General features: G+C 36.9%; 15 protein-coding genes and 1 long non-coding RNA gene across 37 annotated transcripts; 6 read left to right on the forward strand and 10 right to left on the reverse strand.

The window, feature by feature from the left end:
- Positions 1-565: 565 nt before the first annotated feature.
- Positions 566-4968, forward strand: LOC113669575 (uncharacterized). Its single transcript, XM_027185630.2, has 3 exons — positions 566-3536; positions 4209-4317; positions 4631-4968. Exons 1-3 carry the CDS (start codon positions 1075-1077, stop codon positions 4631-4633), a joined length of 2574 nt encoding a protein of 857 aa, XP_027041431.2. The 5' UTR covers positions 566-1074; the 3' UTR covers positions 4634-4968.
- On the reverse strand, positions 4796-26649 carry LOC113669576 (potassium voltage-gated channel protein Shal). Of its 11 annotated transcripts, XM_089184087.1 has the most exons (6): positions 26438-26649; positions 26060-26118; positions 10302-10601; positions 7600-8514; positions 6815-6923; positions 4796-5948 (listed from the first exon to the last, which is right to left on the reverse strand). In XM_089184087.1, the coding sequence occupies exons 3-6, from the start codon at positions 10550-10552 to the stop codon at positions 5889-5891; spliced, it is 1335 nt and encodes a 444-aa protein (XP_089040213.1). In that variant the 5' UTR covers positions 10553-10601; positions 26060-26118; positions 26438-26649; the 3' UTR covers positions 4796-5888. The 11 variants fall into 11 exon arrangements, with proteins under 11 accessions (XP_089040213.1, XP_027041438.2, XP_089040216.1 ...); XM_027185637.2 differs by lacking the exons at positions 26060-26118; positions 26438-26649 and adding an exon at positions 17147-17308; XM_089184090.1 differs by lacking the exons at positions 26060-26118; positions 26438-26649 and adding an exon at positions 17147-17304 and having other exon boundaries at positions 7600-8400.
- On the forward strand, positions 10539-13486 carry LOC149038784 (uncharacterized). The gene is made up of 2 exons (XR_016180246.1): positions 10539-10819; positions 12587-13486. It is a non-coding gene; the product is annotated as an uncharacterized LOC149038784 (long non-coding RNA).
- LOC113669577 (QRFP-like peptide receptor) lies at positions 13950-24725 on the forward strand. 5 transcript variants are annotated; one of them, XM_027185641.2, is made up of 5 exons: positions 14011-14241; positions 19492-19595; positions 20263-20337; positions 21939-22034; positions 22137-24725. In XM_027185641.2, exons 4-5 carry the CDS (start codon positions 22023-22025, stop codon positions 23247-23249), a joined length of 1125 nt encoding a protein of 374 aa, XP_027041442.2. In that variant the 5' UTR covers positions 14011-14241; positions 19492-19595; positions 20263-20337; positions 21939-22022; the 3' UTR covers positions 23250-24725. The 5 variants fall into 5 exon arrangements, with proteins under 5 accessions (XP_089040219.1, XP_027041443.2, XP_027041442.2 ...); XM_089184093.1 differs by lacking the exon at positions 19492-19595 and having other exon boundaries at positions 13950-14241; XM_027185642.2 differs by lacking the exons at positions 19492-19595; positions 20263-20337 and having other exon boundaries at positions 13974-14241.
- A 514-nt stretch (positions 26650-27163) lies between the features above and the next one.
- Positions 27164-33953, reverse strand: LOC149038785 (uncharacterized). Of its 3 annotated transcripts, none has more exons than XM_089186209.1 (2): positions 33549-33953; positions 27164-28666 (listed from the first exon to the last, which is right to left on the reverse strand). In XM_089186209.1, the coding sequence occupies exon 2, from the start codon at positions 28624-28626 to the stop codon at positions 27358-27360; it is 1269 nt and encodes a 422-aa protein (XP_089042335.1). In that variant the 5' UTR covers positions 28627-28666; positions 33549-33953; the 3' UTR covers positions 27164-27357. The 3 variants fall into 3 exon arrangements, with proteins under 3 accessions (XP_089042335.1, XP_089042337.1, XP_089042336.1); XM_089186211.1 differs by lacking the exon at positions 33549-33953 and adding an exon at positions 31321-31433; XM_089186210.1 differs by lacking the exon at positions 33549-33953 and adding an exon at positions 29942-30099.
- Positions 33954-35543: 1590 nt separating this feature from the next.
- On the reverse strand, positions 35544-41679 carry LOC113669586 (peroxisomal biogenesis factor 3). Its single transcript, XM_027185651.2, has 3 exons — positions 40788-41679; positions 38004-38381; positions 35544-37264 (listed from the first exon to the last, which is right to left on the reverse strand). Exons 1-3 carry the CDS (start codon positions 41368-41370, stop codon positions 37065-37067), a joined length of 1161 nt encoding a protein of 386 aa, XP_027041452.2. The 5' UTR covers positions 41371-41679; the 3' UTR covers positions 35544-37064.
- A 3097-nt stretch (positions 41680-44776) lies between these two features.
- Positions 44777-49551, forward strand: LOC113669589 (apoptosis regulator BAX). 2 transcript variants are annotated; one of them, XM_089184100.1, is made up of 3 exons: positions 44777-45157; positions 47082-47605; positions 48317-49551. In XM_089184100.1, the coding sequence occupies exons 2-3, from the start codon at positions 47093-47095 to the stop codon at positions 48428-48430; spliced, it is 627 nt and encodes a 208-aa protein (XP_089040226.1). In that variant the 5' UTR covers positions 44777-45157; positions 47082-47092; the 3' UTR covers positions 48431-49551. The 2 variants fall into 2 exon arrangements, with proteins under 2 accessions (XP_089040226.1, XP_089040227.1); XM_089184101.1 differs by lacking the exon at positions 44777-45157 and adding an exon at positions 46215-46354.
- Positions 49552-49623: 72 nt separating this feature from the next.
- LOC113669584 (uncharacterized) lies at positions 49624-59575 on the forward strand. Its single transcript, XM_089184099.1, has 5 exons — positions 49624-51036; positions 52550-52870; positions 53781-54188; positions 54469-54710; positions 57433-59575. The coding sequence occupies exons 1-5, from the start codon at positions 50727-50729 to the stop codon at positions 57889-57891; spliced, it is 1740 nt and encodes a 579-aa protein (XP_089040225.1). The 5' UTR covers positions 49624-50726; the 3' UTR covers positions 57892-59575.
- Positions 59576-59728: 153 nt separating this feature from the next.
- Positions 59729-63827, forward strand: LOC113669587 (transmembrane protein 183A). Its single transcript, XM_027185653.2, has 3 exons — positions 59729-60763; positions 61737-61820; positions 62372-63827. Exons 1-3 carry the CDS (start codon positions 60679-60681, stop codon positions 63307-63309), a joined length of 1107 nt encoding a protein of 368 aa, XP_027041454.2. The 5' UTR covers positions 59729-60678; the 3' UTR covers positions 63310-63827.
- Positions 63828-63914: 87 nt separating this feature from the next.
- Positions 63915-67425, reverse strand: LOC113669583 (uncharacterized). 2 transcript variants are annotated; one of them, XM_089184102.1, is made up of 6 exons: positions 67341-67425; positions 67181-67230; positions 66070-66194; positions 65445-65561; positions 64926-64989; positions 63915-64479 (listed from the first exon to the last, which is right to left on the reverse strand). In XM_089184102.1, the coding sequence occupies exons 2-6, from the start codon at positions 67215-67217 to the stop codon at positions 64463-64465; spliced, it is 360 nt and encodes a 119-aa protein (XP_089040228.1). In that variant the 5' UTR covers positions 67218-67230; positions 67341-67425; the 3' UTR covers positions 63915-64462. The 2 variants fall into 2 exon arrangements, with proteins under 2 accessions (XP_089040228.1, XP_089040229.1); XM_089184103.1 differs by lacking the exon at positions 65445-65561.
- Positions 67426-67833: 408 nt separating this feature from the next.
- On the reverse strand, positions 67834-70855 carry LOC113669582 (uncharacterized). Of its 2 annotated transcripts, XM_027185648.2 has the most exons (5): positions 70547-70855; positions 69863-69987; positions 69417-69533; positions 68659-68722; positions 67834-68269 (listed from the first exon to the last, which is right to left on the reverse strand). In XM_027185648.2, exons 1-5 carry the CDS (start codon positions 70581-70583, stop codon positions 68256-68258), a joined length of 357 nt encoding a protein of 118 aa, XP_027041449.2. In that variant the 5' UTR covers positions 70584-70855; the 3' UTR covers positions 67834-68255. The 2 variants fall into 2 exon arrangements, with proteins under 2 accessions (XP_027041449.2, XP_027041447.2); XM_027185646.2 differs by lacking the exon at positions 70547-70855 and having other exon boundaries at positions 69863-70540.
- A 430-nt stretch (positions 70856-71285) lies between these two features.
- LOC113669581 (uncharacterized) lies at positions 71286-80499 on the reverse strand. The gene is made up of 7 exons (XM_089184098.1): positions 80352-80499; positions 77288-77536; positions 76437-76536; positions 75984-76058; positions 75838-75866; positions 74388-74549; positions 71286-74186 (listed from the first exon to the last, which is right to left on the reverse strand). Exons 1-7 carry the CDS (start codon positions 80425-80427, stop codon positions 72829-72831), a joined length of 2049 nt encoding a protein of 682 aa, XP_089040224.1. The 5' UTR covers positions 80428-80499; the 3' UTR covers positions 71286-72828.
- Positions 80500-80692: 193 nt separating this feature from the next.
- On the reverse strand, positions 80693-89731 carry LOC113669580 (allatostatin-A receptor). Of its 3 annotated transcripts, none has more exons than XM_089184107.1 (2): positions 88435-89714; positions 80693-83078 (listed from the first exon to the last, which is right to left on the reverse strand). In XM_089184107.1, exons 1-2 carry the CDS (start codon positions 88547-88549, stop codon positions 82021-82023), a joined length of 1173 nt encoding a protein of 390 aa, XP_089040233.1. In that variant the 5' UTR covers positions 88550-89714; the 3' UTR covers positions 80693-82020. The 3 variants fall into 3 exon arrangements, with proteins under 3 accessions (XP_089040233.1, XP_089040231.1, XP_089040230.1); XM_089184105.1 differs by lacking the exon at positions 88435-89714 and adding an exon at positions 84309-84482; XM_089184104.1 differs by lacking the exon at positions 80693-83078 and adding an exon at positions 84938-87602 and having other exon boundaries at positions 88435-89731.
- A 7-nt stretch (positions 89732-89738) lies between these two features.
- On the reverse strand, positions 89739-92884 carry LOC149038786 (neuropeptide SIFamide receptor-like). The gene is made up of 2 exons (XM_089184108.1): positions 92540-92884; positions 89739-91715 (listed from the first exon to the last, which is right to left on the reverse strand). Exons 1-2 carry the CDS (start codon positions 92652-92654, stop codon positions 90652-90654), a joined length of 1179 nt encoding a protein of 392 aa, XP_089040234.1. The 5' UTR covers positions 92655-92884; the 3' UTR covers positions 89739-90651.
- A 3900-nt stretch (positions 92885-96784) lies between these two features.
- Positions 96785-101495, reverse strand: LOC113669592 (RYamide receptor). Its single transcript, XM_027185658.2, has 2 exons — positions 101381-101495; positions 96785-100587 (listed from the first exon to the last, which is right to left on the reverse strand). The coding sequence occupies exons 1-2, from the start codon at positions 101493-101495 to the stop codon at positions 99515-99517; spliced, it is 1188 nt and encodes a 395-aa protein (XP_027041459.2). The 3' UTR covers positions 96785-99514.
- Positions 101496-102954: 1459 nt separating this feature from the next.
- LOC113669591 (substance-K receptor) lies at positions 102955-106225 on the reverse strand. Its single transcript, XM_027185656.2, has 2 exons — positions 104756-106225; positions 102955-104182 (listed from the first exon to the last, which is right to left on the reverse strand). Exons 1-2 carry the CDS (start codon positions 104790-104792, stop codon positions 103251-103253), a joined length of 969 nt encoding a protein of 322 aa, XP_027041457.2. The 5' UTR covers positions 104793-106225; the 3' UTR covers positions 102955-103250.
- Positions 106226-111928: the final 5703 nt, after the last annotated feature.

Consider the following 111928-nt stretch of genomic DNA (forward strand, 5'->3'; position numbering starts at 1 on the left):
CTGAGTTGGGTACCATCTTATCAACTCATCGATCTTTTTCTACTGCTTACGTACATCACTCAAAGCCATTTACATTGTTTTATTTACGGTTAATTTCACTTCTGAAAATTGGTGCGTTAATTAAGATGTTTTGATTGAAATTTGTACCAGAATCCCTGCTCATAAAACATTTGTAAATGAAGTATTTTAACTTTTTTATTGCAGGAATTTTTGCTGTCTAAAAAGAAGTTGATTGTTATGAAACTCACCCTGGCTCCGAATAGATTCCACGATAGAAGCCAGGCTTATTAAAGTTTAAAGAATCGCTTCTCACTTGTAACTGCTTATCTCTGTTTTTGTTGGGTTGGTGTCTCCGTGAGTTCAAAATTGTTATTACTTTACTTCAAAGACCCGCTGGGAAGTGTGTCTACCCACTTTGTTTTGTGAAAGGATGCTAATTTTTCTTATTGATCGATCGAAAGCCAAATTCTTCAAAAAATTACCGAACTCATCGAATCCGAGAGCCTCCTTTTACGTTATTTTGCAGTTTTCTTTTCTTTGGAGGTGCGCAAACTGATGTTTATTTAATGACTTCAAATTCGTGATTTAATAAATCGGCAGTATTTCTCGATGTTCGCCCGAGAATCATTTCTTTCGTTGCGTGGGATTCTGCAAAGAAGGAAGTGATGTGAGACAAGCGTTATTGGAAACATCAATTGTGTTAAAAATTTCCACGCAGACGAAATATCTGTTGATTTTGACAAAGGTGCGGAAATTTAAAGACAATATTTGATTTGTGTTTGTCAAACACAGAAATCTCCGCTTGCCTAAAGGAAGTTGAAACAGGGAAAGAATAGTTACTGAAACAGCTCTCATCAATGCTGGTCTTGGAACCTTTACTGGATTTGGTACAAACTTTGAACTTAACGGCGGAGAGAGGAGAGCGTTTCTCGTTAGAGATTAAAAAACTGGAGCCAAGAAGATTTAGTAAACTGGAAAATGCGGTTTATTAAAGTTTTATTTACGAGTTTTTTTAGCACCAGAATTTAACGACTACAATCGCATCCCCAACAGGGATCAAATACTATTTCAAACATGAGTGAGTATCATGATATGGAGGAAAACAATCATTTCTTCAACGATTCTTCGTTAAAAGCCTCTAAAGAAATACCGCGTACACTATTCTCGCCCATAATTCAAGTTTCAGAAGACGACGAAGAACGTAACAAAGCCGCTGAATTTTCAAACAAAAATAATCTTGAAGTGCCAGCTGTTTTATTGTCACCTTGTGCGCGAACAAGCAGGTCTGAACAAAGTTTGATAAGAAGAAATTCGAAAGAGTTTCTCGCTCCGCCATCATTACAAAATGTCTCTATGACTTCATTTAGGCCTAGGAAATTATTGCTCTCTGTTCCTTCATCTCCATCAACTTCTGAGTTTTCACTTGACAACGACGCAAGTGTCTGCCAAGACCATACGGCAAAAAACGAGAGTATTCATCATGCTGATTCAAACAGCCGACTGTCTTGTAAAAGTGCTGACGAAGTACCTCTCGCCTGCTCTTGTAGCGTTCAAGACATTTCCGTGGAATTAGCGCGAGATTCTTCAGCTTCTTTGAACAGATCGGGAGAAATTTTGACTAAGCTGAACGAAGGCGGTGTTTGTTTACCTGTTGCCCGTTCCACACCGAACTTACATCGGAACAAATCAACCTGTTGCGGGCATCCGTCCAAACAACTTTGTTGTTTAATAGCCACAAATTACACACCTATGTCAACACCAAGTTCAGAAGGTTTATCTTTCGAATTTTCAAACCAAATTCTCAACGAGGAAGTCACAGACAAAGACACTCTGGCTGACGAAATCGTCTCTCCAGTGGTGTGCGACACATTCATAAACAGAAACGAATCGGAAAATGACTTGAATCGTCTTTCGACAACCAGACCGAAGAGATCCTCGAGCGTGGGTACACAAAGCTGCACTACACCACAAAACGTCCCAATTCCAATGAGTGGATCTACTTGTAAACAACTATCGACCCCTAATTTAAGGCTCTACAGCAATCCCCTTGCAGTTCCAGCGCCTCGAGAATGGAGATCAAGTGCAAAGTCTGTTGCTTCAGTGGGGGATAGGTTGAAAGTTGAACAGTCAGGCGAAAGATTAAAAAACCTCTCGAGCGCCAGGTTGAAGAAAAAGTCATCAACGTTTCTTCATCCAGACATGGCCCATTTTTCCGACTCAAATCATTCTTCAGAGGGAAGTTCAAAATCTCTATTGCAAGATCGTCCTTCCGAAGTTTCCTATCTTAAAAGGAAAAAATATTCAGATCAGAAATTTACGCATGCATCGTGTAGCATCAACAGTTCTACATCTTCAGCATTTGCGGAATCTTCAGGTAGAAGCGAAACGTCCATAATGAAAAGTTTTTTGTCGCTAATATCTCCGTCGAAATTTCTCTCCAAGTTCCACAGCTCCTCAAAACATAGCATCCGCAGTACGAATTCGCATTCGTCTCGTCGTAAACGACCAGAAATTGATTTCCCCGACGACGACAAAATTGTTGTTCTGAATGTGAGTGGCAGACGTTTCCAAATTCGAGATTATTTTCTTTCCATCTATCCAAACACATTGCTGGGAAGTAAAGCAAGAAATATTTTTTATGATAAGATCAAGAACGAATTCTTTTTTGACCGCGATCCAGACACCTTTCGCTACATTTGGAACTTTTATCACTCTGGACAGCTCCATTGTCCGCGAGATGATTGCGTCCAATCTTTCTTAGACGAAGTGGCGTTTTTCGGGTTGGACATTAGTATGCTTTGTGAGTGCTGCTGGTTCGAGACGTTTGAAGCAGCTTACGAAAGATTAAATAAGAGACGAGAGGAACAAGAAGCTAAGGATAAAGAGGCCGCAAAGGCTGTCCATAGCATTGATCCAAACGCCTCCTTTAGAGAAAAGGTTTGGCTTACACTTAAAGAACCGTCTATTTCTTTATATGCGAAGATTTTTTATCTGATAAGTGTCACCGCTATTGTGATCAGCGTGGTGGCAAACACGACTGAAACAATCGCGTGTAAAGGAACGATACGAATTTGCAAAGAGGAAAACGAGAACACTTATTTCTATATTGATACAGTCTGTGTAGGTTTCTTTACGTTCGAGTTTGTCTCGCGGTTGTTAACTTGTCCAAGCCGTCTTAAATTTATCATCAACCTCATGAGTATCGTGGATCTGCTCGCAATTCTGCCGTATTACATTGACTTGATCTTAAACGCTCTGTCGTTTGACGCCCAACTCGGCATGAATGCTCTAGTGGTGTTACGAGTTTTAAGGATACTTCGCATCTTCAAACTACTGCGCCATTCTAAGAGATTAAAACAGTTGATCCAAAGCATGAAGGATTCTGCCACTGAGTTAGGCCTGATAGGATTCCTGTATATGGTCATGGTTATTTTAGTTTCGAGTATCATCTATTTCGCCGAATATTCCGAGGACACACAGTTTTCCAGCATTCCCGAAGCCATGTGGTACGCAGTGATCACATCAACTACAGCAGGGTATGTAAAGATAAGGATAAGTTGAAAAATAAGTTCCAAAAATCGCATAACTTTATCGTATTTCCAGTTGAAAGCTTTTTAACAGGTTACGCCGGTGACATACCATGTGATTTCACTCTTTGATCCCGGCTATCGGCGGAAATCATCGCTAAGTTACCTTCTGCAGCGATGGCAGTGTCCACTGATTACCGCGATAGGTGTTCAATATTGTCGACACGCCCAGCTTTAATTTCATTTCAATATCGCTATACGCCGGCTGCTTCTGTTTCCGTGATTTTATCATCGCTGCGAGTACGTCTATCAGTTTATCACGACCGGGAACGGAGGTTTTTGGTTTTTAATTGAAGTGCCTCGTCGTCGCAACAAATTTCGCCGCGAAAAAGGGTATCCGTCGCCATGTGTGTCGCCGGCCTTGAGTCAGCTTCTTCAGTCAAAACGTTTGCGAGGTTGTGGCCAGGTCACCTGTTGGTGACGGCTTGTATTGGACCCTCGGTGATACACTGAAAAATCTGGTTCATCAGTAAAGTTTCCCCTTAAAGCTATTTAATAAAAATATCATTTATATCTATAATAACGTTTACATGCGTTTTTTTGCAAGGTTGCTCTGCACATGAGTTTTTTTTCAGCTATGCCCGCAACATAACCTAGGATTGTTACTTTTTCTTATTCAAGTTATGGTGATATCATACCCGTGACACTAGCTGGTCGGCTGGTGGGAAGCGCCTGTTGTCTGTTTGGAGTGCTTGTCATTGCTTTACCTGTACCCATTCTGCAGTTCAAGGTAAGGTAATTGTTGAACGAGGCGCTTTGAATTTTTCAGGCAGGCCTTTTGGTCAGTAATGCTTATAATATTCAGTAACACCCAAGTGGCACTGTTTCATAAACAGGCTCTGGGAGTTCGATAAGATCCTCAAGCTGTGAGAAAGAATTTTTTTTTTCTAGAATCTATTAATTCGGGTTACGGAACTTTCACCCTTCCCTTCGGCACGATGCCAAAACTTTATGGCCCCAGATTTGTAGACTGTTCTGTAACTAACTGAGCTATTGGCCACACTAATAAAACATATCACGTCGCATGTTGCTTTTTCTTGCAGTGAAGTGTTAACGACTGTCACCATCATATTTAATGACAACGCAAGGATAAGAGCAAGTGATCTGTCTGAATACCTGAATACAAGTTTCAAGGTCTCTTAAAGGTTCAGGAAGTGACAAGAAACAATGGTATCCTACTTACCACAGACAGCAATGCCAGACAAGTGTTTCATATTCTACAATAGTACTAAACTGATTTTTATTGCAATTCTTCCTTGGTACGGAAAATATTGAATTAACAGACGTTTGTCTTAATTGGTTTATTTTTCTAGAACATATGTTAAATAATGTCACACACATATTAATGTTTATTATTAAAGGAAAAGTAGACAAGATATAATCAGTTACATCTCCTCTATTCATTGGTGTAGATTAAAATTTTCTTTGCAGCACTGTAAAAGATTACAATGGGTTATCGAGATTTTTTCAAAAGTTGTTTTGAAATGGACGCCGCCATTTTAAAAGCAACCTAGGAAATTGGTCACATGCGCAAAGCCACGACATGTGTGTCAGAGACAGAAAAAAGTTGGTCAGTCGAATATCGGACACTAACAAAAAATTAAAGATAGTCACTGTTTGAGTTAAGAATACCTATTTTTGCACCTCTTGATAATGGTTTCAACGGATCGCAGAGCATGGTAGATAGAGGAGCGAGACTCTCCCGGGTCAAAGGTTAGCGTCCAGATTGCTCCGCAAGGTTCAAGGAGCAGAGGTTGTAGTCGTTCTCTCATGATCAGCACATTTGAATACAGTTTTCAAAACTGTGCGTTACCCTCTTGAAGCTATAAACGTGGCTTGGTTCAATTCTTATACATAAGTTTTAATGAAGAAAATGAGAAAATATGATTTCTGGATCATATTTCTCTTTTAAGTCTGTAGAAATGCGATGATCAGTATCAAAGCCGATGATAATCACACTGATAAATGATAACCTGAAAGAAGTGGCTATTAACGTTTGGCTCTCAGTCTAAATTCAATTATCCATTAAATGTTCTCTAAAAAGCTGATCTTTTAGATCAGAATTGTGTTTTTAATTTTTTTTTCTCACGTTACCGCTTGGAAACACTTGTCATTTCCAAAATATGCATGGATGGCAATTATTTTTTTCTCTAATAAACCCTACGAACCGACTAGAGATACCAAACTGTAGATTGAAGGGATTCACAGACCACAGTCACAGGTTCTATGCTTCTCTTAATATTCATTACGCATCCAGCACGTGATTACCGAATGATCCAGCTGCCAATGATCAACGTTTAATCAGAGCTCTGCTTCCATGGCCTCATCTACTTCATCCAAAAGTCCAAGTTGTAAATTTGCCTGTGAAAAGCAGAGATTTATAACATTACTTTTTTATGTTTTTCTTGTCGATTTTTCAAACACTTCTCGCTCTCAGCTTTTGTGACATCAAAGTTAACAATTGGGTACGTCCATATGTCATCAAGGTAACAAAATTCTGACTACACTCAGACGAGTTATTTAATGTGAAAAGTTTATTTAGGATGAGTCGGCCAGTCTTGTAGTATATGCATCCTAATTTGATCCTAACATGTGTATACTGAAAACTAAGGGTTCTACAAAAGAACCTGTGCTACACCAGATGCGAAAAACCACTAAAAGACCACTCTTTAGAAGTGACCAAAAAATATGTGGAAACGTATTCCTCATCTAATGTAGCAGCACAATACCCCGAGGAAAGGGTAAACTAACCTGGTTACACTGCTTATCACAAAGAAAAATCAATGAATGTAGTGATATTTTTTACAGGGATTTGAAAAACGAAAATTACATCAATACGAGAAAAAGAGATTGGTCAAACATAAGAGTGACCAACCTAGAATGACTTAATTTTCACGCGAAACGCTTAAATAATCCGAAACTTCCATGATGCCATGCGAGGCTCTTCAACGTGCCCTAAGAATATTAGTTTCTGACTAATTCGTTCCCATGTCTCTCAAATGTCAGAAATTACATTTATCCTGAATCACAAAAAAACGGGATTGACAACATGTCCATTGCAGCAATACATCGGGAAAGAGCGAGACAAATTTGAAAACGATAAAGTCTATGATTAAAACTGAGGCAAAAAAGGTGATGAAAGTAAAAAAGGAACACAGTCAAACAAAAACTGAGACATGGCAGAGAACGTAGCAATACTGATAATGAACATTTATTAAATGGCTCACCTTCTTCTGAATAATTGGAACAGGTAAAGCGATCATTAACACGCCAACAATACAGCCAACACTTCCAATCAGTTGTCCAATGATTGTTCTCGGAACAAGGTCCCCATAGCTGAAACGTATGAATGGTATGTAATTGGTTAAATAAGTCGTAACAAGGTGTTTGCCGAAAACTATATAACTTTATCTGTTGTGGAGAAATACTTTTAATTTGCCCGTCTTGGTTTTAGAGAGTGATATTAGTATGAATTACATGTAACCTTTAAACGGATACCTTGACAAATTATCATCGTTAGTGATTGGTTTACGATATCTAGGAGTTTTAACAAAGAAATACATTGCATTGCAAAAGGAAGAACCTTCCTGAGGGATTCCTGTCATTTTGTTATTGGCCCTGCAATATACATGAAAAAATTATGCACGTCTGATTGGCTGAAAACGAGTGCATTATTCATGTGACATGAATGCAAAGTTGTAACACAAGTGCAGAGTTGTATCACGAGTGCGCGCGCTTTCAAAGTTTCGTCTGTCTTGACTTTCTCTTATGCTTTTTTAAAGTAAAGCATTAAATCAACTTGTAAATTTTTCAAAGACCACAAATGTTGGCTTTGAAAAATTTACTCGTGCTTACTATCACCAAATTGTACTCGAAATCATCTTATTACCTATACAAATACCTTTCTACGAATTGCTACCTTTGATTTTCAAACTGCATACTCCAACAAATTTCTCTACCTAAAGAAATAGCTGGATTTGATGATAGGGCAGCACCCTTTTACATAACCTACCCAGTTGTTGTCATGGTGACGACCGAATACCACATAGAGGCTGGAATGCTGTCAAACAGATTTGTTCTGTTCGGTTTGAGGTCCGCGAGCTTTTCCGCGTAGAATAAGACACTGGAAAACAGAGTTACTCCGAGAGAGAAGCTGAATAGGATGAAGCCCAATTCAGAAGCAGAGCGTCTGATTGCAAATAACAAACTTCGTAGTCGGCTGGAGTGTCGAGTGAATTTCAGAACACGGAAGACACGAAGCACTCGCAGCAAAACCAAGGCGCTAAGACTGTCCACTGATGTTTCCTGCGCGTAATCCAATATCAGCCCAACGTAATATGGTAATATTGAAAGCAAGTCTATCACACTCATAAACTCCTTTACGTAATGCCAGCGGTTTGGTGCTGTAATAAACCGCGTCAAATACTCAAAAGTAAACACTGCTACACACACACTTTCCAATGAAAAATACAATAATTCTCTTTCCTTCAAGTAATTATCGATTTTTTCACAGGACTTAACATTTCCATACTTTATGGCTGACAAATTCCAATTTTCCTTCCCACAAGTGTAGTTCTGACAAAGATATTTCTCGTCACAAGGAGGTGGTATAGTCTCAGCAACAGTACAAACAATACTTAAAGCAATCAGCAGTCCAGAGAAATAGTACCACAATCTACCAAGAACCGACTCGTGTGGATTGTCACAAATGTTCCAGACCTTTTTTTTCAGTTTACATCCTCTCTCAACTTCTAGTTTTTCGTGTGGATCCTCTAACTTAAACACTTTGTCGATTCGTATTTTTCTTGGCTGCCTGTAATCGTCCCAACAACAATTAGATACGGCGTTTATAGAGATACGAAAGAAAGAAAGCTCATCACGAAACTCGTCTGCACAGTAGTCACTTGAATAGTGTAACCTACCGAGTCTGGAGAGAAACGATTGTTATCGTAAGTTTCCTGCGAACCGACAAAATGAGGATGAGGAGGATTACTGTCAATTGCACTTGTTTCTGATTAGTAAAGAGGGTTAGTTTCTTAAGAAACTGTAGAGCTGTGTCGGTGATTGGGATGGGTATCTCGAGATAATTTGGCTTTTAAAAGCTTAAAGCCTGTGTAAGTTGTAAAATCATGTTTGTACATCGTTTTTTTAGATAATGAATATATATATTCAAATCGTTTATCTCACGATTTAGAGTCAGCAATAGATCGGCCTAGGAGGATCAACATCAAGCTCTTGAAAATAAAAGAGCGTGGAAATCTACCATTAGAGTGAGTCAATAGCAGCGAAGTCATAATCATTCAGTCTCATTGCCTGGCTACGACGAAAAGTTGCAATCCTCATTACTAGCTTAACTGGACAATTGGTAGTGATTCTGGATCTTGAGACAAACGATTTAACATTCATTTATTTAAATGAGTAATGATAAAATGAATAATAAATGAACAAGCTGGCAACAATTCACACGAGAATCATTGCACTTTTGGAAATCTAAATTCACATCGATTCAAAGTTTCGCCATGTTACTTGTGTGCGTTTCAAAAAGGTTTATAATTGCCTTTTGTTTTCATTTAATTCTTAAACTCCCGGGAGCGATTGATAGTTCATTTTAATACACGGGAGAACAAAAAATATGATTACATCGAAGATATTGTCATGCCCTTTTTCAAATTCTCTCGAACATCCAACAGAGAGAAATACGTTCACCTGTTAGGAGAATTCGCTTTCAGATCAGTCCTGGAAGTAAGAAAGTTAACTACTGATAGAGCTCCTGTCGGACTCATGTAAAGTTCCGAAGAAGAGCCGAAGAGATGCCATAAAATCTTCTTCAGAAAAGTGATTGAACCAACATCGTGAAAGGAAAAGAGGGATAATAAGTATTTTAGTGTAAACAATAAAAAACATTTTTTAGCAAATTGAAAATGCGGTCGTCGTGCGGTTTTTGTTTTTAGTTTAGTTTCCGTCCCCATCACCACCAGGTACTAATTGATTTTTAACTAAGCTTAGTTGAGAGCTTATTTTTTGTTTCAGTTTTAACGAGGAAAATATTTTTTTTCGGATTCTTATTAAGGCTATATGATATTCTTTGTCAGAATATCAGATGATATATGTTGAAATTCCCTGGTGTGCCATTGTTAAGTAATGTTTTCGTTTTCTGAGGAAAACCGACTCGTAAAATGATGACAAATTATGGGCTTCAAGCCTTTAAAATGCCCTTTTTAAATGCAAATACAAATTTTTAACACTGTATGTTAAGTATCGCAGGAAATTTCTGAAACCGCGGACCCTAAAAATTGTGGCTAATTGTGGTCTTATAGATCCGCGCTTTTCAAAAAGAAAAAAAGAATCTCTCGAGTTGACGGCAAACTGAGCACCGCAGACGCTACAAAAGAAGGTAGCCTTCTTTTGTGGCGTCTTGTGCTCAGTTAAAAAATGGAAAACAATTGAAACTGAAACCAAAATAATTTTTTTCGCGTTATAAAGCTGTATTGATCTGGAGGACTTGCCATATGGAATCATTTCATTCGCTTGGCTGCTGTTAGTTATTAGCATGAAACGTGTGGCTTATTTTGGCTAGGAAAAATTTATCCACATGAAGCCTAAATATTACTGGGATTGAAATATAATTGTGCGGGGCAAAGTACATTTGCAAACCTTTATTCTCTATAAATTAACAATAGTATATGAAAAAAAAAAAAAAAAAGAAAGTAATACCTGTAATAATTCAGAATGTGCCGAAACATTTCCGGATCTCTGTCAAATACATACATCTTGGTACCGCGATCATAAAATAGTTCCTTTTCTGGACTCCCTAGAAGTGTGTCCGGATAATTGTCCAGGTTATCTTGCCACGTTTCAAATAATCGTCCTCCGACGTTTAACAATATTCTTTTGCGTGGCCGTAGTGGCTGGCTGTCCAATGACCACACCGAGCTGCTGTCCCCATTTATTGCCTTTCGTATCATCGTGCGTCGAGTTGATACGCGGGTAGAGCGGCGCCTGATGCGTAAACGGCTGTAAACAGATAAAGAAAACATGTGAGTCAAACAGCTTAAGCTATGCTTAATCACAAAGTCTGTATTCGCCTCAGGGTATATAGTTGAAGAACCTACTTTCTTGTCATATTTGCATGAAAGATAATTTCATGTGTGAGCTGCGCGGCCACATTTACCGTTAATTCCGTCCTGGAAATCCCACAGTTCAGAATCAGAAACATCAATAATTGAACTCGGGTAAGTCATGTTAGTCCGCTAAATTCACCTCATCAAACCCAAACAATTCTTTTACTATAACCCGCTTTTATTTCCTAATTCACAGAACCCAATAATTTGAACGGAAAACATTTCGATTACAACAAAACTTAGCAACAAAGCGCTTTGTTTGGCGCTTGGGACTTGCGTGAGCGACTTAGCATGAGACAATTTAACCTTTTTTGTAAATAAATTCAGGAACATGTATAACCTCACGGGGTGCTACTACGGAAAAACTATTTGTTAATAGAAGGTAAAATAAACGATTTGAACAAAATGGGACAGGATGTTTCACAGTTAATTATTATTTTTATAGCTTTTCCTTACCGGCCAACTTGAATTTCTGGTTGAAAGTAAGAAATGTCATCGACTTTTTGTTTCTTTTTCAAAAGCGTAACTGTATAAATTATTTTTTAGGAACACATTATTTGCGTCAAAATACTCATCACCCTAACAGGTGTTCCAGCTGTCAAAATTTACCAAATTTTATGCCTTTTTGCTAGTCAATAGTAGTTGAAGAGAGAAAGTTCAAAACTTTATTCCACTATACGCAATGAAACGTCGAAAAAAGAAATTCATATTCGGTCGAACAAATATATTAATAAAGAGCGCTCTGGGGCTTTCAAAAAGGTTTTGTGAAGCACTCGCACATTAGGTCCGAGGTAAACAATATCTTATTATCTTATGACGCAACAGGATATAAAGGAAAGGATTGCCAGAGATATTGATTGAAGCTGTCAAATACCAGTTTCTTGTATATTGGCTTCATTATGGGTTTCAGCATTGTCTTGTTTAAGAACTCTGTTTGCCGAGCGATTAATTATGAAGCAATAAAGCAGGATGAGGAGTGAAGACCGGTTCGAATCTACAGACCAAGCTCTTACGACTCACGATGGCGTTAAGAATCGTTTTCAAAATGACAGAAAATCCCAACGAATTTTAATAAAGCAGTTTCTCTAATGTTAGCCCAAGGCGTTCGAAAACGTCCAAATCATCATTAGCAAGCCCGAAAGTAGAATATTAAGTATTAAACACACCTCTAAAAAATTGTCGTCTTAACGCACGCACTAAAATGTGCATAATCTAATACTTCGCGATATTGATTTGCGAAGGATGGCAATTAAGGAGTTATGACACGCGTATGCAGCCGAGCATTGTGTTTTTACCATATGGCCTGTCAAACAAATTAATAGGATTCTTGTCAATTTGTGTCTGGTCAGTTTTAAAAAGTTGTCAGTTCTGTCTAATTTGCATAACTTTGTGAAAAAGCTTTCGTTACTTAGCTTAGCAACGAATCTTCGTTTCGAGTTTTTTAGTCGGCATTCATTTATATCATGTTATTCTTACGTATGTTCTTGAACCATCAAAGTAATTTTAACATAGAGTAGTTTAACGCAGTCATTTTAACTCAACCATCAACCCTAGAATGTTCTAGGTAATTTTCATTTAATGATCGGCGATTCGCGTGTGAAGCCTGTTTATTCCAAATGACTTGCAATGAAAAATTTCATCTATCATCAAGATGATTTATCTCGATGAAAAATTGCTTTTAAACCCGTTAAGTCCGATGTACTAATTCGCACATGAAATACAAAAGCAATCCAATCAAATGAAAGCAATGGTCATGCACTGTATTTCACTCGACATCGTTTGAGTCCTGATTCACAAAGCTCACGCCTTCCTAAAGTATACAATGCAACAACTAGAATTACTTCAAATTTGTCCTTTAATTCCCAAAATTTTTTTCAGGATACATCCCCCATTTCCAGTGGTTTCACATTTCTACAAACACCTGTCTACCTCACTGATAGCAATCGGAAGACACCGCACTGTGAGAGTTAACTGTCTTTTACGGGATAAGAACAGAGTTACTATCAACAGAAGTCGAACCCGAACTACTTGGTCCAGAGTTCAACCACCGATGTAAACAATCTGCCGTGTTCACTAACACACGTGCAACGACTGAATCAGTGTCCTTACAGTAAAATCGGAACACCTGCAAAGTAGTACCTTTTACGTCGTTTCTCAGCCATTGCGGAATCAACAGTAGGCTAATAAGGAAACTCAACTCGGCGTTAAGTCCACAGGGGAACGCTTGATATTGACAGTGTCCAGCGTTTTACACAAGAATTAATGGAAGAAAAACAAACGGTTGTCTATAACTTAAAATCCTTTTAAGGTTCATTGGTGGAAATTTCCAGACGTTTTATGACACAGTTGCAACTACAGTGACACTTACATTCTATATAAGGTCAAGCTAATCAATAACTAAAATAATGACAATAGTGCAATTTATCATCTGTACTCTAAAAAAGGCGAGATTGCGAGCTTATAAAGTTTACAATTTCAATATAATATTTTTCTTTGTTTAATTATTGGCGCAGATCAATGTACACAATTGATCATAGTTAAGCTCAAAACAAAGTGCTGGAGTATTTCATTCATCGTTGCATACATTGTCACGTATTTTCATTTTCTTGTGTATTGTAGATATGTTGTCATTTATCAACACTTTGTAAGAAAAAATCATAGTAACTCTATACTAGGACCTTTTAAAACTTAAAAAAAATAGCTTTTTTAGATAAGAAACTTGGTCTGCATACTTCATTAGGAATATAAATGATTATATTTTATTCTTGTGGTTTAAAGCCATCGATTTTTTTTCTGAATAATTAATTTATCTTGTGTTAAGAACGTGACTGAGCTGAAGGCAAAGACGGCTCACAATCTCACCTGCTCTGCGCTCGAGGATATCGTTTGCTTGCATTTTAACCGGTTAGTGGCGACTCTTTAAATCCTAATACGGCTTAGAAAATCTTCTTTCAAGTACTATACACGTGGGAGATAAAGGACGCAAACGAAAGACATTGAATCTTGCAATCCACCATCTTATGTCTCTTTTCTCTTTGCAATCTGAGGCCAAAATGAAAACAACTCCATCGCGAAAAAGATGGAAAAGCGAGAAAGTTCTTTCCTAAAGTCAACTGGTTTTTTATTCCCCAACAAAGACTAAAAGAAAAGGCTAGACGAATTTATGGTTCTCTTAGAACTTGATAATCTGATTGACGTGTAAAATAACTATTACGTCACATTTAATTATGGTTATCAAAAGGAAACAGGAGACGGGTATACGCCTACACTGAGTGATAAAAAGCCCTTTTCATCAGGACCTAGTTTGCGGGAAACAAACATCGCAGAAAGCACGTCGTTTCTTTTTGAGTGAAACCATTAGTTGCCTCAGATAGATCAGCCACCAAATTACGAGGAAAGATTCAGTTTCAAGTGCTCAGTCTTCATTTATGGCTTATGAATCGAAGAATTCAAATTTACATTGAATACATAACAAGTAGATGAACCAAAATGGTGGATCGAGTTAAGAGCTAAGGAAAGATCATCTTAGAAAGGTATGGCAGATGAAAACAGAAGGTAGTGTGCTTTATACAAGAGGCAATTGTTGAATTTAAGGAATCAAAAACGATATGAGAGGAGCGTTCTTAAAACATCGTTGTATTAGTCTCAATTTTATGCAGTTTCTTGTCTGAAATTAGCAAATAGAGATTCGTCAATAATTCATCGGACAACCTCATCCATAAGTAGTACAAGTTTTCTGTTGCTATAAACGTGTCGGCGCTTGAGGGCTACAGCTAATATCATTTTCTACAGGTGCAAGGAAAATAATTTATATTTTCTTTCCATAAACCCCTAATTACCAGTTGCTTTCATAAAATTATAATTAAAAAAATGATTGGGGGGGGAGGGGGGCTAATTTCGGCAGGTCTTAAGAAATACCGCAAGATTATAATATCTTTGTCTGACATGTGAAGCCGACGCACCGATCAAACTCAGTTTTGTGTTTTTACCTCAGTGCGTGATGTCTGTATGTTTGTGCTATTTTCCTAATTACTCTTATCAGGCCCATGTGAGATGATAACCCAGCTTTAGATTTTTAAAAGTGCAGAGAAAATTTATGCTCCATTAGCTTAAACTGGGCGCAAAATCACAATTTTTTTCATGCTGAGGCTCAAACCTGACGTAACGCTGATTTTGCGAGAGTCCAAATAGAAAAAAATTGATTGAAAAACAGTTCTATATTTCATTTGGCATCTTTCTACTCACCCAAAGGCCTTTTCCAGACGGATATCATCGAATCTGAAGCGTTATCACCAAAACAGAATAATCAACTTTAGTCGTTTTCTACTCTGATGGGCTTGTGCAGAGTTGGAAGTAAAAAACTGCTGTTCACAACTTATTAACTGAGCTGTACACCCTGAATACGTTTTAAAGATCACGAAACTGTCTAAAGCTATGTCCTAACAATGACAAGAACGTCAAAAAATCTATTGCTTTGAATGAATCTGATTCTTAAAGCCAACCGTTGTCTTCAAGGAAGTTCTAAACACAAACGCACAGACAAGAATGTTACCATCTGTTAAAAAAACTCAGTAGTAAAATATCTTAGAGGTTTATGCACGCGATGCGTTACTTTAGAGACACTCGTTCGCCAAATTGCAATTCGACATTACGAAAAGCGAGCTATCAGAATCTCAGTTCTCTATTTGCACCTCAGGCAGGCGATAAGAGTTTTATTTTGCTAGAGAAGGTTTCAAGTCGCGCATGTCTGATGAAAAGATATTGCTGAAGTATCTTCATAGAAACTACGTTTTTACGAGCTTCCCTGAATCGCCAGTATAGCATGACAGATTGCTTGGCAACTTAATTTGTTGGTCTCCCAGGGCAAAACAAAGTTCATCACGTGTCATTTTCCACCCCCTCCCACTAATAAATTCTGTCTGGTTCCGCGAAGATCCTGGGATTGAAGTGTCTTATATCAGAACTTGATGAGCCATATCAACATTTCATGGGCCACTGTCTCTCTTTTGTCATGTTTCCTTGAGATGTTTTCATGCAATCAGATCAACCTACGTTAAGCGGATGACAGTTTGCATTCTCATCCCTGTTGTATACTGAAAAACGTTCGACGAAACCCGTGTTTCATGATTTGAGGACAAGTCCCTCTGCTGAGCGACACTAGTTTGAAAACCACACTTAACGATAACTTTATATCCTACTAACCTCATTTTTTCATGCTGACGAGCTTTTTTATAGGTAGACAATACGTTAAATCATGAAAAACAACAATACCTCCTACCTATAGTTGCTAAGATCGAATTAACTCATCGTACTGGTGCAACATGTAAGAACGGAGAACTTTTAGAAACACACTCGGCTTCATACAAATGGAACTGATATCTATATTGCTAGAAATACAGAAATTGTTTCTAAAAATACCAGAAATAATTGGTTTCTTCTTACCAGCCCTCAATTAAGGGAGTTTTTAAATTTGTTTTTCTTCTGGACTCTTACTAGTATATCTGATTTTCACTATCTCCCTTTTTTATCGCTCTTGAAAGAAATCCATTATAATGTTGAAACTCTGTGTGGCAGTGGGAACAGTTAATCTAACCACTCCCTTTTATTTGGAAGGAAAAAAAAACAATTGAAAGGTTTGATATAACTACTATAATTCAAAACAGACGATAAATTTCTAGGTTTTGGAGATCAAGAATTTACGTTCACCTGGAAAGTTGGGTTACTGGAAAGCAAAAACTTTACCCGGCAAAAATATGACATGTGCTAGTTGTCTAGAGTAAGTCAGATTTAGTTCAAGATTTGTGGAAAAATAAATAATTCATGTAGAAAAATAATTAAAATCTAGGTATCGATTTTTGTAACACTTGTAATTATTTAACCGCACATATGTTGGATTCGTCCATGCACTGCTTTCAGATTATGCTAAATGTATGACCACAGAGTCGAACAGGGAGAAATGTCTCAGGGTGATGAAATCATGGACATCTCCATATGAATATCAGCGAAACAAAAACAAGAAACGTTATCTGCGGTATGTTATGACTGAATCTTTATCAGCGACATAACTTCGTCTGTAACGAACTTGCTAAAGGGACGGCTCAATATTATTGAATTCTACTCATGTAAAGAAAAAGAAATGAAGTGGATCAGTTACATTTTTATTACGCGAGCATGGTTTAGTTCTATTTGCTACAGTCTGATGAGATTATACTTAATCATGCGGAAATACGGTGTTTTCGTAAGTTGGTTTTTCTTTTCATTTAGATTCTTTCTTGCGATATTTGAATAAAGAAACACTTCAGCTTCAGTGTACAGGTAAACTCTCCTAACAGTTGCCGTCCCCTTGAATAAAATACTTCTACATTCTATCATCCAGTATGATTTAAGTACCAAGTATATTATGGAGGTGACAATAAAGAAAAACAAATCGTATTTTACCTGTGAACACTTCAGTAGACCGTTCAGGTCCCAGATTCCATCGCACCCCTCAACTAGGCAAATGTTCAAGACCGCATTCTCATCAGAAAGAAAGGCATTTCCTCAGCAAAACGACAAAATTCCTTCAACCATCAGACGTTGTTTACAAAAACCTAGTGTGTAAAGAGATGTTTTCCCAAAAACCGTCAATTTATGGCTTGAGTTAGAAAACAATCAATCCCCCACTCAGCTATTTTCAACAAAACCACCGTTCATTTAAAAACATACCGCATATCTAAATATAATTGATGTTCTGAATTGCGAAGAAATCGTCGTTCGTTTATATTCCTTTTTAATGTTCTACGAAAATTCCTATCTTATACGTCAATGGCACCTGTCTAATACTTTCAGCACGAAAACATCTGAGGTCAAGAAAACCGAAAAAGTGTGTCTTTTTTGCGTGAAATAAACCATAACTAACAAATTAAAACGTCTTCTGCAGTCTGGACAATTCTGTAGCCTGCAGAGAATAGTTATTGTTAGCTTGTTAGTTTGCATGCAATCCCAGTTAAGGTTCTTGTTTTGCTTTGCTTCCTTTTCGAAAACAAAGAAAGTGTTTCTGTTATACCTTTTCTTTCAAATCATTGTCTTGATGTTAATAAGATATTCGCTAAAACAATGAATGCGTTACTCATAAAATATGCAAAGATAATGCTGTCTTGTATTTTTATTGGCTGACAGCCAACTTAAACCAAGAGACGATGTTATGTCTTTCACCGATTAGTCTCCTCAAGTAAAACATCTCATGAGGAATGTATTGTATATCACAATTTTTATAAGTAACTGAAATGTTTCTTCTTCTTTATATTTTGAGTTCTTTTCTATTACAGCCCTGACTGATGTTAACTTTCAACTCCTTCTTTTATTTATAAAGTTACAAGTAAAAGGTATTGTAAGCACTCAATGTTACAAGTGAAAGTTATGTAAGCGCTCATGACATACTCAAGCAGGTCTGCGTTGGGAGAAGCTAGCTTGATAATTAATTTTCTTCAAAGTTTGCGAATTTCCTGCTTAATAAAATAATGAGCAAACCTATCAAGATCGCCACTGCACGTTCAGGACTTTCCTAAGCGAACTTCCCGTGTCTTTCTGTCGCAACAGAGGGCAGTCTTAAACACTGCGGGAAACGCACAACTTACTTTTTTCAAAAATCTGTTCCTTATATTTCGTTCACACTCACAGTTGACCACTTTTTCAAATCGGCAGATTGTCCGTTCTCTTCTTATGACATCACTGTATGTGTACGGTTTTTAGGTGTCAGCGAAAACTTCCGGTTATGACGTTCAGAATAAAGGAGACCCCTTATCCTATTTGTGATGTATACCTCACATATCAACTGGAGTATTGGCAGCCTCATGAGTTTCACAGTTTCGGTCGATACATAGAAATTTCAATGATTTTTATTAAAAAAAAACTAAGAGAAAAAAAAAAGAAAAATGGCACTTTTTCATACTCGTTACAGCCGGTTATTATAGTTTGTGTGTTACTCATATTACACCCGTAGTACATCGACGGCTTTTGAGCAGATCTTCGTCAAATAAATAAGAATTTTAGGAAGAAGAAAAGCTATCGGCAAACGTGCATATAACTGTTGATTAGAAACAATGTACGTGATGTCAGCCAGCTATCAATCATCTCATTGAGACAGTTAATTGCACCAATGAGAGATAAACATTTCAGTTAATCCACATTTATACAAAAAGAACTGGGTAAATGATTGAACAAAGATGAAAACAAAGTCGAGGAAATAATTATGATAATTTGCAAAAGCATGGCGAACGGTGTTTAAACAACTTTCTAATATTAATGTCAAAGATGCCAAAAATTAATTAACTAAGACCCACCGAGTAATTTATCGAATGTTATGTGCAATGAATTAGGAGCTTTGTTCCGCGCAAAGATAGGAATAGGGGGAGTTAGGACAAGAAAGTTTTTATTTGCCATAAATAAATATCACGTTCGTAAGTAAATCATTCACACTTTGATCGTTTGATCTAGGGACCTTTATTCTAGGTTCTTAATAATAAATTCTCAAATCATAGAGTGAGATAATCAAAACTATGGGAAGATTTAACTGAGAGAATTTAATTTCCATCGTAATAGTCCTGCATAATATTGAAAAAGTATTATAAAAATAAGGAATTGCTCGACTAAGCTTGTTTGCGAAGTTTTGAATAACACTTGTTTGTCAAATGTTGATTTATTTAAATGCATTTGGGTTGCTAATAGGCACTGATAAGGATCTTTTCATAAGGAAAGAAGCTCTTAAATTAAACTTCCGCTCCTAATGCTAATATTTTACATAGTCATTTGATAGCAGATTCCCGTTAATAAAGGACTACATTTCCTCATCCAGTGACTGAAACTCGGCATGGAAGTCAGATAAAGAGTTGATATTGCACTCCAGCTGGTTAGTTTCTCATTCTTTTTTCATTTTCTTGAGGAAAAAGACCAAGCTGTTTTTTTTTAGGATCTTAAATAACGCTGTTCTTAGTTTGGCCTCGTCTTGCCTGTAATTTACTCTCAAAGGTGACAAGCCTCGGCTTTTACAAAAGGCGAAATATTATTCCTTTTCACATGCAAATGATCTTTAAAAAAAAAAACACTCAATACTCTTGAATTGCCTGCAAGCTAAATTATTGTCCTGTTACCAACGCCAAGGTTCTCATTAGTGTTATTTCGGCAAAGTTAGTTTTTGTTAAAAGCTTACGTAACTGAGATCAGGATTAATTGATTTCTGTTTCACCTAGGCAATAATGACTTGTGTTATCCATTGAAAAAAAAATCTATTACACTCGCTTACTTTCAATATCTGTTCATGCCTAAGAAAATAATAGCAATAGGAAATTGTCGCAGATGGAACGTTATTCTTGACAGTTGACACAGTTTTACCGATCAGAATGTTTCATTCCAAAACGAACTCGTGACATACATTTACCACAGGTCTTTATTTTCTTATTGCTCAATTTGCCCAAATCCAGTTTAATGATAAGATCAGACTTTCTTTGCAAATAAAGAAATTAATGAAATCATACATTATTCCGATAACACATGTGATCTCTTTGAATGTGCAACAGTCCTGGCTTTTCATTCCCCTGAAGATCTTTTTGTCGGTTGGATCAAGGAATTTGGAGCACTAACAAAGGAAGAAGGTAGGCAGCGTAAACTGTGCTGTGACTTTCCTGTGTCCGGTCCTCGAAAAAAACTCATTTCACGCTCAAATATTAATAAAACCTAGTAATGCAAATAGTCTTTCAGGAATAATCCGTAATTATTGTTGCGCGTGTTTCTTGGCCGATCCATTAGTTCTGAAAAAAGCTTTAGAGTAACGTCCGGGCCACTACAAATTTTAACTAATACTTGCTGATTTCCAGTGTAAGAGAATGATTTAGCAAAAAGAAATAAGGGAGTTCGAACAGCACGAGCTACGTAACACCGGCTCTGCTCTCACGGAACCTGGGCTTTTTTAGTGTAATGTTAAGAAAACTGTTGTATTCCTTTTGAGTTTTTTTTTTTTACCAAGAGTTCTTGTCTTTTAATTGAGTAAAAAGAAATCAATATAATTACAACGAAAAAATGCCTATCTATTCGTTAAGACAAGGACAGCTGTCTGGTACTTAAAGTTAATTTAATCTCACACTGTAGAGCTTTCGAGCTCTAATAAGATGCAGTTCTATAGAACCTCACTATATTTTTAACATTTGTGTTTCTTGAAACTCAGTTAACAACAACTAACAATTTTGATTCTTTTGATCATCATAGGGAGTTATATATCGCTGACGGTTGATGCACCTCGAGTTAGGCGTTAAAAAGTTCTAGATCATCATTTGAAATTTGTGTCTCGTTCATCCTCAAACATCCTCGCACGATTTTTGTGATTATTTTCTACTAATATAGCATTTTTCACGCCATTAAGCCCTTATTGTAGGGGTTCGCATCATCATAAAGCTTATTTAAGATTACTAAGCAATTAGGAAATGAGTGGGCAGTGGAAAATATCCTCGGGAAAAATTAACGCCCTACTTTGTGGCACCTATCATTTTTTTTTTTTTTTTTTTGCTCCCTCGGTCTAATTTTTAGCATAACTTAATGGCCCAAATACAAAGCGTATAGCTGTTTTCATTTGTTTGACTTGGCACGACTTAACGGTGTCGATATTTTGAAAAATTCTTAATATCTTTTGTTAGTTGAATGAAAACTGTGATGTACTTCTTTAATGTCGCTTAGGAAGCCATATCGTCATTTGTACTGTAAAATCTAAATAACAAAAACAAGTACATATTGGCCATTTTAAACAGTTGGTCACTGAGTGGTTGAGTAAGAAAAGAATGAGGTCAAGCCTACGTTAAAACTGAGAAAGAGAGAGAAAGAGAGAGAATGTGTGTCGCACATAATCATTGCATGATGCTCAACTCATTTTCGTAAAACAAATCAAATAAGCGAAAACAGGAAAACAGGGATAAATTATCAGCAATTATACTCTTTCGCTTATTTCAGAACTATATACACACAAAAATAAGAAAATTTCCGTGTCTGACAGATTGATGTTGGCTTTGGAAGAACTTGATTTCAATCAATTGTGTTTTGAACCAATAGAATGATGAAGGATTCCCCTTACACCTGCCCACTATTTCCATGTCACTTAGGTGGGCAAATAATTCAACAGACTTTATGCCTACGGCCTGGCGGTTACCCTGGTTTCAGCGGCGTATTCGAGAAGAATTAATTTTAATCTTGAATTGTTGATTTTTAGCTTTGAATAAGCAAGGAGCGAGTACGAGCAAAGCCACTCGTTTCAAGTAGTTTCTGATCCCAAGCGGAATTTAATTTTTGGACAATGACTCAACAGGTAAGGGCAAAGTGAAAAAATCTGATTGCCAAATTTTGGATGTAGTCTGCGTAAAATTTACAGCCTAAAAGTGTTGTGTTTTCTTTCCTCTTGACTCATTAGGTGAAAATGGCTTCTGATATCGACCCGTTCGAAGAACTGCTTCGAAAATGTCCAGATATCCATGCTCGATTCAACTTCACAGCACTAAGAGAACTCAATAACTCCGATACAGTGTTACACTCTCTTTCGGGTAATTATTCCCTTTGTTTGAAGCTTTTGGACGAGGCAAATACCAGCCCGCCGAAGGCAAAGACGACGAGCGCGTTGCCATATAATCTACCTGTTCTCATTACGTACTTTGTACTAGTTGCAGTATTCGGTTTGATTGTCAACTTGTGTGTAATTGGTACAATTTGCCGCGTTCGTAGACTGTGGACAATTACAAACGCATTTGTCTTATCTCTGGCTATGGCCGACTTCTTCATGGCCAGTGTCCTTGTTCCGTTGAACATCTGGTGCCAGTATTACCCCGGTCAAAACGCCTCCACAGCTAAGGACACGTTGTTTCCGTTAGTAGGCGCTGCGTCACTTCTCAACCTGGCCGGCGTTACGCTGGAACGCTTCATGTCCATTTCATACCCGTTTAGGTACGACGCTTTCCTGAATCGTTTTCGCGCCACAGTCATCATTGCTACCATATGGCTGGTATCGATATTCCAGGCCCTCCTCATCTTTGCTTTTAAAGACGAAAATGGTAGAACTCCAAAACTTTACGAAGTCCTGCGATTCGCCCTGGTGTTTGGTCTACCATGTTTGTGTATCTTGCTGGTAAACATAAAAATTTACTACGTAGCACGGCAGCATGTGAGACAAATCAATGCATCGAACCCGAACGGGCAAAGCGGCACAAGAAGCTCGAACCGATCGTTCATAAAAAAGCTCAAGACAGTTAAAATCATTGCTCTACTTGTCGGTACGTTCATGGTGACTTGGTTGCCCTACTTTTGTTTGTCGATATATGAGCTTCACACAGCTGTCGAGAAAAAAACAAGCGGCTTGGCGCTGGCTTTGCAGGTAGCAGAAGCGTTAGCGTGCGGAACTGCCCTGTTCAACCCGTTACTTTATGGACTGCTACGGAAAGACGTGCGCGAGGCGATATTGAAAGGACTCAAGTGTGAAAATGTGAATCAGACTGAACTCCAAAGTTTTTCTTGCAGCCTTCGTGCGGAGTAAACACGGTAAGATCAGGAAAATGCGAAAATAGCCACAAACATGGAACTCTTAGTTGGGTCGTGAAAATTTGAGGGAATACAAATTTCAAAGAGTATCACAACCCCCTTAAACTTATCCGAGTGTGACCTTTTCGTAAATTGTGTGGCTTAAAAAAGTCGATAAAAGAAAGCAATCAAAATTGGTTTGCACTAAGACAGTTAGGAAAATTGGTCGGTTCCGACTTGTATTTAACCAATTATTAGAACTAAAACGTTTACTACCAAAATTTTGAACGAGAAACCTGCAACGAATTAGTGCAACTTTAACATTTTGTGTGCTGATAATTTTTCGGTTTAGCCTTTAAGCGGATAATCCCATCCAGCGTATGCAGATTTCTTTTTGCTCGTTGCTAAAAATTTTCTATAAAAGCAGCAAAAGATCTCCTTTGTTGCTGAGTAAATTACCAATACAATAATGAAATCTCTAGATCGCTGGCTCCAAACATTTGTTAATCGATCGACAGAAATGCGTCGAATTACGTTCATCGATAAAATATCTTAGGCTTAACTGAGTTTTGTTAAGAAAAATAAATGTCAGTTTCAATATTGTGATATGTTTAACTGCCGGACTTTTCATTACATCACATGCCAGAGGGAAAAAAAAACATTTCTTTTTTTATTCAAGATCACTGATAGATAAAACATTTGTAGGTTTGATGTAAAATATACTTAACGATGCGAAATGATAAATTAAGGTAGATTAAGGCCGTGGGACTTATCTGTGATGTAATTAATACCCTGCATTAATAAGGGAATAACATGACTTTTTGAGGGAATATTGTTTATTTGCGCCCGCGTAATGTCATTTGCGGCCCGAGCGCGAAGCGCGAGGGCCGCAAATGACACTACAAGGGCGCAAATAAACAATATTCCCTCAAAAAGTCATGTCATTATCATTATTATCAATAAACAAGGCCAAATGATATCAAGAATGCGAGTTTTAATAATACAAGCTAAGTGAATGACGAATTCAAAGTCACTTCAAATCATCATGTAAGCTGTAGGGCTGATAATGCATTAGCAGCCCGCTGTCAGTCTTTTGCGGCCCGCTGAGCGTGTGTTTTGAAGAAGCCGATTTTCTATTTGGCCGCGTATATTGATAATAATGCTAGATGAAAACACTTTCAAGCCGACCAAATGTGTTTTATGTGTTTTATTGTCAATAAAAGGGTAGTATTAATATATCTTGATTGTGAGCAAAGTGTTAACGATTATCTACAATCAGACGAAAAAAAATCCAGTTATTCCAAAACTATGAAGGAACGAAGAATAACAACCTAGAGCTTGCTGAAATGGAATGACCGCTTGCACTTAAATATATTATCTTCATCCTTCAAATTAGGCCTGTGTAAATGCTTACTTAATGGGTAAAAAAACATACATTTGAAATATTGGAAAATATAAGACATTTAAAAAACGCAATGCTTCAATCGCAAAAGCTGCCTCAATCCTACTCATTATCAACACGCTACAAGTACCCCATTTCATAGAGATTGTAACCGAAGAATCTTACTGTTTATCTCGTAAGTATGATTGCAGTTTGCCGTCGAGGTTGTGCATAGCTTGTCTTTGCAGACAAAGCTTTTAGACTAAACACCCTCCATCCTTCTTGTTCTACCTTCTCACACTTTTTTCTGGTAGTCCGTCCACTACGTAATCCTTTGTTTTATAATTTTCTTTCTCTAAAATCAACAGTTACAAATCAGTTGATTCACGATTTTTGAGGTTGAAATTGCGACATTCATCGTTGTAGCTCAAAGTCTTTAGAGCACGCAAAGCTTCTATATTTATGCAACAGGCAAGATGATGCAAGAGTGAAATAAACTACTGAGACACTCATTAAGAGTCGCTCCTCGTTGATGCATTTGTTTACTGAAAACTCCTTCGACGAAATAAAAAAGTGCCCTTATTTTGCACATTACTAAAGAACTTGAGTTTTTAGTGGCAACACAACACATATTTCAGTCTCGCATCAAAGCAGCTTGTGGTTCGAGCTTTCACCTCCGCCGAAATTCTAAGATTAAAAGAAGCACGACTTTTCCACTTTCGGTACACACCAGACGTTTTTAACAGCCTTCAAGTCTTCTAATATGGACTATTAATGCTCTGAAGCCTTGCTATATTTACTCGTGTAGTTCTCAGACCTCTTGAGAATTTCCTTTTTAATTAAGGAAAACAACTGTAGCCCACGATATGAACAGCCGGCTTTTAATAAGTCAAACATACGCCAAACCAAACACCCGACTTCTGACTTTCAGTTTTCCTTTGCAAAACCCAAGCAAGTCTAACTTAAGAGAGATTTTTGAATTCCAAGTATTAATATGAAATTTTCAGTCACGCGCATTCTCGCTATTTTCTGTCAAAGAAAAGTATATTTCGCAATTATATAAATATTTGTTCAAAGAGCTGATTTTTGCTAACAAAGCTCTTTGTAATAAGCGAGCACAGTTTCCGAGAAACGAAGGATTTTTTAAGGAATGTCTTTGTTAAAACAACTTTCGATAACTGCACTATTTGTCTCAACAAAGCACGAGGCATCGTATCTTTTGTTAAGTATTCAAATTTCAAGTACGTTCTTTTTACCCTGACACATCTCAACGCTTAAATAATTTAGCCCATTTTTTGTAGTAACAATGACAAAATAAATCTTGAGCCACATCAACCAAAATCTTCAAGAAAGGGGCTAAGCTTTTTCTGTATTTTGTATCCATATTCTCTCTACCATGCAATCAAATTTTAATAAATATCTCAGCGAAGAAAGTTTGTTCAAACCTGTTGTATTTCTGTCACGAATAGAAGTTCACTAGTAGCTGGTTGAGCTTCTCGTTTCTCTGTTTAAAAAATAAGGAAGAAGAAAAAAGGAAAAACATCGTTTTAATAGGTCGTAGAAATAATTTAACACAAATTCTACGGCACGATGACCTTTTCCGCTTCATTTACGGTAGCAAGTCCAGAAGCTTGTGGTGTTAAACAACAAAACACTGACCCATTTTTAAAAGAGGCGTAAGTAGCTCGAAGATAGCTTCAAGCGTAAACTGAAGATGCTCCATAGAATAATCAGTTAGCCTTGCAGTTATTACATTTTTTTTTGTTTACCAAAATTCACTTGAAAAAAAAAACACAACCATTTAAGCTAAACAACATCTTTACCTTCACGAGGGCTTGGATCTATTAAAACCGTTTGACTGGAGAAAGATGTGTTTAAGTTCCTGAAGGCATGCTCGTTTTTTAATAAGTTTTATCCCTTACATTGTCATTCGAATAAGCTCCACAAAAGACTCATTCATTCAACGCTGGAATGAAATTTTTTTGTAACACAACAGTAACAGTGGGCAACGTTTTCTAAATTTATTTCAAATGACACTTGAATACACAAATCATCTTCTATTCAATCTGGGAAAAATCGGATTTTTCTCGAACATTTTGAATTTGTCAAGGCTGAATATGTGCACTAGAATCACGCACAGGCGGAAATAAAATTTCTCAAGAACGGCCAATCGCTCTGACGAAGGGCTAACGCTCGAAACGTCAGCTTTTTTTACCCTTTACGGTGGCCAATTTACGTTTTCAACTCAGTTGTTAACACCAAATTACCTGCTATACTCTCCCCAACCCCCTTTATTCATGTTGCACAAAATCACGAGTTTGTTTACCCTAAGGAATAGTGGTGCCGGTCTTTGATAATCAAACAACAAGTGAGCATAAGCATGACCACATCTCATAAAAGGCATGCCACTTTCCATTCACTCGACCCACCAATCCTTGCAAACTACAACAGCTGGATGGAAACCAACGGAATAGATTTTGCACTACTGTTTTTAATGGAAGAAAACTAAGTTCCATTTGATTAGTAAATGATACAGGCAGTAAAGGGAGAAATCAATTTCAACTTTTATTTAACCATCTTTATTTAAAAATTGACAAATTATCAATCATGAGGATCCCGATAGATACATTACTAACTAACACATGGGAATCAGGGAGAAACTTCGATATTTCCAGTCAAAAACAAAGTTTCCGAATAGAACGAAGTAAATATGAAAATAACAACCTTATGTCAAATGATTTTGTTAGACCAGGGTACCGTCTCTAGGGAAGGGAGCAGATTTCCCTTGTCCATTCCCAGTAAGTGGGCTATTCCGAGCCATATGAAGCTCTTTCAACAGACACTCTACGTGCCATCGTTTTCTCCTTATTTGTGATTCAACTTTCTCTAGTTCCAACGCATTTGCCTGCGTCTCGACCTTCTGATAATCATACAACTGAGTACTTAATTTGATTGACTGTTTAAGTTCGTCAATTCGCTTATTTACGTCATCGTTGACGTCACAGTTGGCGCAATATTCATCATCGTTGCCGTCCATCAAAACATTCAGCGTTTCAATCGTTTTCTCTTGCTCAATAAGCTTTGATTCTGTTAACTTTAAATCATCGCGAATCTTTTCGATCTCTTGTTGAAGTTCTTCAGTCTCTGAGTCAATGTATGTACATGTGCATTCGTCGAATATTTCAACGTCGGTCTCACTGCCAATCAGTTCAGCAACGATGTACTCGTCGTGCTCTAAGTTTGAAGTACTATTTTCAAGCATGCACGAATATGCCAAATCAGCAAATTCTATGGTGTCTGTGTTCGTAGAGGCGCATTTCACTTTAATTTGTAATGTACTGTCTAAAGTTCTCTTCGCTGAGCTTCCATTTACGCCGGAATTTTGGTGCAAGATTTGGTTTTGTTCAAATGAACTGTCTGAATGTAACTCGCTTATCCCCGTGTCATGATCAGTGTCTTTGGCGCCATCCTCAACATTATTTTCCTTGCTGTCCACAGAGCTTGTGTCTCGTCCATTGATATTCCGGTCTAAGTCTTCCACCGTTCGAAAACTGCTCTTGACGACTTTTTCTTTCACACCCTCTCGTTCATTTAGCGATGGTGAACAGTTTTGCTGATTCTCGGAGCTTTTCTCTACTGCTTCGAACATTCCACTAGACGTTTGAATTCCTTCATTGTTTTTTAGTTCCATTGGTTTTGTAATATGCACTTTGCCACTGAAACGTTTTCTTCCTTCTCTTTGCTTCTTCTCGGTCTCCCTACGCCTCGTACACTTTTCTTCTCTCTTAAATTCTTTTCTCGTCTCGCGAACTTTCTTAGCCCTCCTGTTTTGTTCTACACAAGTTCCCGATGCACTCATGAGGGGGTCGCCTTTTGGCTCAGTCGTTTGTCTTGATCGTAATTCTGCGTCGACTTTAGCCAAGGCGCAGAGGATCTGTTTGCTGCATGTTGTACGAGTGATACCAGAAATAGTGTACTTCTTTCCGTTCACATTCACTTTCAGATGAGGCATGTTGGAATCAATTTTCTCCTTTCAAGTTCAGTCAATCAATCTGAAAATGCATGGGTGAAACAATAAGGTTATTTTCTGCGAAAGTGTACCTAATGTAATTATGTTACGGCACTTGAACGCTTATCAACCAGTCACAATGAGTTAACGTAGTCTGATCATTCTAAGCATCTCATAAACCGTTCCCTTGAAAAATTGAACCTAGGGAGAATCAGGAAATCCGTCATCTAATCACGTTAAAAAAGTACCCGAAGGCCCAAACTCAACCCTGAAGAACTGCATTAGAGAAATAATAACTTTCTCGCCTTGTGGGCTGAACAGCGCTAAATGCGCGTGTGACTACCGTATCGTGAGTTCCACTGGCATGTCGTGGAAAGCAGAAGCGAAGTCAACTGATGGAATACATACGGTTACTACTATCAATATGATTATTAAACTGTAATGCCAAGGCTACAAGAGGGTGTCCAGCTGCGAACAAGTTAGTGACTACATGGAAACGAACCCAATCTAACGCGTATTACCTAGGGCAAAGTAGTTCACGTAGATCAATTGTGATCAGAGTTCCATCACACAAGTAACCAACGCAAACTTGGCTTCTCAAAGAAATAGACATTCGTCACCTGACGAAGACTAGTTGTGTAGCAGTCGAAAAGTCGCGATCAACACACGATTGATAGATACAAGAACATACATAAACTTTATTTAGTTTCGAATTTACAGAGTAACACCCAAATGCTTGCATCTTCGAGCTAAGCCTGACTCTTCAGTACAGCTGAGACAAACGATGACACGTTTATCTTTAAAATCACGACGAACAACATCAAATTTTTCTTAACATTTATCGTAAATTGTTTCCATTTTTTTTCTGATAGTAAATGTTTAAGAGGTGGTATTCCAACAACAACTTGTATCTCATAGACAGTTTGTATGGCGGTTTTAGTCTTATCATTTAAAAGTTCACCTCTTGACGCTTTGTAAGTGAAAGGGGAATGATCAATATCACGAACACTTCGGAAAATTCTACTACGCTACAAGAACAGTTTTCTGGTTGGTGAGTTACGAGAGAATGTGACGGAGCATTTCTCCAGACTGTTCGGTAGTAGGGACTTCTGGAATGAAACTGGCCAAAAAAATATGCGCATCAAATGTGTGTTACTGAAACTGTTCTTCCCTTTGTACAACTTTAACACGTTGTGTTATTTGGTTTGGATTTTGAGGCAAATAATCTTAGGTGAGCGCAAAAACCTTTCATTTACTTATGAAACAGAAACAAAGATGTCATTGACCGAACACCGTGCTTAATATGTTTCAAACTTACTTTTGACACAGCTTCTTGTTGACCTTCGAGAATTCGGTAAGAGAGTTTTAACTATTGTTCCTCGATAACAGGATGTCACAAGCTTAACTGAGCTGTGAACTCGAGCCATTACGAAAACCAGATCCAATAGTATGATAATAATGACTGTGGGAGACATCAAAACTTGTTTAGTCCTAGCCGAAAAGCGTCAGCGCAACACCTTTTCACTCAAAACAATCGTTTGTTGTTACTACAAACTAGCCAACACAAAGAGAAATTAAAAATCTAAATTAAGACTCGAGATTGGCACGTCTTGAAGAAGAACGTTTGCACAACTTGCTAGAAGACTATTAGGTTGCCTAATCACTGTTGTTTCCAAAACATCACTCGAGGATTCTATTAATTTTCGCAGCTTGATGATATCATTCAGGTGTCGTAATGGGTCAACAACTATATGATGTGTTAATAAACCATTTAGGTTTTTCTGTAGGAACAAGCTCTCTGATTTGACATTTCAAGAGGTTGCTTATTTAGCTCTTAAAGAAATATTTATTCGCCTGACAGTGTTATACTTTTCTTATAAATTTTAGCACATGTAAATTTGGTAATAGATTTCGCGGGCCCAATCGTTTTAATTTGTTTCAGTTTGAAAGAGACAGTCGAAAAACAAAAGAGGCAGAACGTAAATTGAGGTTTTTTAATGGATTTTAGAGCGTGTTTTTGATTGAGGAAATGCAATTCACAGGTTTTAGATTACTATTTTTGTCGCATATCTGTTGTTTTGTGTACTTTAATTGGTAACAAAGACATTAAAAGCGTGCGTTCACTTTTTTTGACAAGAAACGATTTTACTTTCGTAAACATAATTGTGAAAGCTTCTTCATTTCAGCTGAAATATTTCTAGTTCTACTTTCTTTCAGTTTCGTGGTTATTCCAGAGTAAAAATTGAGTGATAAAACCCGTTGCCACGGGCGAAGTATATCTTATGATATCCTTCAGCAAAATAAAGGTTCCACAATCTAATACTTTACTTTCGAGCTGAAATAAATGGAACGAGGTGCTTTGATGTAGAAGCTAGTTAAGATAATTAGTCTCGAAATCGCTTTATCAATTTGAATTCGTGAATATCGATGTGGCTCATGTGTATCTGGTCTATAACTTAAAATCCAGAACACCCGAAAAGATAAGATTTGCCTCATCGATAGAAATCACCTTAGAGTGTATAAGGAAAGATATCCTCGACTTAACATATGGACAGACATATGGAATTTGATCGCTTCCAGCAGCCACCTACTGAAAAAAAAAATTCAAACACTATAAGGGGATAGAAATCTTAGCCTTCAATTCCAAAGGCCGAGCAAATCCCGCACACCACGCACTTTGAAGAGCAAAGAACTTACCTGGGCCTGCAGCCACCCACGCTCAGTTTGGAACAACCTTTGGCTTTCTTAGGCAAATCGGAAAATATAATTGCTTTGTCCTTGATTTAGCATATCTTCTACGAGCATCTTTGTTTACAATACTTATAACAATGATAAAACAGATTGTCTTTTATGGGGATAAATAAAGCTTATCTCTCATTTTACTATCCAAACAATATTACTACATAAACGTAATGAGAAAACTTAAGAAAATACAACATCAACACCTGTATATAAGAGTGCTCGATATCAATTCTTGGTCGAAAACAGAAGCAGCTCAAATGAATTTATAGATGGGGACCGCTCATTTTTCCGCATTTTTCACCGTAACGAAAAGTTCATCAGAAATTCTGTTTTTAGGTGTGGTACTGTACTGCATTTAAAACTGTATTATGTAGGATTCCGTAATTGAAATTCAAAAGATGCGAATAAAAATATTTCAGAGGAATGGTGAGTCGCTGTCTTTTCTCAGTAAATTTATGCACATTGTTACCAAGCCAAAGTTGAGTTTTTTCAAATCCCTTTATCAGCGGTAGGAAAGAAAGAAAATTTGCACTTACTAAATAATACGAACAACACTTATAAATTCTGCTTTTCACAAATATAACCTTTGTGCCTGGTATTGACATTTTTTAAGTTTTCAAATTCACAGATCCCCGTTTATTGACGTTAGCCGGAGTCACAGGGAAAATTGATTGACGTTCCTGTTTGGTACGATTTAAACGGCTTATATCAAATGGAATAAATTGGCCGTAGCTGCGAAACAGCGTCGTCCTTCTTCCATACTCCTGCTTTGTTTAACTTGAACAACTTGTCTTATTATAGATATTAATTTCAATCCGGAATTTCTACCATACTTGATATAATAAAGACATATCGGTAACAACTGGGAATGAAGGAAACTCCAATAAAACGCTTTTGAATACTTTTGGAATGGCTACGAAAACCAAGCAGGAGAATGGACTTGTTTCTCTATAAAGGGTGCGGGGAGATTTATCTTGTTTGCATAATAAAATGTTAGACGAGCCATAAAGCTTTCATCTCAACTTCTTTTAAGCCTCTAACATGTCTTCATCAATTCGTTCAGTTTTCTGTTTCACTCGAAAATAATTTAAGTATCCCTTAGATCTCAAAGAAACTCGGAGTTTGATGCACAAGACAATTTTCAAACTTCAGACTTCCGGCCGACATTCAGCAAGTGCTATTCCTCTTGAAATATGAAAAATGAAATGAAAAAAAAAATAGAATCTGTCGCACTATCGGCCGGATGCGCGGTGAATTTCTGCGCAAAACTGAGAAACTTAAAGGAGAAAAAACATCTGCCATGCAAAATATCTCTAAACAATTCAAACGTTACTTCATAGATATGGGTGGACGAGGATCTGATTACATGCCAAGCTCTCTCATTGTTATTCTTATCAGGAAAGGTAGGATATGTTTAGTGTATAAATGCATATTTTTACGGTTATTTCAGCACTTTATATGTTAATTTTACATTTGAGTTCAACCTAGTGTCAAGTTTCTGCGGAGAAGACCAAATTGTTGTTATTTTTGTTGCTATTTGTTGTGTTTTGTGTTGCTTTACGACAGCTGTTTTTAGAAAAAGTTGACACTCGGTTTCCTCTTTGTTGCTTCAGTGAAATTCGCTCATAACTTCACAAAGTTATGGGATGGTAAGATTAATCCTTTGTCGGCAAAGTGTATCAATATACTAATATAATGGAGCCTGAACACACAAGTTACACCATCAAAACGATTTCTCTTTTAAGTATCAAGAAGCTGACTTGTATCACAATTGATTTTATAATTTTATGATTTTATGATTTTATGATCTGTTCGTTTTGGTAATGTGACGAGCGATAACAAGCTCCACATTTACAACTTTCACTACGCATACCACCTTATTGAGTAGTTTTCCATATCCCAACGGGTGTTATGAGACTTCACACGAAATTTAACATTCAGTTCAAATCCTAACGAAACCAAATTATCATTGCAATTTGTTTATCCAGCAAAGACAGAAATTCATAGTATGCTCGAACAGTGCAAAGTTTATAAGTTTTGTAGCTTGGGAGTTGAATGCTCCAAACTTGAACTTTTGCATTCCCAATGCATTAAGTTTCAGTTTGCATTTAACAGCATATAACAGGTTGCCTCTCGCAGAAAGACTTGTTCAAAAGGAGAAATGGTTTTGTTTACTTTCTTACCTTATATTTGTGCCACTTATTTGACACAATATCCTGTGAACAGCCGCTTGTAATATCGTCACGGTTTGGAAAGCCTTAAGTGCCTTTTCACCATAACGAAGCATTTTTCAAAGAAACTCATCAAACTTGTGGCTGCAGAAACGCGTGGGTCACCACTTACTCCGATTCACTGACTCATCTCCACGCTAGTCGCTAACAAAAGAACCGTCTGTTCGAACAAACTTCGCCATTCTTCCTCTAATTGACTGAGGCACTTTAGGGATCATTTGACGACTATTTTGTTGTCGGAAGACGGACTATTTCTAAATTTGAGTGATTAGTTTCTTGTTGTAATTAAAGCGCTAAGACTCTCGTTTGTTTTTGGGAAAATTTGACGCATTGTTTCGTTGACAACGTGTTGCACATAAAAGATTATGTTTGCCAATGAGAAGCTTATTTGGCGCTAATGTCTTGATTTGTTTGCAGTAGATGTCGGCCAATATACCATCAGATGGGACAAGATTATGTCGCAAGATTAATTAGTAGTTAAAATTGTGTTTTACTTATATTCATCCCAAATTATTTGTTTAGTTTAGACAGAATGTACGAGAAACTACAAGGGAGCTTTTAACCACAAAAAGAAATAGGAAGACTATTAAATCATCGACCTCGAACACCTTCCTTTCTCGTTCCAGGTTTCGTTTGTCGATTACACTGTGAACTTCCATCGATTTCAGTTTGATTATTGACGATTTATTAGGGAAGTCAACGAAAATGGCCATGGTGAGTGAAGCAGACTGAAAGGCACTAGTGACAGTGGCGCAGCCGCGCTTCTTTGGCGCGAAACTCTCAGTGACACAGGTAGACACAACTTCACAGCAAATGAGCTGCAGTCAACCAATCAGATGCGGGTATTTGCTCAAAAAAAGGAGCCAGCCGGTTGTAATTTTTGAAGAAGCAAGATCATTTTCTTTTAGCATTTCATTTTGATTCGTAAAATGGAACGACGCACTAATTTTTATAAGAAACTACAGAGTTCGATTTTTCTTTGCAAACGAGATTTTGTAGTTCTCACATCGATGCGAGTTCTGTGAAGCCTTTGGAATTATAAGGTGGCAGGGATAAAACACTTCTCAGTCCTGTTTTACTCTACTCTGAAGTTATTTATGAGTTGCTAAAAGTTACTTTTTAGATTAAGGTGAATATTTCAAGCAATTCATCACATTTATTGACGATACGTGAGAGATGCCGCACCTTAGTGTTAGTTCCTGATTAGTTAGCACAAGTCGCTCTTTGAAAGAGCACACTAACCAACCAAGAAAATCACTAATCAGCTAAATACCATCGATGTTACTTATTTGCATATGATATCACTGTGTTTTGCTGCAGCTGAAGATAGGAACTGGGCATCTAACTGTTTAAAATAACATAAACAGCTGGTTGTTCGTTCTAATATACGCCGTGTGATAAGCTCTTCGCAATGCGCTGAAAGATAGTCAACTAGCATAATCTCCTAATCGTAGCAGTTCAGAGAAAATTTCACATTTCCATACCTTGAAAATGCACATAGATGTCTTGAAAATTCTGAGTCAGACGCAGAGACTATCGTGAACCTCTCTAATTCGTCACTGACGGCTTACTGGTCTGAGGTATCTGCTGTCTACTGCATGGCCCAACTACCTGGATGGCGCCCAGGCTTGAGCGATTTTGGTGTCATGTGATAACTTCGAGTCTATATCTAACCCGACCCACTCTGAATAACTTTTGACACAAAATAGAAAATGAAATCACAGCCTGGTATGTAGTCACAAAGTGTATTAATGACCATAGACCTTCAAAACTGATATGGCACTAGTGTGCACAAGGATATGCTCTCTTTCCCATTTTGAAACAGGAAAAACACCTGAGCATTTTATGCTGAGGTGTAATTTTAGTGACAAGCATTTCCATGTTGTGTTGAAGCCAAGACAATAAAATACACATCATTCTCTATTAATTCTTAGTGCAGGATCTAGATTGATTTTGTAAGCAATAGTTTTTATTTCCCCAAACTCTATGTCATCACAATGCACATTAAACACGAAGTCACAGAAATGCTGTACAACAACAACAACGAGATGCAGAGTGAATAAAGTGAATCCTTCCACAAAACTTAAACAAAACTCAAATGAAATGTAAAACACTTCACTTATACATCAAAAACATATACTGGTAATCATATTTAAAAATCTTCACTTTCCCCTTCTTTCATTCTCTTCTCGTTATGCTTTTCTAGAAGGGCTAACTTGCAGTTATGCTTGTTTCTTAAAGAATTCTAGGTTATACATAATGAAATAAACAGTTTCAGAAAAAGTAAATGACTAGTGTTCAGAGGGAGAGGTGGAGGGCTGGTAATCCTTCAAGGTGCTTGAATGTTTGAAATTGAAATGAGAAACAACCCACTAGCAAATACATACATGTATTTTTCTGATCAAAAACAAAACTATGGCTAAATTCTCAAGATCACCATATTGATGTTAAACACAAAAAGTAACACAGTAACACTAAAAAAATGGAATTGAATTCTTAGGATGTTATCGCTCACTTTATGTCTAGCTACTGACACATCATTTTGTTTTTTGTCAGTCAGATAACAGTTTTTGACATACACTAAATGCAAGGTAAAAATTGTAATGATGAAAGTATATATTAAATCATTTCCTGTCTACATGTTTTCATAATCAAAATAACACATTTACAAAACAAACTCTTTATCAGAAATAATTTCAGATATAAAGAAGACCTTGACTCTGACATGCTAAACCAATCACAGTCTTCTGAGTCTTCTGAGCCCCTCCCTCCCCCCCCCCCCCCCCAACACATCTCTTTAAATAACTAAATAATCTTTGCAGGTTCATCAACAAGAATCATGAAGTCTAATTTTACATTTAAGTAAAACAGACATTGCATAATACCAACTTGCAACTTGCAGGGAAGCATTGGTCTTACGGAAGACATTTTGGTATATTTAGGTATGAAAATTGGTTTATGATTGAATCATGACTATTTCTGTTGTATGAATTGATTACCAGTAGTTACACAATCATGTATATCATTGTTATGATACGTGTATTTACATTGGAGGCATGGATCAATTATCTAAGAAGCAAGTAAGAAGTTTACCACTAATAAACCAAAATGTATCTAAAAACCAAGTACATTTAACAGCAAAAACTTCTGGTTAATTTTGTAAATTAAAAAACTTACAAAACCAGAAGTGAGAATTAGGAATAAAGCACAGTCCACAGAGACCTCAATTACTTGCTAATACAATTATCTCCAGTCCCTTTAGGAGCCTACGCTCTCATTTTGGAAGATGGATAAAAAAGGCTACACATGCGCTCTACATCTTCACATGATCTATCCTTTACTGCCTTACATTAAACCTTACAGCACATGAAGAAATCTACAGTCTGAGGTCTCAAGGCCCCTCAAGGCCCCTCAAGGCCTGTTCTACGTCTGTATGGTCAGTTGTGATGTTGGCTTATTTGCAGACATCTAATCCAACTCAAAGCTGAATGCTTCATAAATGTTTGCTGCAAAGTCTCTTGCAGATCCAACCTTGAACAAGTCTTGGAAGTAGTTGTTATCTGAGTCACACAAGACATGGTTAATCTGTCCATTAATAATAGGAATGATTTTGGCCAGTGGGAGATCAAGGGTTGATTCAAGCTCAATGCCTCCAACAGCACCAAGTTCTGTTGAAAATGTCAGGTATAAGTTGTACATGTTTGAAAAATATTAACCATTAACTAGAGTTCAATCTAAAATAATCAGAAAGGACCATGACCTGTTTGCTCACAGAGCTAATCACATGTAAGAGTAGTACAGGAATATATGTAACTCTTCCATAATAATTATTTCTCTTACAAAAATGCAATCTTACTTCTCTGTTGGAGATTAGTCAAACAAAAACTGATTTCAAATGTTACAAATATGAAACAGAAAGGAAAGGATCTTAAAAGCATTTTTGAATATCACTCAATTGATTTCTGAGTTTAAGACCAAAAGCAATCAATTCTTGATTGGACTACACATAAAATAACAGGGTGATTATCAGAAATGTAGGATAAATTCACATCTCAGACAAACTGTCAAACTGTGCTGTCACATGCAATGACTAAAATAACACAAATACATGTAATTGTGCATGTATTTACACAAAGCGTATTACAAAGAAAAACAAACCAAATGTTTTAATTTCATAATGTTTTCAATTGTGTATTTTGTTCATCACAATATTTTAATGTATTATCTATTTTGGCAGTTGTATATCATCCTTCAAAATTCATCAGCTGGAAATTTTTTCAGGAAAAGCTGATAATTTTTTCCAGCTGCCAGCTCTTATCTACATCCCTGTACATGCAATAGGTATTTCTTTGTATTAGTAGCATGTACACATGTGTAAAATTTAAAAGTAGAGGCTTATGAACTCACCTAGTTCCTCAGCTTGAAAGAAGGGAATCATATTGTGCATGACATGAGCAAATCCAGCATCTAAACACATCTTTAACACATACAGACAGTCCTCACTTTCCAGAATATCAAGAGTTTCCCCTATTAAATTCTTGAAGTTATCATCTCCTTCTTTACCAACTGTGTCACACAAACTTTCAACATCTGTGGGCAGCATGAATTTTGTGAGTGGTCTCATGTGATGACCATTCTTAGTTGGCTGGTTTGAAGCATCTTTTAATTTGCCATTGATAGGTACACTGTGGTTTGGAAATTCCATTGACTGTCGTATGTGTTTGATGAGTCGGGTCAGTTCCTCAAGGCTGAACTTTTCTTTCAATGATATCTCACCTAAAATGTCTGAAAGACAAGGTGAAAATGAAATCATGAAAATAAAAAATTAAGCTTTAAAACATTATCAAGAACATGATGGTCATTTTTTCATGTATTGGCTTCACATTAGTATTTTCCTTAGTCAACTAGGAAACTTCAGCAACCATTGAAAAGTATTTTTTGACAAATTGCAAAAAGAACCTGAGAAATAAGACATTGAACAAGGAGTGACCTAGACAACAATATCAACATGAACAAATTGAATGAAATTATTGCCCTACAGTTTTAAACCATTTGAGATCACCCCAACATATGATTACCAGGAACCTGTCAAACCAGTCTTTTTGTATTGTAGCTATCAAATGTAATACACAACTTCTCAAATACCTTAAGTTTATGATATTGTTATCGCATACCATAACATGAATCAAGTTTAATGAAATTTTTTTCTTAAACTCTTTTTGGCTGATAATACTGCTTTCTTAAACTTAAAACCACCAAATAAAACTGTAGCACTGATGCAATAGAGTTGTAATAATGGTCCAGTTTGACTTAAAAAAGTTCTCCTCTACAGCTGAGTCAATGGACATGTCAATATCAGGAAAACTGAAGCCTAAAATTGTAATTTTTTCGGCATTCATTTCTGGTTGGCTTTGGAGGAATACGATAATGTATCAGTATTTATTTCACTCACTTCTTGTTATTTACCAGAAAATTCAATTTGAAGTTCCCTTTTTCCTTTTTTTGCCAGCCAATTTCTTTTAAGAGTTTGGTATTTGGTAGCTTACTCCATGTTTTGCAATGACTTTACTTTTACTCTAATCAATGGTACATGCAAATGCTGTGCAATACACTGTGAATAAATTACTGATGGTTATACACTGAATTAGACAAATAGTAAATACTGTATCACTTTACCCCTTTTGTGGGAAGCAATGTGAATGTTTACACAAGTGAAGTTAAAGAAAGCCTAACAAAACTAATTCTTTCCCAAAATAAAATTAATACTAACCTTGAAGAAGTTCACACCATGTTTGCAAAAAAGTTTTTACTAAGCATACCATATGCACAAACACATCTCTCTACATTACCTAATGTAACAACTCACTGTGACTCACTAAACTGGGCTCAGGATTGTATACAAATGCGTCAAGTTTTGCCATAGATCTCTATCCTGCAGACTACTGAGCTGATAAGGTTTTCAAATATATTCAGTATATGAAAGTATTGAATATTTCAAATGTGATTACTGGGGAAAAGAAATAGAACATGGACGACCATATAAAATAGTTGATGCGAAGTTAAAAGAATGACTAGATAAACAACACAAACATATTTACTGATCCATTTATGACATCCCCAGCCCATCCTAGCCCAGCCTGAAGCCTAAAATTTTCTGTAAGAACTGTGCATTATTATTCCATTTTCAAATTCAATCCCCATAAAGAGCCACAAAAATTCATAAGCCTGCCAAAAGCAAGGTTTGAAGCAAAGAGTGTCTCCAACAGTGACATAATATCGACTGCTGATATCAATTTCCTAAGCTGCAATGCTACTGGGTTAAGATACGATATAAAACTATTTAATATATCAACACTAAGTTGAGCCCAAAGACTGAAAAAAGTGTTTGATTTATAATTTAAAATGGTTCAATTTGAGGCTTCAGATCCCCCTTTAAACTGCTGCAAATTATCACAAAGCTTTGTTTTATACCAACATTTCTGAAAAAGTTGTATTAATTCTTCATCTGTTCATCTCAAATAGCTTAGTTCTTCTGCATTTCACAGACACATCAGGTTTCATGCATCACTTTATGGGTTTATCTGGAAACAACATAATGCCCAGCTCCCAATTGGCTTTTTAGCTCAGTTGGTAGAGCACTGCAATGGTATTGCAGAGGTCTTGGATTCAAATCCCATACAGGCTGAAATTTTTTTCAGGCCTTATTTTCACTGATACTTATTTAAGTAGAGTTCATTGCTGCAAAGATCGCTCTCATACTCACATCATGTTTTGTTTACAAATTCACCTATGGGTGAAAGAATTGGAGTCAAATTTCTAAATTGTTTCAGCATTTTCTACAAGTAGCTTGCTAATACTTAGATTCACAGCTTTGTGGTAATCAGCAAATCAAGGAAAATGTATGTATTAATATTGTGTACTTAGGGGTAAAAATATAATGTTGAGATGAAAGGATTAAGTGTATATATTTTTTTGCTAATCTGGCTATTGAGGAAATGGGTTGCAACAGATTAGTTCTTCTGTGTGACTCTGTAAATGTAAACTTTCTCGGGAAAGAGTTAGGTCGAATGAAATATATTTTCGGTGCCCTATTCAAATTAGTAAGTGTTAAACAACCATTTCTCTGAGCTATCTTCTTTGGCAGCTTGGAAATAGCTCAAAGAAAGGAAGTCCATCAACCATTAGTTTTACCTTCTACAGTTCTCCTGATCTCTTCTATCAAAAAATCCAGTCCATCACCCATCAGGTATCTAACCACGGCAAGGTACCTCTTCTGTAGTCCCTCAGCAATGTGTACCTTCTTTCCATTTTTTCCATTCGAGGCTTCTCCCGTCATCGTCAAGCTATCTAGATACAAGTAACCCCCAATAATGTTCAGCTGCACTCTTAGGAACACAAACAGCATGCATGATGAGTACACTGACGCTATAGTACGGGTAAAACTGAGAACTTTCAGTTGCTCCCAAAGCTCTAACTTGTTAGAAGGCCGTTCACGAAGTTTTCCTGTTATTGCTTCGCAGTTGAGTTTCTCCATCAACGCATCGCGTAAATTTGGCACCAAGGAGAATAACGTAATGGTACAAGTTCTCTGATTGCTCTCAAAATGGTGTTGTTTCCTTGCCTGTTCGACGTATTCCATTTCTTGCTGTCGCTGCCACTCTGCAAAACGCCATCTTGCGTAGCGACTAAGCAGGTAAACTCCACCGACAACTGCTCCTGTGATGAAAAATTTCCTTCTGTGCCGTCGCAGGAAACCTTTGATAGTTTCCCACATATTGCTATGGAGAAGAGCTGATCATCAAGTGAACAAACTTCATCTCTCACTGTCGTGACTATCTCGTGCTCTGTTTGCATAGAACACCGAGCAATCAGGTTCTACTTCATGAAGTAAATGCTGAAGTGTCACATTATCTGCAAAGAAGATCCTGGTACCCCTCTCGATCTGGTGCTTGTAAAATTTAAACTATGCTGACTAGATTAGGTATTTTATCAGATCAAGTCTGTTCTTCTGCATTCAATCATTTGGTTACTTATTTCCTTGATGGACGGACACATTGTACTTGAGAAACAAGTAAGTTAGCATGAACAAATGAGCCTGCGATCTTACGAAGCCCGTGAGAGGTCTTCGAGGGGACTGGTACAAATAGATAGCACTGTTTCAATGAAAGGCTGCTGCCTTTTTGTAACATATTTTAAAACTCAGGGTGGGTAAGGCTTAGGAAGGGGGGAAGGGTGCGGGAATACTTGGGTCGATTGTCGCTCCTGGTCCTACAGAATCCCTATTCCATTATGGTCTATTCTGTGGCCAGTTATAGACCCCATCTTCGTCACATTTAGGAAATGTGAGTTTTCGTAATCGCAGCGGTAACACATTTTTAATGTGATACTTCCCATTTTTATATCACTACTTATCAGAATGAGCCCTTAGAGATTGTGTTAGCATAGTTTTAGACATAATTTGAAAAAACGAGCATAATCTGTTCCCTTTTTATAAAAGTTGCACTTCAAGCGTGATCAGCATATTAAAAATTTTTTTTTTTGAGAGAAACATCACCAGAGTCATGACTTCTTTGGTCTCTAAAATTGATTATTTTCAAATTCGGTCCATGTTTCAGTCTATTTTCAAATTTTCAATGTCTAAGGTGAAGTGGATTACCGTATTTCTGTGTAGTTCGTCGTCTAAGGGACTGGGCACACCGGAAGTAAAGACTGCGTCGGTTCACAGGCGACAAATAGACATGGAAGGGAAACGTGATGCTACTATCGTACATTATGACACATTAAGTCACCGCTTTTGGTCTTGGAGTAAGTCCAGTAGTTAATAATGTTTTCATAGAGCAAATATTAAACTTATTTTAAGGAGACACCATGCTTTATTGCAAATAAATGTATAATTTGAACTTTTTTGTTTTTTTTCTTCTGGAAATCGTACTTAGAGAGAAAATAGCATAATTTTAATATCAAAAGCGAACATAATGTATATAATATTGAGAATAATTTGGACAAAAATTGAGCAATACTAGTACCCAAGATATTATCATGATGTTAAAGATCTCTTGGTATCATACAAAGAGCCTTCCTCTTCCCTCCTCCCGATTCCTCTTGTTAACAAGGTCTTAATGGGGCTAACTGTTCGTCGTAAAACAGCCAAAAGATTAAGCTTTTAGGCGAAAAAATTGACGTATTTCAATCGTTAGTCGAAAAAAAATTAATCGTAAAAACTTTTTCTGGTGACCGCAATGGAAAGATATCAACCGTTAGCCATAATTTGGCCACATTTTAACTGTCAGCTGTAAACATCAGCCCTTTTAGATCCTCAGTTAAGTCTGTTTTGTAAGTTTTGTTTATTTTTTCCTTTTTGTTTGCCACCAGTTTCGAATTCGTAATAAAATTAGATCGTCCAGTAGAGCGGAAACTATCTAGTAGGACTGACCTTGACAACGATATAAAAGTGACAAGTTCAGATTACCATTGATTGAAATCATCACAATCATAATATTTGTATATACACTCTTAATAGTTCAAGGTCAAGGATGGGAGAGGGGAAGGGAGGGGAGGGAACAAGAAAAATCATTCTCCTCGAACCACTATTTACATTTCAGTCAGTTATGTAAACATCACGTATTCCCCTTTAAAAGTATGCTTTTGGATGCAAATGAATGCAAAATACTAAATATCTTATGTTATCTTATTCTTGTGTTTTCCACTGTCACTTGTAATGCTCCCAAGGCCTTCGAGAGAAATGTTTCTTTGGTGGGAAAATCACTTCCGTGACGTTTAAAATGGCATAAAAAAGCGGAGTTACTTGACTGCGGAACCTGTACTTTTCTTTATAGAATAAAGAAATGGAAAAAAAAAATAGATCAAAACTAAACCATTTAATAGCTCTTTATAAAATTGCATACCTTTTACAGTAAATTTCGCCGTAATTAAAGTCAGCTATTTCTAGTTGGATGTCAAGGACGATTAAAACATAATTCTCTTTAAGTGTAATCCTCTGTATATCCGAAACGAACTTTCAAACAGTGTTAGGGCCTTTTTGGTTATTTATTTCGTTTCATTACTTTTCTTTACAAAAAATATGGGTTCCGGAGGTTCTGCGGTCTGCTAATCAACGAATTAATGACACCAATAAAAAGGCATTCACAAAAGTTTATGTATAGTCTCAAGACTCAGAGCCCAATACTTAAATTTGATAGATTTTCTCTCCATTCTTTTTAACTCTATCAAAGCAATAGTTCATTGTCAACTTGCCTTGAAAAAGGACCTGACTCTGTAGAACGAGATGGAAATACTTTTACTTTGAGATTAATATACTTGTGTGCATTTTGATCACCCACGCATCAAACTTCCGCAAAGTAAAATTTCCACGAAAAAGGAGTTAAAGATAGTACGGGTCTCATATCTTTTCAGTTAGAACTGTGAGATCATATCGACTATTTTGGAGAGTGTTAAGCGTGGGTTTTTTTTTCGTGGTTTGCTTTGTTTGACCGCGCAGAGTTAAATTTTAGCTGTCATTTACCATAGCCATCAAAAGGTGCGTTTGTAGATTATGATAAGTTCATAGTTTCTGAGTAGACAGGTATAAAAACTTGTAGTTTTATCATTTAGTTAGAATTGGGATGCTCTTCTGCACTTAACCCGAGTAAGCCCTTACAAAGTTGTATCACAGGGTTTCTTTTCATCAATATCATAACTTTTGTGTTTCGTTTTTGTCGGTAGATGAACAAACAATTATATCTTTTTGTACTTTTGCGAAGATCTAACCGACCGAGCCGCTTAGTTTATAAATAATTAAAATGGGAAATACCCTTCTGCTGCCGATCTAGCGCCTTACAATAGAGCACGTGCACTACATGCTCGATTTATCTTCCGTTCCATTTCCGTTCCAAAGGAAAACAACTACTTTCTTTTCTGCTGAGTAAAGTGGAAGTGGTTCAATTTTTTTTACCCATGGCATGTGATGGGCGAATACTAGTAACATATCTTTCATGAGTCATGTCTTAAAATAGAGAACAAACGGTGAAAAACACGTATAATCATTATGACAAAATAAATGGCTTGAAATATTTAATTGCTTTGTGTGCTTTGTAACCTGTCTGGGCACGTATTTCAAAAACACCAGCAGATGGCTTTTTTGTTTCTGTTATTTTGGTTAATTCCCGTTTTTATAATGCTGGATAAGCAAAATTTTGTTTCCTCGTCTTTCTAGTCCAATGCAATGAGAAAATATGATTTCTCTGCCTAAAACGCGTTCAAAATAAGCATGGGACGACTTTAGCGATTTTTTACGAGCTAGAAAAGTTGCAGGAAAACTTTGAAGTTGGCGCGCGTCATTCGATGACATCACTGAAATTGAGAAAAATCTACGAATCATGGAAGCCGTTTTATATTGTGCCCAATCAACGTCGAACGCTTGATCAGCCAGGTACTTTCCGCCATGACATCGGTTTAAATATGCAGGGTTAAGACTCGCGGGTACGAAGACGTGAAAAATATTATCTCTTATAGCTGAGGAACATTTTTAAGAGCCAAGTCTTAAATTCCACTCCCTTAAACTGGTGAGTAGATCGAACGCATAAAATTTATCGGAAAGTCTTTTTCTTCCTGAAAGGTTTTCTTATTTTATTGATCGCTATGTCCAAACGTGACAAGATATTTTGATCGTTGAAGAATTGATTGGAAATTTTTTGAGAATAGCCCTCTTTCAAGGTTTCGACAGGAATCTTTCCAACAGTTGTTCTTTTATGTTTTTTACAACGCTGTAACCCGAGATGAATTTGTATTTTTCTGCGGCTGTAAACGGCACGCGACTCCCTTAGTGAAATTTGCTGGAATGTTTGAAAGGGACTTAGTCTAGTAGGTTAAACTCTTTTTGGTCTCTTACTCCTGTGGAAGTAAAAAAAAATCAAGTTGTCTCAGGTACAAACCGTGTCAAGATACTAACGAATAGTGATAAATTCAAGTCGAAGTTGCGTAAGAAAGATTTGAGCATCGAACATGCTTTCTCTCGTTGTAGTAAGAAATAAGCCCAAGTTTAGCTGGGTTTGATGTCTGTTTCATTTCACATACATTTTATTCGCAAATAACTTGTGTTGGTGCTCAAACTGTTGGTATATTTTCTTGTAGTGAAGTACATATCAATTTTTAGTATCGGTTGGGCCAAAAAATTCAAAACAGAAGTTATGTTTTTCATCGAGACGCTTAAGTTGTGTCGACAATACTATACGAACCATGCCCACTTAATTTTCGACTATGAAAATTAAAAATAATCTATTTATTTGTTTATCAATTGAAAGGTTAAAGATGCGAATTAAAACTTGGCTATTTTCCATGTGATAGTCTTTCAAAACTAAAACAAAACAGATTGTCCCAGGAAGTCTGAATTCGTTGACTGGCATCGCTGTTGTTGTTGATTCCCATTCATGTAGAGTGGGGCAGTTATGGGTATCACATTGGACTAAGTGTTACTGGAGGAGGGGGTTATTTTAAGAAACACATCTGATCAGCTAATTATTTGAAAATGATAGAATATGACTCATAAAAATCCATTGTGGGCACGTATCATCGATAGTGTGGAATAAAAGCTTTCATTGTCTTGTTCTAATTTTAGAAATGTCAAATCTAATATTAGACTTGAAGGATTAATAAACGGCAGATTAATCAGTTTAATAAACAGTATAGGGATACCGGACCAACAAGCATTGTACAACTGAAAACTTTTATAGACTTGAAAGTAATACTTGATTCAAACAGAGGTATTTGTTCTATGAATTAATTGTTTCTTTTTTGCCATGTAAAAGATTGTGACTGTTTTTTTGCTTTTGATTTCTTATACTTAAAAGAATTCAAATGTGAATATTTTTTAAGAAGCAGTGATTTTTAAGTGCTTTCATTTGGTAGTGTAGATTCAGTCACAGAAATAATAAATGTTGTAAATGATGAAGAAATTTTCCATGAAAATTGCTAGTGTGACGAGTGACAATCACATGGTGATTGCTTGATTCTGGTGCATATTTGAGTTTAGGTAACAAATTTTGTTTAGATTTTCTTTAAGCAACAGCTTTTGAAGTCCAATACTTTCCTGTACTATGAGAATAATAATACTTTTAAAAAAATGTCACAAAGAATACCTTCTGTAAATATTGACTTAGATATCAGATACTGTGGTTGCCTTGGGAAACTGACTACATGAAATTGTTTTGCCTTCTTCTGAATGGTGTGTGTTCTTGCAGAATTCTAGATGCTTGACATAGATATAAATTAACTCTGAGTCAGTAATAAAATAAATTTTTTTTTTTTGCTATTGAGCACATTTCATAATGACTACTTGTACATAATTTATTTTTAAAATTTTCTCTCTTCTTGCTAGCTGGAAAAGGCATTTTTTTTCATTTTTGGAGACTGTAGGGGTGTGTTATAACTTGCTGAATCTTGTCCATAATAACTTGTAGAATGTAATGTTAAGTCACTCTCTTTTTTTAGATTGGAGGATCATGGCTCCTGGTGGGGGCTCCAGAAGACAATCAGATGATGAACAGGATGGTAATGGTGAGCAAAGGCCATCTTATCAAAGAGCCAATAGTGTAGACGAAGTATCAGGGCAAGCACCAGCCATTGTCACCACCTTTTTAGGCGAGTGTTTTCGTGCAGATGGCCTCCCCGTTCCACAAGAACTGAGTGAAAATCAAAAAAGAGTCAATAAGGAAGTGGCTCATGTCATTCGTGACATTGGAGATCGTTTAGCGAATGATACCACTTTGAACAATTTGATATCACAAGTAGTTGTCTCCAAAGACACTGCTTTTGATACATTTCTTCAAGTTGGGGCTCAGATATTTAATGATGGTAAAGTAAATTGGGGACGAATAGTGACTCTTTTCTACTTTGGCTACAAGCTAGCATTACAAGTCATCAACCAAATACCACTCATCAAAATGATTATTGGGTGGGTGTGTGAATTTATCAAGGACCGCTTGGCCAAGTGGATTTTTGAACAAGGAGGATGGGTGAGTCTTGTTTTGTTTTTGGTTTTTTAATCCAATATGAATGTCTACTATATGAAAAATGTTTGTATGGTTTTCACTCAGCATTTACCAGTTTTGTGAGGTTATCAAGAAGCAAGGAAAGTTTGTAATCCAGTGAGGCATTTATTCTTTAATTTAATACACAGCCATCATCTAATGTTTGTAGAGTTTATTAAAAAAAAAAACTCTACAGGCATCTTGTGCACATTGTCATGTCAGAGAATATTGCTTATAGAATTGCCATGTACCCAGCTGTTGTTACTGATGTCTTGGAATTGAAACTATTTGAAAATAGCAGTATGGCAGAAAATGCTGTTCCAAAATGGCAAAACAATACATAAACCCTGCTGACTCCCAGAAGTGATTAACATGTTATGTCTTCTCATAATATCTGTACATTGTCCAGCAAACCAGTAATGAGAATACTCAAACTTATCAGGAAGAAATTATCTTGATCTAACATGAAATTCTCATAACTAATTTACAAGGAAATGTGTAGCAGTTAGAGGGGAGGATTAGCAATCAGATCTGGGGAGTTAAAAGGGTTAAATCTTTATAAATCTTGCATAACTTTCATTTGTGAAATTTTAGTTCTCCCACTCAAAACTAATGTAAAGCTCCTTTTTTTCTCCACACCTGTTTCAAGTACTGTATCTTTTGTGCTCTTATCAAAAAGCTCTTTCCTTTTTGCAGGAATCTGTGGTTGATTACTTCAAGGCTTTGAGAAAGAAGCACGATGTTCAGGTTTACTTTGTCTTCAGCTGTATCTGTGCTCTTGGCTTTTACCTGCTATATCGTAAACAGTAGTCAATCATCAATGAGGAAGGTCTCAGACAATAAAATGATATTGCTGTCTAGCCTTTGCAACAAATTTCACTTTGCGAATGTGAAATATTTTGTAATTTACATTGCTTTAAGGTTTGAGAGACAGTTAAGAAAGTACCTGCTGGCATACCCCATACTTTTAATGATTTATTTTTAAACACTAATGGTGCGTGTCATAGGATCTTAAGATCACAAGACAAATGATGATTGTAATATTATTATAACCAAAATTATAAATTAAATGTTAATTACTAGTATAGCTTCATTTGCTGATATGATTCCATAAGGACTACTGATTGTTGAGAAAATTACAGTAATTTTACTTGCAAGCAGAATAATGGCACTGGTGATTGTATCTTTCTTTGACCCTTTCACTCTCAGCAGTGACTAAGACATAATTTCTCCTTACAGCATGAATGCAATTCAAGCAAACAAGTAATGAGAATTGCAAAAAATAGTAACTGTTGGATTATCATTTGCTCTGACACCAAATTCTTAAAATAAACTTAATACAAAACATATTGCCTGCAGCAAACAGTAAGGTGAATTTTTATCAAGATATTGAGAGTGAAAGAGTTAAATGAATACTCAGAAATGTCAGTCAGTGTCTTTGTGGCCACAACAAAGAAATTCTTGAGTAGTGTATGAAACTTACCCTTGCCAAGAACATTTTCTGATGTAGCCATACTGCACCAATCATAATCCTCCATTCATTAACAAAATTGTGGGATGTGTTGTCAAGGGCTACCTGCTATATACACAAATTCTCTCCAACCCCCTTTCCATCTTTTTGTATTGTTACTGTCATTGCTCTTATTGTAATGCTTGCTGTAAGGGCCACTATTGTTGCCATTACTATGTAAATAGAAATGAAATTTTGTCATATTTGTTTAATCATTGATTAATATAGCAGTTGACAGAAGAGGACGTCACAAAATGGATAGTATTGGTTAACCCCAGTTCAGCAAGAAGTATGTTATTACAACACTCAGGATGAAAGCAAAAAGGGCAGCTTAACTTGTGTACATTTAAGAGTGAACCTGCTCAGCAAGTTTTATTCTTATTTCAGAGTTATTATTCTTAATTAAAAGCAAGTTGAGATAGAGGTTGTTCAGTTTCTTTTGTCTTTTTGGGTTTGAGAACATTTTCTGTTTGATTTCTAATACAACAGGTGGCCACTGATGATATCATGTTGCATTTGATTTACCCCTTACTGAAGGAGTGGTGTAGTATGCTGGGACTTAGCTTTAGTTAAATGACTGAAAAAGATACCTACACAAAAGCTTATGAGTGTGGACGCTCCACTTTGCTGTAGGATGTGCATGGAAAAAAAACCCTCAAGTAGCAAGAACACCCATTTGAACACACTTCCCAAGTATTTACATGGACAATTTAGTCATTTTCAAATTATTTTTTGTGATTGAAGTGCCAATCAACCCATTGACTACTGCACCAGCTCACCTGACTCCAACAAGCAACAGGTTATGTTACCCTGCTCTATCTGTATCTTTCTTAAAGGTAGCTTTTACATCCAAGTTAGGCAAGGGAAAAATTTTCTGAGATGTTAAATATAAACCAAGTCAGTGAAGACTATTTTACACTCGAGGGGGGGGGGGCAATGAAAAAAACTATTACCGGGGGTGCATGTGGTCTAGGGCCACTTAAGTTTCTAGACTCATGCATGCTCCCCCACAAAACCAGAAAATTGGATACAATCCCAGAATTTTTTTTGTTGTCTTTTTCTTACACTTATTCTTTATGCGTAAAAATGTTGTGGTACGAGTATAAAAAAGCATGTCTGAAGTTGCAGGCCACCTGTGGGCATGTATGAATGTGTATTCTATAGCCCCAAAAAGGGCAATTCCAAAAACCTTTGCTATTTGTTTTCCTTGCTTCTCTAAGCTCACAAGACTTTCTAGGCCTGATTCGAATGTTTTTTTGCTGGAGAGGAAGAGTTACTCCTCAAACAAGTCATGAAGGAAGTGGATGTGAAGGCTAAAGGGCGGTGGACATCGATGGGCATGTATCTGTTGTCGGTCCCTTAGGACGGGGCGACCTTTGAATAAAGACCCTGGGTACGAGTTTCGGAATATGACTCATGTAATGTTATCGACCTGTAAATGAGCTCTTTTAGCGTTGTCATGCAAAATAGGTCACAACTCCTTCCGCGAAAGGCGATGGAAGTTTTGTTGATTCATGAATTTGCAGCATGACATGAACCTGAAAACTAGATGAAGGCAACATTCAGACGGCTTTACTTGGTTGATGGCTCGCACTCATGGCTCATGGCGATTCTCGGGTTGTTGTGAGCGGAGGAATCATACTGAACAAGTTTCGAAGATTCTTGGAGCGACTGTCTCAAGAAATCGAGGAAGACCAGTTACAAGGCTTGAAATTTCTACTGCAGGGATCCATCCCCTCAGGACATCTGGAGGAGTGTAGCAAACCAAGAGATTTGTTTTCAAAAATGATACAACAGGGTCTCTTGGGAGAGGACAACTTAGGCAACCTTGAGAAACTTTTAACGGACGTTCAAAGGCTCGATCTCGTGAAACGTGTAACAGCTTATAGACAGAGCGAATCACCAGGTAATGTGACAGCATTGGGTTTTCCTCATTTTTCTTTGTAATTAGAATAATGCCGATATATAAATGGTTGATTTTTTAATATCATAAGATCAAGGACTAAATTAATTCATAAGTGCCCTAAGATAAAACCAGTGTTATACGCCGATCAATTCGAAGCGTCAACGCGCCCTCCCCCTCTTGGGCATTTGAAATTTTGCAGATTGGTTTCTTAAAATTCCCGTCCCCAAATTAGGGCAAAAATTGCGTTCAAATGCCCTACCCAAATCCCAGATTTGATGGTGAACGAGTTTATTCTGCGGAGAAGACTTGACACTTCAGATTTAAATTCCCCATCCCATCCAGACAAGATTCAAATTCCTCACCCCAAGGCAAGATCATGACAGTCAAATTGCCTGATGCTTGGGGAGGGAGATGTTGAAGCTCCAAATTGATCAACTCTTAATGGTAAATACTGCACCATTGGCAGAACAGAAACCTCTTTATAAGGGCTGGAAAACAACTACCAGAGGACAGAGAGTTTCTGTTGTGATCCAGACATTTTCTTTTGGGAAATTTTCCATTCAGCAACATGTGAGTGTTACCCAAATTAGCAAGATGAGGTCCACATCAAATGACCCTTCCAACTGCTCTGACCTTGAATAGAGGGGTAGCAAATGGTGGCAAGAACAAGAAAACCGTGGAGTTAAACAATTTCAAAAGCCATTCCCAGAAATTTTACAATGGGTACATCATCATAACTGTGGTTAATTATGAACAGCGCAAACTTAGTCCATCACTGAATAAAGCAGAACAGTTTGTAAAGCTGAAAAGAGGGACTTCTCTTGGTTAAAAATTTAATGTAGTGATAGTTACTTGTTCTTCAATGGTTTAGTTAATACTGAGCTCAGAGCCCATGGATATTGAATACCTGACTGTGGAATGAAGTGGCTGGTTTTTGTTGACCTGCATATTAGGTTTGAAATAGTGCAAATTTATTTATGGTTGTTAATACTAATCGACCAGTATTTCTGATCACACCATGCACATCTAAATCAAAGTTTATTGTGATGTTGAGAAGCTCAGTTAAAGTGGAACAATCTGGAGAAAAGGTGTTAAACAGCTAAACTCTACAAAGATAACCAGTGAACTGCAGTTCAATGTATCCCAGCCCCTTGAAACATGACTGGACTAACACATTCCAACATTGCTATATAAAAAGAATAGACAAAGAATACAGAGGTTTCTCACAACAATCCATTGTTTTGTAGGACAGTTAGCACTGTTATATTTTAAATAAATGAAAAACAAATTGAAGAAAGTTTTGAAGGATTCAAGGTACTGAGGGTCAAATTAAACTAAGTGTACTAAGTACAGGAAATGCATGACAATTACATTCAGGGTAACATGATTGAATAAGATCAAGTCAGTTCGAAGTAAGAGAGGGTAAGAGAGGGTTGACAGGAGTCATTTGTTTTTGATGCACTAAAAAAATGTCCATTTTACCAAAGATAAATTTTATTTGTTACTTCTGCAGCTGTGGAGCTGGTCTGCTTCTCTATTGGTATACAAGAAGCAGATGTCAATGTGCAACAAAACCTTGTGCACAGCATGAATGCATTTCTGGGTTTTGATCCCTCAGAAATACACCTAGAAGGAAGTGAGCAAGTGGGAGTCAATTGGTGGAATTTAAATTTTAAAATCCCTAATAGGAAGGAAATGGTAGACAACCTTCGATGGGCTGCCATTCACAAACTCCCTTGGCTTAACCATTGCGGGGTCAAAGCAGTGAGAATTGGCAATGAATCCCAAATTCTATTGCAGCCAATTACACGCTCACTCTCTTTAATCACTCCAGGTGAGTGCTTGTAACAGTGTGGATGTTAACTTATAAAAATGACAAAGTGGAATCAACCTGCAAAATAGTCATCACAATTAGTTACTTAATACGTTAATTGAAAGTAAAAGATGACAAACTTTGGAGATGAGGAAATTACTAAAATGATAATAGAGAAAACTAACGCAGATGCTCATGTTCATAAATGAAAGCAAAGTGTTGGGCTTTGACTTCAAGCATCTAACTGCAAAATTGGAACAGGCTGTGGTGTTTGAACCCTCTTGAGAATTAAAAAAATTTCAGTCAATAATATATCTTTGCATAAGATATTTATGTAGTCTTACTGTAAGTCAATCAACGATGACTCATTTTGAGTCAAGGTTAGAGTTAAATTTTTTCCAAGCAATATTCTTCTCAGCATAACAGGTATGGGGATGTATAGAGGGATATAAAAAATTATCTGGTTGATTACTGTCAGTAAAATGTGTTTTTGAATAGGGTGATATTTTTGTAGCCCAAGTACAGTAAGTCGTTTAGATTTGTTGTTTTGATATTAACCCATTTCACTCTCAAGATCCCAATATCAATTGCTCAGTCAATCACACAGTTCTTACAGTCGTCCTTGTAGCCCCGACAGTTTGGTGTTAGATCAGAGTGCCTAGTTGTTGCTTTGATGAGTTTTTCCTCATCACCTCTCACCTTGACAATTTAATGAAATTTTAAGGAGAACTCAGAAGGAAATAACTAGACTATAAGAAAATCTACTAGTAACTTTTTCCTTGATGTGTCCTTTCTTTGCCATCTCATCCTATTTACAGCTGATATACAGACTAGTGAACAAAATTGGAAAGAAAGTTCTGTGCATTTTGATATGCTGTTCTGCTTTGTGAATGTTTTAATTTTTTTTCTGTTTTCTTTGTTACATATGCAGATTGCAATCATGATGACAAAAACCTGGACTTGATTCTAGTTGTTGACTGTGCTTTATCAAATCCAGTGCTGTTAACGCGTCTGAAGACTCAACTGAGGTTTCTGATCAATGATATTTTCGACAGTTTCCATCTCAGACTGGCACTCATCAGTTACCAAAACCATCAAAGGCATCCACGCCCTGGAATGCGATCTGGTGATCCTCAAATCAATAGAACAGCACTCATACAAAAATTTACGGACAGAAGGGATGCCATGAAAGAAACCATAAAGAACCTACGTTGTTTTGGAAGGCCAGGTGGAACAAGAGGGCTAGCAGATGGACTGGCATTAGCAGTCCAACTCAGTGAAGTTGGTGATGACAATGATAAGTGTCGCAGAAATGCCATCAAAATCTGCATATTACTGCGTGAGTGTAAAGAAATTCATTTGTAATGAATTATGAGAAAAGCTACAGGGACTCACTGCCTGGATAATGCTTACAGCTGTAGGATTTTGCCTTGCTTATATAATAACCTCTGTGGCTGCAAAGTATAGGGTTACTTCCTTGAGGTTGTGGTAAAGCTATGAATGAGACAAGACTGCTTTCATTTATGCTTTCACATAGAAATATTTAGATTATTATTGTAATTTTATAAGATTCATGAATCATGATTAATAGAATTTTGGCTTCATCTATTTTATTGCAGCTATATTGGATCAAAGAAAAACTCTTGAAAATTTTCGGTGTGAACATGGCCATGATGTGATGAAGCTCTGTCATCAGCTTACAAAGAATTATGTCACTCTTCATACTATTGTGGTCCCTCAGCCAGTGCCAGCATACATTCCGGACCCAGCACATGACTTAGTGACAGACTTTTTCACAGGAATTTCCCTAAAGACAGGTGGTAAATTTTTCCAGATAACTGATGTCAAATTTATTTCTGAGGTAAGAATTTAAAGGCTCTTTACCCTTACACTCCCAAGATCAGAGAGATACAGTACTGTAGATAGATAGATAGTTTTATTAAAATTACCCTTGCAGCCCAAGGGCTGAATAACAATAATTTTTTACAAATGTAAAATGTAAATTAATCATAACTATAAATTATATAATAATAAATTAAGAAAGTTAATTCATAAGAATTTAACAATAACAAAGCTTATCATTATGTAAACACTAAATTAATTAAGATACAACTAAAATTATTTGAAATCAGATCAATTAATATATGAGTTGTACAAGGACATGCTATTGGCAATGGCTTACAATAAAACTTCTCTAAAATGATTGGTGTTAAAACGCAGGACTTGGAACTTGCGATTTTCCATGTTCGCAACATGCCAAGGCAAGGTGGCGGAAGTAGTGAATAAAGTTTGTGATTGTTGTTATTACTTATCTCTTTAAACATTGAATTACAATTGCCTCTCTCATGTCATACAAGGTAGGTCAGGGCGTGGAATTAATTTTTTTTTCTGATAGCCACTTGGCTCCTAAATTCTTCAAAGTGGTAGCCAATTAAAAAAAAGTTGGTCGCCATTTTTCTTACGCTGTCACCGTTCTAGAAATTAAGTAAGGGAAAAGATCTTTAACTGGCTACAAAGTGGACACAAGGATTGATGATATGCAACGTTCAAACTCACCTAAATCCAAGATGGCATCTAGTTATCCATCGAGATGCATGTGCTGCGTTTTGGAAACAAACTTGATTAGATTAGATTAACGCTGTCACCATTCTAGAAATTAAGTTAGGGAAAAGATCTTTAACTGGCTAAAAAGTGGACACAAGGATTGATGATATGCAACGTTCAAACTCACCTAAATCCAAGATGGCGTCTAGTTATCGATCGAGATGCATGTGCTGCGTTTTGGAAACAAACTTGATTAGGAAGTTTGCCGCGGATTTATCTTTGCAAATCTTTTTAATTCCCTATATCTCTAGGTAAGGTTATGATGAAACATTCTAGTCGCCAATTTGGTAACCAATTTTCAGGATTTGGTCGCCAGAGTGAAAAATTTAGTCGCATTGGCGCCTGTATTAGGCGCAATTTCACGCCATGTAGGTATGTTAAAAACTTCTAAAGCCTGTCTATAAGATAAATCATTAGTGCTTATTATGCATAGTGCTCACTTCTGCTGGTGTTCTAACTGATTGAAGAGATATTGTGGTAGAGCAGTATCAAAGACTGGACATGCATACTCTGCAACTGGGCATATGCAAGTGGTGTAGAGACTCAGAAGGTCATTAGCTGGCACTTTCACATGCTTTAATTGCCTAAGAAAGTAGAGATGCACTGTGACTTTCTATTGAGTATACAATGTTAGTGAAGCAAGTAAACTTGAAGGAATTTCTTTTCCTTTTGAGGTTTTTTTTAAAGATAATTTTACAAGTGAATTGCTGGCAAAATTTCAAGGGACTACTTTTCAGGAATTTTTCAAACTCTTGTTTTTATCCATAGGAACTTATAAAATCTGATTTTCTGCGGATGTTAGTAAGTTCCAAAATTTCAAGGGAAAGTTTTCCCAAAAGGAAAGTGTGTGGCAACTATCCTAAGAAAATTCTCTTCAATTGATAAGTCTTGCCAAATGAACTTCAAGTAAATTGCTTGCATGACTTGATGTTTTGTCATTTGGTGCACAAGTCAACTGAAATCTGTTCATTGACTTTAATCAAATCCTGACTGGAGGGTTTTCTTTGAAAAATGTAATTGCTTAGTGATAACTTCATTAATTTATTATTTCACTATAATTATCATAGTCATTTTATGAAGTAAGGTTGTGAGAACCTGCAAAATGTGCTATGATATTACACTTCAGAACAAGCCACAAATACAGAGCAACAAAATTGCCACTATGAGCACTCCAAATTTTGATTATTTTTTTTCCCTTTTTTAGGCTTACTTTCAAAAGAAACAACTATTGAGCACAGCAGACTTTTTTTGTTGGTCACAAGTAAAACTTAGTGAATGGTTTTGTTTTTATTGGTCTTTTACATCTTCCTTATGCGATCAATATCATGTACAGATAGGCCATTGGATGTGTTTTGCAAACTAAATCAAAGTACCAAGAAATGAAATAGTAGTGGAAGAATAAATCTTTTATTTCCTTGCCCCTTTGGGGCTTGGAAAAATAATATTGAGTTGATGCAACTTGCAAAATGTCCGCATTTATTAAACAGTGTATGTTAACCATTGAATAAGGTGACTAGTATATAATTCTCATTGACTGGTTTGACATGTGGCTTTGCATTTGTTGTATGTAATTGATTAGTCTTAGAGGGGAAGCAGCCTAATATTATCTATTTATAAATTTCTGGTAAGTGAAGTGGTCAAATGAGTCTTGAGATCTATAGAAATTATGTATTCCACATAGGAACCTATCAAACCTACCTATCTGTACTTGTGGAAAGCAAATAAAACACATATTTTGATCATTGACAGGTATCTTATTTAACCTGGACCACGTTGTAGGGTTTTATTTGAGTTTTGATGGAGGTGACTGTTCCTTAAAAACCATTGGTCATGAATTGATGACTGAAGTAGTCAGCAAAATGTAAAAGGGGTACAACATTACTATAAAACTTACCTGCCCTCTTAGTTAAAGAGTCAGAAGACTTAACAATTACTGAATATTTGTCTTTAATTGCCTTGGCTAATTTGCCTTTTGATAGGTTGCCAGGTATATAATTGATGCAAATAACTCTGAGGAACATCTCTTTGGCACTGCCTATGACATTGTAATTGAGGAAATCAGAAAGACAGAAGGTGGAGATGTCTCCCTAGAAGATCTGAATATTAAACTTCAAGAGGGCCTTAATCAAAGATCTTTTCGTGTCAGTCGTGTGCTATTCAATGGACAATTGGCCATTGGACCAGCTACAAAGTTGGCAAAGAAATTCTCACTGGATGAAGACTTCCCTAGTGCTTGTGAGACATTTCAGTCTGCTCTGGAAAAAAGGCGTCAGTCTACCCGTAACATTGTTGCAGCACCTGGAACAACAAGTGATGTTGACATGGAGGAAGCACAAACTACCACCTCGCAATTTTCATTATCAACTGATTGTGTAATAACCACTGAAGTCTCAGAGAGGATACTCCAGAGAGTTGTTCAACGGAGATTCTGGCCTTGATAATGATTAAGGCATAAAATTTTAATTCTGTATCTGGCATACATGTATGCAAATCAGCTGGTTAACATAGAGGTATGTTGCATTTTGTATCTGTATGCAGTATTCACCCAATGAAACTCTACTTCTTTGTAAGAGTTTAGTCAATGCATTTTCAAATATTATTTCAAAGATGGAGAAAACTCCATTAGGATGCCACATAGTGGAAGAAATATTTTAAAATCTTAATACTTAAGATATTTGTTAGAATATTGTTGGCTAGTCATAAGGTATGCAATTCAATGCGCCTTATAATGATATTCCACTCTTGTGATGTAGTTTATATGGTTCAGTTTTACCCTTGGTTCAAATGTTATTATCCTTTGTTTCAAATGAATTTGCATCTATTCAATATTTTTGGAAAAAAAAAGGAAAATTTAATGCAAACCAAGGAGAAAATTGATGGAAAAGTTCCACTGACAGTATTTTGACTGTGAAATACTAGCAACTTTTGTGAAATGTCAGGTGTACCACAAGTAAGAGTTTAATGTTTGACTAACTAATACCAATATGAAAACCAGAAGATGCCAGTTCACAGTCAGCGCTTACATGAATGGCAAGATCCCCCTTCTGAAAGAGGGGAGAGGAGTGGTTGACATGCACCCTGGGATTTCTTTTAGCCATCACTCTTGATAGTTTAGTAAATTGAGAATCTTATTTCTTAACTTTCTAAACTAAGACCTTTCATATCTTATTATTAGCTGTACTTTTTATGTTGTGGTGCAAATAGCAAAAGGAAGGCCAAGCAGGAAAATGCAAGGGAGAATTACGTTATAAAACATTTATTGTCCACTGGATGCTAAAAAGTATTTAAGCAATAAACTGCACTTTCCATGTATCAGTTTTCCAGTGCAATAATCCACGTATGATTTTGGGAAAACACATGAAAAATTTGTAAGTCATGAGCTGGAGGCAAGTGATTTACAATTTTTTTTAAGTGTTCTTCTAACATTCCTCGTGGGTTATTATGCAGGTAAACTAACAGAGAGTGGCCTTTAGCTTTTTTATGAAATAAACTGAAAGCAGAACATAGTTGTGTGATTATTTAAACAAAGGTTAGCCATTGTTTAATAAAACCACATCCTAAACAATCCTCAATTTTGCTGGACTTTTTATCTGAGCATTTATTTTTGTGAACAGTATAAAGAGGGCTGAAAGCTAACAAGAAGGGCATTTATTTAATTAAATCCACCCTTTTATATACCTTAGGAAGCCTAAGGTCCACTGAAAAACTGTGCAAAACTGTGGTTTGGGTTAGACTTTGTTTAAATAACCAGCCCAGTATGTTCCAATTTTTCTATGGGCTCACTGGTGCAATGAATGTTAGGTTTCTGATCAATAAGGTTATAGATTAACTTTCATTTTCTTTCAAGATTGAATTTCTCTGAAATCATTCATAAATATACAATTTAAATAGTGTGTAAAATTGGACCAAGACACAGTTTATGGCTGCAGCTGCATGATAGCTGGAGCCAAGAAGGAATTCGCCTGAAACAGTTTCTTATTATGTGAATGATGTCAACCAAATGTTGCCAAAGTCAAATTGTATATCCTTGACTTTATAACTGTTATGTTGCTCTGTAAGAATTTACATATTTTGATGTCATGTAGTTATAATAAAAATGATCAAAAGTTTGGAATGAAGAAATTAGGTTATAAAGTCTTCCATATCACCCAATATCAATTTTTATATCATTTTTGCTGCCATTTTTGTCATATAGAAGGGCTGTATATTTTAGGTTTGCTGCCTTCTCACAGGAACCCTAAAGGTAATACAAAAAGGCTGCAATAAATTATAAGTTTGCTGTTAGGGGTGCTAAGATATTATTCTAAGTAGTAGGGGTGTACAAAGCAAAGAACAATTTAAGACTCAATTTAATGTTGAAATTGATGACATCATGTAGGGATCTTTCCTTCAACATGTCCTAAACAGAAATCAATCAAACTGTGTTAATAATTTATTCTGTTAGATACGGGAAGAGAAATTACTGATGCTGTATAAAACTCTGGAAATGAATTTGATAGCAAGGCTACACAAAAAGTAATCCACGGGGAACACCAAATTGAATTGACTGTAGACGAGCAATTGTCTGAAGAAAACTAGTTTTGGGTCCACTTATTTTAATTTTTAATGACATCTATCAAATTTGGCGGGATTTTCTTCAACCAGGCTCTTTAAATTAATTTCGCAAAGTCCCTCACGAATTTATTTTTCTAAGAAAATTTCCAAAAATGACACTTTCCATGACTATAGTCTACAAACCAGCTTACATAGCAGGAGTGTGGAAAATATTTTGGGATCTTACTTTAGCATCCTAGTCAGGGGCATTTTTTGCCATATAAGAGGAGTAGACATGATCTGTAGGACCCACTTCGGTAAGAGGGGAGAGAAGGGGTGGACGTGCACTCTAGGATTTTCTTTAGCCAGATGCATGCACTCCCGAGTAAATTCTTTCTTAACTCTCAAAACCAGGCTCTGTTCATGTGGAACTGAGTCTCTATCGCCTTAACGACCTTCGAGTGATGTTCAAGGAGTAGCAGGTAGGGCTCAAAATAAGAAAAGTCTAATAGATTTTCCGAGCGGGGACGTCATTTACCACGTAAACGGAATTGGAAAAATGCCAGGTTACTAAGTTAGTGAAGGAAAATGGCAGATCTGGGAAACGTCTTGTAAACAAAGCTGAAATAAAAGTAAAGCAGAACAAATAGCATGATGTTGGTGTTGCAGTCTGGTTATGACTGAAGATTATTATGTCTCGGAAAAAACGTAGGAATAAAGGGCAACGTTCTGGAAAGCTTCAGAAAGCCCTGTGTAACAACGATGTGAATGGAAGAGGTAAGCTCAGTACTCTCTCCTAAATCTTGTTTAATAATAAGTAGCTTTTAGAGCTTTGGGTCTCTTCCGACCTTAGTCTGAGCCATTTAATAAAGCTCTTCTATTGCTTTTAATTTGTTGACTTGTAGAGATAAGTTCCCAATTTCGTCTTTTGTGAATTGAAACATGAGGATTTTGAATGAAGAATGTTCTACTGTTGAATCCTTCCGAATCATTAAAATAATTTAAGCTTAAAAAATTGTAAATTCTACTCGATTGCAATTTTTCTAGGATTTCTTCTTTCTTAGCCTCTCAGTGATGGAGATTGAAATAAGGGTGAGGCGTTTAAACCAACTTGCAACGGCCGGTGATTTTTAGGGTTTCATTACTTCATCTGCACCTAATACCTACATCGGGTAGGTTTCCGGTCAAGGAATTTGGATTTTTAGCATTCTTTCAAAGCTACTCACGGACATTGAATGCCTCTGTTTACATTTTTAAGAGGTGGAAACAGAAAATCAAGGGTGCACATTCTTGCCATCTTTAGCTTGAGTGCAGGTTAAAAAGGAACACGCCTTTGCAGAGAGAGGAGTGGAGGCTGCGTAGTTAATTGGTGCATTTCACCTAGTCAACTGTAGTTTTTTTTTTTTTTAATGGAAACGTGTAATAAATGGCTAGTTGTTTTAGAAATCTTTTCATAGTCATGTCATCTAATTCCATCTGTAATCATATGAAATTGGTTTCCTGTTTTGTGGTTGTTTGATTTTGTTCCTCACTCAAGTGATTACAGATTGAATTGGACTCTACTCAATTGTGTTTTCGTTAATATGGATGCTGGATGTGATTATAACACCGGTGGCATGTTACAGTGGAGGGTTCCTCCTGGGTAGTGTGTCTCATGAAACATAAATCATAACCCAACCTTATAGAGGTACCTCTTTGTGATATCATTGATCAATGTAGATTAATGCTACTGATACCAAAAATGTTTCAGATCCAGTGGTTGAAGACTTTGTTAATGCCAAACATGCAAAGGAAGCACTCAAGCGAGTGTCAAAAGGATTTTCATCAAGTGCAAGTATGTTTGATACAAGTTATGCATATAAGTGCTCTTGGCATAAAAATGAAAGAGATTCTGGTGTAACTCTCTATAATGTAAAGGATCATTGACTTCTTTACTGCTTAAATTTAATTCTAGCCCATAGAAATATATTTTTTTAATGATGTAAATGAGTTATTAATTTAAGGGCATTTAAAAAGTTTTGATACTTTTTCATGCTATTTTTTTGATTATCAGAATTCATTGTTTGTTGTTCTGTGTTCTTCAAAGTGATATGACATTTAAAACAGGCATATAATTTCTCTACAAATCTTTGCTCATTCTTTTGACAAAACAAAGTTTAAAATTGTTCATCTAAGGTTTAGAGGATGTGCATACTATCTCAGGTATTTTATCAATGAAGGCATTGTTCCCATAACAATGTGTTTTATTATCGAACAATATACCCCCTAAAATTTAACAACCTCTGAAGTATTCTCTATGGCAGTCTACCTAATCATGGTTCATGAGAATACATTGCATGGGATATTATAGATTAAAAGCATGTGATATGTATGTTCCTTTTACAGCAGCAATAGTTACTGAAGTAGAAAAAGAAAACATGATCCCCTGGTATGACAGAACTGACTTTGATTCACTGTCTGATGAAGAGGATGAGAAGTCATCAATTGGTATCCATGAACAACAATCCACATCAACTTCCAGATCACAAAGATCAAAGAGGAAAACAGAGAAGGATACTCCACACACAGAGTGTAACAAGAATGGTTTGTTATATCCCCTTGATATATGGTGTTTGCTAGCACAGTATATTGATCCTGAACATGTGCAAAAGTTTGCACTGATCTGTAGAGGAGCAAGGCAAGCCACAAACACAAGGATGTTTTGGTGTAGAATCTATAAATGTTACATTAGTAGGCTAAACAAGCTACCCGAACGACTACAACCACATAGAATAGAGTGTCGCCCCGGACTACGTGCAAGGATTATAAGAGCTCTTTTCCATGGCTATGAGCCATTTAAGACTTGTGTTGTGTCTCATAATAACTTAAAGGATCCAGACGTGTTGGAAGGTCACATGTGCATATCAATGTGGTACAAGCAGGCCTTGTGCAAGAAGCAAACTAAGAAAATCTGGGTGTTTTATTTCAAGTTTTCTCAGAAAACAGCTGGCATGAAAAGTAAACCTCATTATTTCTCCAAAGAATGGTTGGCACAGGTTGATGACTTGAATTATAATCCTGAAGAGGGACACTCCATTCTTCAAATAAATTGTGTTAATTACCTGCCTGTTTCTCCTGTGCAAGGTCATGTATTGACAAAAGCTTCCATTGGTGTTAGTCGTGACATGAAGCATAACAGCGTTAAGTTAATTTTTCATTCACCTCGTAGTGATGGCCGATATAGAAAGGAAGAGGGAAACAGTGTTATCCTTGAGCCAGCATATGATGCTAAAGTTATTAATTGGTGGAGTCCACTTTATCCTCACTATGAGGATGCATTGTAGAGTACGAAACCACTTAGAGTGACCAGCAGCTAATTTCTCTTTACAGTGATACTGTTGAATCATTTATAAAAATTATTAGAATAAAAGTAATGATTACCAACCTAGGAGCTTTGATTTTTAAATGACTCTCCTTGGCTAGCACCAAAGGAAATGTATAGAGAAGAGTATGGAGAATTTGGGTACTGATGTTAGGGTGTAAAGGGTTAACCCTTTAACCATTAAGAATGATTGCATCTCATTTCTCCTTACAGTGTCATTATTGAATCAAACATTAAGGTTATGAGAATAAGGGAGATGATCACACGCCAGAGAGGCTCTTAAATCATTGAACAAATTCTCCTTGTCAGTACCATTGGAAATGTGTAGGGAACAGTGTGGAGAATATGCACACCAATCTTAAGGTGTAAAGGGTAAATGATTAATACGTCATAGTCAAGGTTTACTACAAAGTATAATCAATTCATTGCGAAGACCATGTCAATAATAGCCATTGTAATCAATAAAACATCATCTGCAATGTATTATCAGTTTATGACTTTGTCATTGTATAAATTAGGTAAAAAAACCAAACAATTGCGTGTTCATTGACTTTTCAATCACGCAAATATATTTCACATGTTTATTGATGTTTTATTTTATCATAGTAGTAAAATTCCCCAAAATTTAGGTCTAATGCCGGTATTCACTTTTGATTGGCCACTTAAGGACACTCATTTTAATTTGTCTGTAATGCCTTTTAATTCATCAAAAATTGAAAGCATTTTAAAGCGATGTTATAAATACTCTATCTCTCTTATTACACCTGTTCCTCGGCCCACACCGATCCCTTCTCCCGAGCACATTCACTGTGCAGTAATAGGACTGTATCATATTTTGAAAAAGGCATGACAGGATGGAAACCGCGCGCTCTGTAAGTACCTCCGACCGTACCCGATCTTCGTCAATTTTATCAATTAGTTTTGGAGCTAGCTAGGGGCGTTGTAAATCAAGGCCATGAAACCGCAACGGATGCACTGAGTCAAGATCAGGCGAAGACGACAGGAGACACTTCATAACACGACTTGTACCAAGGACTGGATAGAGATTAGTAGATCTGGCATGTCGTCGGCAAGCGAAGATGCTGCCTTCACTCAAGTGCTTCATTCGTTTTTTCTCATGAAAGTGGCTCAACTGTATTTTGAAGAAAAAAAATAAATGAGCAATCGAGATTGTGCACTGCAATGTAAGAGTCATTGATATCAATACGATATTCAGCAGACAGGTAGACAGTGGCGGATCCAGACCTTGAACTAATTTTTTGTCGCTTGCCCTTCCGGCTTTTCTTCCTTCTGCCATTTTTTTTTTACTCAAAATAGAGGGGGGGGGGGGGGGGCTGGCAACCCCCGAGCCCCTCCCCTAAATCCGCTACTGATTAATATTTTGTATATTTCTACGTAAAATCAATACTCTCGACCAACTTACAAGTCTTACTAGGCAATGCATAAAAGTTAGAAGGCAGAATTCCTAATCACATCTGGGATTCAAAGGATTGAAGATTGTGCTTTCTCAAACTCCGAGTTCAAGTCAAGTAGATGCAAGGCGTGTAAAAAAAAAACATAAAAAAACAGGAGACTTACATGGTTTACATACACAACAGGCTGTTGGAGAAGGGGGTTCAGGAACTGCCGCTAAATACTCACCCTGTAAGGTTAAAGAGAATAATACATTGGAAAAAATTAAAGCTACTGTTTGTATTGAACACATACTTAAGAGTTCAATAGAGACAGCCACTTCAACAAACTTTATTGCAGTAAACGATCATGGTGATACGAGAAAACAAGTCGAGTCTTCATTCGTCTTTCCCTGAAATCCCATTTCTGTTTCGTTTCAAGTCACTACGACGCTCTTCAGCAACTAAAAGTCTGGAAACGTCTCTTCATTGTGTGCGTCAATCAATTACGGGAAATACCGAAAGTTCTTGTGTTTATGAAGTCCTCCCTTCAACTTTCTGTCTTTTTAGACAAAGATCAGGTGAATAATTAAACTTGGCCTTATGAGCTTACTTGTGCTGATGATTGCATGCGATGATGATGATTGTGAATAAATAAACATGTCCAAACAAAAACAAAAAAAACAAATTTTTTTCGTGAACCTACTTCTCCACATGAAGTTCCTTTCGTGAAACACATGGACTTTGTTAAAACCATGAGCCCTAGGCATACGCTTAGATGACACATGTCGTCTGTAAACCAGGGCGGGTCCTTTGGAATAGGCTGCGATCATAGGGTTTTAAAAATCATGGATAGAGCTAGGCACTGTAATTTTTTTTGATAAATCTAGCGACAGCTAGGATTAATAGAATATATTAGTAACATTTAAGGAGCATTCGGAATTTGACCTGTAAGTCAGTCTTCAACGAAACAACCTGGTTTTGACGAGTCATACAAGGTGGACCACTTTTCTTTCTATCTTTATTCTCAGCCTATGGGAGGAGTGTCTCGATGGGGTTAACAGTTAGCTGTAAAGGGTTCTTGGTTCCACGACTTGTTCTTATTCGTCCCAGAATTAGTTTGGATTAATGTCAATATCTGAGAAACTGCACACCTACCCCTCCCCTAACCCCCCCAACATTGACCCTAACTTGTTATCATTTGACTGCTGTTGGGTAAGGGGAGGGGTAGGTGCGTAGTTGCTCGGATGTTGATCCATTACTTTTGTGGAAGTTTCTTTGGAAGTATTTAAAGCCCGTATTACGTCAACAGAATTTGCACCAAGACTTACAAATTTGTTACTTCCATCTTTATCGTAGCATAGATTTGGTCCTGACCACACCTGTGGCTTGTGCTCCTTTGGCCAACTCTCACGTTTAAAAATTACACCAGCCAGAGAAAAATGAATAAAAAGAGCTTGGTGAAGAAACAAAAATAAACTTAAAAAAGGAAAAAATTCAACATAAATCTCAGATGACGAGAGTTTTTTTAAAAACCTTTAAGGATAAAAAGTAACGTTATAAAAACATAACGACAACATCTCACAATTATCAAATGCAAATGAGGAAAGATAACCGTTGATATATCAAGAGAAAACAAAGGTGCGAAATGTGGGAAACAAAAGTATATAATGGTGAAAAAGTGAAACGTTTTTCTGTAGTGTTCAAGGTTGGTCTCTTTTCCAACAACATATCTTACAAATAAGGAACTCAAACATTCCGCTACATTTCGTTAAAATCCTAAATTGTTCGTGATGAGATAACCAAATATAAGCAATTATTAAACTCCATTAGTATATACTTAAAGAGTGAATTGCGTGGAGGGCGCGCTCTGACTGGCCACTCAGACTCTGGATATCTTTGCTATTAACCTCCCAGGAACTCGCTCGGGATTTCCGCCCGAAAATATTGTAATCGTTGCAGGAACAGATGAGTTCAATTCATGTTTGTGTTATATTACCTCACTGTTTTGATATATACCAATACAAATATTTACCTTTGTGTCGGTGGCTAATGGTGGCCATGGATGAATGGCGGCGCGGCTAAAAGGTCCTAAAGGGCTATTGGCGGCTCGGAAAAATACCCACCTCTGGTGAGTCTCAACGGTGTGACGGCTTTTACGGCCAACGGTTAAAATTTTGGCCAATTTACGGCTAACGGTTAAAATCTTTCCATTGTCCTTACCAGAAATTTTTTTTACGGTTAACTTTTTTCAAGACTAACGACTAAATTAACGGCCAACCCCATTGAGACCCCCTTACTAACCGCTCACTTCCACCTTGATGAATAGTTGTTAACCATAACATAATCACACGTCCCGTGAGTACGATGTTGTGTTTCACGTTCAAAATAATATGAAATAAAGTAGATTCGGAGGAATTCTTGCACGACAAAATTTCTTACCATTCAAAAGAATGTAGATAGCCAACGGGGTAGCCATCGTCACAATATCACTAGTAAGAGACAAAACAAGTCATTGTTTACACCAAGAGCGCAAGGTAAATATACCAGTTTTAAATCAACTGCGACTGAAAAGAACCGCACAGAGGTCGAAGCCACTCACCACTAAGAGCTAGTGAGCAACTGAAATAGGTGATTCCCTCTCTTTGAAAAGTATGTCGGCTTCATCGCCAAAATTGATATAACAGACACTTAAATAGAATACGACAGCACCTTTTTTAAAGTCGTGTTTAGCGTCACAGGTGGTGTGTTTGTTCTTGATTAGACTTTTATAGCTATTTAGACAATTAACTACTTTTAAATGGTAGTCTCGAGAACGATATTTTCGGATTTCTCCCATATTAGTGAGTCTTTTTTTTTCCTATGAAATTTTATTCTTGTCAGAGTCATTGCTAAAGGCACGGTCAGCCGAGAAGTTATCGCCTGGTGAAAGCTGCAGCACGCATTGACGGTCAGTTGACGGATAATGGGCTCCTAAAGAATTACTCGCGCAGGTGTAATGTCGACATCTTTCTTTAGTATTCTCACGTTTCAGAATTTATTAGAATGCAACAAAAGTTAAAGGTAGTCGTTCTCATTCATAATCAGACGTTATGTGGACGCCCGCACAGTTTTAATTCTTGGAACCTTGCCATATTTGCAGTGCAACAAACTTTTAAGGTCCAGTATGTACCCCTTTTTGAATTGTGGGAAGAGGTCCAAGTGTACATCTGACTTCCGGCTCCCACTAATCATTTGTCCCCCCAAATAAAAGAGAAACATACGGAAAAAAGAATTCTCGTGCTACACAGCTTAGTTGCACTCGTATGTTTAACTTGCGACTCTCATCCTCGGAGACGATCTTCGTTGAATTTTCGGGCAATTTTCGGTGCCGAGTTCGGCTGTTAACCTGATGACGACCGTCGACGTTTCATAACATGATTTGTACCACGGACTGGAAAGAAACTCTGGTGAGATCTGGCATTACGTGGGCTTAGCGCAGATGCTATCTCTCAACCTTTTCATTCGTTCTTTCTCATCAAAGTGGTTCAACTGCATTTGTAAGACAAAAATAATATAGTAATAAGCAATCAAGATTGTGCATTGCAGTGAAAGAACCAGGTTCTTTGGCTCTCTAACCAGTCCAGTTAACTTCTTCTTTTGATATCAACGCAGTACCCAGAAGACAGGTAATAAGAGATGGCTATTTTTATCTTGACCAACTTACAAGACAATGTGTAACTGTTGGAAGGACGAATACCCAATCACATCCTGGTATTCAAAGGATTTAAGTCAAAGCAGATGAAAGAATTTTATCAAAACCATCATTATTTAGTGTGATAAGATTCAATTAACCTTTGCCCTTTCTCGAACTCGTTGAAAGTGGATGCAGGGTATGTTAAAAAAAAAATTTGAGAAAGAAAGATCAACACGACACTTACATGGCTTGCATACACAACAGGCTGCCGGAGAGGGGGGTTTGGGAACTGCAGCTAAATACTGACCCTGTAAGGACAGAGGGAAGGATAAAATTGAAAAAGAAAGTTACGTACCGTTCATATTCTAAAAACACGCTCAAATGAGACAGCCGCCATAACAAACGTTATGTGCCGATCAATCCATAGATTTATAATCCCCTCCCCCCATGGTGGTAACCCACGGACATTTGACACAAAAGGACTTCCTTGGGGGTGGGTGGGTGAGGAGTTTGAACTTGACCGGCTGGGTAGGAAATTTGATCTGGAAGTGTCAAATCTTTCCAGCGGAGTACCGTGTGTTTCAATTTTCAATATGGAGGAGTTTAAAGATAAAGAGCCCGCTTCCGTGGGCTAATGGCTTAGAAAGAAAAGTTAACATCGTACGGAATGATGCATCCATGTCAAAAACCCAACCATAAAACCAAAAACTACCGAGTGACTTTACCAAATTCTGCAGCATTCAATTTCCTTAATATTGAATTATGCTTGAGTAGGGTATTTGAACGCAATTTTGGCTTAGGAGAGGGGGAATTTGAACGAACTAATCTCCAAAAGTTCAAATGCCCGAAGGATTGCACAGGATAATGTAAAAGCTTCGAGGGATGCATATTGCAGTAGACGTTCCTGGTGTTATGAAGAAAAAAAACCAAGCCACTTCGAAGTTCTTCATCGACTAAGTTCGGAAAATAAATACAAGAAAACAATATTTGTAATGAACATACCGGTCCACATAAGGCTCCTTTCATAACACACATGGACTTGGTTAAAACCATTGCTCCTGCGCACACGCTCAGATGGCACATGTCGTCAGTAAACCATGGCGGGTCTTTTGGAGGAGGCTACGATCATAGGGTTTGAAAAAGTTACACATGAATTGTGGCACCGAGCAAGTTTTGATAATTTTAGCGTCAGATGGGATAATTAAAATATTAAGGTAACATCAGGAGCCCATTACTTTATGGGTTCCTGTACCAGGATTTGAAGAGGATTGGGAATGTTCGACTTAATAAAGCTAGACTTCAATGGAACGATTCAGCTTGACGTGACGTGGTTCACTTTCTTGGTTTTTTACAAACCTTTGAGGGTTGTTGTCTCAGTTCTACAATTCATTAGGACTTTAGAGGTTTTTAAAGGTATTGCTGTTAACAGCATTTGTATGAAGACTTACAAATTTCGGGTTTCCATCTTTATCGTAGCATGGATTTGGTCCTGACCACACCTGTGGCTTCTGCTCTTTTGGCCAACTCCCACGTTTGAAAATTACGCCAGCCAAGGAAAAATGAATAAAAAGAGCTTGGTAAAGAAACAAAAAAAACAAAAACAAACCAAAAGAAGAAAACATTTAACGTAAATCTCAGATAAAAAGAACACATGTAAACAAGGGTTAAACCGCTTCATAACATCATCGTCATTGTCTGAAACAGTTCTCGAACTCCGAAAGGGCATACATCACAAACATTTTTATTATTTTTAGTTTATCATCACCAGTTAAGTTCATTTGATCTGCAGTCATTTCCTGTTCATCAATAATTATTACGTATGGAGAACTTTCATCGCCATTTCTTACCTGTTAATGCTTAGCTTTATTGACTTGATTTGATTGTCATTGATTTTCAATAGCACTCTTTAGTCGCAACATTAACCTTTTCTTTCACACAATGCAATGATATGTACGCCTAATCACTCCTCCACTAAATCTTTCGTAGAACCAATCGTTTTAGGAAATATCTTAGGTCTAGCTTACTGGGCTCTTCGTTTTCGCTAGAACCATTTAGGAAGTCGTGTTTCACGTTCAAAATATGGCAGTTCAAAATAAATTCAGTGGAACAATTATATCAAAAAAGACGCTTACCGTTAACGAGAACGTAAGTAGTCAAAGAGGTAGCCATCGTCAGAATATAATGAGTTGTAGACAAAACAAACCGTTATTTACACTGAGAACACAAACTTTACCAGTTTTAAATGAACTGCAACTGAAAAGCGCCGCACATACGTTGAACACACTTACTACGAGCGATTAAACATCTTTGCAATAACTCAAACAAATGAATCCCATCTCTTTGACAAGTATGTCGACTTTAACGCCAAAATGAAATGCCATAATAGGCACTTAAATAGAACACAACACCTTTTCTAAAATCTTGTTTATGTCACAGGTGGTGTGTTATCTACTTAGCCGGTGTCACTTTGAACAATTTGACGTCAGTGTTGGACCTGTTCCTGATTGGCCTCTTCTTGATTGAGACAACTACTTTTATCAGAGGGTAGTCTCGAGGGAGATACTTTTGGATTTCTCTCGTAATAGTGAGACGTATTTTTCTTATGCAATTTTCTTCTCGTCAGAGTCATCGCTCAAGGCTCGTTTAGCCAAAATCCGACCAGTTTTCCAAACTAAGTTATCTGATACACGTAATCTAACGTTCTGTCGACGGGAGCTTATATCAGAGTAGTGCTGATGGCCAAACATGATCAGGAGTAGCCCTGAGAAATAATCACCATGGAAAAAGATGATGGTGAACCTTCACTTTAAAGGAACTGATCTCAATTTGCAATACACAGTTGTGCACTTTTGTCCACTGAAATGTTTCTCTCGCAATTATGAGACATATTCTAGTATCAAAAGATTATTTGCTTTCTCATCCTTTGCTTGTCAAATTAGAAACAATTTCTGCTGAATAAAGCTATCTTACTTTTTTCCGATTGGTTGAGCGATAGATAAATACTTTATTAACTAAACCATCACAGCCACAGGCTGAATTACGCCTAGATTCAATAACAGTAAGATATATTGAAATGTCAGGACCTGAACCGTCTATTTCACAAATAGATTCCATGATGCCGTGCTTCTGCTCAGCAACAGACCACAGATTATGTCAAAATGTGGCAAAAACACTGAAAAAGGAGCACAGGCGGTGGTACAGTCGAGTGTGTTAGTGATGTTCCAACCACACTTTGACGTTCTCCTTGATTTCCCACAGCGCAGAATTACGACAACATGGAATATAACTGTTTTATATGATAAAAAAGCAGAATATTGTCATTGGGAATTTCATCTATGCGTAACATGGAATCTAACTGTTTTATTTGATAAAAAAGCAGAATATTGTTATTGGGAATTTCATCCATGCGTAGCGATAGCAAAAGCCACGCTGAATGAATACTATTATCGCACAAATGACTGTTGTGACCTAATTACCGGACTATGATAAGAAATATTGATAAAAACGAAGAGCAAAAATATACAAAAACTAAAAAATGGGAAAGAAAAGAAAGCGACAAAAATAAGCTTTACTTCGCTCCCCCCCCCATAAGATTCTTCAAAACGATTAATTTGTTGTATTATTTGCAACACAATTTAGAGTAGAACGCTTTCCCTCTTGAAATTTATCAATCAATTTCATCAGTATCTATATTCTCCATACTCTCCCCAAAACATTTAATTTTTTTACTGACGAGCAGAATTCGTTTCACAATCAAAGCCTCTTAAGCTGGCGATCGTTTACGCTATTCTTATCATCTTACTGAATAATTCAGCTGTATTACTGTAAAGAGAAAATAGATGCTGGTCACTATTTGGCTCGGATTTAAAGGATCGATACAAGATGTACACATGAGACAAAAGTTCAAATCCTTGTGTAAAACACAAGTGAAAGAAATAAAATTTTCTCAATTTCTTGTTCCGCGCTTACGCTTGCGTTTGCATTTGCGCCAGAATCGTTCGCACATTCTTTACCTTGTACTTGCATTTGCGTCGTACGCTTGAACTAGGTTTGAGGATCATCGACGCCAAGTTTATCTTGCCAATAATAATAAAATACATTCGGAAGAAAAGTGATCCCTGAGAATCTAGGAATAATTATTAAGTTATCCCTTGGTGAAAGCTGCGGTACAATCAGGAGAATTTGCAATTATCTATAGAGCACTGAGGGTCAGTTGACGGATAATCAGCTCCTAAAAATTTACCCGCGCAGATGGAATGTCGAAATCTTTCCAAAATCTTCTCACGTTTTATCGTTCATTGGTATTCAACAAAAGTTTAAGGTATTGGATTAATCTCACTCATTCATATATTCAGAAGTTAACGCAAAGTTTCAATTTTGATAACCTTGGCTTCAGTAGCAATCGAACAAATATTTAAGGTCCGATATGTACCCTACAATGAGTTGTGTCACTGGCTGATCTCTGAAACTCTGTTACAAGTGATCTCATGCTTGATGTCCGCGGAATTCCACCGTCGCTACCCGAAGTCTGACGTCGCGACGCATGCTCATGGCTTTGATCAATGGGACATAGCCCGATGTCGCTCCTGTTTCTACGGTGTCCAAGGTGACGTGGTAGAACGCTAAGGGAACTTCTATTATCAGGTGGACCTGAAGCGTCGGTATTGTCAGGGTTTAGCATTGCGGACAAAGCACGGCCGCTATCACTGGAAATCCTTCGGTGGCCTGCGCGGGCATTGGAGACTGAAGGATGTACGGGGGAACGGCATTTCCGACAAGGTGGCGGGGTGTACCTGGGCTCATGTTCACTGTTACAAGGCCTTCCATTTTGTCGTGAGGGCCTCACGTGAACTGCCATGTAGGTTGGTTCGTGGATTGTTCTTTGTTGTTCATGAGGGCTTGGCCGCGGGGAATGTCTCGGAGAACGAGGAGATACACTTGCTGGGTCGTCAATATTCAGGGGACACCGTTGCTCATCAACCACTGTTTGATAAACCGGGTCTGTCTCACCTTGTCTGTTTTCTGACCTCGAAGTCTTAGGTAGGTCCTGCAATAGTACATCTTGCGGGGCTGTCCAACTTCTTTTATGACGCCCTTCCCTCTCAGGACTAGGCGTTAAGGGATGATAGATTCCTGAAACAGATCGTGGTCTGTCAATGTTCGACTGCGATCGCGCTTTGTGTCTATCGAGTAGAGGTTGATACATTGCTGTAGATGATCCAGCGGCTTTCGTGTCGTTGTGGTCGATTATTTTATCAAGGCCACCATGCGAAGTCACTTTTGTCTTGTCATCTAAAATGACTTCCTTTGATGGAGTTAAGGGCTGATAAATTCCAGAACTTGACAATATCGTCTCATCTTCAGCATCAGCGTTGTCAACTAAGATCCCTTGCTTGGAAAAATTCTGACGGCTGATACTGAACGGTTGATAAATACTTGCTGACTCAACTCTCTCATTTTCATCTACAGTGTGTCTTAGAGAATTGCTCTCGTCCCCAGGTCCCTCTAAAACATGGTAGAACGGTTCACCTACTTGAGCAAGAGGTGTTTTTCTGTCCTTGTTACCCTCCGAATTATTTTCGTTTGAATTCAAGGTACCACCGGGGATGCACTCGGAGGATCCTCGTTGATCGGGTGATCGTCGGAGACTCTCGGAGCTTTCCTCCTCGATCCCACTGTCATATACTAACTCGTCGATTTCGTTTTCGATGAGAACTCGAATTTGGTCTTGAAAGGTTCTGGTTGTCTGCCGTGCAGGCGAATCTCCATGTTCTGAATATAGGATAATGATAGCAGCTTAGAGTTTATATCGATTCTATATTTACCTTTAAGTTAACATGTATTTATTGAGCGGCCTAAATTGTAACAAACAGAGGCATGTTGGATTGAATGGGGAAGCAACGAAATAAACATACATGGGCTAAAGTCTCTGAAATAGAAGGTAGTGTACTGTACGAACACAATTTGACTCACCACCGGTCAGTGCAGGATTCACATGAGCTGAATGGTGATCCTGAAAACTAAGTGGAGGAAAAAACTGGTTCTCATTGGCATTCATGGCCATTCCCCGTTCTTGCTGTCGTCGAGAAATGTCCAGTAAATCTTCTGTTGAATCACGACTTCTGAGTCTGCGCACTAAACAAAACCCAAACACTCACGATCAACCCTCTGTGGTGTCACTTGTCTTCAAAAGTACACACGTTTGCACAACACCTAACTAAGAAATCCTGATAACCGATTGTGAATAGAGAGGAGGAGGGTAGGCGTCTAAGAAGAAGGGAAAGTTGTTTAGGCCTACTTATAGTGAGAAAGAACGCAGACTCGAACGAAGACATGGCGCCATATTTATAAAGAATACCATGACCACTTAGAAATAGAACTTCCTTTCCACTCTAACCATTTTTTTTTTCCGCAACCTATCTAATATCTTGACGGCCCATATCGTTTCATTGCATTTTTTTTAATTTTGCAATAAGCATTTCATTTGTTCAGTTTTTTACATCAGCGCGTTACAAGGACACAACTTTCCGTCGCGCAAAAGAGGGCTGCATGTTTTTCTTGGGTTCAATAAAATCACTTTGAATAAATCACTTTTACCATAGGGCTTTTGAAGAAGACAGATTATAGAGGCCCACTGTACCTTTGTTTTTGCTTTAGGACGTCTAGAAGACATATCAAAATGGGTACAAAAAACTTGCTTCTTCTACATATTGCTAGTACAAGAAACAGCACTTTGCCTACTTATTGACGTAATTTTGCGAAAGGGAAAAACTCCTTTGCTGTTTTACCATTTGTTTCTTTTAATTTGATTGTCAGGAAAACCTTATGGAAATTTTTTTAGGAGATTGCAAAGTGTGGAATTCATATCAAATCGTGATTTTCTGGAAATGTCGCTCATTGCCTCGGCTTTTTTGCTAAACTTGTCCTCCACAGGCTACAGTGGGACCTTTTTCAAAACTCCTGCGAGTATGTTATTTTCTCTAAGCTCCGCCTCCTCTAACAGTGCAGTACACGATTGGTGATTAGTGCTGAAATTGACCAGGGGGAGCTAAAAGAAACGGTTTAAAACAACTTTATAAAAAGGAATTAAAGATAAAAACGACAGTTTTTTTGGTGAAAAACAACAAATGAGAGAGTTGAGCATCGAAACTTACTAATACCGCGTAAATAGTGTTTGTCACAGATGAAAAAGAAAGGCAGAACATCTTGTCTCATACCGCGTGTAACTTAGACCAATTAGAAAAGAACAACTGAAACAGCAGATCAATTCACAAAAGAAAGCTAGGTGCTTTCGCGCAACTATCAACACAAAAATTTATCTAGATTCTAGAGGCATTCTCTTTGACTTTCAATATGAACCAATTTCAGCGGTGTTCATCTTTTTAGTGCGCTAATGCGCCATCTAATACGACCCTTGCCTTACCTGAGATGGCCCTTGCTGGGGACGAATTCCTTAGGACAAAGAATTGAACAACAAATTAGTAAAAAAAATGTTTTTAGTCACAAGCAAGCAAGAATGACCATGTTTGTATCCTAACTATGTTCCTAATTTGAATGAACATGCTGTACCTGGTGTGAAATGGTTTCATTTCAAACGCTTCTGAATCCGGATCAGATTTCACCCGTAGGCTTCCCTTCCTTGGCCTGTGGATTAAATTGCTTTTAGTAGGGGTAAATCTCTTCACAATTTCAAACAGAAAAGCATTAGCTACAAATTATCTTGTGATACTACCCACCCATACAGCGCCGTAGTTTCCTTAGTAACTACCCCTATATTCATTTATCAGTGTCACTGACAGATCTCTTACGTTTTAAACACACGCAGTAGATACGAACCCTTTCAAATATCAAAGTTTTTTTTTGGAAATTCCCGTTGTGAACCATATTTTTAGTCTTACTAAGTTGTGATAGTGTTTTTTGCAAACGACAGTTTGCTCCATGCATCCTCAAGTAAACACTGATTCGTGATCTCGGTAAAAACTGCTTTAGCTAAGAATTCCCATGTAAAGCTTATTAAGTTACCTGCTTCTATGAGTTTTATAACAGAAAGCTGTAAGTGCAGCCATTGTTAGGACAACAGCACCACCCACTACTGCTCCATACAACGTCAAGGGCGTTTTTCCTGAAAAAAACGGAACATTTAGATCAGTACAAACCAACACTCTCTGACAGGCGGCGCGAGCAAGAAAAGTCGATTATAGGATAATCATCTGTAGAGGTCGGTTAGTGAGAATCGACCCCAATGATCCTTAGAGGACAGTTATATTTATTGTGATAAACCAAAACCAAAGCAATCACACACATTAAAGACTGCTGCAAACGATCCGAAGGGCAAAAAAATAAAAGCGATTGAGTCGTAATTGGTGTTAGTTTTCTTTTTTATCTGAGTGGTTGCAGGGTTGATGCGTGTGTTTATCACAGGCACTGCTTTCTAAGTTCAGTTTAATATCACTCTGTTGGACTAGTGAGACCAGACATCTTATCACCACGGTGCGACAAAATGATTGCAAAAGCTTTCAAAATCACACGAAGATCTTAGAGAGAGCAAAGTACTTCTAGAGGGATAAAGCGGATCATGTATTCCAAGCGTACATGAATTACATGAATCATCCCACCCCGCTGCATGCTGTACCCTGAGGTCAGAGGTATTGGGCTTAAAAATTCAGAGATGACCATCTACTAGAAATTGTCAATAACGAGCACTCATGAACAGTGAAACACTCTAACACTATTGACATTATGGTGAAAAGTTGATCAGTGACATGTAATAGCGAAAGATATGATGAAGAGTATGTTTCTTAGGTTTTTTATCAGGCTTGTAATCATTAGGGCCTCAATGGAAAATTTGCTTATTCTCTTTAAACAATAATTACCACTTTTTTCTGTGCCATGTGAAGCCACGGCGGAGCCCACAGTAGTCTTCTTATGGTGCAGCAGTGTAGCTGTTGGCCTGCTAGACTCATTTGGTATCACGGTAGTATTTGTTATGGCCGGCTGCCCGGTGGCGAATGTTGTCGGAATGTTCTGTTCCTCCTCTGTAGTTACTCGTTCAGTGAAATCTGATATTGAAGATGACGTCACGCTGGTGGACCTCAGAGATGACGGCTCTGTTTTAAGTTGTCCTAGGGATAAATAAATATTAACTTTTTTAACATTTGTAATGTAGGAAAGGAGATATAAACAAAAACGAGAGAAAACAACCTTTATATCACGACCCACGTCCTGATCACGGATCTGCAATCGGTGCATACAAATATATATGCATGCAAATTTTTCAGCATGCTCATTGGCTGAGGACATGTTAGCCAATCAAAAACAGAGGAGAGAGGTGAAACTTAGAGAAGAAGTTTGTATATTACAAATAGATGGATGGACGATTTCATGATGAATTTGGAATACGTGACCTAACTGGATTGTGCAATATGTTGGCTTTGAAGGATTTAAGCTCATGCTCTTTCATTCCAAATCTGTACAAACAGTTAAGAAAAACCCAAAGAAGACAATGACAACAACAACAACAACAAAAACCCACGCAGTCTTTCTTTAATATAGCCTCCCAAATACCTGACAATTGATCAGAATACTGCAATACTTCTTTGGTTGTTTCATAGGTTAAATAAAACAAGAAATCTTAAATGAATGAAGGTTAAGATGTTAATTAAGGTTTTGGAAAATAAAATAATGCTGAAATGCTGTCTGTATAGTCAATTCCTTCTTTTATTATTATTATTATTATGATTTTTTATAACTCCCCGTTAGCATCGCAAAAAAATAAAGCCCCGTGAAATGCCAACCCGCAAAACTTTCACAATTTAGGGCGGATTTTCTCCACTTTTAATTCAGGCAAAACTTAATAAGGACAGATTGTGAGAAGATTATGGTTTCGTTTCAGGACTACAGCAAATTAAAATTGTTAGGCCGGTGACATGATTATGTGACATAACGAGATGTACTGTTGGTGGACACCCAATCACCTCTCTTAAAGTTTTGCCCTCGAAAGGCAAAAATGATAACAACACAAAACAAAAAGCACCGAAATACACATATATTTAGGTCCACTTTTGGCAAAAGAACATTTACTTCGTGAACGCCCTTTGTGATGACAGTAGAAAAAATATTAACACTCATCATCAACTTAAATTTTATAAGGCAGATTATATAATATCACCTCAGTAATACGTCAATAAAGGAATTTGAAAATTTCTCATTTATTTCAAGCCGGGAAAATAATTTGCACTCGCTACTAGAAAATTAGGATTTGCCGCATAACAAGGATTTATCGTCGATTAACAATGATTATTCTTTTTTGAGAGGGCACGGTAACGATTCTTGCAATCTGATTGGTTCTTTACCCGGTCAGTATTTTCCTATCTCTGCCCACGGGCCACGGTAACGCTTTCCTGAGTCGCCGAGTACATCCCAACTTTCGTTGTCATTTTTCATAAATATACCTCGTTTTCCGGCTGGGCAGTATTTTTAAGCAAACACGTCGGTCACTACCTCAAGCCGATAAATAACTTATGAATCCTCTCTTTTCTCTCTATTAAATCACTTTGGTTGACAGAAAAATATTGGTTTCAGAATGAATTTGTATAAACAATAGTGTCATTACGTTGGTTGACAAGCGGCCTAAAAACCTTCTGCAATTAATTTTAATCGTTCACAAAAAGTACCCAGAAAGTTGGAACGTGAGGTATTTGGTTACAGTTAAACTGAACGATGGAACTTTCATTCATTTAATATCTGAATTTTCTCGAGCAATTTGTTCATAGTGAAAGAGCGAGCGAAGTTTTAATTTAAGTTCTACAACAAATATACGCTCCTGGTGAGCCTTTCCAATTCCGTTCAATTTGGACATTTGTACCTTAAATTGCACAACAGAAATTGAAGGAATTTTTTGAGAAAAGGCCGCATTACATTCCCTTGTGTCTCGTTGGAGTGTGCCGTTCGAATTTAGTTTTTGTGAAGGAAAGATCAGAGTTAAACACGCCATTACAGCAAACAAACGAGCAAACTCTCACAACTTCAAAATAAAAAGATTGAATTTACTCACAATTAATTTCCTCGCCGTTTACTTAATGAACAGAGGTAAATCTTCGTACATGAATGAATCGTCGATGAGAGTGAATAATACTTTCCGTTAGATCAGTAACTTATTTTGAAGAAAACATTGTCGTGACAGTCCTTGCCAAACTAGTTCTGTTGGTTTTCAAATGTTCCTTCGCTTTTCTTTTTCTTGCGCGCTCTCTAATTGACAGGTGTCAGATTGTGACAGATACTTGTAAAAATAATGTTTCAAAGTTTGTTTGGAAGCCTTTCAAATCACCTTTATCATTATGGAAATAAAAATGTTTCGCTGAGGCATCTCTCTTAAATTTGCATCATCTCTATTTTAACTACCATTTACCCACTCAAAAATTGTTCAGTTTATGGAAGATCTTGCCGTATTTACGGCCATAAATCATTCGGGTTCTTTCGGAAAGAATTTCGTCAAGTTTAAAAACAATAAATATGTTATTTACCGGCTAAGGGTCGGTCCGTATGGTGAAAAACTGTGACCTCGGTCTTGAAAATGCTGCCCTCGGCCTACGGCCTCGGGCAGTATTTTCAAGACCTCGGTCACAGTTTTTCACCATACGGACCTCCCAGCCGGCAAATAACATATATATATCGTGCTGTGATATGACAGCGTGGAGGTTAGTTAATATTTGCAAGAACTGAAGAATTTCATCTTTGTTCCTACGGACTAAGTATTGAAATAAAGCTTGCTAAGGTAAGGTACGGCTTCCCTTTATACATGAGATACAGAATGTATTTGGCATTCAGTAGGTAAACTTTTAACCGAAGAAAATCGAAGTAAACCGAGAGCAGAATATGCTGCACGCTGTGTAATATTTTTCTTCCAGGATGCAAAAGGATTTTTACACTGTAACTAACCTTCCATCGCGTTGCAGTTAAGCAGAAGGAAAAACTCGCAGCTCAAAAGGATCTTTAGATAAATACCCATCACCATTTTACGAAGTCTTGATTCCAAGGCGAATTAGGTTATTCTGTGTAGATTATTCCATAAACATGCTGCGATGGAGGGGAAAGAGCACTGACTAGCGCGTGACACTGTAGGTTGACGGCTTAAGGTGACGCCCCTTCTCATCGGGGGTCTTCATTATTTCTGTCCTCGCTAATTGTTTATTTTTTACCTTTTTGTGTTGTCAAGATAGTTTCCTTAGACAAAGAGGAAAACAGTAAAGAAAACATCGCGTTGTGAGGTATTCTTTTAATGCTTTGATTACATACAACAAACAAAAATCATTCTCGTCTGAGTCATTGTGAATTGCGTGACAAAAGTGACAAAACCTTGCAGACATCAAGTTATTTCTTCTTCTCGGGCTATTAGTTACTATTTTTAGTTCTGCGAGAAAATCTCCGAACGAAAAGGAAATGATCAAAAAAGCTATTGCAAGACTATCTTACTTCTTGGCTAACCCAAATAAATATTGCTGTGCCAATAGATAGGTTTTGACATTTAGCCCGAAGTGCCAAAAGGAAGGGCAAAAACAACCACATGTCAACAAGATGGGAAGTTTAAAGGGGCAGGATCACGACCCGGACATACTCATTGGGTTCATCTCGCAGATTTCCGCTCGAACAAGTTTTCCTATATTCTGGATTACATTTTGAAAGAGCATGAAGAAATGCAGAATAGTTACCGCTTCTGGGTGTACTTTGCAGGCCAAGAGTGAGAGCTGAATGCTGTTATTTTAAATCATGTTCTTTCTTGAATAATTATTCCGTTTATGAACATCATGATAGGGTTATTTGATTGAGAAATGAGGCCACGGATAAGACCTTGAGTTTATTAAAGATAGTCCACCCTTTGATCCAGAACTCGGAAAATGTCTAATTTTTCTCCAATTTCAATGAAACCTGACCGGCTTTGACTGAACTATTTTAGATAGAGGAAGAACCTCTGAGAAAGCGGTATAAGTGGGGAATGAGACAGAAAAAAGCAGCAAAACGACCCATGATCGGGGAGCCTTCTTTCCGGGATGGTTCTATCCATTTGGCTACAACAATTGGACTGTTGATTATATAGTACAACGTATGTGATAAATGATGCAGTTAACTAAAGTAAACTTACTTCAGATACCCCCGTTAAAACTCCACTTAATAACAAGAAGTGAAATGATTTTGCTTTGAATTTATGTGGTAAAAAGCAGTAAATACACTATAGAACTAAGAGCACATATTAGAGAAGTCTGTCCTACACTGATTTAAAGCGAGAGGGAGCCTGCAGTTGTAACTAATAACTTATCAGTTTGAATGATACTATTTCTTGCCTGAATCATCATTGGAGTCAGGTATGGTTCAACCGATCAGACACAGTATAATGCAAATTATCGAAGACTCAGAAACATTCTGTCTCTGATACTAATAACCTGTCAACAAAATTTCAAAGGTAAAGTTCTTGTAAGAAGAAACTTTATTTGAACCTACTAAGGAACAAAATCTAAAGATTATTTGATCTGGAGGCTTCCTTCCAAATTAATTGGAAGATCAAACCGCTGAATTATACTAACGTTTTATGCTTCAAGGGATATACTCCCGCTCATGAATTGTTCCCAGAGTACGCCGTCAACTCAATGTTTCCTTCTTCCTTATTGATGATATACAGAGTTGGCCTAATCCTCGTTAATTCTTGTCCACTTTCCTGCAGTGAGAATCGAGGAACGCGACATCTTGAACAGACCGATCTCAAGCCTTGACGGAAACTTTCAATAAATATGAAATACAGCAAAGGGTTAAAGGCGCTGTTGTTACAAATGAGCCAGAAACTTATACCATATAAAAGGGGGTGTTGCATCAAAACTGCTCCAAACGTCCGACCAGCGTTTCCAAAGACCAAGATAAGAAGAACAACAAAAGCTGGTGCCCATGAAACAAAAAAGACAACTACAACTGATATCATTAAAATAGTGACCTTTCGTGCTGTACGAATCACAAGTTCCTTTTGATTGCTGGGAATCTCACCAGGAATGTTTCTTCTCCAAAGTCGATAAGAAATCACTGAGTAAAGCGTAATCAATGCGATAAACGAGCCCATTAAAGTAGCTACCGATAAGTACAAGTCAACAGAGCCTCGATCCTTAATTTCTTCACATCTCGGCCACACATCACCGTTAGAATATGATAATTGTGTGTTAGACAGACTTCCTATAGGCAATGAAAATGAAATCAACCATATGACAGGAATTGAAATCTTTACCATCCATTTTGATGAAAGTTTATAAGATAGTGGACGAGTTACGGCAAGGCATCGATCAATGGCGATAGCAACTAGGTTTAAAAGAGAGCAGCAAAGTGTAAAAGAGTTTCCATATTCCAACATTTTACAAGTGAAGCTTCCCAAAACACCACCAAACCATTTGCCTCCAAGAAATATTATTTTGATGAAATTTGGTGTCAGGAGTAAAGTGGTCAAGATATCACAAACAGCCAAGTTCAGTATAAGACAATTGGTTGATGTTTTCATGGATTGTTGCTTGGCTATGATGCAAATCACAAGAGAGTTGCCTATCACAGACATCACGAGGCTAAATAATGTGGCCGTGGCGAGAATTATTGTCGTTGGTAAACTAAACTGGAAATCGATAATGCTTGGTAGATCTGTTGAGAAATGATAAAAAGTCGTGCATTATGAATGAATCTACAAGAGAAAAACAAGATTATTTCCAGCATTAAGGAGAGTGGCTCATCGATAATGTGAATATGAGAGCGATCTTCCCAGTAATGAACACTACTAGAGCAGTAGTGAAAATAAGGCCTGAAAAAAATTCAGGCCTGTACGGGGTTAGAACCCATGACCTCTGCGATACTGGTGCAGCACTCTACTAACTAAGCTAACAAGCCAACTGGGAGCTGGTCAATATGTTGGTACCAAATAAACCCGTGAAGTGATGAATAAACGACTGTGAATATATGAAAGTCATATATTTGAACTTCGGATAAAGACGTGAATGTGAAAGCGATCTTCGCGCTGCACCAATATCGCAGAGGTCATGCATGGGTTCAAATCCCGTACAAGCCTGAATTATTTTCAGGTCTTCTTTTTTTACAACTGCTCAAGTAGTGTTCATTACTGCGAAGATCGCTTTCATATTCACGTCTTTATCCGCAGTTCAAATATATGACTTTCATATATTCACAGTCGTTTAAAGTCAGTAATGCAAAGCAAATTTAACACCCAATCCTCATTTAAAAAGAAGTTTTTTCAAAAATCATTTCTTATAACGTTTACTTAACCAAAATGTTTTGGGGAAAATTAAAGTTTTTTTTTAACCTTTCATGGGGTAAATTGCAATTAACGAGACTCACAGGAAATTAAATTTTCCACCTTCTGTGATGTAAATTGAACACACAAATCACTGGCAACGTATCACTTATTACTGCTCAAAATAATTTAACTACTAGGAGTGAAAAAATACTTGAGCGCTTGCCTTCGTCGGGATAATGAGCGTGTTCCTTATGTGTAGTCTCCAGAATTATTTTTACTAAAAAGCTGAAGTAAAACGCTGGTGAGATGTGAGACTTAAAGCTCAAGTCATGAAAACTATGAACTTCGTAGGTCTTTTACGGCTTTAATTAATGAATCAATCAGAGAACTATAGACGCATTTTAACGCTGCAAGGTTGGCAGGGATTGTTTCTAATGAAAACTGAACTCATAAAAAATAATCGTTTTGAACGGTAACTTTCCTTCCCCAAAATGTTAACCCTTAAAAACGAAGTCACATTAAAGGTTTCACGGTGGATTCGGATGCAAGTCAGTCTTCCTGGCTGTATTCCTTTATCTGTCTACCGCAGGTGAACAAGGGAAACACACGGTTTCATAACTTACCTTTCCGTAGATTTGTATCGTTAAGGCTTGATGAGTTTTCCTCTGCAAAGGACACCCACACACAGCACACGAGAATTAGACAAACAACACGAGAAAACATTTTATGTGTCAGCATAATACTTCAGTTTAGCGGGAGGATGAGGACTCAAATGAACACAGCAACGCCGTTTTGTATATTTATGATTTGTCCTTCTGATTAAGCGAACAGTGGTTTGCTTTTGACGGTACATTGTTTATTTACATTTCTAGGAAAAACAGACTTGAAGGACAAAGAGAAATAGATTTTATCGCTTTTTTAATTGCAGCTTGAATATTTATGCTTTTACAGAAAATTATCGTTTTCTCTTTCATTTCATTTCGGATTTACAAAATAGGAAAATCTCTGTAGATACTCTGACAATAAATAAAATCAAATACTCAGCACTGATCCAAGTTTAAAAAGTTCTCCTGTAAACCTTATTATCTCAACACTCAATTGCCTCAGCTAGTGAAAATAAGGGAAATATGTAAATTTTCAAACCTTATTAATTAAGGGGGCTTATCATATTTTCATAACATTCTCTAAAAAACTAAAACCTGTTCGAGAAAATGTTTAGAAACGCAAGGATGCATTATCTTAGATTTGCTGGTACCGATGTTAGAGATGTCTTTTAAGACTCGTTGAAGTTTGACTGATTATCCTTCTTTCTCGATACCCCCTCAAGATAGCCATGCCATTAGCGTTGATGAGATCCATCGTGGAACTATAATCAACTTGATCCACGAAGACGCCGTTACTTCACTATGACTAGAATTAATGTAAAAACTGAGCGAGTTCGGTTAAAAAATGGTTTTAAAACCAACGTTTTGACGTTGTCCTATCGTTTAAAAGATCAAAGAAAAATCGATTAAAAATATTTCTTTAACTGAATAATAACTGAAATTTATCGGGATCATGACTTGCTAAGGTCTGACTAAAACGATATTGCTAACGTAAAATGATTCTATCCACCTGTCACTGATCTGGATTTGTTTTATCATGTACAAAATACATCATATCAACTGCAAACAACCGACTTATCAGCTACACTAAAACTAACTCAAAGATCTTTATTCGAAATCTGAAGCATCATGGCGTATTTTGTCAAAAAAATAAATGTTAAGGATCAAAATGTACAAAAAATCAATCAGTTCAATATTGGGTCGAAGAACTGGGGTAGAGGAGTAGGGGTGGATATAACTTAGGCTCAATAATGAGATATTATAAACAGTCATTTGAGTCATGAACGGTCTTTCATGGCAGCTGCACCTAAGCTTTAGATTATGTTGTCTCTTTCAATTTGAAGCTCAACAAGCATAGATATATTTAAGATATTACACAGGATCTTTTTATTTAAGAGAGCTTTTTCAATAGCTTTTGGTTCGTAATCTAGTAATTGATTTATCAAAAATATTTTTATCTTGAAATTTTATAGCTTATTTCTCGTTGATTGATATATTTATTATTTTTATTGAGAACCTGCTACATATTACTTTGATCACATTTTTACACGGTATATTATTTTTTTTATATTAGTCGATAATATCAGTATTTATTTGTTATTAGTATTGGTTACTTTTAGTCTTATTTTTGCAAAGTGCAGATGAAAATACTACAATTGATATCTGCGCTATATAAGTTAATAAATTTCATTATTATTATTATTATTATCATTATTATTGTTGTTATCAACACATGAAAATATCTACTCAGTTCATAGTCTCTTATAACTGATATTAATTGTCCTAAAACCAAAACCCTAGTTATCACAACGACCTATCAGAAGAATGGAAAAAAACCTTTAGGAGCCAATGAGAATACAAAGTTAAACCGACCAAACGGCCTGAAGCGCGGGAAAACGCGAGCGACCAGGTCGGGATTGGTTTTTGTTTTACATCTGATTAGTAAAGAGAGTGACGTAAGGTTTGTGGACCATCACAGAGAAAAGTAAAGCAAAACTAAAGCAATTCTAGATCCATTTTGACACTCCATTGAAACTTCTCTAATGCAGAGGAAAGTTCATCTCTTTAAACAGAGGAGTGGTATTTACATGGTTCAAATTTTCAACCTGTTTACTCTTATATAATACCTCTGAAGAACAACATTCAAACGTTATGTAAAGCCTGAAAGGTCTTCTTTCATACTGCTGTGCACACCACACGGCTAGATTACGAACGTTTTACACTCAAAGGAAGACACTTCCACTCATAAGTTGTGTCCAGAGTATACTGTCAATTCAATGTTTCCTTCTTCCTTATTGGTGATATCCAAAGTTGGCCTAATCCTGGTTAATTCTTGTCCAGTTTTGAACCTCCTTTCCTGCAGTGAGAATCGAGGAACGCGACATCTTGAACAGGCCGATCTCAAGCCTTGACGGAAACTTTCAATAAATATGAAATACAGCAAAGGGTTAAAGGCGCTGTTGTTACAAATGAGCCAGAAACTTGTAGCAAATAAAAGGGGGTATTGCGTTAAAACTTCTCCAAAGGTCGAACCAGCATTTCCAAATTCGAGGATTAAGAAAAAAGCAAAGGCTGGTGCCCATGAAACAAAAAAGACAACTACAACTGATATCATTAAAATAGTGACCTTTCGTGCTGTACGAATAACAAGATCCTTTTGATTGCTGGGCATCTCACCAGGAATGTCTCTTCTCCAAAGACGATAAGAATTCACTGAATAAAGCGTAATCAATGCAATAAATGAGCCCATTAAAGTAACTATTATAATATACAAGTCAAGAGAGCCTCGATCCTTAATTTCTTCACACCTCGGCCACACATCACCATCATAATATAATAATTGTGTGCTCAACAGACTTTCTATGGGTAATGAAAATGAAATCAGCCAAATTACAGGAATTGAAATCTTTACCAGCCTTTTTGATGAAAGTTTGTAAGATAGTGGACGGGTGACGGCAAGGCATCGATCAATGGCGATATCAACAAGGTTTAGAAGTGGGCAGTAAAGAGTAACAGAGTTTCCGTATTCCAACATTTTACAAGTGAAGCTTCCCATAAGACCGCTAAACCATTTGCCTCCAAGAAAAACTATTTTGATGAAATTTGGTGTCAAGAGTACAGTGGTCAAGATATCACAAACAGCCAAGTTCAGTATAAGACAATTGGTTGATGTTTTCATGGATTGTTGTTTGACTATGATGCAAATTACAAGAGAGTTGCCTATCACAGACATCACAAAGCTAAATAATATGGCCGTGGCGAGAATTATTGTCGTTGGTAAACTGAATTGGAGATCGATGATGCTTTGTTGATCTGCTGAGAAATGAGGAAAATTCATGCATTTTGAATGAATCTACAAGAGAAAAGCAAGCTTATTCTCAGCATCAAGGGGAGTAGCTCATTGACATAGCCTACATAAGAGTCTATTATCTCTGGGTCTTTTTATTTAGAGTACAAAGCCAGTAATGCAAAGTAAATTTAACATTCAATCCTTATTTAAAAAAAATGTTTTTTAAAACTGATAATTTCTTCTGACGTTTACTGAACCAAAGTTTTTTTGGAAAATTAAAGTTTTTTTTTAACCATTCTTGGGGTAAAATGCGATTAACGGGACTCACTGGAAATTACATTTTCCACCTTCTGTTATGTTAACCGAACAAACAAAACACTGGCAGTGTCTCGCTTACTACTGCTGAAAACGCTCTAACGACTGGGAGTGAAAAAATACTTGAGCGCTTGCCTCTTCGGGATAATATGCGTGTTCCAAATGTGTAGTCTCCAGAATTCTTTTTACTAAAAAACTGAAGTGAAACACTGGTGAGATGTTTGGGAAACTTAAAGCTCAAGTCATGTAAACTATAAGCTTCGCAGGTCTTTTACGGCTCAAATGAATGAATCAATCAGAGAACGATAGACGCATTTTCACGCTGCAAGTTTGGCAGGGATTGTTGCTAATGAAAACTGAACTCGTACTAAATAATCGTTTTGAACGGTAACGTTCCTTCCCCAAAATGTTTACCCTTAAAAACAAAGTCATATTAAAGGTTTCACGGTGGATTCGAATGCAAGTTAGTCTTCCTGGCTGTATTCCTTTATCTGTCTACCGCAGGTGAACAAGGGAAATAAACGTTTTCATAACTTTTACCTTTCCGTAGATTTGTATCGTTAAGGCTTGATGAGTTTTCCTCTGCAAAGGACACCCACACATAGCACACGAGAATTGGGCAAACAACACGAAACAACATTTTATGTGTCAACATAATGCTTCAGTTTAGCGGGAGGATGAGGACTCAAATGAACACAGCTATGCCGTTTTGTATATTTATGATTTGTCCTTCTGATTAAGCGAACAGTTATTTGCTTTTGACGGTATATTGTTTATTTACATTTATAGGAAAAAAAGATTTGAAGGACAAAGAGAAATAGATTTTATCGCTTTTTTATTGCAGTCTTGAATATTTATGCTTTTACAGAAAATTAAGATTTTCTCTTTTATTTCATTTCGGATTTACAAAATAAGAAAATCTCTGTAGATACTATGACAATAAATAAAATCAAATACTCAGCACTGATCCATTTTTAAAAAGTTTAAAAAGTTCCCTTGTAGACCTCCAACACTCAATTTCCTCAGCAAGAGAAAAATAAGGGAAATATGTACATTTTCAAACCTTATTAATAAAGGGGGCTTATCATATTTCATAAAGCTCTCCAAAGAACTGAAACCTGTTCGAAAAAAGGATGCATTATCTTAGATTTGAGGTTCTGCTGGTACCGGCGTTAGAGATGTCTTTTAAGACTCGTTGAAGTTTGGAGTTTGGTCGATTATCCTTCTTTCTCAATACCCCTTCAAGATAGTTATGCCATTAGCATTGATGAGATCCATCGTGGAACTACGGATCAACTTGATCAACGAAGACGCCCTTACTTCACTATGACTAGAATTAATGTACAAACTGAGCGAGTTCGGTTAAAAAATGGTTTTAAAACCAACGTTTTGACGTTGTCCTATCGTTTAAACGATCAAAGAAAAATCGATTAAAAATATTTCTTTAACTGAATAATAACTGAAATTTATTGGGATCATGACTTGCTAAGGTCTGACTAAAGCGATATTGCTAACGTAAAATGATTCTATCCACCTGTCACTGATCTGGATTTGTTTTATCATATACAAAATACATCATATCAACTGCAAACAACTGAATTATCAGCTACACTAAAACTAACTCAAAGATCTTTATTCGAAACCTGAAACATCATGGCGTATTTCGTCGAAAAAATAAATGTTAAGGATCAAAATGTACAAAAAATCAATCAGTTCAATATTGGGTCGAAGAGCAGGGGTAGAGGAGTAGGGGTGGATATAACTTAGGCTCAATAATGAGATATTATAAACTGTCATTTGAGTCATGAACGTTCTTTCACAGCAACTACACCTAAGCTTTAGCTTATGTTGTCTCCTTCAATTAGAAGCTCAACAAGCAGAGACATATTTAAGAAATTACACAAGATCTTTTTATTCAAGAGAGCTTTTTCAATAGCTTTGGGTTCGTAATCTAGTATTTGATTTATCTTGAATAGTTTTCTCTCGAAATTTTATTGGCTTATTTCTCGTTGATTGATATATTTATCATTTTTATTGAGAACCTGCTACATATTATTTTGATCACATTTTACATGGTATATTGTTTTGTTTATATCAGTCAATGATATCAGTATTTATTTATTACTAGTATTGGTTACTTTTTGTTTTATTTTTACAAAATGCAGATGAAAATACTGCAATTGATATCTGCGCTATATAAGTTAATGAATTTTATTATCATTATTATTATTATGATCACAAGGAAATATCTACTCAGTTCATAGCTTCTTTTAGTTATTATTGATTGTCGCAAAACCAAAACCCTTGTTATCACAACGACCCATCAGAAGAATGGAAAAAAAAAAACCTTTAAGAGCCAATGAGAACACAAAGTTAAACCGACTAAACGGCCTGAAGCGCGGGAAAACGCGAGCATCCCAGTCGGGATTAGTTTTTGTCTTACATCTGACTGGTTGAGAAAGTGGCGCAAGGTTTGTGGACCAATTACAGAGCAAAGTAAAGCAAAACTAAAGCAATTCTAGATTACTTTTGACACTCCATTGAAACTTCTCTAATGCAAAGAAAAGTTCCTTTCTTTAAACAGAGAAGGAGTGGTATTTACATGGTTCAAATTTTCAACCTGTTTACTCTTATATAATACCACTGAAGAACAACATTCAAACGTTATGTAAAGCCTGAAAGGTCTTCTTTCATACTGCTGTTCACACCACACGGCTAGATTACGAAAGTTTTATACTTAAAGGAAGACACTTCCACTCATAAGTTGTGTCCAGAGTATGCTGTTAATTCAATGTTTCCTTCTTCCTTATTGATGATATCCAGAGTTGGCCTAATCCTGGTTAATTCTTGTCCAGTTTTGAACCTCCTTTCCTGCAGTGAGAATCGAGGAACACGACATCTTGAACAGGCCGATCTCAAGCCTTGACGGAAACTTTCAATAAATATGAAATACAGCAAAGGGTTAAAGGCGCTGTTGTTACAAATGAGCCAGAAACTTGTAGCAAATAAAAATGGGTATTGCATTAAAACTTCTCCAAAGGTTGGACCAGCGTTTCCAAATTCGAGGGTTAAGAGAAAAGCAAAGGCTGGTGCCCATGAAACAAAAAAAACAACTACAATTGAAATCATTAAAATAGTGACCTTTCGTGCCGTACGAATAACAAGATCCTTTCGATTGCTGGCCATCTCACCAGGAATGTCTCTTCTCCAAAGACGATAAGAAATCACTGAATAAAGCGTAATAATTGCGATAAATGAGCTCGTTATAGTAGTTACCATAATGTAGAAGTCAAGTCGCTCCCCTATTTCTTCACATCTCGGCCACACATCACCGTCAAAGTATATTAATTGTGTGTTCGACAGACTTCTTATTGGTAATGAAAATGAAATCAACCACATGACTGGAGTTGAAATCTTTACCATCCATTTTGATGAAAGTTTGTAAGATAGTGGTCGAGTTACGGCAAGACATCGATCAATGGCGATGGCAACAAGGTTTAAAAGAGAGCAGTAAAGTGTAACAGAGTTTCCGTATTCCACAAATTTACAAGTGAAGCTTCCCATAACACCACCAAACCATTTGCCTCTAAGAAAAAATATTTGGATGAAAATTGGTGTCAGGAGAACAGTGGTCAAGATATCACAAACAGCCAAGTTCAGTATAAGACAATTGGTTGATGTTTTTATGGATTGTTGTTTGACTATGATGCAAATCACAAGAGAGTTGCCTATCACAGACATCACGAAGCTAAATAATATGGCTGTGGCGAAAATTATTGTCGTTGGTAAACTGAATTGGAGATCGATGGTGCTTGGTAGATCTGCTGAGAAATGATGAAAATTCATGCATTATGAATGAATCTACAAGGGAAAAGCAAGCTCACATTCAGCATCAAGGGGAGTGGCTCATTGATATACCCGACACAGGAGGCTATTATCTCTGGGCCTTTTTATTTAAAGTGTAAAGTCAGTAATGTAGAGTGAAATTAACTCCCAATCCTCATTTTAAAAAAATGTGTTTTCAAAAATTATCTCTTATAACGTTTACTTGACAAATTTTTTTTAAGGAAAATTAAAGTTATTTTAATCTTTCTTGAGGTAAAATCTAATTAACGGGACTCATAGGAAATTAAATTTTCCACCTTCTGTTATGTAAATTGAACAAACAAATCACTGGCAGCTTATCACTTATTACTTCTCAAAATAATTTAACTACTGGTAGAGAAAAAACACTTGTGCGCTTGCTTCCTTCGGGATAATGAGCGTGTTCCTTATGTGTAGTCTCCAGAATTATTTTTACTGAAAGGCTGAAGTGAAACACTGGTGAGATGTCTGGGAAACTTAAAGCTCAAGTCATGTAAACTATGAGCTTCGTAGGTCTTTCACGGTTTCATGGATGAATCATTAAGAGAACGATAAAAGTATTTTCGCGCTGCAGGGCCGGCAGGGATTGTTTCAAATGAAAAATAAACTCATGCAAAATAATCATTCTGAACGGCAGTGTTCCTCCCAAAAATAATCACTCTTAAAAACGGAACCACATTACATGTTTCTACGGAATGGGATACAAGTCAGTCTTCCTCGCTGTATTCCTAAGTCTGTCTACCGCAAGTGAACAAAGGAAATAAAAGTTTTGATAACTTACATTTCCGTAGATTTGTATCGTTAAGGCTGGATGAGTTGTCCTCTGCAGAGGACACCCACACATAGAACATGATAATTGGGCAAACAACACGAAACCACATTTTATGTGTTAGCATGGTGCTTCGGCTTACCGGGTGAACGAGGACTCAAATTAACACAGCATTGCCGTTTTGTATTTGATTTGTCCTACTGATTAACCGAACAGCGGTTTGCTTTTGACTGTATGTTGTTTATTTACATTTCAAGGAATAATGAGACTTGAACGACAAGGGGATATAAAAATTGTCACTTTCTCTTGTTTTTTAATTTCGGATTTGCAAAGTAAGAAAACTCTTCAGATGCTCTGTCAATAAATAAAATCAAATACTCATAACTGGTCCGTTTCTAAAAAGCTTTAAAAAATTATACTGTAGACCTCGTTATCTCAACACTCAATTGCCTCAGCGAGTGAAAAATGAGGGAAATAAACCTTATTTATTAAGAGGACTCATCAAATTTTTGTAAAGTTCTCTGCAGAACTTAAACCTGTTCGAGAAAATGTGTTAATACGCGAAGAAGCATTATATTAGGTCTGAGGTTCTGCTGGTATCGGCGTTGAAGAAGTCTTTTAAGACTCATTGAATTTTGAAGTTTGGCTGATCCTCCTTCTTTCTCGAAATCCCCTCAAGATAGTCATGCCATTAGAATTGATGAGATCCATCGCGTAACTACAATCAATTTGATCAACGAAGACGCCGTTACCTCAATATGACTAGAATTAATGTACAAACGGAGCGAGTTCGGTCAAAAAATGCTTTAAAAAAACGACTTTTTGACGTTGCGCTATCGTTTAAAAGATCGAGGAAAACAAATCGATCAACACCCCTCTTTAACTGAATATCTGAAATTTATTAAGATCATGACTTGCTAAGGTCTGACTGCAAAGATATTGGCAAAGTAAAATTATTCCATCCTCTTGTCACTGATCTTGTGTTGTTTTATCGTTTGCAAAAGACATCATTTCAACTGCAAACAACTGATTTTAGCTACACTAAAACTAACTCACAGATCATTTTTCAAAATCTGAAGCATCATGGTCAGTACCATAGTGGTGTGGATATAACTAACACTCAATAATGAGATATCATAAAGTATCATTTGAGTCATGAACGTTTTTCGTAGCAGCTGCACCTAAGCTTTGCATTGTGTTGTCTCCTTCGATCGGAAGCTCAACAAACATAGATATATTTAAGAAATTGCAAAAGGCCTTTTTATTTAAGAAAGCTTTTTCAATAATTTAGGGTTCATAAATTGATATATCACAAATAATTTTATCTTGAGATGTTATTTCATTGGCTTATTCCTCGTAGATTGATATATTAATCACTTTGTAAGGTATATTATTTTGTTTATATTAGTTAATAATATCTGTATTTATCTGTTATAAGTATTGGTTACTTTTAGTTTTATTTTTGTAAAGTGGAGATGAAAATATCCCAATTGATATCTGCGCTATATAACTTTAAATAAATTTTTGTTAGTATTATTATTTTTATAACTATTACAAGAAAATGTCTATTTAGTTTAAAACTTCTTGTAATTGTTATTGATTCGCTTAAAACCAAAACCTAAGTTATCTCAAAAACCAATCAGAAGAAAGTAAAAAACTTTTAAGATGAGAACTCAACGTTAAACCAACCAAACAGCCTGAAGCGCTGGAAAACGCGAGCGACCAAGTCGGGATTGGTTTTTGTTTTATATCTGATTGGTCGAGAAAGTGGCGCAAGGTTTGTAGACCAATCACAGAGCAAAGTAAAGCAAAACCAAAGCAATTCTGAAATACTTATGACATTCCGATTTTTTCAGAAGAAAGTTCATCTCTTTAAACAGAGAAGGAGTGGAATATACATGGCTCACTTTTTCCACCTACTTACGCTTACATAATACTGCCGAAGGAAAACATTCAAACGTTATCCTAAGTCTGAGAGGTCTTCTTTCATACTCTTGTGCATGGTCACACAGATAAATTACGAACGTTTTATACTTAAAGGAAGACACTCCCACTCATAGATTGTGCCCAGAGTATGCTTTCAATTCAATGTTTCCTTCTTCCTTATTGATGATATCCAGAGTTGGCCTATTCCTCGTTAATTCCTGTCCAGTTTTGAACCTCCTTTCCTGCAGTGAGAATCGAGGAACACGACATCTTGAACAGGCCGTTCTCAAGCCTTGACGGAAACTTTCAATAAATATGAAATACAACAGGGGATTAAAGGCGCTGTTGTTACAAATAAGCCAGTAACTTATAGCAAATAAAAGGGGGTATTGCGTTAAAACTTCTCCAAAGGTCGGACCAGCGTTTCCAAATTCGAGGATTATGTGAAAAGCAAAGGCTGGTGTCCATGAAACAAAAAAGACAAATACAATTGAAATCATTAAAATAGTGACCTTTCGTGCTGTACGAATAACAAGATCCTTTTGATTGCTGGGTATCTCACCAGGGATGTTTCTTCTACAAAGACGATAAGAAATCACTGAATAAAGCGCACTCAGTGCAATAAATGAGCCCATTAAAGTAGCTACTGTGATATACAAGTCAAGAGAGCCTCGATCCCTTAATTCTTCACATCTCGGCCTCATATCACCGTCATAGTATAATTGTGTGTTCGACAGACTTCCTATGGGTAATGAAAATGAAATCAACCACGTGACAGGAATTGAAATCTTTACCAGCCTTTTTGATGAAAGTTTGTAAGATAGTGGACGAGTGACGGCAAGGCATCGATCAATGGCGATAGCAACTAGGTTTAAAAGAGAGCAGTAAAGTGTAACGGAGTTTCCGTATTCCAACATTTTACAAGTGAAGCTTCCCAAAGCACCACCAAACCATTTGCCTCCAAGAAAAACTATTTTGATGAAATTTGGTGTCAGGAGAACAGTGGTCAAGATATCACAAACAGCCAAGTTCAGTATAAGACAATTGGTTGATGTTTTCATGGACTGTTGTTTGGCTATGATGCAAATCACAAGAGAGTTGCCTATCACAGACATGACAAAGCTAAATAATATGGCTGTGGCGAGAATTATTGTCGTTGGTAAACTGAATTGGAGATCGATGATGCTTTGTTTATCTGCTGAGAAATGAGGAAATTCGTGCATTTTGAGTGAATCTACGAGAGAAAAGCAAGCTTATTCTAAGCTTCAAGGGGAGTGGCTCATTGATATAGCCGACATAGAGTCTATTATCTCTGGGCCTTTTTATTTAGAGTACAAAATCAGTGATGCAAAGTAAATTTAACACCCAATCCTTATTCAAAAAAAAGTTTTTTAAAACTGATCATTTCTTTCAACGTTTACTGAACCAAAGTTTTTTTGGAAAATTAGAGTTTTTTTTTAACCTTTCTTGGGGTAAAATGCAATTAATGGGACTCTCAGGAAATTATATTTTCCATCTTCTGTTATGTAAATTGAACAAACAAAACACTGGCAGCTTCTCGCTTACTACTACTCAAAACGCTCTAACGATTGGGAGTGAAAAAATACTTGAGCGCTTTCCTCTTCGGGATAATGAGCGTGTTCCTTATGTTTAATTTCCAGAATTATTTTTAATAAAATAGGCTGAAGTAAAACGCTGGTGAGATGTTTGGGAAACTTAAAGTTCAAGTCATGTAAACTATGAGCTTTGTAGGTCTTTTATGGTTTAAATAAACCACGGAGCCAGGGAACGATAAAGGCATTTTCACGCTGCAGGCTGGAAGGGATTGTTTCTAATGAAAACTGAACATATGCAAATTAATCATTCTGAAAGGTAACGTTCCTCCCCAAAATTTTCACTCTTAAAAACGAAGCTGTTTTATAGGTTTCTGGTGGATCGGGTGCAAGTCAGTCTTCCTGGCTGTATTCCTTTATTTACGGAAAGTGATCAAAGGAAATAAACGTTTTGATAACTTACATTTCTGTAGATTTGTATCGTTAAGGCTTGATAAGTTTTCCTCTGCAAAGGACACCCACACATAGCACACGAGAATTGGGCAAACAACACGAAACCACATTTTATGTGTTAGCATAATGCTTCAGTTTAGCGGGAGGATGAGGGCTCAAATGAACACAGCAACGCCGTTTTGTATATTTATGATTTCACGGCCTTCTGATTAACCGAACAGTGGTTTGCCTTTTGAGGGTATATTGTTTATTTACATTTCTCGGAAAAAAAGACTGGACGGACAAAGAGAAATAGATTTTATAGCTTTTTTATTGCAGTCTTGAATATTAATGATTTTACAGGAAATTATCATTTTCTCTTTTTATTTCATTTCGGATCCACAAAGTAAGAATTATTTGTAGATACTCTAAATAAATAAATAAAATCAAATACTCAGCACTGATCCATTTGTAAAAGCTAAAAAAAGTTCTCCTGTAGACCTCACCATCTCAACGCTCAATTGCCTTGGCTTATGAAACATGAGGGAAATATGTAAATTTTTAAGCCGTATTAATAAAGGGGGCTTATCAAATATTCATAAAGATCTCTGCACAACTGGGACCTGTTCGAGAAAATGTTTTGATACGCAAAGATGCATTATATTAGATTTAAGGTTTAAGACTCGTTGAATTCGGAAGCTTGGCTGTTTCCCCTTCTTTCTCGATAACCCCTCAAGATAGTCATGCCATTAGCATGGAGAAGATCCATTGCGGAACTTCAATCAACTCGATCAACGAAGCGTTCTTACTTCACTATGACCAGAATTAATATTAAAACTGAGTGAGTTCAGTTAAAAAATGCTTTAAAAACCGACTTTTTGACGCTGTCCTAACGTTTAAAAGATCGAGGAAAACAAATCGATCAAAACTCCTCTCTACTGAATACTAACTGAAATTTATTTTTTTTCAGAGGGCACGGTAACGAATCCTGCAATCTGATTGGTTCTTTACCCGGTCAGTATTTTCCTATCTCTGCCCACGGGCCACGGTAACGCTTTCGTGAATCGCCAAGTACATTCCAACTTTCGTTGCCATTTTTCAAAAATATATCTCGTTTTTCCGACTAGGTAGTATTTTTAAGCAAACACGTCGGTCACTACCTCAAGCCGATAAATAACTTAGAAATCCTCTCTTTTCTTTCTCCCAAATCACTTTGGTTGACAGAAAAATATTGGTTTCAGAATGAATTTGTGTAAGCAATAATGTCATTACGTTGGTTGACAGGCGGTCTAAAAACCGTTTGCAATTAACTTTAATCGTTCACAAAAAGTACATAGAAAGTTAAAACGTGAAGTGTTTGGTTACAGTTAAACTGAACGATGGAACTTTCATTAATTTAATATCAAACAATTTGTTCGTAATGAAAGAGCGAGCGAAGTTTTAATTTAAGTTCTACAACAAATAAACGCTCTCGGTGATTCTTTCCAAGTCCGTTAAATTTGGACATTTGTACCGTAAATTGCACAACAGAAACTGAAGGAATTGATTGAAAAAAGGCCGCATTAAATCCCTGCGTGTTTCGTTGGAGTGTACCATTCGAATTTAGTTTTTGTGGAGGAAAGATCAAATTTACACACGCCATTGCAGCAAACAAACGAACAAACTCACAACTTCAAAATAAAAAATTTGAATTTACTCACAATTACTTCCCTCGCCGTTTACTTAACGAACAGAGGTAAATCTTCCTACATGAATGAATCTTCGATGAGAGTGAGTACTTTTTGTTAGATCATCAACTGTTTTTGAAGAAAACATTGTCGTGACAGTCCTAGCCAAACTAGTTCCGTTGTTCAAATCTTCTTGCGCTTTTTTTTTCTTACGCGCTCTCTAATTGACAGGTGTCAGATGATGACAGATACTTGTAAAAATAATGTTTCAAAGTTTGTTAAGAAGCTTTTTAAATCACCTTTATTGTTGCGGAAATGAAAATGTTTCAGTGAGGCATCTCTCTTTAATTTGCATTACCTCTATTTTAACCAGTTACTTGCTCAAAAATTGTTCAGTTTATGGAAGATCTTGCCGTATTTATGGCCCTAAATCATTCGGGTTCTTTCAGAAAGAATCTCGTCAAGTTTAAAAAAGATAAATATGTTATTTACCGGCTGAGGGTCGGTCCGTATGGTGAAAAACTGTGACCTCGAGGCCGTAGGCCGAGGGCAGCATTTTCAAGACCTAGACCAAATAATTTTTCAAAATCTGATGCATCATGGCCAGTACCATGGTGGTTGCATATTTCTCCATACAAAAAAAAAAATCAGTTCAATTTTGGGTCGAAAAGAAGGGGTGGATGAAACTTGCGCTCAGTAATGGGATATTATAAAGTGTCATTTGAGTCATGAACGTTCTTATAAAGCAGCTGCACCTAAGCTTTGGATTGTGTTATCTCCTTCAACTAGAAACTCAACAAGCACAGATATTAAGAAATTATAAAAAATCTTTTGTAATGGCTTTGGGTGCGTAATCTGGTAATTGATTTATCATAAATAGTTTATCTTGAAATTTTATTTTATTGTCTTATTCCTCGTTGATTGATATATTTGTCATTTCTACTGAGAACCTACAACATTATTTTGATTACTTTTTTATGCGGTATATGATTTTTTTTATATCAGTCAACTGGTCAATAATATCAGTATTTATTAGTTATCAGTATTGGTTACTTCTGGTTTTATTTTTGTAAAGTGCAGTTGAAAATACCCCAAATGATATCTTCGCTATATAAGCAAGTCATGTTATTATTACTATTATTAGTATTATCATTACAAGAAAATATCTACTCCGTTCAAAACCTCTTACAGTTATTATTGATTATCTTAAAAACCAAAACCTAAGTTATCACAACGACCAATCAGAAGAAACGGTAAAACCTTTAAGAGCCAATGAGACCACAGAGTCAAACGGACCTGAGGCGCGGGAAAACGTAAGTGACCTAGTCAGGATTGGTTTTTGTTTCAGATCTGATTGGTTAAGTTTCTGGACCAATCACAGAGCAAAGTAAAGCAAAACCAATGCAATTCTAGATTACTGTTGACACAGAGTATGCTTTCAATTCAATATTTCCTTCTTCCTTATTGATGATATCCAAAGTTGGCCTATTCCTCGTTAATTCTTGTCCAGTTTTGACCCTCCTTTCCTGAGGTGAGAATCGAGGAACTCGACATCTTAAACAGGCCGATCTCAAGCCTTGACGGAAACTTTCAATAAATATGAAATACAGCAAAGGGTTAAAGGCGCTGTTGTTACAAATAAGCCAGTAACTTATAGCAAATAAGAAGGGATGTTGCACTAAAACTGCTCCAAAGGTCGGACCAGCGTTTCCATATTCGACGATTATGAGAAAAGCAAAGGCTGGTGCCCATGAAACAAAAAAGACAACTACAATTGATATCATTAAAACGGTGACCTTTCGTGCTGTACGAATGACAAGTTCCTTTTGATTGCTGGGCATCTCACCAGGAATGTTTCTTCTCCAAAGACGATAAGAAATCACTGAATAAAGTGTAATCAATGCGATAAACGAGCCGACTAAAGTAGCTTTCGCCAAGTACAAGTCGAGAGAGCCTCGACCGCTTTTCTCTTCACATCTCGGCCACACGTCACCGTCATAGTATAATAATTGTGTGTCTGACAGACTCACTACTGGTAACGAAAGTGAAATCAACCAAATTACAGGAATTGAAATCTTTACCAGCCATTTTGATGAAAGTTTGTAAGATAGTGGTCGAGTGACGGCAAGACATCGATCAATGGCGATTGCAACTAGGTTTAAAAGAGAGCAGTAAATTGGAAAAGAGTTCCCGTATTCCACTATTTTGCAAGTGACCCTTCCAATATCACCGCCAAACCATCTGCCGCCGAGAAAAATTCTTCTGGTGAAAGTTGGTGTCAGGAGTAAAGTGGTCAAAATATCACAAACAGCCAAGTTCATAATGAGACAATTGGTTGATGTTTTCATATATTGTTGTTTGGCTATGATGCAAATCACTAGAGAATTGCCTATCACAGACATCACGAAGCTAAATAATATGGCTGTGGCGAAAATTATTGTCATTGGTAGACTAAATCGGAAATTGATGGTGCTTTGTGGATCTGTTGAGAGATTAGGGAAATCTAAGCAGTTTTTAATTAGTTGGCGAGAGAAAAGTAAGCTCATTTTTAGCATCCACGGGAGAGGCTCATCGATATACCTGACAAAAGAGTCCATTTCCTCTGGTCCTATCATGAGATCATGGACCGTTATTAATTTAACACCCAATCCTCGTGTAAAAAATTTGTTTTTCCAAAAATAATTTCTTATGGCGTCTACTTACCCCCAATTTTTCAGGAAAAATAAATTTTTTAACTTCCCTGAGGTAAAATGTAATTAATGTGACTCACAGGAAATTGCATTCTCCCCCTCCTGTTATGTAAATTGAGCAAACAAAACATTGACAGTTTATCACTTATTACTGCTCACTTTCACGAAAGGGCGTGAAAAATAATTGAGCACTTTCCCTTTTCGAGATAATAAGGGTGTTCCTTAGGTGTAGTCTTCAGAATTATTTTTACTAGAAAGTTTAGTAAAACGCTGATGAGATGTTCGGGAAACTTAACGCTCAAGTTATGTAAACTATGAGCTTCGTATGTCTTTTACGGCTTAAATGAATAAATCATTTTCATGTTGCAGGGCCGGCAGGGATTGTTTCCTATGAAAACTCATGAAAAATAATCATTCTGAACGGTAACGTTCTTTCCCAAAATGTCCAATCTTAAAAACGAAGCCATATTACATGTTTCTATGGAATCAGATGGTAGTCAGTCATCCTCGCTTTCGTTCTATCTCTCTGTTCCTATATCTGTGTGCCCCAAGAAAACAAGGGAAGTAAACGTTTCGATAACTTACTTTTCCCTAGATTTGCATCGTTGAGCCTTGATGAATTATCCTCTGCAAAAGAGACCAACACACAGCAAACGAGAACTGGGCAAATAACACGAGACCAGAGCCTATGTATGAGCATATTGCTTCAGTTTACTGGGAGGATGAGAACTCAAATGAACACAGCGGGGCCGTTTTGTGTATGACTTGTCCTTCTGATTTGCCGATCAGTGGTTTCCTTTTGACCCTATATTGTTATTTACATTTCAAGGAAAATAAAGACTTGGAGGACAAAGAGAAATGGATTTTATCGTTTTTTATTTCTCGCAATCTTGAATCTTTTGCCATTCAATATTTAATATAAAGCATTGAATTGCTTTCGCAAAACATGATCTTTTTCTATTTCATTTCATTCCGGATTTACAGAGCATGAAAGTCTTTGTAGATAATCAATTCAAAACAAATAGGTCATAGCTAGATTTAAATTTTTGATTCTGATCCATCTGTAAAAAGCTACCAAGGTTCTCCCGTAAACCCCATAACAGTATTCTAAACTGGTGACTGAGGGAAATGTCTAAATTTTTAAGGGTGCCTGCCAAAGTTTTCGACTGATTTTCGAAAACTCAGTGAAGCATCATGGCCGATTCCATGGTGGTTGCATAGCTTAAAGAGCTGTTTGATTTAAAAATAGATATCGGCAGCAAAATGTACAGAAAAGCAATTAATCAGTTCATTAATGGGTCGAAAGTTGAACTTCCGTAAACTTCTCATATTTTAGACATGTAGTTGTCAGAGGTCTTTTCAACTGCATATGATATTTTTAATTCACAGTAACAAACCGAAAAATTATTTCACAGAAAAATTAAAATATCTAATCATCCATTTTTAGTTTTTAGTTAGGATTAGTCTCTGAAATCAATCAGGGAACGAAATAATCATTAACTAAATGGTATTTTTCAAAACTTGTACCAAGCCTCCAACGCTGAGAGTGCCTGAGCAGAAATCTTGAGGAATTATTTCGCGTCCTTAACAATGAATGTGTCATATGAGCTTCACTGTCTCCCTTGTTGTAGTTGTTCAATCTGTGTTTTGTACAGCAAGCCCTGAAGTACGACAACTTTCTCGAGCGCCTAACCTCGAGAGAACCAGGATTGGAACAAAATTGATTTGTTCGCGGCAAAATCAGATGGCTTAAAGTCACAGCAATTTCCACCAACGTTCTTGGTTTTAGGAATACATTACATACTCTAAAATAAACTGCATTATATTACAAACTTACGAAGCTCTTTATTGCTGGATCAGGTCTTCTTGACACACACACACAGACACAATAGCTCTCATTTATTAAACCTCTATGTGCTACTTACCCTATTTTCATCGTTGTAAAATGTAAATGATTACAATTCCTTTCTACTGATGTTCTTGTTTCATTCGTCATGATAAGCAATCCCTGAATTTTAAATAGCATTCTCAGTATTTACTGCTGCATTTTCACCCTGAATTTTTCTGCTCGATGACTCACTCAAGTCTTGTCTCGAACTGAATTCAGTCACTTATTATAAAAAGAACAATCTTTTGATCTTACTTGTTAGATGCCTTCGTGGACTAGTTCGTCATTTTATTTAGACAGACAAAATCAAAATACTCAACCAGATATAGACGGTTGACATGATTTTACGAGGGACGATAACTGTTTTTCATGTTAGATGAAGTAAAATGGAGCGGACTGCGCACATAAGAAATTGATGCACAATTTCAACTTTATGTTCTACTATTGAAGAGGTGTAACTTGTGTAATGTGGGTATTACAGAATGTCCTCAATTCAACAGCCCTTTCCTCCGGATTCAGAACGTTCACAGCTTGCCTATTTCTAATTCGTTCTCCTGTTTCGTACTTTCATCGAAACCTACGTAGTCTTAACCGAGGAGGTCGACAATTTGAACATAATAATTTTAGACCTTGACGGAAGCTTTCGATAAATAGGAAATACAAACACGAGTTACAAGCACTGTTGTTTACGACTAACCAGAAACTTATAGCAGTTAAAAATGGATATTCTCTCATAATTGACTCATAAGCGAAATTAATCTCAATTACTTCTGCGAGCATAGACATAAAAATTGGTGCCCATGAAAGAAAAAACACGGCTACAATGAAAATCATTAATATGGTGACCTTCCGTGCTGTACGAGTAGCAAGTGCTTGCTGATTACTGGAAACTTCGCCAGGAATGCTTCTTCTCCAAAGACGATAACAAATTACAGAATAGAGGACAATCAACGCGATCAACGAGATGACCAAAAATACTAAGGACGAAAACAGTGCAAAACGGCTTCTTCCACTTGATGATTCAGCGTTCCCATCTTGTCGTGTCAACACACCCTCTAGTGATAGCAAACATGAACTCAACCATACGAGAGGAATTCCTACTTTCACCAGCCATTTTGATGAGACTTTGTATGTCAGTGGTCGGATGACGGCTAGAAATCGATCGATGGCGATGGTAACCATGTTGAAAATTGAGGAATAAAGTAATATAGAAACTCCGAACGCCAACATTCTACGAGAAATGTCAGAAACATTTCCTAGGTAACAGCCATTCGCTTCATCTCCAATGCAAAGGTACAAAATTAATAAGGGAGCCTGAATCATAGTTATTAAAACATCACTTATAGCTAAGCTCACTATTAGACAGTTGGTTGATGTTCTCTTGGTTTGGTTCTTGAATACGATGTAGATCACTAATGAGTTTCCAATCACAGACACCAGGATGGTAACAGACGAAGCCAAAGTGAAAATCACTTTAATCGTGAGGCTCAATTGAGGACCTGTTGATGAGAACGAGGTTTTTCTGTTGAATTAACACCATTTATAAGCTGAAAAGGTACATGTGACGCCAGATGAAAAATTGCCAAGAAAAAGTGATCATCTTTTATTGCTAAGACGATAAATTTAATTTTTTTAAGGTTTCCCATCATTAACAGAATTTTCAACTGTCTTTGATTGATTCCATTAAATAAAAATGCCATGGCTAGAAATGGTAATAAGTTGCTTGTCATTTTTTTACCTTTTAAAAAAAGTTATATTTTTATTTTGTATATTGCAGAAAAATTGTGCTGGAGTGTCGTGTGATCCTCACGATTTTCAAGTTTGAGCTTTGTTGATTCTAGGCATTTTGATATTCTTACGAAACATCAGTGAAAACTTCTTCGAACTCAATTGCTGGTTAACCTAACGAAACTCACACGATATTTAGAGATAAAGAAAATTGAGATGTTACCTACAGAGTCCAAATAAGTCTTGGAGATCAATAAATCCCCAAGTAATACAAAGGAGGAATAAGAAGCAAAGAAGACCGAATCGCTAGAAAATCAAAATTTTGATGCAAACACAATACTTACTTGTTTCAGAATCAGTTGTTGCACTTTCGTCTGCCATTGACTTCCACACTCTGCACGCTAAAATCAGGCAACCAGGACTTGAAAACAAAATTTGGGTTTTTGGTGAAGATAGTCTAAATTAAGAAAATAACTCTTATAAATAATTCTTGATATTTCGCAGTGAGGGAGTGTTTTCTCCAGACTGACAATAGAATCGTTTGGGTACATTATTAGAAAACAATGTGATTGGTGAGCTGAGGACATCGTAACCTTTCGAGGCGTTAGGTATGTCAAGTATTGGTTATGGAAATAATGTTTATGAGGTTTAATTAAAATGGTTCCTTCTTCCTGCTGGGCAAATGTTTGTCAAAAATTAATTTCGCCATGAAATCATAACTTTTTCTATCATTAAGAAAGATGGTGTTGATATGGATGAAACAATATATTGGTGTTCCTTAAAGTTTCTTTTAGCTCTGGTGTGACTCATTAGACGCTCCTTGCGGTTTCAGAATTGATTTCTGATAAGGCGAGATCTAGAAAGCAACGCCACACCGAACTTTGTCGACTCAAATGGCGCATTCATCTATTGCAATAAAAAATATGTTAAAGTGATCAGAGAGATGAATATTGAAAAAGCTTTAATCGAGAATATTCTAGGATCTTCTCAGACTCACTACATTTTTTAATAGTTTGCAACGATCATAATTTCATTCTACACGGTAGTTTTCGTCCAACAGAATCGAAAAATACAGCTCTTTATTAATTTATTCTTCAACTCATTTTTGACTGATTTTCACTTACCGGTACTCTTTTCTACTGTAAATTAGTCATCACTTTTTTCTTTTATTTCGACGTTTAGTTATAACAATTATACAGAATATACATAAGGTTGTTCCACCATGAAATATTTTCGCAAGGATTAAAAAAAAAAACCATTAAGCATTAAGCTAGATAAAACAGAACTGCTCAGCTCGTGGAATCTATAATTTTCCGTTCACACTTACGACAACCTTTGATAAACATTTACACAAATATTCCCACACGTTTTGACCCGTGGTTTTGACAGCTGAAAAGCACTCAGGATCACAGTTCCCATGTAATAACAGATAATTATGTTTTGGCCGAACTATTTAAAAGACCCAAAAAAGCTCAATACCACGCCTAAATTAAGATCAAGTTAGAGTTGAGCTAAAAGTGGCAATACTTGTTAGGAAGAATATTTGATTAAAAGAGCGTGTTTTGATAAATACTACTAAGCGCACGGAATAAACTAAAACACTCTAATAAAAATATCATGCCGCATTTTCATCGGCAGCATGAATATTTTAAAGGAATCGCACCTGCCTTGCCGGAGCGCTGGTTACTCTGGTGACGCTTAAGATTTCTCTCGGGTGGGGAGAGGAAATTGCCACTGCCTTTAGACAGACGACGAACCGCTCCTATTTCCCAAAGGAAGCCGTTGTTCATTAGAAACGACTCAAACTAACTCCTAGGAAATATTTGGAATTCCATAATGACTATGTGTTAAATGTTATGAAGGAGCTGGCCAAACGCACACAACATCTTGCAACATCCAAAAATGTTGCAATAATTTGACCATTTCCAAACTTGATCCAACACCAACTAACGCAACAATCAGGCAACAAGTTCAACTAAACTGCGCGAGATAAAAACGCAACAGTCAGGCACAAAAGTAAACTAAAATGCACGAGGAACAAACGTTACAATCAGGCAACAATGGGAACTAAAATGCGCGAGATAATAACAAAAAAACAGAAAAAAAGTAAAATTAAAATGCACGAGACACTAACGCAACAATCAGACAGAAAGGAAAACTAAAATGCACGAGACACTAACGCAACAATCAGACAAAAAGGAAAACTAAAATGCACGAGACACTAACGCAACAATCAGACAAAAAGGAAAACTAAAATGCACAAGACGCTAACGCAACAATCAGACAAAAAAGGAAAACTAAAATGCACGAGACACCAACCCAACAATCAGATAGAAAGGAAAACCAAAATGCGAGAGACACTATCGCAACAATCAGACAGAAAGGGAAACTAAAATTCACGGGATACTAACGCAACAATCAGACAAAAAGAAAAACCAAAGTGGAAGAGACACTAACGCAACAATCAGGCACCAAGGAAAACTAAAATGCTTTGGACACTAATGTAACAATCAGACAAAAAGGAAAGGTAAAATGCACGAGACACTAACACAACAATCAGACAGAAAGGAAAACTAAAATGCACGAGACACTAACGCAACAATCAGACAGAAAGAAAAGCTAAAATTCAAGAGACACTAGCGCAACAATCAGACAAAAAGGAAAACTAAAGCGTACGAGACACCAACGAAACAATCAGACAGAAAGAAAAACTAAAATGTACGAGACACTAATGCAACAATCAGACAAAAAAGGAAAACTAAAATTCACGAGACACTAACGCAACAATCAGACAGAAAGAAAAACTAAAATGTACGAGACACTAATGCAACAATCAGACAAAAAAGGAAAACTAAAATTCACGAGACACTAACGCAACAATCAGACAGAAAGAAAAACTAAAATGTACGAGACACTAATGCAACAATCAGACAAAAAAGGAAAACTAAAATTCACGAGACACTAACGCAACAATCAGACAGAAAGAAAAACTAAAATGTACGAGACACCAACGCAACAATCAGACAAAAAAGAAAAACTAAAATGCACGAGACACTAACGCAACAATCAGACAGAAAGGAAAACTAAAATGCACTTCACACTAACCCAACAATCAAACAAAAAGGAAAACTAAAATGTACGAGACACTAACGCAACAATCAGACAAAAAGGAAAACTAAAATGCACGAGACACTAACGCAACAAGATAAAAAGGAAAGCTAAAATGCACGAGACACTAACGCAACAATCAGACAGAAAGGAAAACTAAAATGCACTTCACAGTAACCCAACAATCAGACAAAAAGGAAAACTAAAATGCACGAGACACTAACACAACAATCAGACAGAGAGGAAAACTAAAATGCACGAGACACTAACGCAACAATCAGACAAAAAGGAAAACTAAAGCGTACGAGACACCAACGCAACAATCAGACAGAAAGAAAAACTAAAATGCACGAGACACTAACGCAACAATCAGACAGAAAGAAAAGCTAAAATTCAAGAGACACTAGCGCAACAATCAGACAAAAAGGAAAACTAAAGCGTACGAGACACCAACGCAACAATCAGACAGAAAGAAAAACTAAAATGTACGAGACACTAATGCAACAATCAGACAAAAAAGGAAAACTAAAATTCACGAGACACCAACGCAACAATCAGACAGAAAGAAAAACTAAAATGTACGAGACACTAACGCAACAATCAGACAGAAAGAAAAACTAAAATGCACGAGACACTAACGCAACAATCAGATAGAAAGGAAAACCAAAATGCGAGAGAAACTATCGCAACAATCAGACAGAAAGAAAAACTAAAATGTACGAGACACCAACCCAACAATCAGATAGAAAGGAAAACCAAAATGCACGAGACACTAACGCAACAATCAGACAGAAAGAAAAACTAAAATGTACGAGACACTAACCCAAAAATCAGATAGAAAGGAAAACCAAAATGCGAGAGACACTATCGCAACAATCAGACAGAAAGGGAAACTAAAATTCACGGGATACTAACGCAACAATCAGACAAAAAGAAAAACCAAAGTGGAAGAGACACTAACGCAACAATCAGGCACCAAGGAAAACTAAAATGCTTCGGACACTAATGTAACAATCAGACAAAAAGGAAAGGTAAAATGCACGAGACACTAACACAACAATCAGACAGAAAGGAAAACTAAAATGCACGAGACACTAACGCAACAATCAGACAGAAAGAAAAGCTAAAATTCAAGAGACACTAGCGCAACAATCAGACAAAAAGGAAAACTAAAGCGTACGAGACACCAACGCAACAATCAGACAGAAAGAAAAACTAAAATGTACGAGACACTAATGCAACAATCAGACAAAAAAGGAAAACTAAAATTCACGAGACACTAACGCAACAATCAGACAGAAAGAAAAACTAAAATGTACGAGACACCAACGCAACAATCAGACAAAAAAGAAAAACTAAAATGCACGAGACACTAACGCAACAATCAGACAGAAAGGAAAACTAAAATGCACTTCACACTAACCCAACAATCAGACAAAAAGGAAAACTAAAATGTACGAGACACTAACGCAACAATCAGACAAAAAGGAAAACTAAAATGCACGAGACACTAACGCAACAAGATAAAAAGGAAAGCTAAAATGCACGAGACACTAACGCAACAATCAGACAGAAAGGAAAACTAAAATGCACTTCACAGTAACCCAACAATCAGACAAAAAGGAAAACTAAAATGCACGAGACACTAACACAACAATCAGACAGAGAGGAAAACTAAAATGCACGAGACACTAACGCAACAATCAGACAAAAAGGAAAACTAAAGCGTACGAGACACCAACGCAACAATCAGACAGAAAGAAAAACTAAAATGCACGAGACACTAACGCAACAATCAGACAGAAAGAAAAGCTAAAATTCAAGAGACACTAGCGCAACAATCAGACAAAAAGGAAAACTAAAGCGTACGAGACACCAACGCAACAATCAGACAGAAAGAAAAACTAAAATGTACGAGACACTAATGCAACAATCAGACAAAAAAGGAAAACTAAAATTCACGAGACACCAACGCAACAATCAGACAGAAAGAAAAACTAAAATGTACGAGACACTAACGCAACAATCAGACAGAAAGAAAAACTAAAATGCACGAGACACTAACGCAACAATCAGATAGAAAGGAAAACCAAAATGCGAGAGAAACTATCGCAACAATCAGACAGAAAGAAAAACTAAAATGTACGAGACACCAACCCAACAATCAGATAGAAAGGAAAACCAAAATGCACGAGACACTAACGCAACAATCAGACAGAAAGAAAAACTAAAATGTACGAGACACTAACCCAAAAATCAGATAGAAAGGAAAACCAAAATGCGAGAGACACTATCGCAACAATCAGACAGAAAGGGAAACTAAAATTCACGGGATACTAACGCAACAATCAGACAAAAAGAAAAACCAAAGTGGAAGAGACACTAACGCAACAATCAGGCACCAAGGAAAACTAAAATGCTTCGGACACTAATGTAACAATCAGACAAAAAGGAAAGGTAAAATGCACGAGACACTAACACAACAATCAGACAGAAAGGAAAACTAAAATGCACGAGACACTAACGCAACAATCAGACAGAAAGAAAAGCTAAAATTCAAGAGACACTAGCGCAACAATCAGACAAAAAGGAAAACTAAAGCGTACGAGACACCAACGCAACAATCAGACAGAAAGAAAAACTAAAATGTACGAGACACTAATGCAACAATCAGACAAAAAAGGAAAACTAAAATTCACGAGACACTAACGCAACAATCAGACAGAAAGAAAAACTAAAATGTACGAGACACCAACGCAACAATCAGACAAAAAAGAAAAACTAAAATGCACGAGACACTAACGCAACAATCAGACAGAAAGGAAAACTAAAATGCACTTCACACTAACCCAACAATCAGACAAAAAGGAAAACTAAAATGTACGAGACACTAACGCAACAATCAGACAAAAAGGAAAACTAAAATGCACGAGACACTAACGCAACAAGATAAAAAGGAAAGCTAAAATGCACGAGACACTAACGCAACAATCAGACAGAAAGGAAAACTAAAATGCACTTCACAGTAACCCAACAATCAGACAAAAAGGAAAACTAAAATGCACGAGACACTAACACAACAATCAGACAGAGAGGAAAACTAAAATGCACGAGACACTAACGCAACAATCAGACAAAAAGGAAAACTAAAGCGTACGAGACACCAACGCAACAATCAGACAGAAAGAAAAACTAAAATGCACGAGACACTAACGCAACAATCAGACAGAAAGGAAAACTAAAATGCACGAGACACTAACGCAGCAATCAGACAAAAAGGAAAACTAAAATGCACGAGACACTAACGCAGCAATCAGACAAAAAGGAAAGCTAAAATGCACGAGACACTAACGCAACAATCAGACAGAAAGGAAAACTAAAATGCACGAGACACTAACGCAACAATCAGACAGAAAGGAAAACTAAAATGCACGAGACACTAACGCAACAATCAGACAGAAAGGAAAACTAAAATGCACGAGACACTAACACAACAATCAGACAGAAAGGAAAACTAAAATGCACGAGACACTAACGCAACAATCAGACAGAAAGGAAAACTAAAATGCATGAGACACTAACGCAATAATCAGTCAAAAAGGAAAACTAAAATGCTCGGGACATCAACGTAACAATCAGACAAAAAGGAAAACTAAAATGCACGAGACACTAACACAGCAATCAGACAGAAAGGAAAACTAAAATGCAAGAAACACTAACGCAACAATCAGACGGAAAAAAAAACTAAAACGTACGAAACACTACCACAACAATCAGGCAAAAAGAAAAACTAAAATGCACAAGACACTAACACAACAATCAGACAAAAAGGAAAACTAAAATGCACTACACACTAACACAACAATCAGACAAAAAAGGAAAACCAAAATGCACCAGACACAAACACAACAATCAGACAGAGAGGAAAACTAAAATGCACGAGACACTAACGCAACAATAAGACTGAGAGGAAAACTAAAATGCACGAGACACTAACGCAACAATCAGACAGAAAGGAAAACTAAAATGTACGAGACACTAACGCAACAATCAGACAAAAAGGAAAACTAAAATGCACGAGACACTAACACAACAATCAGACAAAAAGGAAAACTAAAATGCACGAGACACTAACGCAACAATCAGACAGAAAGGAAAACTAAAATGCTCGGGACACTAACGCAACAATCAGACAGAAAGGGAAACTAAAATGCACGAGACACTAACGCAACAATCAGACAAAAAGGAAAACTAAAATGTAAGAGACACTAACGCAACAATCAGACAAAAAAGAAAACTAAAATGTACGAGACACTAACGCAACAATCAGATAAAAAAGGAAAACTAAAATGCACGAGACACTAACGCAACAATCAGACAGAAAGGAAAACTAAAATGCTCAGGAGAAT

This window comes from Pocillopora damicornis, chromosome 10, assembly GCF_964200805.1.
Source record: "Pocillopora damicornis chromosome 10, jaPocDami1.2, whole genome shotgun sequence".
NCBI lineage: Eukaryota > Metazoa > Cnidaria > Anthozoa > Scleractinia > Pocilloporidae > Pocillopora > Pocillopora damicornis.

Bases quoted from the DNA above. Each gene is read 5' to 3' on its own strand.
- LOC149038786 (XM_089184108.1), bottom strand. From the start codon at position 92,654: ATGCTAACACATAAAATGTGGTTTCGTGTTGTTTGCCCAATTATCATG. The intron at 91,716-92,539 runs GTAAGTTATCAA...ATTTCTCAGCAG, and splicing joins CGATACAAATCTACGGAAAT to ATCTACCAAGCACCATCGAT.
- LOC113669576 (XM_027185631.2), bottom strand. From the start codon at position 10,803: ATGTTTCTGATTCTGAACTGTGGGATTTCCAGGACGGAATTAACGGTA. The intron at 6,924-7,599 runs GTAGGTTATGTA...CATACGTTTCAG, and splicing joins GTCACCATGACAACAACTGG to CTATGGGGACCTTGTTCCGA. The intron at 5,949-6,814 runs GTGAGCCATTTA...TGCTTTTCACAG, and splicing joins TTCCAATTATTCAGAAGAAG to GCAAATTTACAACTTGGACT.
- LOC113669591 (XM_027185656.2), bottom strand. From the start codon at position 104,792: ATGGCAGACGAAAGTGCAACAACTGATTCTGAAACAA. The intron at 104,183-104,755 runs GTAAGTATTGTG...TCTCATCAACAG, and splicing joins AACAACTGATTCTGAAACAA to GTCCTCAATTGAGCCTCACG.
- LOC113669583 (XM_089184102.1), bottom strand. From the start codon at position 67,217: ATGGCTACCCCGTTGGCTATCTACATTCTTTTGAATG. The intron at 66,195-67,180 runs GTAAGAAATTTT...TTCTTCACCAAG, and splicing joins TATCTACATTCTTTTGAATG to CTCTTTTTATTCATTTTTCT. The intron at 65,562-66,069 runs GTAAGTCTTGGT...CTATGATCGCAG, and splicing joins AAGATGGAAGTAACAAATTT to CCTATTCCAAAGGACCCGCC.
- LOC113669581 (XM_089184098.1), bottom strand. From the start codon at position 80,427: ATGGTGATGGGTATTTATCTAAAGATCCTTTTGAGCTGCGAGTTTTTC. The intron at 74,550-75,837 runs GTAAGGCAAGGG...GGTTTTGTTTAG, and splicing joins CCCAGCAAGGGCCATCTCAG to TGCGCAGACTCAGAAGTCGT. The intron at 74,187-74,387 runs GTGAGTCAAATT...TCCTATATTCAG, and splicing joins GAATCCTGCACTGACCGGTG to AACATGGAGATTCGCCTGCA.
- LOC113669584 (XM_089184099.1), top strand. From the start codon at position 50,727: ATGGCTCATGGCGATTCTCGGGTTGTTGTGAGCGGAGGAATCATACTG. The intron at 51,037-52,549 runs GTAATGTGACAG...TTACTTCTGCAG, and splicing joins TAGACAGAGCGAATCACCAG to CTGTGGAGCTGGTCTGCTTC. The intron at 54,189-54,468 runs GTGAGTGTAAAG...ATTTTATTGCAG, and splicing joins CAAAATCTGCATATTACTGC to CTATATTGGATCAAAGAAAA.
- LOC113669582 (XM_027185646.2), bottom strand. From the start codon at position 70,036: ATGTTTTCTTCTTTTGGTTTGTTTTTGTTTTTTTTGTTTCTTTACCAA. The intron at 69,534-69,862 runs GTAAGTCTTCAT...CTATGATCGTAG, and splicing joins AAGATGGAAACCCGAAATTT to CCTCCTCCAAAAGACCCGCC. The intron at 68,723-69,416 runs GTATGTTCATTA...CTGTCCTTACAG, and splicing joins AAGGAGCCTTATGTGGACCG to GGTCAGTATTTAGCTGCAGT.
- LOC113669580 (XM_089184104.1), bottom strand. From the start codon at position 88,549: ATGTTGACACATAAAATGTTGTTTCGTGTTGTTTGCCCAATTCTCGTG. The intron at 87,603-88,434 runs GTAAAAGTTATG...ATTTCTCAGCAG, and splicing joins CGATACAAATCTACGGAAAG to ATCAACAAAGCATCATCGAT.
- LOC113669586 (XM_027185651.2), bottom strand. From the start codon at position 41,370: ATGTGGGAAACTATCAAAGGTTTCCTGCGACGGCACAGAAGGAAATTT. The intron at 38,382-40,787 runs GTAAAACTAATG...CTTGTCTTTCAG, and splicing joins GATCAGGAGAACTGTAGAAG to ACATTTTAGGTGAGATATCA. The intron at 37,265-38,003 runs GTGAGTTCATAA...CATTTTCAACAG, and splicing joins CTTTCAAGCTGAGGAACTAG to AACTTGGTGCTGTTGGAGGC.
- LOC113669575 (XM_027185630.2), top strand. From the start codon at position 1,075: ATGAGTGAGTATCATGATATGGAGGAAAACAATCATTTCTTCAACGAT. The intron at 3,537-4,208 runs GTATGTAAAGAT...TTCTTATTCAAG, and splicing joins ATCACATCAACTACAGCAGG to TTATGGTGATATCATACCCG.
- LOC113669587 (XM_027185653.2), top strand. From the start codon at position 60,679: ATGTCTCGGAAAAAACGTAGGAATAAAGGGCAACGTTCTGGAAAGCTT. The intron at 60,764-61,736 runs GTAAGCTCAGTA...AAAATGTTTCAG, and splicing joins CAACGATGTGAATGGAAGAG to ATCCAGTGGTTGAAGACTTT. The intron at 61,821-62,371 runs GTATGTTTGATA...TTCCTTTTACAG, and splicing joins AGGATTTTCATCAAGTGCAA to CAGCAATAGTTACTGAAGTA.
- LOC149038785 (XM_089186209.1), bottom strand. From the start codon at position 28,626: ATGCCTCATCTGAAAGTGAATGTGAACGGAAAGAAGTACACTATTTCT.
- LOC113669592 (XM_027185658.2), bottom strand. From the start codon at position 101,495: ATGCTCATACATAGGCTCTGGTCTCGTGTTATTTGCCCAGTTCTCGTT. The intron at 100,588-101,380 runs GTAAGTTATCGA...ATCTCTCAACAG, and splicing joins CGATGCAAATCTAGGGAAAA to ATCCACAAAGCACCATCAAT.
- LOC113669589 (XM_089184100.1), top strand. From the start codon at position 47,093: ATGGCTCCTGGTGGGGGCTCCAGAAGACAATCAGATGATGAACAGGAT. The intron at 47,606-48,316 runs GTGAGTCTTGTT...TCCTTTTTGCAG, and splicing joins TTTTTGAACAAGGAGGATGG to GAATCTGTGGTTGATTACTT.